At 48.5% G+C, this 142,023-nt stretch overlaps 4 protein-coding genes and 1 long non-coding RNA gene across 6 annotated transcripts; 4 read left to right on the top strand and 1 right to left on the bottom strand.

Annotated features, from left to right (window-relative positions):
- The first annotated feature begins 38,757 nt into the window (after window positions 1-38,757).
- On the top strand, window positions 38,758-49,063 carry LOC143384545 (uncharacterized). Of its 2 annotated transcripts, none has more exons than XM_076839681.2 (4): window positions 38,758-38,985; window positions 40,220-40,346; window positions 42,275-42,370; window positions 46,210-49,063. In XM_076839681.2, exons 1-4 carry the CDS (start codon window positions 38,974-38,976, stop codon window positions 47,766-47,768), a joined length of 1,794 nt encoding a protein of 597 aa, XP_076695796.1. In that variant the 5' UTR covers window positions 38,758-38,973; the 3' UTR covers window positions 47,769-49,063. The 2 variants fall into 2 exon arrangements, with proteins under 2 accessions (XP_076695796.1, XP_076695797.1); XM_076839682.1 differs by lacking the exon at window positions 38,758-38,985 and adding an exon at window positions 39,471-39,552.
- A 9,371-nt stretch (window positions 49,064-58,434) lies between these two features.
- Aurkc (aurora kinase C) lies at window positions 58,435-66,003 on the top strand. Its single transcript, XM_076839693.2, has 7 exons — window positions 58,435-62,778; window positions 62,919-62,958; window positions 63,168-63,359; window positions 63,654-63,792; window positions 64,475-64,623; window positions 65,256-65,430; window positions 65,793-66,003. The coding sequence occupies exons 1-7, from the start codon at window positions 62,667-62,669 to the stop codon at window positions 65,961-65,963; spliced, it is 978 nt and encodes a 325-aa protein (XP_076695808.1). The 5' UTR covers window positions 58,435-62,666; the 3' UTR covers window positions 65,964-66,003.
- Window positions 64,541-101,458, top strand: LOC143384540 (NACHT, LRR and PYD domains-containing protein 7-like). Its single transcript, XM_076839675.2, has 12 exons — window positions 64,541-64,623; window positions 79,822-79,900; window positions 85,043-85,129; window positions 85,651-85,722; window positions 85,824-87,420; window positions 88,949-89,116; window positions 92,395-92,565; window positions 94,390-94,560; window positions 94,860-95,030; window positions 97,153-97,320; window positions 98,698-98,868; window positions 101,223-101,458. The coding sequence occupies exons 2-12, from the start codon at window positions 79,870-79,872 to the stop codon at window positions 101,359-101,361; spliced, it is 2,946 nt and encodes a 981-aa protein (XP_076695790.2). The 5' UTR covers window positions 64,541-64,623; window positions 79,822-79,869; the 3' UTR covers window positions 101,362-101,458.
- A 5,373-nt stretch (window positions 101,459-106,831) lies between these two features.
- LOC143384554 (uncharacterized) lies at window positions 106,832-108,693 on the bottom strand. Its single transcript, XR_013089360.2, has 3 exons — window positions 108,411-108,693; window positions 107,874-108,016; window positions 106,832-107,427 (listed from the first exon to the last, which is right to left on the bottom strand). It is a non-coding gene; the product is annotated as an uncharacterized LOC143384554 (long non-coding RNA).
- Window positions 108,694-108,878: 185 nt separating this feature from the next.
- LOC143384543 (uncharacterized) lies at window positions 108,879-117,542 on the top strand. The gene is made up of 4 exons (XM_076839680.2): window positions 108,879-109,062; window positions 111,420-111,546; window positions 113,461-113,556; window positions 115,751-117,542. Exons 1-4 carry the CDS (start codon window positions 109,033-109,035, stop codon window positions 117,376-117,378), a joined length of 1,881 nt encoding a protein of 626 aa, XP_076695795.1. The 5' UTR covers window positions 108,879-109,032; the 3' UTR covers window positions 117,379-117,542.
- The last annotated feature ends 24,481 nt before the right edge of the window (window positions 117,543-142,023 follow it).

Below are 142,023 nucleotides of genomic sequence, written 5' to 3'. Positions count from 1 at the left end.
ATTACCTTAGATAATTGACCTTGTAAACCTCTATGTCCTTGTAAAGTCTTCCATGCCTTAACTGCATCTACAGCAATTTGTAAATATACACCAGGATCATATGCAATTTGTTGCTGCTGATCCTCATAAAGTCCCTTTCCTAACAACATATCTAGATTTCTCTGAGGATAACCAGCTGCTGCATTTCGCCTAGCCATCTCCTTGCAAAATTCCTCATTGGCAACCTTCCATAACAGGTATTGTCCTCCATTTAGCACAGCTTTACACATATTAGCCCAATCTGCTGGCGTCATGTTCAAGTTGTTAATGGATTCAACCAAGCTTACAGTGAAGGGTGCTTGAGAACCATAGGTTGTTACAGCCTCTTTTAGCTGCTTCACTGTTTTGAAATTTAAAGCATGGTGAATTCGCTGCCCTCCTGCCTCAAATACAGGGCATGTTAATATTTGAGATCCTGTCTCAGGATCCCAACTATCAACTGCGGGGGTTGGGGGCCTCCCAGCATATGGAGGTGGCACTGTTGGTTGGACACTTGCGCCCTCTGGTGGTAGAAAGGTGTTAGTAGCAGTCTCCTGTAGAGGTGGCGCTATTGGTTGGACACTTACGCCCTCTGGTGATAGAAAGGTGTTAGTAGCGGTCTCCTGTTGTAATTTTTCCCCTGATGGCTTTTTCTGCTCTAACTTCCTTCCTCTGTCTGACTAGCTCGAAAGACCTTCTCTTTTACTTGAATCTTTTCCTCTTTCTGACTAACTTGAGAGACCTTCTCTTTTACTTGAATCAATATGTCTTCTCCTTCCTCTATCTTTGTCTGAACTGAAGGCTTTGGACTAAGCAAACAAGATACCAACGCCCACAATGTCAATGTGCCAACTGGCAGAGTTCCTGGGCTTTCTTTTTTCTATTCTTTTTAAATCTTCACCATGATGGTTCCAAAGTGATATATTCAACAACTCCTCCTTAAAAAGCCATGGGCTACATTTTTGTATTGTATCAACGTATGCCCTGACTGCTCTTGATCTTACTGGGATGCCTCCTTCTTCTAACAATTTACTTAACACTCTTTCAGTTTGTTTTTTACTAATTTCTGATCCCATATTTCTGCTCCACTTGTGAGGCTGACATGAAATACCATACTAACCTGGTTGACCCGATTGTATGTTAACTGCCCACCAGTTAACATTTATCTCAAAGATCCTAACACCTTCCCAAATCAGGCTCAATACCCCCTGACCACAAAAGCTCTTCTGGGCCTACAACCTATTATTCAGGACCTTCTTAGCAAGGGGTAGCGGTAAAAAAGCCCAACCGGTCCTACCTACGACTCATCAACACCTCCGTTAGGCCCATACATCCTTTGGTTCCCAACCCATACACTCTGCTGTCTCAGATCCCCCACACTGCCATCCACTTCTCAGTCACAGATTTAAAGGATATCTTTTTTCCTTTAACCTGGACTGTCCTTCCTCAGGGATTTCGAGATAGTCCACACCTCTTTGGACAAACCTTGGCCTCCAACCTCCAATCTTTTCACCCACAGTGCCCCAAACCCTCCCTCTTGTAATATGTTGATTATCATCCGGCAAATCTCTTTGCCCACCTGCGGGGAGGAAAGCACCCCACCGCGGCCTTTAAGGCTATGGCTTTGAGGAGCCCTCAGGGACTCCTTCCTTGGGCAGATTCGAAAGTTCTAGTCCTCTCACCTTAAGACTTGGCCACTAGAGAGACACTTACCCTCTCCTTCCTCTCCCCTCTTTCCGGCCCTGGGAGTATCCGGCCTCTCCAGGAGGGGTCTTGAAAAGCCTTGGCCAAGGTCTCCCAAGGCTCCGGCTCCGTCCAGGACGAGAGCTTCGACTGTCAGAATTCGGTGACAACCAATCTCTGCAGCTCGAACCTGCCACTTAGGCACTCCTGATTTTTTGGCTCTAGCGGGGACGCCCCTTTTGCCAATAAATCAGTTTCCTCCTTCTCTGCGTCCTCTTCCCTCCTCCTTACATGGGTAATGTGTCCTCTCTGCCGTCGACTCTCCCCTACAATGCCTCTTGGATCAAATATAGCACCCAGGCCTGGCCCCCCTTAGACAACCAAAGCAGATGGCCCCTTTTTGGGTCCCTGGATCCCTCCATTCTAAGAGGTCTCTTCCAGGCTTTCTTCTTGCTCCAATCCAATCCTTCTCTCTGCACCTCTTGCAAACAAATTCTTCTAGCCCGTCCAAAGGGCACTCAACAGATGACAGAGTTCTCCTACTTAATTTCTTGGCCTTAAAGGAATATTGGGCCTCTCCACAAAAGGCCCAAATAGCAGGGTTCTCTGTCTCTCAAGGGAAAAAGGCCATTATAGTAGACAGAAAACAGCTTATTGTGTCTATACCTACACCAAAGACCAAAGATGACTCTCTTTCTTGGGTTTGGCTGAGTACTTCAGGGCCTGGATTTCTATATAATCTGGCCAAGGGCCCCCAAGATGAACCCCTACTCTCAGCGGTAGGGAAGCCCTTTAAAAAGGCCCTCCTTTGGGCACTTGTCCTGCATCTCCCCAACCTCTCTTGACCCTTCACCCTCTATGTACATGAGAAACAGGGACAAAGTCTGGGCATTCTGGGTCAGGAATATGGCCCCACATTTGCACCAGTGACCTACCTATCCAAACAGCTCGACCCCACCATCAAGGGCTGACCCCCATGCCTCAGAGCCCTAGCAGCAGCCCATGATGATTTTACTCTGCCCTACCACCATTTCTGAGGGACCTCTGCCCTCTTCGGATCTCGTCTGGTTCTCAGGTGGTAGCTTCTTTATACACGAGGGGGTTAAAGTAGTGGGGTATGCTGTGGTTTCTCTCTCATCCATCACAGAGGCAAAACCTCTCCCACCCAATACCACCAACCAAAAAGCTGAACTCAGCCATGAGAGAAAGGAAGCAGATTACATATAGGAGAAAAACAGTTAGGCTAACAGCAGATTTTTCACTAAGGAAGTCAAAGCCTGAGAACTGCAATTCTGTACACCATGGAGTCACTAACAGGAGGCATAGCTTCAGAACTGCTGTCTGGGGAGGTGCAGCCTGAGAACTGATCTTCTACCTACCTAGGAGTCACTCAGAACTGACACAGCCTTATTATTGCTGTCCTACACTGTGGTGTCACTCAAGGTAGGCATAGGCTGAGAACTGCTGTTCTATACACCATAGAGTCACTCAAGGCAGGCACAGTCTAAGAAGTTCTATTCTAAACACCATGGAGTCACTCAGAGCAAAGCACAGTCTGATAACTGCTGTTCTGAATGCCATGGAGATATCAGTCAAATGCATCCTGAGAACAGGTTTTCAACACACCATGGAGATTATCAGGTCAAACGCATCCTAAGAACAGCTTTTCTACACACCATGGAGTCACTCAGGGTAGGTGCAGCCTGAGAATTGTCGTTCTACCATGTCCTCTTCTGGCCAGGAGCAGCCTAAGAAAAGATATTCTGAACATTATGGAGTTTCTAAGGGTTGCAACAACCTGAGATCTGCTCTTCTACTCAGCAGGGAGTCAGTCAGAGCAGGCACAGCCTGAAAACTGCTACACTGTACACCATGGAATTACTCAAGGCAGGCCCAGACATAGATGTGCTATTCTATACACTATGCAGTCCCTCAGGGCAAGTACAGCCAGCAAACTGCTGTGATACACACCAGGGAGTCACTGAGGGCAAGGAACCAACTGAAAACTGCTGTTCTAAACACCATGGATTTACTCAGACAGACACAGCCTGAGTACTGCTGGGCTTAAAAACAGAGTTACTCAGGGAGGTGACGTGCTCTTCTGTACACTATGGAGTCACTCAGGGAAGGCGCAGCCTAAGAATACCTGTCCTACACACCATGGAGTCACTCAGGGGAGGTAGAGCCTGAAAATGCATGTTCTACACACCATTCAGGAACTCTGGACAGGCACAAGGTGAGTACTACTGTCTTACACATTATGGAGTTACCTAGATCTGGCACAGCCTAAGAACTGCTATTCTGTACACTTTTTAGGCACTCAGGGCAAGGCAGCCTGAAAGCTATTGTTGTAAACACCATGGAGTCACTCACAGAAGGTAAATCCTGAGAACTGCTGTTCTGCACACCATGGAGAAACTCAAGGCAGGAACAACCTGAGAGCTGCTGTTCTCCACAACATGGATTATCTTAGAGTAGGTGCAGCCTGAAACTGCTGTTATATACACCATGGATTCACTCAGAAGAGTCATAGCATGAGTACTGCTGGACTGTACAATGGAGAGGCATGCAAGGGAGGTGCTAAGAACTAAGAACTTCTCTTCTGTAAACCATGGAGTCACTCAGGGAAGGTGCAGCCTGAGAACATCTGTCCTACACACCAGTGAATTACTCAGGGGAGGCACAGTATGAAATTTTCAGTTCTACCCACCATTCAGGAACTCTGGACAGATACAAATTGAGTACTGTTATCCTACACAACATAGAGTCACCCAGAACTGACACAGTCTAAGAACAGCTGTTCTGTATACTATAAAGACATTCAGGACAGGTCCAGCCTGAAAGCTGCTGTTATACACACTATGGAATCACTCAGGGAAGGCAAATACTGAGAACTGCTATTCTGTATACAATGGAGTCACCTCTGGTAGGCACAACCAGAGAACTGCTGTTCTGTATACCATGAAGGTATTTGGCTAGATGCACCCTCAGAAATAGTGTAATACATATAACAGAGTCATTCAGGAAAGGCACAGCCTGAGTACTGCTGTTCTACACATCATGGAGACATTCAGAATAGGCACAGCCACAGAACTGATGTTCTATACACGATGGGGTCACTGAGGGCAGGTGCAAACTATGAATTGCTCTTCCATAACACATGAATCTCAGATTGAGATCGGCTACCCTACAAACCATGGAGTCACTAAAGGCAGGTGTAGCCTTAGAACTGTTATTACATACACCATCAAGTCCCTCAAGAAGGTGCAGCCTGAGAACTGCATTTTTGTACACCGTGGTGTCACTAACAAGAGGCACAACTTCAGAACTGCTGTCCAACACACTATGGAGTCTCTCACAGGAGGTGCAACCTGAGAACTGCTCTTCTACCCACCCTGGAATCCGAACAGGCACAGCCTGAATATTGCTGTTCTACACACTATAGAGTCACTCACACCAGGCAATCCTGTGAACTGCCATTCTGTACAACATGGAGTCATTCGGGGAAGGCGGTATGAGAGCAGATATTCTACACAAATGGAGTCTCTCAGGGCAGGCACAAACTGACAGCTACTGTTCAAAACACCATGGAGTAACTGAGGACAGGTACAGCCTGAGAAGTGCTGTTCTAAACACCATGGAATCACTCAGGAGAGACACAGCCAGTGGACTGCTTTTCTACATACCATGGAGTCACTCAGAGCAGGGCTCATCCCAAGCATAGCTATTCTGTATGCCATGTAGCCATCAGAGCACAATTAGCATGAGAACTGATATTCTATACACCATGGAGTCACTCACGGCAGGCACAGCTTAAGATCTGCTATTATGAACACCATGGACTCATTCAGGGTAGGTGCATCCTGACAACTGCTGTTCTGTACACCATGGAATCACTACAGGCAGGTAGAACCTGACAGGTGCTATTCTAAACACCATGGAGTCACTCAGAGCAGGGCACAGTCTGAGACCTGCTGTTCTGTACGTCATAGAGATATCAGGGCAAACACATCCTAAGAACAGCTGTTCTACACACCATGGAGTCACTCAGAGTAGGTTCTTCCTGAGAATTGCTGTCCTGTACACCATGGAGTCACTCAGGGCAGGTGCAGCCTAAGAAGTGTCATTCTATACTCCATTGAGTTACTCTGGGTAGGAGCCACTTAAGAAATTATGTTCTGGACATTATGGAGTTTTTCAGGGTTGAAGAAACCTGAGAACTGCTCTTCTAATCACCAGGGAGTCTGTCAGGGCAGGTACAGCCTGAGAACTGCTGTACTGTACACCATAGAGTCACTCAAGGCAGGGCCAGGCATAGACATGCTATTCTACACACACTGCATTCACTCAGGGCAAGGGCAGCTAGAAAACTGCTGTTATATTCAACAAAAAGTCACTCACAACAGGGCACCACTTGAAAACTGCTGTTTTGTACACCACTGAGTTACTCAATGCAGGTGCAGCCTGACAACTGCTATTCTGCACACATGATGTCACTAAGGGCAGGTGCAGATTGAGAACTGCTGTGTACACACCATGAAGTTACTGAGGGGAGGCACAGCCTTGGAACTGCTATTCTGCATGACAGGGAATATTCAGCACAGGCACAGCCTGATAACTCTTTTTATAGATACTTGTAGTCACTCAGGACTCTTCCATTCCACAAGAAGTCACTAAGGGGAGGCACAGCCTGAGATCTGCTGCCTACAATGGTTGAAGTCACTCAGGATAGGCACAGCCTGAATACTCCTGTTCTAAATATTAATAAGTTTTTCAGGATCAGTGCAGCTTGAGAACTGCTGTTCTATATGCCATGGAGTCATGAGGGCACGCACAATCTGAGAACTGGTGTTCTGTACATTATGATGTCACTCAAAGGAGGCAAAGCCTGAGAAGTGCTATTCCACGAGGTGCTGCCTGAGAACTGTTGTTCTACACACCATGAAGTAATTCAGGGCAGGCATAGCCTGAGGGGTGCTGTTTGAACACTATGAAGTACTATAGCAGGGCACAGTCTCAGAAATGCTATTCTGTCCACCATGGAGATATCAAGGCAAATGCATCCTGAGAACAGTTGTTCTACACATTATTAATCAGTCAGCACAGTTGCAGACTGAGATGTGTTGTTATACACACCATGAAGTTACTCTGGGCAGGAGCAGCCCAAGAAATGATTCTGGAAATTATGAGGTTTCTAAGTTTTGGAGCAACCTGAGAACTGCTCTCTACCCACCAGGGAGTCAGCCAGGGCAGGCACTGACTGAGAACTACTATACTGTACACCATGGAGTCACTCAAGGCAGGCCCAGGCATTGATGTGCTATTCTATACACCATGCAGTCACCCAGAACAAGCACAGCCAGCAAACGCTGTGATACATATCAAGGAGTCACTCAGGGCAGGCATCACCTGAAAACTGCTGTTCTGCACAAAATTAAGTCACTCAGTGTAGGTGCATCTGGACAACTGCTGTTCTTCATACCTTGATGTCACTAAGGAGAGGTGCCGATTGAGAACTGCTACAGCACACACCATGAAGTAACTCAGGGGAGTTCTACACACCATAGAGTCACTCAGGGCAAGCCTGAGAACTGCTATTTTGTACACCATGGACACATTTAGGGTAGATGTATCCTGAGAACTTTACTTTAAAGAACAGCAGTTCTCAGGATACATCTACCTTTAATGTGTCCATGGTGTACAAAATAGTACTTCATAGTGTTCAATTAGTACTTCATAGTGTTCAAATAGCACCTCTCAGGCTGTGCCTGCCCTGAGTTACTTAGGGTAGGTTCAGTCTCAGAACTGCTGTTCTATATACTATGGAGTCTCAGAGCAGGCACAGCATGAAAACTGCTATTCTATATATTATGGAGTCACTCAAATCAGGGCAAAGTCTGAGAATTGCTGTTCTTTACACCATGGAGATATCAGGGCAAACACATTTTGAGAACTTCTGTTCTACACACCATGGAGTCACTCAGAGTAGGTGCTTCCTGAGAATTGCTGTATATTATGGATTCACTCAAGGCAGGCACAGCCTGAGAAGTGTTGTTCTACATACCATATAGTTACTCAGGCAGGAGCAAGTCTGAAAAACAATGATCTGTACTTTATGAAGTTTCTAATGATTGGTGCAATCTGAGACTGTTCTTCAACCCACCAGGGAGTTAGTAAGGGCAGGAGCAGTCTGAGAACTTCTGTACTGTACACCATAGAGTCACTCAGGGAAGTCCCTGGCTTAGATGTGTTATTCTATTCACCAAGCAGTTACTCAAGGCAGAGCACCACCTAAGAACTGCTGTTCTGAATGCCATGGAGTCATCAAGGTAGGTGCAGCCTGAGGACTGCTGCTCTATACACCATGGAGTTACTCAGGGGTGGCACAGCATGAGTACTCCTGTTCTACACACCATAAAGTCACTCAGGGCAGCCACAGCCTGAGACCTGCAATTCTACAAACTGTGCATTCTTTCAGGGGTGGTGCAGCCTTAATAATGCTGGTCTGTACAACATGGAGTCATCTGAGTGAGGTATACAACATGGAGTCATCTCACAGCATGAGATGTGCTGCCCTACACAATGTGGGGTCACTCGAGGTAGGTGCAACCTGAGAACTGCTGTTCTGTATACCATGAAGTCTCAGAAGTGCTGTTGTATCACCCATGGAGTCACTCAAGGCACACGCAGCCTGAGGACTGCTCTAATACACACCATGGAATAACTAAGGGCATGGCACAGCCTTAGAACTGCTGTTATGCATATCAAGGACTAACTCAGGGTAGGCAACAGCCTAGAACTGCTATTCTGTACACCATGGAGTCACTCAGGGCAGGTATTGCCTGAGAACTGATGGTCTGTACACCATGATGTCACTCAGGGGAGGCAAAGCCTGAGAAGTGCTGTTCTATACAACATGGATATATTCAAGGCAGGAACAACCTGAGAGCTGATGTTCTACACACCATGGATTCACCTAGGACAGCCATAGCCTGAGTAATGTGGGGCTGTACAGCAGGGAGTCACTCAGGAAAAGTGCAGCCTAAGGACTTCTATTTTGTACACCATGAAGTCACCCAGGGGAGGTGAAGCTGAAAACTACCATTCTACACATCATGGATTATCTCAGAGGAGGCACAGCTTGAGAACTGCTGTTTTACACACCGTGGATTCACTCAGGATAGGCACACCCTAAGTACTTCTGGGCTGTACAACAGAGAGTCACTCAGGGCAGGTGCAGCCTGAAAGCTGCTGTTCTACACACCATGGAGTCACTCAGTGAAGGCAAATACTGAGAACTGATGCTCTGTACACCATGGAGTCATTTCTGGCAGGCACAACAAGAAGAGTGATGTTCTATATACCATGGAGTCATTCAGGGCAGGTGCAGCCTCAAAAAAATGCTGTAATGCACATAACAGAATCACTCAGGAAAGGCAGAGTCTGAGTACTTCTTTTTCTCTACATCATGGAGTCACTCAGCCTGATAACTGATGTTCTATACACCATGGAGTCCTACAGGCAGGTGCAACATAATAACTGTTCTTCCATATCCCATGAAGTCACTCAGTAGAGGTGCAGCCTGTGATCTGCTGCCCTACAAACCATGAAGTCACTCAGGACAGGTACAGCCTGAATAATGCCTTTGTACATACCATGGAGTTATCAGGGCAGGCATAGCCTTAGAATGGCTATTCTTATACCACGGGGTCATTCAAGGCAAGAGCAGCCTGAGAAAAATTGTTCTATGTGTTATAGAGTCTCTAAAGGTATGCTTAACCTGAGAATGCTCATCTACCTACCAGAGAGTCAGGGCAGGTGCGGCCTGAGAACTGCTATTCTGTATACTGTAAAGTCACTTAGGGTATGCCCAGTCTTAGAAGTACTATTCTAGATTCTATGGAGTCACTCAAGGCAGGTGCAGCCAGAGAATTGCAGTAATACACACCATGGAGTCCCTCAGGGCAGGCACAGCCTGAGAAGTGCATTTCTTACATCTTGGAGTCACTACTGGGAGGCACAGCATCAGAATTTCTATCCTATATATACACCATGGAGTCTCTGAGAGGAGGTGCAGCTTGAGAACTGCTCTTCTACTCACCATGGAGTCACTCAGAACAGGCACAAGCCTGAGTATTGCTGTCCTATACATTATGTAGTCACTCAGGGAAGATGCAACCGAGAACTGCTATTCTGTACAATATGGAGTCACTCAGTATAGGCACATCTGGAGAGCTGCTGGTCTACACACCATGGAGTCTCTCAGGCAAGGCACAAACTGAGACTTCCTGTTTGGAACACCATAGAGTCACTGAGTATAAGAGAAGCTTCATAACTGCTGTTCTACACATCAGACAGGGCATTTCCAGCCTAAGAACTGCTGCTCTAAACACCATGGAGACACTCAGAACAAGTACAGCCTGAGAACTGCTATACCATGGAGTAATTCTGGACAGACCCAGCCTCAGAACTTAAGTTCTACACACCATATAGTCACTCAATGCTGGGAGCCATCAGCCAAGTAGGTATGACAAATTCCTTGCCAGCTTACTCCCATGCTGTCTAGTGGAAGGACTTCTGAAAGGTGATCTTGCTCAAGGACCAGGGCAGGATCCGTGTTTAGGGTGTTCCCCCTTTAGAATAGGGCAGTTTAGCATAATAGGAGAGTAGGGTGTTTCCCCTTTAGAATAGGGCGGTTTAGTAATAGGAGATTAGGGTGTTCCTCTTTTGGAATAGGGCGTATCCTGCTGCTGAGTTCCTCTTGAGTGCTTAGGGTCAGACAGTATATTTTGGGAGACAGAAGCCCATGCGGTGTGGATTTGGGAGAGAGTGGATCAGGGCAGAGTGGAGATTTGGGAAGAGAACGTGGATTCCCCCAGAACGTGTTTGTAGACGGCCGGTGTGAGTTCGGGAATAAAGAATTGCTGTTTGAATCTACAAGCTGTGTGGAGACTCGTGATTTGTGCCCAGCCAAGAGACTGCGGCATTTGGTGGCTCGTACGCGGAACGCCTGAAGCTTGGGGGTAAGTGAAATTGCTCGCCCCTGAGGAAAGGCGAGAGAATGGGTGACCATTTCAAAAAACAATGTGTTCTCCTTTTGATTTATTTTGTTTTTGTTTCAAGCTGCCTATCCCTAGAAATTTCTCAGGCAAACTGGAAAAAATGGTTGACTAAAGGCTTGAAGTTTGTCGGCCCTGAGGAAGAGAAAATTGATACAACGATTTTTTATTCCGTTTTTGCTTCATTCAGTTTCAGTTTTGTTTTGTGTTACCTTATTGGGTTGTGTTATCTTTATAGTAGATTAAAACAAACTGAAAAGATGTTAAGTAAATTGTTAGAGGTTCAGAACATGGAGAAAGACATTTTAGATCAAGCAAAAGAGAAGGTCTCTCGAGCTAGTCAGACAGAGGAAGAAAATTTAAAGGAAAAGGGGTTGTTAGGAAAAAGGCCACAACAGGAGGCTGTTACTAACTCCGTTTTATCACAAGAGGGTGTAATTCAACCAACAGCCCCACCGATAGAGACAGCTGAGTGGCCCTCAAACCCCATAGTTGATAAATGGGATCCTGAGACAGGACCTCAAAGATTAGCATGCCCTGTACTTGAACAGGTAGGAGGGCAGCGAATTCACCGTGCTTTAGATTTTAAAACAGTGAAGCAGTTAAAGGAGGCTGTAACAACCTATGGTCCCCAAGCTCCCTTCACGGTGAGCATGGTCGAGTCCATTACTAACTTGGACATGACGCCAGCAGATTGGGCTAGCATGTGTAAATCTGTGCTAAATGGAGGACAATATTTGTTATGGAAGGTTGCCAATGAGGAATTTTGTGCAGAGACAGCTAGGAGAAATGCAGCAGCCGGTTACCCTCAAAGAAATTTAGAAATGTTGCTAGGAAAAGGACCTTATGAGGGTCAGCGGCAACAAATTGAATATGATCCTGCTATATATGCACAAATTGCTGCAGACGCAGTTAGGGCATGGAAGACTTTACAAGGACATGGAGATTTACAAGGTCAGCTATCTAAGGTAATACAGAGAGCTAATGAACCTTACGCTGACTTTGTAGATAGGCTAATTCAAACGGCTGCCAAAATATTTGGGGATACGGAACAAGCAATGCCATTAATAAAACAACTGGCTTATGACCAAGCAAATCGTTGCTGCAGAGAGGTTATTAGACCATGGAGACATGAAGATTTAAACACATATATTAAATTATGTAGAGATATTAATGAACAAGGGCAAGTCTTGGCAGCTGCAGTACAACAGGCTTTAGATGCCAGGCCAAAAACATGCTATGATTGTGAACAAACAGGACATTTTAAAAGGAGTTGCCCCATAGGAGGAGGGTTTAACAAAACTAGGTATCAAAGAAATAGAATACCGGGTATTTGCCCACGATGCCGTAGAGGGAGACATTGGGCTAATGAATGCCGTTCTCAAACTACCATAGAGGGTACTCCCTTATCAAAAAACGGACAAGGACCAGGTATTTACCCACGATATCGTGGAGAAAGGCATCAGGCTCCATTGCCAAAAAACGGACAGCCGGGCCCAATGCTCCGGGGCCCACAACCACAAATATACGGGGCAGTGGAGGAACCCAGCAACACCATCAGAGTAGTGCCCAGGACACATTGTCCATTAAATCCCTCATCAGACAAACCCGAGGGAGCGCAGGGTTGGACATCTGCGCCTCTGCCAGAGCAGTACTAACTCCAGAGATGGGAGTTCAAATCATTCCCACCGGAATAAAAGGACCTCTTCCCCAAGGGACAGTAGGCTTATTATTGGGACGTAGTTCATCTACATTAAAAGGACTTATGATAAGTCCTGGGGTAATTGATCCCGATTATGTAGGTGAAATAAAAATTATAGCTAGTTCTCCAAGAGGTATATCAGTAATTTCACCTGGAGACAGAATAGCACAGTTGTTAATAATACCCAGCCTACATAATAAATTTCCTAGTCATAGTGTAAAAAGAGGTTCCAGGGGATTAGGCTCCACAGGTGTAGATTGGGCTATGTTGTCTTTAAATTTAGATTCTCGCCCAATGTTAAAACTAAATATTCAAGGACACGACTTTAATGGGCTACTGGACACAGGTGCAGACCTTAGCATCATATCTAGTAAGGAATGGCCAAAACATTGGCCATTACAACAAGCCACTCAAACGCTTCGAGGCCTAGGAGTGGCGACTAATCCCCATAGAAGTGCAATGATATTAGATTGGAAGGATCCTGAAGGTTGTGAGGGAACTATACAGCCCTATGTATTGGATCATCTTCCTATAAATTTATGGGGACGAGATGTCCTAGATCAATTAGGTTTGACGTTAACAAATAACATCAATCCTAATGCGCCCACTACTAGGGCTAGACAAGGTTTTAGGAAAGAAAAAAGATTAGGAAAACAAGGACAAGGTATAGCAGCACCAATTCAAATAGATCAAGGAACAGACAGACATGGGTTGGATTTTCAGAAAGGGCCACTGAGACAATCAAAATTACTTGGAAATCAGAAAGACCAGTGTGGGTTCCTCAGTGGCCCCTGACTAAAGAAAAGATACAAGTAGCCCATGATCTGGTCAAACAACAATTAGCGGAAGGACATATACAACCTTCCATATCTCCCCATAATACTCCCATTTTTGTCATTAAAAAGAAATCTGGTAAATGGAGATTATTGCAAGATTTAAGAGCCATTAATAATGAAATGGTTATTATGGGACCTGCTCAATCAGGGATTCCTCAATTGTCTGCTTTGCCAAAAACCTGGCATGTTTTAGCCATAGATATTAAAGATTGCTTTTTTTCAATTCCAATTCATCCCGAGGATAGTCCACGTTTTGCATTTACTATCCCTGCATTAAATCATGAAGGTCCTGATCAGAGATATGAATGGAAAGTACTCCCTCAAGGGATGGCTAACAGTCCAACTATGTGTCAAATATATGTTAATAAAGCAATCCAGCCACTTAGAAATCAAAATCCTGAACTACAAATATTTCACTATATGGATGATGTATTATTGGCACATAAAGATAAAAACATATTGCTGGAATGTTATGCCACACTTACAAACTTATTAAAAAATTATAATCTAGAGATAGCAATAGATAAACTACAATTAAATTTTCCAATTAATTATTTAGGAGTTCTATTATCCTCAACCATGGTCCGTCCACCAAAAATTCAAATACGAGTAGATCAACTCAAGTCACTTAACGACTTTCAAAAGTTATTGGGAGACATAAATTGGATAAGGCCTTATCTAGGCATACCAACAGGAGAGTTGGGACCTTTATTTGATATTCTAAAAGGTCCATCAGATCCAAACTCACCCCGCATGTTAACGCCTGAAGCAAGAAAGGCATTGAAAATTATTGAAACATATATGGAAAATATACATTTGGATAGAATTGATATAAGTTTGCCTTTATTATTTATTGTACTACCAACAAAAAATATTCCTACAGGAGTATTTTGGCAAGAAGGTCCATTATTGTGGATACATTTATCTTATTCTCCTAACACTATTCTTACTAGGTATCCTGAGGCTGTAGGACAATTAATACTCAAAGGAATAAAAGCAGCAAAGGGAGTGTTTGGAATTTCTCCCAATAAAATTATTACTCCATATACTATGGATCAAATTGATGAGTTGGCTAATGAGTTAAATACTTGGGCAATAATCATGTGTAAATCTAATGTTTCATTTGATAATCACTTACCATCTAATCCTTTGTTGTCTTTTTGGTCTAAGCATCCTGTAGTTTTTCCTAAAATGACAAGAAAAACCCCTATCATGAATGCTCCAAATATATTCACTGATGGGTCAAATAATGGTACAGCAGCAATAGTTACCCCTGATCAAACTTTTACATTTTTAGTACCCAAACAATCAGCTCAAAAGGTAGAGCTTAATGCAGTATTACAAGCCTTTTTAATGTTTAAAGATTCTGTATTTAATTTATTTTCTGATAGTCAGTATGTAGTTAATGCTATAGTATCTCTTGAAGATGCTGGTAGGATTTCCCCTTCTTCTACTGTTTTCTCTTTGTTTTCCACTATACAAAGTCTAATCTGGGACAGAAAAGATCCATTCTTTATAGGACATATTAGAGCACATACAGGATTGCCTGGAGCCCTTAGTTTGGGCAATGATTTAGCAGATAAAACTACACATGACATACATATTTTCTCTACACTAGAAGAAGCTACGAATTTTCATAAAAAATTCCATGTTAATGCTAATACTTTACAAAAGCGTTTTAAAATAACTAAGGAACAAGCCAGACATATAATAAAACAATGTCAAAATTGTGTGACCTTTTTACCACAAGTTAATCTTGGAGTCAATCCTAGAGGACTGATACCTAACCATATTTGGCAGATGGACGTCTCACACTTGCCAGAATTTGGAAAATTAAAATATTTACATGTTACAGTTGATACCTCTTCTGGATTTTTGATGGGCTCCCTTCATGCAGGAGAAAAAACTAAAGATGTTATAGCTCATTGCTTACAAAATTTTGCCACTGTGGGCATTCCTAAACAGTTAAAAACTGATAACGGTCCTGGCTATACCTCTACCTCTTTTAAACAATTTTGCTCATCATTTGGTATTACTCATATAACAGGAATTCCATACAATCCACAGGGACAAGGCATAGTTGAAAGAGCTCATCAAACTATTAAAACGTACTTATTAAAGCAAAAAGAGGGAATTGGAAAGGGGTATATATCCCCCAAAGATAAACTTAAAATAACGCTTTTTACTCTAAACTTTTTAAATTTGGATTCATCAGGACTTAGTGCTGCGGAAAGGCATATGTATCCAAAAAATGTGCATAAGCCTAAAGTTCTTTGGAAAGATATTCTAACAGGACAATGGAAAGGTCCTGATCCAGTGATTGTCTGGAGTCGGGGCTCTGTTTGCGTGTTTCCACAGGGAGAACAGCAGCCGATTTGGATTCCAGAAAGACTAACTAAAACGATTTCTACAGATCGAAAAGAAGATGATTTGACTCAAATCCATAACAGCTGATATCCAGAACTCCAGCTTGGCCATTCTTACATCTGCGACTGTGATTAACCAGGATGCTTTTTTCAATATCTATTTTATTATTGCATTTTTCCACATCATAAGGTTCTATTTTTATTTTTTGAGCTCATACAAACCTAGGTTAATGTTTTTCTGATCAGTTTTATTTTTTTGACTATAGAGTTTTTAAACATTGCAATGGAGATTTCACCTAGGTAAAGCTACAAGGCCTTTATTATTATCTTATGTGTTGTACGTTTGTTTGCACATTTGTGTTTTGTGTTATATGTCTGTGTGTGCGTATGTCCATATTTCATATATGAGGAGCGCTCATGAGAAAATGGATCCGAATTATTTATTTTTTATTCACGTGATTTAAATGGCTTAATTTAAATTAAGTAAACAGCTGTTAAGGATTCTTTTTAAAGGTGGTTAACAGATCTGCTTGTTTACTAATTTAAATCAGGTAAACAGCTGTTAAGGATTGTTTTTTAAGTAGGTTAACAGATCTGTTTGTTTACTTTCACCTTTCCTTTTCATTATATTTAATAATTCTTTTCAGGATAATGTCTTTTTAGCATCATTGCCAGAATTCCTATCTTCATCCCAATGAATATAACTCAACAAGTATGCTCAATCAAGGAGCCAACTTACTTTGGGAGGCAACGGACTTTGGGAGGAGACGGACAGATTGATAGATTCCTCCACTTTGAACCGCTTGCAGAACTTGCCTGGACTATGTAACTACATTTAGTGCAGCTATTGTGGTAATGCTGGCATATATTTGCTGATGGTGTCACCAGTGATCTTTGCTGATGGTGTCACCAATGATGCAATTTTTCCAAAGGAACTGTCAATTGGCTTGGTGTCGTGGCATTTCTGTATCCTCCTCCCTTCTGCTAGTGATGGTCTAAATTTGGGGGCCAATGGCTATATGCTGGACCGGCAGTCAGTGACGGGTATGATCCAATTGCAATGGTATCAACCTAAGACAGGAGGCTGACGCCTAAAGGTCAGTTACCTAAAGGTCAGTTTTCCGATGACGGGTAAGAACCATATGTTGAATTGGACAACCTACCAGGCGCGGTCCTTAAGCCACATTAACCTCACTCCCCCACTGGCACCAAGGCCAAATTTGGGGGCCAACAGAGGTGAGGCAAAGAACCTCACCCCCCCACTGGTGCATAGACCTATCCACAAGTATGGCTGTATGCTGGACCGGTAGTCAGTGACGGGTATGATCCAGTTGCAGTGGTATCAACCTAAGACAGGAGGCTGACGCCTAAAGGTCAGTTTTCCAATGACGGGTAAGAGCTATATGTTGAACTGGACAACCTACCAGGCACGGTCCTTAAGCCACATTACTTGTTGTTTAATTAATCAGAAGGGGGGAGATGCTGGGAGCCATCAGCCAAGTAGGTATGACAAATTCCTTGCCAGCTTACTCCCATGCTGTCTAGTGGAAGGACTTCTGAAAGGTGACCTTGCTCAAGGACCAGGGCAGGATCCGTGTTTAGGGTGTTCCCCCTTCAGAATAGGGCAGTTTAGCATAATAGGAGAGTAGGGTGTTTCCCCTTTAGAATAGGGCGGTTTAGTAATAGGAGATTAGGGTGTTCCTCTTTTGGAATAGGGCGTATCCTGCTGCTGAGTTCCTCTTGAGTGCTTAGGGTCAGACAGTATATTTTGGGAGACAGAAGCCCATGCGGTGTGGATTTGGGAGAGAGTGGATCAGGGCAGAGTGGAGATTTGGGAAGAGAACGTGGATTCCCCCAGAACGTGTTTGTAGACGGCCAGTGTGAGTTCGGGAATAAAGAATTGCTGTTTGAATCTACAAGCTGTGTGGAGACTCGTGATTTGTGCCCAGCCGAGAGACTGCGGCAACTCAAAGCCTGTGCAGTCTGAGAACTGATGTCTTATACACCAAGGAGTCATGTAGGTCAGGAGCAGCCTGAGAGTTGCTGTTCTACACAACATCAAGCTACTCAGGACATGCATGGCCTGAGAACTGCTGTTCTGTACACAATGGAGTCACTCAAGGGAGGTGCAGTCTGAGAAAAGCTGTTCTACTACCCTGGAGTCACTCAAGATAGGCTCGGCATGAGAACTGCTATTCTTTCTTTAAAAAAATAAATGGCAGTGGAATGCATTACAATTCTTATTACATATATACAGCACAATTTTTCATATCTCTGTTGTATATAAAGTATGTTGACACCAATTCGTGTCTTCATACATGTACTTTGGGTAATGATATCTATCACATTCCACCATCCTTGCTAATCCTCTGCCCCCTCTCGTTTCCTCCCCCCCACCCTATCTAGAATTCATCTATTCCTCTCATGTTCCCTCCTACCCCACCATGAAAATGTGGCATATATACACAATGGAATTTTACTCAGCAATAAAAGAGAATAAAATCATGGCATTTGCAGGTAAATGGATGGCATTGGAGAAGATAGTGCTAAGTGAAATTAGTCAATCCCCCCAAAAATAAATGCTGAATCTTTTCTCTTATATAAGGAGGCTGACTTATAGTGGGGTACTGAGTACTGCTATTCTTTATACCATATAATCACTGAGTGTAGGCACAGCATGAAAGTTGCTTTTCAACACATCATGGAGTTACTCAGGGGAAGTACTGCATGAGAAGTACTTTTCTATACACCTTGGAGTCACTCAGGATGGGTGTAGCTTCAGAATGCTGTCCAACACACTATGAACTCTCTTACGGGCATCCTGAGAACTACTGTTCTACACACCATGAAGTCACTCAGGGAAGGAACATCCTGAGTATTGCTGTCCTACACATTATGGACTACTCAGGCCAGGTGCAGCTTCAGAACTGCAATTCTGTACACCATGGAGTCCCATAGGATAGGCACAGCCTGAGAATTGCTGTTCTAAACACCATGGAGTCACTCAGGGCAGGTAAGTCTGAGAACTGCTATTATGTACACCATGGAGTCACTCAGGGAAGGCACAACTGGAGTGCTGCTGTTCTACATACTATGGAGCCTCTTAGGGAAGGCACAAACTGAGAGTTGCTGTTCGAAATGCCATAGTCAATGAGGAAAAGAGCAGCCTGAGAACTGCTGTTCTACACACCGTGGAGTCACTCAAATGAGTCAGCACATGAATACTGATGTTCTACACACCATGGGTTCACTCAGAAAAGGAAAAGCTTGAGTACTGATGTTCTTTACCCCATGAAGTCACTCAGGGGAGGTGCAGCCTGAGAACTGCTGTTCTACACACCATGACATCACTCAGGTTAGGCACAGTATAAGAACTGCTATTCTATACACAGTGGAATCACTCAGGGAAGGCTAAGCCTGAGACATGCTCTCCTATAAACCATGGAGTCACCCAGGGAAGGCGCAGCCTGAGAACTGCTATTATGTTCACATGGAGTCAAGAAAGGTGCAGCCTGAGAGCTAATATTCTGCACATCATAGAGTCACTCAGCGCAAGAGCAACCTGAGGACAGCAGTTCTACACACTATGGAGTCTCTCAGAGAAGGTGAAGCCTGAAAACTATCACTCTACATCTGACTGAGTCTCTCAGGGCAGGGCACAGCCTGTAAATGCTGCTCTGTATACCATGGAGTCACTCAGGACAACCACAGTTTGAGTAGTGGTATTCTACACACCATGGATTCACTCAGGGAAGAAATAGCCTGAGACTTTGTGTTAGACACACCATAGAGTCACTCAAGGGAGGTGCGCCTGAGTACTACTCATCTGTACACTATAAAGTAACTCTGGAGAGGCACAGTCTTAGAACTGTTTTCTACACACCATAGAGTCATGCAAGGGAGGAGAGACTATGAACTGCTGCTCTGTATACTATGAAACCTCTCAAGTGGCCTTAGGAGTACCATTCTGCACACCATAATATCACTCAGTGCAGGTGCAGCCTGAGGACTGCTTTTCTACAAAACATGGAGTCACTCATGGCAGGCTCATCCTGAGAACTGCTGTTTCATAAACTATGGAAAAGCCTAAGAAGTGCTGTTCTACACACTCTGGAGTTAGTCAAGGCAAGCTTGGCATGAGAACTGCTGTTGTGTACACCATGGAGTCACTCAGTACAGACACAGCCTATGAACTGCCATTCTACAGTCCATATAGTCACTCAGGGCAGGCAAGGCCTGAGAGCTGCTGTTCTACACACCATGGTGTCACACAGTGCAAGCCCAACCTAGGAACTGCTGTTCTAAACACCACGGAGATATTCAGAATAGGTGCAGCCTGAGAACTGCTGTCCTGTACAACATGAAGTAATTCAGGACTGGCCCAGCCTGAGAATTTTAGTTCTACACACCATACAGTCACTCAGGGCATGTGTAGACTGAGAACTGATATTTAACACAACATGGAGTCACTTGGTGCAGGAGAAGCCTGACAGTTGCTGTTCTACACAACAAAAAGTTACTCAGGACATGCACAGGCTGAGAACTGCTGTTCTGTACACCATGGAGACATCACGGCGTGCAGCTTGAAAACTGCTATTCTGTAAAACATAAAGTTAGTCAGGGCAGGTGCAGTCTGAAAACTGCTGTTCTACACACTATGGAGTCATTCAGAGCAGGCTTAGCTTCAGAACTTCTGTCTACATACCTTGGAGTCACTCAGGGAAGGTGTAGCCTGAGAACTCCTGTTCTACATACCACGGAATCACTCAGCAGGTGCACATTCTGAGTACTGCTGCCTACACCTTTTGCAGTAACTCATGGTAGGAACAACTGGAGAGCTGCTGTTCTACACATCATGGAGTCTTTCAGGGCAGGAACAAACTGAGAGTTGCTGTTGAGAACTCCATAAAGTCACTGGGAACAGGAGCAGCCTGAAAAAATGCTATTATAAACATGATGCAGTCATTAATAACAGGCAAAGTGTGGGTATTGATGTTCTACACAACATGGATCTATTCAGGGCAGGCACAGCTCAAGAACTACTCTTCTACACACCATTAGTTCACTCATGGCAGGCAAAGCCTGGGTACTGGTGGTCAATACACCATGGAGACACTCAGGAAAGCGAAGCCAGAAAAGTGCTGTTCTATATGCCATGCCATCACTCAGGGCAGGTGCAGTCTAAGACCTACTTTCCTACATATAATGGAGTCATTGGGGGCAGGAACAGCTTGAGAATTGCTGTTCTACACACCATTGAGTCATGCAGGAGAGGTACAGATTGAGAGCTGTTTTTCTAAACACAATGAAGTCACTTGGGACACGGGCAGCCTGAGAACCAATACACTACAAGCCATGGAGTCCCTCAGGGTAAGTGTACCCTGAGAACTGCTGTTCTATACACCATGGGGTCACTGAGAATAGGCACCACCTGAGTACTGCCATTCTACACAACAATGAGGCACACAGAAAAGGTACATCCTGAGTGGCATGGAGACACTCAGAAAGGTGAAACCTGAGAATTGCTGTTTCATACACAATGAAGTCCTTTCCAGAAGATGCAGCCAGAGAAGTGCTGTTCTATTTCTATACACCATGGAGTCACTCAGAGCAGGCACAGCCTAAAAACTGCTCTTCTGTACACCATGGAGTCACTGAGCATAGCACAGCCTGAGAAATACTATTCTGGACATTATGGATTCTTTAAGTGTAGGAACAACCTGAGAAATGCTCCTCTATCCACCAGGGAGTCAGCCAGGTCAGGTGCAGCCTGAGAACTACTCTTCTGTACACCATAGAGTGTACAGGGCAGGCCCAGCCATAGAAAAGCTATTCAACACACATTGGAGTCACTAGGGTCATAGGTAGCCTGAGAACTGCTGTAATATAAACCATGAAAACAATCAGGGCAGGAAACATCTTGAAAACTGCTGTTCTGTACACAGTGGAGTCACTCAGGGCAGGCACAGAATGACAGCAGTGACCATGAAGTCACTCAGGGGAGGTGCAACCTGAGAATGGCTGTTCTGCACACCATGGAGTCACTCATGACAGGCATAGCCTGAGGACTGCTGTTCTACACACAATGAAATCAGTTAGGGCAGGCATTGCCTGAAAAGTTCTATTGTGTACACCATAGAGTTACTTGAGGAAGGCGCAGCCTGAATGCTGATTTTCTACACACCATGGAGACACTTAGATCAGGCACAGGCTGAGAACTTTTGCTATTCTGTACGCAATGAGGTTACTCAGGGCAGGTGCAGTCTGAGAAATGCTCTTCTACACAACATGGAGTCACTTAGGGCAGGAACAGCCTGAGGACTGCAATTCTACACACTTTGAAGACCCTCATAGGTCATAGCCTGAAAACTACTGTTCTACACATCATCAAGTCCCTCAGAGCAGGATACAGCCTGTAACTGCTGCTCTGTATTTCATGGAGTCACTCAGGACAGGCCTAGTTTGAATACTGCTGTTCTACACACCATGGATTCACTCGGGGCAGGAACAGTTGAGATTTGCAGTTCAACACACAATAAAGTCAATCAAGGGAGGTGCAGCCTAAGACTGCTCATCTATACACCATAAAGTCACTCAGGAAAGACACAGCCTTAGTACTTCTGTTCTCTGCACCATAGAGTCACACAGGGAGACACAGCCTGTGAACTGCTGCTTCATACACCATGAAGAATTTCAGGGCAGGTGTAGCCAGAGAAGTACCATTCTGCACACCACAATGTCACTCAGTACAGGCACAGCCTGAGGATTGCTCTTCTACACAACATGGAGTCTCTGAGGGCAGACTCAGCCTGAGAACTGCTGTTCTTTCCACCATGGAATTACTCAGGGCAGACGCAGCCAGAGAACTGCTGCTCTGTAAACCATGAAGTCATTCATGGCAGGCATAGCCTGAGAAGTGCTGTTCTACACACCATGGAGTCACTCAGGCAGGCACAGCCTGAGGACTGCTGTTCTACATATCAAGGAGTCACTCAGTTCAGGTGCACCCTAATGACTGCTGTTCTATGCAGGATGGAGTCACTCAGAGGAGGGCACAGCCTGAGAACGACTGTTCTTTATACCATGGAGTGAGTCATCGGGGCAGGCACAGCCTGTGAACTGATATTCTACACACCAGAAAGTTTGTCAGGGCAGGCACCAACTGAAAGCTGCTATTCTACACACCATGCAGTCACTCAGAGCAGGTGCAGCTTCAGAACTGCTGTCCTACAAACCATGGAATCTCTCAGGGGAGGTGCAAACTGGCACTTGCTCTTCTACACACCATGGAGCAACTCAGAACAGGGACAGCATACTCCGTATACATTACAGATCATTCAGGACAGGTGTATCCAGAGAATTTCTATTCTGAACACCAGGGAGTCACTCAGGGCAGGGGCAACTGGATAGCTAGTGTTCTACACCCCCATGGAGTCTCTCAGGGAAGGCACAAACAGAGAGCTGCTGTTTGGAACATTATAGATGCACTGAGGACAGGTGAAGTGTGCTTTCTTACACACCATAGAGGTACTAGGGTCAGGAGCAGCCTGTGAACTGCTGATATGTACACCAGAGAATCACTCAAGTAGGTGCAGCCTGAGAACTACTCTTCTACACACAATGAGATACTTAGCATTAGGAACAACATAAGTGCTTATGTTCCATGGAGTCACTGAAAACAAGAACAGAATAAGAAATGCTATTCTGTACATTATGGAGTTTCTAAGGGCAGGAGCAACCTGAGAACTGTTCTTCTACCCCCCATGGATTCAGTCAGGGCAGGCACAGTCAGAGAACTGCTTACACTTCACAGTCAGAGAACTACTTACACCATAGCACCAACAAGGCAAGCCCAGACTTAGATGTGCTAATGTACACACAATAGAGTCACTCAGGGCAGGTGCAGCCAGAGAACTGCTGTGATACACACCGTGGAGTCACTCAGGACAAGTGCAGCCTGACAACTACTGTTCTGTACATGAAGATGGCACTCAGGGCAGCACAGCTTGAGAACTGCTGTTTGGCACACCATGGAGTTACTCAGGACAGGAACTCCCTGAGTACTGCCATTCTACACAACATGAAGTCATTCAGGGCAAGCACAGCTTGAGAACTCCTGTTCTAGACACCATGGAGTCACTCAGGAAAGGTGCAACCTGAGAGGTGCTGTCTACACACCATGGAGTCACACAAGGAAGGCACAGACTGCAGACTGCTCTTCTACACACCATGGAGTAATTCATGGCAGACACAGCCTGAGTACTGCCATTCTATGCACCACGGAATCACTCAGGACAGGTAAAGCCTGAGTACGGCTGGTCTTTACACCAAGGAGTCACTCAGGGAAGACCCAGCCTGAGAACTGCTCTTCTGTACAACATAGAGTCACTCAGGGCAGGCACAGCATAAGACCTGCTCTCATACATACATGGAGTCATACAGTGCAGGTATAGTTTGAAAACTGTTGTTCTACAGCCATGGAGTCACTCAGTACAGGCATAGACTGAAAGCTGCTTGAAAAAATGCTGTCTTAAAACAATGGAGGCACCTAAAGCAGGTGCATCCTGAGAACTACTATTCTGTACACCATGGAGTGACTCAGGGCAGGCATAGACTGAGAGCTGCTCTTCTGCACACCAAGGAGTCACCCAAGGTAGGCATAGCCATGAGTACTACTGTTCTGTACACCATGCAGTCACTCAGGTCATGTGCAGCCTGAGAAATGCTGTTCTACACACCATGAAGTCATTCTGGGCAGGCACAGCCTGATGACTACTGTTGTACATACTATGTAGTCACTCACGGTAGGCACAGCCTGATAACTGATATTCTATTCATCATGGAGTCATCATGGCAGATGAATCCTGAGGCTTGCTGTTCTGTACGCCATGCAGTCACTCAGAGCAGTGACAGCCTGAGTAATGCTGTCCTACAAACTTAGAGTCACTCAAGGCAGGTGCAGCCTGAGAACTACTGTTCTGTACACCATGGAGTCACTCAGGACAGGCACAGCCTGGGAACTGATGTTCTGTACACAATGGAGTTATTCAGGGGAGGCACAGCCTGTGTACTGCTGTTCTACCCACCATAAAGTCTCTCAGGTCAGACACAGCCTGAATACTACTACTCTACACATCATGGAGTCACTCAAGGCAAAAACAACCTGAGAGCTTCCATAATACAAACCATGATGTAATTCACAAGAAGCACAAACTCAGTCATGCTGGTCTGTACACCATGGAGTTACTTGATTGAGAGACAGCATGAGAACTGCTGTTCTATACAACATGGAGTTACTCTGGATAGGCATAGCCTGAGAACTGCAGTTCTGTATACCATAGAGTGAGTTTCTCAGGGCAAAATCAGCCTGAAAACTGCTTTTTCTACCTACCATAGAGTAACTCAGGGCAAGATCAGCCTGAAAACTGAGTTCTACACACTTTGGATTCCCTTAAGGGAGGCATAGCCTGAGAACTGCTGTTCTAAACATCACCAAGTCACTCGGAGCAGGTAGAAGCCTGTAACTACAACTCTGTACACCATGGAGGCACTGAGGGCAGGCACAATCTGAGAACTACTGTTCTGTACACCATGGAGTCACTCAGGCAGGCACAGCCTGACAACAGCTGTTAAGTACACCATGAAGTCACTCAGGGAAGGCGCTGCCTGAGAACTGCTGTTCTACACACCATGAAGTCACTCAATACAGGCACAGCCTGAGTACTGCTGTTCTACACACCAGAGTCACTCAGGGGAGGCACTGCTTGAGAATCACTGTTCTACATGTGATAGAATCACTCAGGACAGGCACAGCTGTCCTAAAAACCATAGAGTCATCCAAGGCAGGCACATCCTGAGAACTATTATTCTGTGCACTATGGAGTCACTCAGGGCAGGTGCACCTGAGAGTTCTGTCCTACAAACCATGGAGTCACTCAGGCTATTTGCATCAGGAGAAATGCTTTTCTGTACACCATGGAGACACTCAAGACCCGTGCTGCCTGAGAAGTGCTGTTCTACACTCCATGGAGTCTTTTAGGACAGGCACAGCCTGAGAACTGCTGTTCTACACACCAGGACACTATTCAGGGCAGGTCACAGCCTGAAAACTTCTCTTCTACACACCATGGATACACCCCAGGGAGGCACATCTTGAGAACTGCTGTTCTACATACCCTGAGTCACTCAGGACAGGCACAGCCTGAGTACTGCTGTTCTATACACCATGGAATCACTCAGTGTGGGTGCAGCTTGAGAGCTGCTGTTCTAGATACCTTGGAGTCACTCAGGGCAGGAGCTTCCTGAGAACTGCTCTTCTACACACTGTAGAGTCACTCAGCACAGGCACATCCTTAAAAATGCTGTTCTACACACTCTGGAGTTACTTACCACAAGCATACACTGACTACATCTGTTCTACACACTATGTAGAACATGCAGGCACAGACTGAAGGCACAGACTGCAGACTGCTGTTCTACAAACCATGGAGCAACTCATGGAAGGCACATCCTGAGAAATGCTGTTGTACACACCATGAAATCATTCAGGGAAGGTGCAGTCTGAGTATGGCTGTCTGTATACCAGGGAGTCACTCAGGTGAGGCACAGTCTGAGAACTGCTGTTCTACCCACCATGGAGTCATTCAGTGAAGGCACAGCATAAGAACTGCTGTTCTGTATACCATGGAGTCTCTTAGGGAAGGAGCTGCCAGAGAATTGCTCTTGTATTCACCACGGAGTCACTCAAGGAAGTGCAGCCTGAGAAGTGCTGTTCCACACACCATGGAGTCACTCAGGGCTGGTCCGAAGTGAGAGTTGTGGTCCTGTACACCATGGAGTCAGTCAGGGTAGGCACACCATGAGAGCTACTGTTCTGTACACCATGGAGTCACTCAGGGCAGGTGCAGCCTGAGAATTGTTGTTCTGTATATCATGAATTACTCAGGGGAGATGCAGCATGAGCACTTTTGTTCTACAAAACATAAAGTAACTCAGGGCAGACACAGCCTGAGTACTTCTGTTCTACACATGATGGAGTCACTCAGGGCAGGCACAGCCTGAAAGCTTCTGTTCTACTACACAGGGAGTAATTCAAGGGAGGCACAGACTTATTAATGCTGGTATGTACACCATGGAGTCACTTGGGTGAGGCATAGAAATGAGAACTGCTGTTCTTCACAACATGAAATCACTCAAGTTAGTTTCAAATTGAAACAGTTGTTCTATATACCTTGTAGTCTCTCAGGGCAGAAGAATCCTGAGAACTGCTGTTCTACACACCCTGGAGTCACTCAGGGCAGGCACAGCCTGAGAACTGATGTTCTACATGCCATGGATTCACTCAAGCCAGACATAGCATGAGAGCTTCTGTTGTACACACCATGTACTCACTCAGGGGAGGAGCAGCCACAGAACTGCTGCTGTGTGCACCATGAATTCTCTCAGGGCAGTCACAGCCTGAGAAGTTCTGTTCTCCACACCATTACATTACTACATTCAGGCACAGCCTGATAACTGGTGTTCTACAGAGCATGGAGTCACTCGTGGGATGCACATCCAGAGAACTGCTTTTCTACCCACCACTGAGTCACTTCAGAGAAGGTGCAGACTGAGAACTGCTGTTCTATAAACCAAGAGGTCATTCACAGCCCAAAGATAGCTGTGCTGTATGCTCTGGAGTCATAAGAGCAGACACAGCCTGAGAACTGTTGTTTTACACACCATGGAGTTACTCAGAATAGGCACATCTGAAAAATGCTGTTCTGTACACGAAGGAGTCACTAAGATTAGGCATGGACTAAATACTGCTGTTCTACACACCATGAAGTCACCACAGTAGGCACAGCCAGAGAAATGCTGTTCTTTTTTTTTTTTAAAGAGAGAGTGAGAGAGGAGAGAGAGAGAGAGAGAGAGGGAGAAATTTTTGATATTTATTTTTTAGTTATCGGCGGACACAACATCTTTTGTTTGTACGTGGTGCTGAGAATCGAACCCGGGCCGCACGCATGCCAGGCGAGCGCGCTACCACTTGAGCCACATCCCCAGCCCCAGAAATGCTGTTCTTTAAACCATGTAGTTACTCAGGGCAGTTGCAGCCTAAGAACTTAAGTTATACACACCATTCAGCCACTCTGACCATGCACTGCTTTGGGACTATTGTTCTACACACCATGGAATCACTCAGGGAAGGTGCAGACTGAGAGTTGCTGTTGTACCCAACATCTAGTTACTCAGGACATGCACAATCTATGAACTGCTGTTCTGTACACCATGCAGTCACTTGTGAAAGGCACAACCTTAGAACTGCTGTTCTATACACTCTGAAGTCACTCAGGACAGGCACAGCCTGAGTACTACTGTTCTACACACCATTGAGTCACTCAGTGCAGGAACAACCTTAGAAATGCTGTTCTACAGATCAATTTCAAGCAAGTAAATAGAGGATGCCATCAGAAGTCTACCAACCAAGAAAAGTCCAGACCAGAGGGATACATAATTGAGTTCTACAAGATCTTTAAAGAAGAACTAACACCAATACTTCTCAAACTATTTCATAAAATAGGAAAAGAGGAAACACTTCCAAACACATCCTATGAGGCCAATATCACCCTGAATTCAAAACCAAAGACACATCAAAGAAAGAAAACGACAGACTAATATCTCTAATGAATATAGATGCAAAAATTCTCAATAAAATTCTGGAAAATTTAATACAAATACATATCAAAAATATAGTGCATCACCATCAAGTAGAATTCATCCAAGGAATGCAAGGTTGGTTCAACACACAGAAATCAATAAATGTAATTCATCACGTAAATAGACTCAAAGATAAAAATCATATGATCATCTCAATAGATGCTGAGAAAGCATTTGATAAAATACAGCATCCCTTCATGTTCAAAATGCTTGAAAAACAAGGGTTAATAGGAATATACCTCAGCATTTTAAAGGCTATCTACGCTAAGCTCCAGGCCAACATCATTCTAAATGAAGAAAAATTGAAAGCATTCTCTCTAAAAACTGGAACAAGACAGGGAAACTCTTTGTCACCACTTTTTTTTAATTTGAGCATTTTTTTAAAGAAAAATAAATTTAAAAAAATAAATGACAGCAGAATGTATTACAATTCTTATAACACATATACAGCACAATTTTTCATATCTCTGGTTGTATATAAAGTATGTTGACACCAATTCATGTCTTCATACATGTACTTTGGATAATGTCTATCACATTCCACCATTCTTGTAACCCCCTACCCCCCTTTCCCTCCCATCTCTCTGACCTATCTAGAGTTTGTCTATTCCTCCCATGATCCCCCTTGCTATCCCACTATGAGTCAGCCTCCTTATATCAGAGAAAACATTCACCATTTGTTTTTTTTTTGGGGGGGGGGATTGGCTAACTTCACTTAGCATTATCTTTTCCAACGCCATCCATTTACCTGCAAATGCCATGATTTTATTCTCTTTTATTGCTGGGTAAAATTGCATTGTGTATATATGCCACATTTTTTTTACCCATTCATCCACTGAAGGGCATCTAGGTAGGCTTCACAGTTTAGCTATTGTGAATTGTGCTGCTATAAACATTGGTGTGGCTAAATCTCTGTAGTATGCTGATTTATGTCACCACTTCTATTTAACACTGTTCTTGAAATTCTATCCAGAACAATCAGACAGATGAAAGAAATTAAAGGGATAGAAAAAGAAGAACACAAATTATCACTATTTGCACACAATATGATTCTATACCTAGAAGATCCAAAATATTCCACCAGGAATCTCCTAGAACTAATAAATGAATTCAGTAACAGAGCTGGATATAAAATCAACACCCTTAAATCAAAGGCATTTCTGTGCATCAGTGACAAATCCACTGAAAGTGAAACAAGGAAAATCACCCCATTTACAATAACCTCAAAAAAATACTAGGTAATAAATTTAACAAAAGAGGTGAAAGACCTCTACAATAAAAACTACAACACACTAAAGAAAGAAATTGAAGAAAATCTTAGAAGATTAAAAGATATACCTTGTTCTTGAATAGGCAGAAGTAATATTGTCAAAATGACCATATACCAAAAGCACTAAACAGATTCAATGCAATCCCAATCAAAATCTCTATGGAATTCCTTATAGAAATAGAAAAAGTAATCATGAAATTCATCTGGAGAGGGATAGCTGGGCCAAATGATGGTTCCATTCCAAGTTTTCCAAGGAATCTCCATACTGCTTTCTATATTAGCTACACCAATTTGCAGTCCCACCAGCAATGTACGAGTGTGCTTTTTACCCCACATCTTCACTAACACTTATTGTTATTTGTATTCTTAATAGCTGCCATTCTGACTGGAGTGAGATGAAATCTTAGAGTAGTTTTGATTTGCATTTCTCTAATTGCTAAAGATGTTGAACATTTTTTTTCATATATTTGTTGATTGATTAAATATCCTCTTCTGAGATGTGTCTGTTCATATCCTTGGCCCATTTATTGATTGGGTTATTTGGGTTTTTTTGTTTGTTTTGTTTTGTTTGTTTTTTGGTGCTTAGCTTTTTGAGTTCTTTATATACCCTAGAGATTAGAATTCTATCTGATGTGTGAGGGGTAAAAATTTGCTCCCAGGATATGGGCTCTCTGTTCGCCTCACAGATTGTTTCTTTTGCTGAGAAAAAACTTTTTAGTTTGAGTCTATCCCATTTATTGATTCTTGGCTTTAATTCTTGTGCTATAGGAGTCTTATTAAGGAAGTTGGGGCCTAATCCCACATGATGAAGATTAGGGCCTACTTTTTCTTCTATTAGATGGAGAGTCTCTGGTTTAATTCCTAGGTCCTTGATCCAATTTGAGTAGAGTTTTGTGCATGGTGAGAGATAGGGGTTTAATTTCATCTTGTGCATATTATTTCCAGTTTTCCCAGCATCATTTGTTGAAAAGGCTTTCTTTTCTCCAATGCATGCTTTTTGGATACCCAAAGGACTTAAAAACAGCATCCTAAAGGGACACAGCCACATCAATGTTTACAGCAGCACAATTCAAATAGCTAAATTGTATAACCAAACTAGATGCCCTTCAGTAGATAAATGGATTTAAAAATGTGGCATATATACACAATGGAATTTTACTCAGCAATAAAAGAGAATAAAATCATGGCATTTGTAGGTACATGGATGGAGTTGGAGAAGATAATGCTAAGTGAAGTTAGCCAATCCCAAAAAAACAAATGGTGAATGTTTTCTTTGATATAAGGTGACTGACTCATAGTAGGGTAGGGAGAGGAAGCATGGGAGGAATAGATGAATTCTAGATAGGGCAGAAGAGTGGGAGGGAAAGGGAAGGGGTAGGGGATTAGCAATAATGGTGTAATATGATGGACATCATTATCCAAAGTACATGTATGAAGACATGAATTGGTGTGAACATACTTTATATACAAACAGAGATATGAAAAATGTGCTGTATGTGTGTAATAAGAATTGTGATGTGTTACGCTGTTACGTATTTAAAAAATAAAAGCAATTAAAAATATTAATCTGGAAAAATAAGAGACCCATAATAGCCAAAGCAATCCTTGGAAAGAAGAATGAAGGTGGCATTACTTTTCCAGACCTAAAACTATACTACAGAGCAATAGTAACAAAAACTGCATGGTATCAGCACCAAAATAGACCTGTAGACCAATGGTACAGAATAGAGGACACAGAATCTAACCCACATAACTTCAGTTCTCTTATATTAGACAAAGGTGCCAAAAACATACACTGGAGAGAAGATAGCCTCTTCAAGGAGAACTGGAAATCCACATGTAACAAAATAAAATCAAACCTCTATCTCTCACCATGCACAAAACTCAACTCAAAGTGGATCAAGGACCTAGGAATTAAACCAGAGACCCTGCACCTAATGGAAAAAAAGTAGGCCCAAATCTCCATTATGTTGGATTAGGCCCCAACTTTCTTAATGAAACTCTTGTAGCACAAGAATTAAAATCAAGAATCAATAAATGGAATGGATTCAAACTAAAAAGCTTCTTCTCAGTAAAAGAAACAATCAGTGAGGTGAATAGAGAGCCTACAGGATGGGAGCAAATCTTTGCCATAAGCACATCAGATAGAACACTAATCTCTAAAGTATATAAAGAACTCAAAAACTTTAACACACACACAAAAAAACCCACCAAATAACCCAATCAATAAATGGGCCAAGGAACTGAACAGACACTTTTCAGAAAAGGATATGCAATCAATCAACAAATATATGAAAAAAAATGTTCAACATCTCTAGCAATTAGAGAAATGCAAAACCAAACTTCTCTAAGATTTCATCTCACTCCAGTCAGAATGGCAGCTATTAAGAATACAAACTACAATAGTGTTGGTGAGGATGTGGGGAAAAGGTGCACTCACACATGCTGGTGGGACTGCAAATTGGTGCAGCCAATATGGAAAGCAGTATGGAGACTCCTTGGAATTCTGGGAATGGAACCACCATTTGACCCAGCTATCCCACTCCTCCATCTATACCCAAAGGACTTAAAAACAGCATACTACAGGGACACAGCCACATCAATGTTTATAGCAACACAATTCACAGTAGCTAAACTGTGGTGCCAACCTTGATGCCCATCAGTAGATAAATGGATAAAGAAAATGTGACCTATATACCAATGGAAGATTATTCAGCATTATAAAATAAAATCATGGCATTTGCAGGTAAAAAGATGGAGCTGGAGAATATAATGCTAAACGAAACTGGCCAATCCCCCTTAATCAAATGCCTAATGATTTCTCTGATTTAAAGATGCTCATTCACAATATGCTGTGGGAGTGGGGTGGGGATGGGAGGATTAAATGAACTCTAGACAGGGCAAAGGGGAAAAGGGGAGGGAGTGAAAGCAAGGGGACACAGGGGTAGGAAAGATGGCGGACGGGAATGGTCATCATTACCCTAAGTACATGTATGAAGACATGAATGATGTGAGTCTACTTTGTGTACAACCAGAGATATGAAAAATTGTGCTCTATATATGTAATATGAATTGTAATGCATTCTGTTGTCATATATAATAAATTAAGATTTTAAAAAAGAAAGAAGTGCTTTTCTCCACACCCTGGAGTCATTCACCACAGGTGCAGCCTGAGTACTGCTGTTCTACACAGCAGGGAGTCACTCAGAGCAGGCACCGACCTGAGGACTGCTGACACCATGAGCAGGCCACAGCTTGAGAAATGCTGTTCTGACATCATAGAGTCACTCAGTGGAGGCTCAGCCTGAGAAGTGTTGTCCTACACACCAGGGAATCACTCAGGGAGGCGCAGCCTGAGAACTTCTGTCCTACACACCAGGGAATCACTCAGGGAGGCGCACCCTGAGAGCTGCTTCTCTATCCACCATGGAGTCACTCGGGTGAGGTACAGCCAGAGAACTGCTGTTATATTCACCATGGAGTCACTCGGGGAAGCGCAGCCTGAGAAGTGCTGTTCTACACTCCAGGAAGTCACTCAGGGAGGCACAGCCTGAGAACTGCTGTCCTGTACACCATGGAGGCACTCAGGGTAGGTTTCAGGGGTCTCAGTCCACACACAGCTGGCTCCATTCCTCAGGGCTCCAGGTAAGGCAGAACATCATGGGGGATGAGTGTGGTGGATGAAAGTGGCTCAGGACATAATGATCAGGAGGGAGAGAGAGAGAGAGAGAGAGAGAGAGAAAGAGAGAGAGAGAGAGAGAGAGAGAGAGAGAGAGAGAGAGAGAGAGAGAGAGAAAGAGCGCTCTGCTCAACAAGGACAGAATACAAACCCCATTAGCACACTCCCAGGGACCCCCTTCCACCAGGTACACCCTACCTTCCTACAGTTACCACCTATTTAATTTCTGTAGGGGATTAAACACAATCGTTTATATCTAAACTTTCTTGCATGATCTCACACGTGAGTTTTGGGGGACATCTCATGTAAACCATAACCCCAGTGCTCAGGAAACCCATGGCTTCTCTGCCATACAGGGCAGGAGCCATCTACTGCCATTATCCAAGCTGGAGATCCAATGCTGGGTTCACAAAATCTGACTATTCCAATAACTTAAGAAAACAGCAAAGAAAGTGCACAAACACACAGAAGTACCTTTCCAAAGTCCCCTAAGCTCATAAGGGGAGATTCCACGGAACATTCTATCCCAAAGGGCAAAGGGTCAGGATTGCAAAGAAGCAGGTGAGTATAACTTAACCTCACCGGGTGACACCCACACCTGGAACCACACCTCATTATTCAAGTGGAGCTAAAAATCCAATGTATTGTGAGGTGCAATAACTATTTAGTACCCCTTTACTCAGGACTTAAACGTGTGTGCCTAGCTACTGTCCAGAATGGCTCCCAACAGCCCTCTGGGGAGGAGACCTCAGCCTTGGGCCCTGCAGCCAGGACATCAGGGCAGACCCTGATGCCCCAGGAAGTACCTCTTTGTGCCTGAGCCTGGTTTTGACCCCATTGCCCAAAGGAAGACTTCAGTGGTGCATAAGCGATTATTATGTAACCTGGAAGGCTTTGCCCCAAATGTTGATTGTGCCAGTAAGAATGACATAAACTAGCCAGGCACTAGTGCCCGCCTGTAATCCCAGCGGCTCGTGAAAATGAGGAAGGAGGATCAAGGCCAGCCTCAGCAACTTAGCAAGACTCTGTCTCAAAATAAAAAGTAACAAGGGCTAGAGATGTGGCTCAGTGGTAGAGCACCCCTCAGTTTAATCCCTGGTAGTAAAATTGAGAGTCACACAAACTAGAGAAGATGGCATTCCACAGAAAATAAGAAGCCAAGTCTTGAAAGGGTGGCAGACAGCAGTCACAGCCGGAGGGCCACTGAATCCCAGAACCACTGGGCACCTACCCCGTCTGCTGCCTTCTTCCTCCTCTCCATAGCTCTCTCTGGATGTTGATCCAGGTCTAGGCTGTATAAATGTGGCAAGAAATTAAATTAATGGGGTTCATATCCAAACTTTCCTGTTTAAAACCCTTGGGTGGCATTCAGGTCAGGTGCTCGAGGAAAGCGTAGTTTTAGGCCATGTTTTCAGTGTGGAAACCTTGTCTTTCCCAAGGTTCCAACAACACCTCTATGAGCCCATATTCGACTACCCCACAATCACCAGCATGTATGTTTTGCTGGACCTGCCTTTGTTTCTCCTCTGTGTGGGCATGTAAGTCGCTCAGCCTGGACATCTGCAGCCACCCCCCTGGACTCAGGTCATGTGTTTCTGGAGGAGACTCATGCACAGGGACCTGAATATCAGTTCATGTCTCCTCCCATCCCTTTACAACACTACCATGGCCTCTCAGATGCTCTTGGAAAGGTGAGAGGTGTAAAATAACTGAGAGTACATCAAAACCAAGACTGTAAGAAGAGGCAACCAGCCAGGCCTGGTGGCCGTGCCTAGAATCCCAGCAATTCAGAGGCTGAGGCAGTAGGATCCCAAGTTTAAAGCCAGTCTCAGCAACTTAGTGAGACCCTGTCTCAAAACAAAAGAATAAACAAAAAGGGGCTAGGAATGTGGCAAAGTAGAGGAGCACCCCAAGTTCAATATTGACCACTGTAAATAGCTTTTCCCTCCTCTGATCCTGCAAAAAAAAAACCAAAAAACAAAAAAGAAGAAACCAAAGCTGGCTTCTCCAGTTTAGTACAAATCCTTCCAAGTTGTTTTATGAAATATTCAAATTTTAAATGAGGCTGGGTCTTTGAGTTGAACCTTCACCAATTTGGAGGTGTATGCAAACATTTGGGGATGTAGTCTGTGAGCCCCCAACCCAGAAAATTTTATTGGGGAGTAGGTGTTTCTTTGCAGTGCTGGGGATCCAATGCAGGGCCCTTAATCTTGCTAGGCAAGGCAAAACTACTGAGCTCCACCCCAGCCTTCTCAACTTTAGACTTACTATGAAGCCACAGTAATTGAGGCCTGTAGTATGAATGAATAGACAAGAGGTCAATGGAGCAGAACAGAGTCCAGAAACAGACCTACATGGACACCTAGATATAGCAAAATGATCCACTGAGGAGCAAAAGCAATACAGTGGAGTAAAGGTAAGTCTTTTTTTTCTTCTTTATAATATATATTTTTTAGTTGTCAATGGACCCTTTTTTTTTTTAATATGTGGTACTGAGAATCGAACACAGTGCCTCACACATGCTAGGCAAGTACTCTGCCACTGAGCTACAACCGCAGCCCGGTCTTTTCTTTCTTTTAAAAGTTTTTTTGGGGGGGTACCAAGGATTGGACCCATGGGTTCCCTATCACTGAGTTAAACCTCATGCCCTTTCTATGTTTTATTTTGAGAGAGGGTCTCACTAAGTTGCTGAGGCTGGCCTCCCACCTGCAATTGTCCTGCCTCAGCCTCTGAGTCACTGGGATGACAGGCATGGATGACAGACATCTCACCAAGAAGACAGATGGCAAGTAAGCACAGAAAAGGACATTAACCTCATGTAGCCTTACGGCATTTCACATTAAGCTAATGTACCACCACTAACCCCTCCCAGAGTGCCTCCACCCAAAACTCCTGACAAGGCCAGTGAAGATTCTTCATTGTGGTGTCAGTTCAACATGGTATGCACTGTGGAAGACAGTTGGGAGTTTCTCCAAAACTGAACGTAATCTTACTATGGAATCCAGCAACAGTCCACCAAAAACTCAGACATGGGTTTCCATAATTGAAAATAATTCATAATTTACCAGCATCATTCATAATTGCCTAAACTTGTTAACAAACAATATGTCCTTCCATTGGTAAATGAGAAAATGAGCGATAGTACAGCCAGATGATCAAAAAGCTAACAGCTAGATGTGGTTGAAAGTGTCTATAATCCTAGCTACTTGGGAGGCTGAGGCAGAAGGATCACCTGAGCCCAGGCTGAGCTATAGAGTGAGACACTGTCTAAATACAACAACAACAAAAAAAACGCTCACGACTTTCCAAGGCTGAGGGCAAGGGTTTCAGGAGATCGTACTGAGGTATCTACAGTGTGACTCTGTGCCAAAATCGCTCATGAATTAGGATACAGCAGTAAAGAAAACTATGACCTTTGGAGCTAACACTTTATTTTCTGGGGACTGAACCCAGGAGTGCTTAACTACTAGGCCACATCCTCTGTCTTTTTCAATTTTTGTTTTGAGACAGGGTCCCCCTATGTTGCTTAGGGCCTTGCTAAGTTGCTGAGGCTGGCTTTGAACTTGCAATCTCCTGCCTTGGCCTCTGAGGATGCTTCCCAGGAGGCATGTGCCACCATGCCTGGCTTGAAAATCTTGACTTTTCACTAGTGCTTATTTTCTTGCAATATAAGCGCTGGCAATGTCAGTTTCTGTGTGCTGGTAAAAGTTACCTTAAGGTCCTGGAAGCCACCTACAGTACAATATGTGGGTTTACTAGCATAGCTGCTTGCTTCATCAAGTCTACAGGGAGAGAGAATTAGCAAGATGAGAGTCCTCTCTTAATTGACAAATCCATATACACATAATCATATGCATTCCAGTATTTTTTTTTTTGCATTCCAGTATTTTGGCATAGTTTATATGTTCAGAACTGAGTCACAAGTTAGACCCACATTCAAGAGCTTGAACACCCAGAGGCAGAGATTATGAGATCCATACTGGCTTTCCTCCTGTGCACTTATCACCGTTTTCAGAGGCTCACTTGAGGTGCTGCAAGAATAAACTCCACATGGGTGAGGAGGGAAGCAGAAAAAACAGGAAGCTACTTGCTTTGGTTTAGATATGAGGTGTCCATCAAAAGCTCATGTGTAAGACAATGAAAGATCTAGAGGTGAAATGATTGGGTTATGCAAGGGCCAGAGGTAAAATGATTGGGCTATGCAAGGTTCAGAGGTGAAATGATTCGGCTGTGAGACCTGAACCTAACAGTTTAATTAATCCCCGATGGGCAGGTAAGGGCGTGGCTGGAGGTGAGTCTCCAGGCCTTGCCTTTAGGGCTTTTATTTTGTCCTTCCATAGCAACTTCTCTCTGCTTCCTAGCATCATGTCCTGTGCCACTTTCCTCCACAACTCTTCCCCAATGATGTTCTGCCTCCCACTGATCCCCAAGGAATGGAACTGGCTATCTATGGACTGAGACCTCTGAAACCATGAGCCACAAATAAACTTTTCCTCCTCTAAAATTGTTCTTGTCAGGTCTTTCGACCCAGCAGTAAAAACGCAGGCTATAACACTACTACAGAAGTTCAGAAGAGATCTTGTCAGCCAGAGCAGAATATTAAAGAGCAGTGGAGGTGAAGAACATCTTGTCTCTGCACCCTCCCCAATGTGGAAATAATTCAAAACACACACACACACACACACACTGTATGCCATTCACCCAAATTCATCAATCGCTAAAGTTTTTGTCCCATTCGCTGTGTCACAGCTTCTCAACGCTGTGACAAATGCCTGAGGTGACCAACTTGTAAAGAGAAAAACTTTATTTTGGCTCCGCTGTGACACAGCTTCTCAACGTTGTGACAAATGCCTGAGGTGACCAACTTGTAAGCAGAAAAACTTCACTTTGGCTCCCGTTTGGAGGTTGCTTTAAGAACTGGGAGGAGGCAGAACACCATGGAGTAAGTGCGTGGTCAGGCAAAGCCCTTCACTCATGGCTGGCACACGGAAAAAAGAAGAGACTGGGGTCCCACGATCCCCTAGGTGGCACCCTTCCAGCGACAAACGGCCTGCGAGGGACCCACCGGTGTGAGCCGGTCCGAGCCGACACCTGTGGGACGGTTCCGCCGCCGCCCAGCGGTGGCACCTGAGCCTTCCCAGACACTCGGATGGAAGGGACGAGTCTCCAGGTCGTTGCAGTGCGGACGCAGCCTCTACGCTGGCCCTCTGACCAGGGACGCCTGGCCTCCCGCCCCGTCTCCCGGCAGGTCCCCCGAGTCCACCTCAGGCACGCAGGGAGTCCCGGCCTCCAGCTGGGCAGCAGGGGTAAACTACGGTACCCAGAAGGCTGTGCTCCGCGCGAGCGCAGGCGCCGGGCCAATCACAGCCCGCGACCCGCGCCTCCCGGAAGGCCGTGCTGGGGCGGGACTTCCGGGTGGTGGCCGTCGCGCCATTGGTCTCAGCCTCGGATGCCTGGGGGTCTGGAGTTCCGGTCTTGTCCTGCCGACGGGGCGCCACAGGCACCGTCCCCCGGCCGGTCCGCCTGCGGCGTGAGTCCTGGCCGCCCGCGGGCCTCGCCTCGCCGGTCCTCAGCACCGGGGCGGTCACAGGGTCGCCGGGCCGGCGCGCGGTTCCCGGGAGCTGCCCGGCCGCCGGGTCCGGAGCGCGCCGTGGGCCCGCGATGGCCGCGCGGGTGAGTGAAAGCGGCCTCACGGTGCGGCTCCGGAGAAGGGCGGGCTCGGACACGGCGGTGACCACCGGACTCCTGGCTCCAGTCGCCAGGGCCGGGCGAGGGGAGGGCGTCCGCGGAGAGGAGACGTGCCCCGCCCGAGAGCAGCCCGAGGTCGGAGGGCCGGTGCCCGCGGAGGGCCGGTGGCCCTTTGCCCCGTGCGCCCAGGTCCTGAAGTCCCTGCTCTGGGGCAGGGCCGTCGGCGTCTAGCAGGGGGAAAGGTGCTCGGTAACTGGCGTGTCCCTGGCGTCTGACAGGCCCAGAGCGCCCAGGGACGTGGAAGCCGGCCTCGGCCCTGCCTCCAGGTGGATGCCAACGCTCCTGGTGCTGTCTGGTGAGGGCGGAAGGCTCTGCCTCCTCGGTCCACGTGTGCGTTAACTGTTTCCAAGAATGACCTAAACATACTTAGGATCAGTAACGGGTGGACGTGCTGCACAACCGCAGCGCATTAGAGTCGCTCTGACCTGAAGACCTGTCAGGGTTCCACGCCGACCTTGGACCAGAGTCACCTGTTGTATTCTGCCTCTGGTGGTAAGATGTGTGAATTGGTGAAGCTTCTTAAGCCCCAGGTCACTTACTGTGATATTAAGGTTGATGAGAGGAGGTGAGGCACTGTGGAAAGATGAGAAAATCCCCTCCCAAAACACTAAGCAGTGGAGAATTTGTCTTAAAGTCTCACAACAGTTACTGGTCAAGTGGGATCTGTTTTCCTGACCTAAAAATGTAGGCTCAGAAAGGATAGAAGTCTCTTAAGCAGAAAAAATAGAAAGTGACAGTTTTGATGTTTGGATTCAGACTCTATGGATCTGACTTTGAGCTGGGGACTGCCAGTCATTTGAACACAGAATGTTCTCAGCCTGGGGCAGCACCTGCCTGCACCAGGAAGATGCAGATTGCACTGGTGGGGTCATTATCATTGTTTCCTCACTCCTCTGATGTCCTAGAGCCCTTCTGTCTACATCTCACAGTGCAGAACTTGATCCCATTGACTGTTCTTCATGAGCAGCATCTCTTTCTTACATGGTATATTGTTGAAGCAGCTCCTCCTTCCTTCTCCATCCCAGCATGGAGCATGGCCCTTGGGAAACACCATGTGATCTAGGCCTTGATCTCTTTGCATGTTTTCCAGTGAAACAGACTCTCCTGTCTCTTGGAATAGCCCCACGACCAACAGTGTTCCCTCTATTTGACTTTCTAGGGGTCTGTGACCTTCGAGGATGTGGCTGTGACTTTCACCCAGGAGGAGTGGGGACAACTGGACCCAGCTCAGAGGACCTTGTACCAGGAGGTGATGCTGGAGAACTGTGGGCTCCTGGTCTCACTGGGTAAGGCCTTCCAGCTCCAGCATGCAGCGGACCTGCTGCCTCCTTCACTCCACCCTGTGGCTCCAGAAGCCTCTGGGTCCAGCCTTCTTCCCAGGGCTTCAGTCGTTTACTAGACTCACCTCTTCCTGTCTGGTGTCCTGTGTCTCTCTGGGCAGTGGAAGTAGGCCCTTGGGCCCCCAGGTGCTGTGGAGAAGGCGACAGTGAAGGAGTGGGGGGCATTCAGGACCCAAGGTGAGGTTTCGAGGGAGAACCTGAAGACCACCACAATTTCTCCTGGCTCCTGCCACCATATCCAAACAAGGGCCTTTTCTTCCTGAGCCAGTTTGCAGCATGAGTGGCCTTCTGGTCCTTGCTGTGTGTGATCACCAGATTCCTGGTCCTATTGTCTGCATGTTTGTATTTTTCCTTATTTGCTGCTGGCTTTGTGGGACACCCTTGAGGCAGCAAATGGCAACCATGAGCCGTCCTTCCCTCAGCCTCTCACTCGTGCCCAGCGTAGATTGGCCCCTGTCTGTGGTTCTCTTTTATGCCATCTTTCAGTGGGGAGTCTGACTTAGGAGCAGGGTTGGATTAGGTGTCCCCATTAGCCCAGTGTGCAGGGTGGTGTGGGATGCGATCTTTGCTAGGAAGGGGTTTGATGGAATTAGATACGTAGATTCTTAACAGTAAGGAGTCCTCTCTAACCCAGCCGACCTTTGCTCACCTTTGGTGCTCCGGCCCAGACTGCCCACACTCCAGTCTTTGCAACTTCCTGCCCTTCTTTCCCTGCCCTCCTGCCTGCCGCAGGACAGCACTTGCAGTTTTCTCCTTGTCCTAGGGTGTGCTCAGGGTGATGCAGCCTTCCACTCTGCTGCCCTTTCTCAGCATCTGCTCACCAGAGCCTTCCTGAACACAGTCTCCAGGAGGCCCCGCCCCCATCACATGCTGCTTCTCCCATCTCCCTGTATTTATTTCTATCCTCCTAAGCCAGAGGTTCTCAAGTGGGGAGCCCTTTTGCACACATGGGGTGACGTGGGAAAATGTTCTTGGTTTTTACATTGGGTTGGGGGTATTACTGGCATTTAGTGGGTGGAGACCTGGGTGCTGCTGAGCGTCCTTGTAATGCACAGGACAGATCACCACTGCACACGGGACCTAAACATCAGTTGGCGGAGGTTGGAACTGTATGAGAGGAAGCACAGACACCCCCTGACCTGGCATCAAGAGACCCCTGGAGAAGCCATTCTTGAGGACTAATCTGGTCTGGAGACATGCCTTGGACAAGCAGTTCCTTGAGGACCTTTTTCCTGCCACTGAAATTTGTTGAATGAAAAGTCTGGGTTTAGAGCTGAATCTCAGCCCAGCCCCTTTCCCTGACACTTGCTGATCCCCTTTCACCAGAGGGGGAAAGTACAGAGGTGGGACTCAGGTGGAAGCTCATAGGGTCGTTTGTTGGCACTGCCCTTGGAAAAGATTAATCTGCGTTAATTTGCCTGAGTTGGATGTGAAATCTCCAAAACCGTGTGCCAAGTAGACCTCTGTTGTTTTCATTGCAAAGAGTCAGGCATTAGATGAGGAAAGGAAAACTGACTAATACACATACCTTTGCTTTGAGTGAAGAGAGATTTTAGATGTCTGTTTTCCCCTAAATTACTGCTTAAATATTGTTCAGGTTTGAGCTGACCCAGTGCATTCAACCTGCTTGCCTAGTCCTGTGGACGTCGTTAGCCCCGATATGTGCTGGCTTCTGAGTGCATACTGGGGCACAATGGTCATCCAGTGTGGATGGCCAGCCTTGTTCCAGGTCACATGTCAGCTTTCTGTTTGTTATGGTGGGAGAGGCTTCATCCTAAGGACCGGCTGCTAGGCTTGAGTCCTGAAGGAGATGAAGGGTGTTTACTGCTTTTCACAAAATCCATGTTTCTCCTTTTTTTTTTGTCCCTGAACAGGGTATCCTGTTCCCAAACCTGAGCTGATCTTCCAGCTGGAGCACGGGCAGCACTTGTGGACAGTGATGATAGACCTCTTTCAGAGCACCTGTCCAGGTAGGAGCCATGACCTTGGCTAGTGGAGGCCCTGCAGGCTTGAGGCAGGGAAGACACTGGCCTCGGTATCTCTTGGGAAGCATCGTACTGTGGCCTCTGGATTTTGTAGCCATGTTGCCCTTTGACCTGTACTCCTCTGGTCAGCCAAACCCATCAACTTGTTCCAGGTCCTGGGAGAGAGTGAGGTTGGTGAGCTAACACCCGGCCAGGGCTCCAACTGTGTGGTCATGAAACCTGGCTTGGCCACCACCGGCTCTGAGGCCCTACCTAGTAAGGTGCAGACCCTCGTGGTTTGTACGTAAGGGTGACTGAGTTGGCACAAGGCTCAGCGGCTCAGCATGTGTAGCTGTGATTTTCACTGTCCCCAGGTCTGCGTGGGGCATGGGAGCTCTACAGGTTCTTTCTCTCATCAGCCTGTTGTCTTATGGTTTTTCCACTATTCCCCCTTCCAGGGACACCAGTCCCCTCATGTTCCATCCTAGGGAACTAGGCATTGGCCACAGTTGGGTCCGTGTGCTGGGATAAGTGGCTGAGCTGTGTGTTCAGGGAGAACTGACGGTGTGATGGACATCTCAGTCCACTCCCTTCAGGTCGTCCTCAAATGTGCAGTCACTGTGGTCTCAGGCATTGGGTTGTATCTGGAAAGATTTGTCACCTGCTGCATGAACACAGAACCGCAGCATCCAAGTATAGCAAGGGGCTCCTTGAAAGTAAGCTTTATTGTTCACCTCATGTTAGTTGAGCCAATGAGAATGTCTCATATTTCCTCTGAAGCCTGAGGAAGGGGGCTTTTCTCTGCCAATTTTCTTCTCCAGCTGTGTTCTGCCTGTCCTCCTTGCCACCTTGCCTTCCACTGGACCTGAGTGTCAGACACCAGCAGACACTGCCCCTGTCTTCCTGCTTCTCCTGCTTTGTCAAGGAGACTTGGGTGGCTGTGTTCCACATTTGGGCTTTTGAGGCACTGTTGCCATCTGTGGGTTGGTGGGTGCCATGGCAGAGTCATGGTCTGTGCCCTCTATTGTCCCTTGGCCTGCTGAGTCAGCACGGGGGTCCTTGTGCAGTGTCTCCTCAGCCCCTCAGAGTCACCTTCTCCCCTGTTGGCCTTGGCTCTCCACTTGTGTATCTGAAGAGCCTAAGAATGAAAGCTTGGTCTTGCTCACTTCACTTCCTAAGCACCAGTGACCTGTCTGCCACCCACGCAGGTTAGACTACAGGGTGTCTCCCTCGGTCCTGACCTCAGCCGTCCAGACAGTTGCCGTTTGCCAGGCATAAGGTTCCAGCACAGGTCACTGCCGTGTCGGCACATGTTCAGGTTGGAGATGATGCGTCCCTCTCAGTACTGCTGGACTTTCAGCCCACACACATGCGTCTCAGGCTCTGTGGCTTCTCTTCTCCTGATGGACGAGCTCCTGCCCTGGCCATGGCCAGTTCCTGTGCTCACAGCTTTCCATGGAAATTCTTCTATGCCTTTTTTTTTTCCTTATAATTTTCTATTTCATTCTTTCTCCAAATAAAAATATGTTATTCAAATTTCTTATATTTGAAAATTAAACAAATGTTCGTAATTTACACTATATTCATACATTCATTCCTTTTCTGTGTATTTAATTGTTTACATGTTTTTATGCTCCTAAGCAGTAAAGCTGTAAGTTTTCTAATTTATTGATCATCTTCACATGTGTAGGGGCATTTTTAATAATGAATCTAGGATTAAAATGATTGGATTTGAGACCACAGTCATTGAAGTTTGTGGGATCATTCTTTTTACTTTTTGGCACCGGGGATTAAACCCAGGGGCCCTTTGCCACTGAACCACATTCTCAGCCCTTTCTTTTATTTTTTATTTTGGTCTAACCAAATTGCTTAGGGTCTTGCTAAGTTGTTGAGGCTAGCCTTGAACTTGTGATCCTCCTGCCTCAGTCTCCTGAGCTGCTGGGATTACAGGTGTGCACCCTACACCCAGGTGTATGATCATTTTTACTGTTTATAAAGGACCTATACCAATTTGCTCTTCAGGAAAAAATGGTGGATTCTATCAACATATTTCCTGTCCAATATTTGAAAAGCAAATTGCTCAATTTGTGCCATTAAGTTGGCACGAAGTAATGATATATAATTCTTCCATGAATAAATTTTAGTTTGCTTTTCTCTTTTTGTTTATAGGGATTCTTTGTATGTTCCTGGTCATACTACTTACTGTTTATCAATTGTATAAGCTACAAATATATTTTTGTAGTTATATTTCTCTTTTTGTGGCTCCCTTTAATGTGTCTTTGATTTAATAAAGGTTTTATTTATTTATTTATTTTTGGTTCCAGAGATTGAACCCAGAGGTGATTAACCACTGAGCCACACCCCCAGCCTGTTTTTAATTTTCATTTTGAGACAGGGTCTCATTAAGTTGCTTAGGGCTTCATGGGGCTGGCTTTGAATTTGCCATACTCTTGCCTCAGCCTCCCAAGACACTGGGATTATAGGCATGTGCAGCCATGCCTGGCCAAGGTCTTCGTTTCAATAAAGTCTATTCATGGCTTTCTGTATAGGACTAATCATTTTGTCTTAGGTAAAACATGTTTTATCCTGATGTAATCATTCGCTACTTAGGTTTTGCTGATCTTAGTTTGGTTCAGAACATATTGTGAGATATTAGTGCTTTCACTGTCAGTTCCCATGGGGGTAGATAATTTTAGTGCTCTGTTCAGGGAACAGCTCTCCTCCTCACATTGAGCAGCCGTGCTTTCTTCTCCATCCACCAGACCTCCATAAGTGTAAATGGGTCTCTGAGCTGTTGTTCTTTCTTCATTGCTAGTCTCATTGTCTTTGTGCCAGTCCCTCATGGATTTGGGGAGAGTCCTCAGTTTATATTAATCAATTCTTTGTTGATGTAGACCTCAATGTCTTTATATGCAGTGTTAAAATTTTCTCCATCAAAGGGCCCAATAAAATCTTCTTTCTCTTAAGTTGTTATTGTTGGGTGTTTTGGTCACAGTGGCCAAATAGCTAACTATAACACATAGCAGTGTGTGCCTGGGTGTTGGTAACCCAGGAAACTCACCAGAGCCTGCGTGCCCAGGTTTTCATTGACACTTACTAAACTCAGTTGATGGAATCGCCCACCATGTGGCTCAGTCTCCTGCTTCTCTCAACTGAGGTCCAGCTTACATGTTGTGTCTTAAGCCCTCCATCAGACATGTTTTGTCTTTCTGGTGTGGACAGATCTTTCCCTAAGTCATCTCTTTAGGATAAATTGTTTAGGGGTCCAGACTGAGTTAACTGTTTGCGTAAGCTGTCTCTTGTAATCCTGGAAGCCCACCATGATTTGAAACAGGAATTCTAGAAATGCCTAGTGTTTGAGGTTTTATGTTGATCAAATACCAGACATGATTTTTTGCTGTGATTTCTCATCACACACTTCCTGTCTTCTACGTGGGCCATGTTCCTTGCGCTTTCCTGGTGTCCCTGGAGCAATGCAGGATGGCGTTGGTTAGAGGAAGCTTACCCCACACGGTTTCCCTAGCCATGTGCAGGCTGCAGTTGTAGGACCTCTCCCCCATGTGGATCATCTGGTGCTGCAGGAGATGCCTGCTCTTGATGAAGGTCTTCCCGCACTCTATGCACTCCACTGCAGACCCTCTGTGTGCTGACTGACCTCTCCCCGGGTCCCCCTTTCAAGGTGTTTGGGGTCCAAGGGCCAGGAAGAAAGATGTTCAGACCTAAGGTTCAGAGGTAACAGTGGACAGAGAGGCTGTGTTTTGAGTTCCATGTTTTCACTGAAGTGAGGATCTTGTCCTTCTGTGTTGTGATTAACAGGCCCTGCTGTGTGTTGAATTTTCTTTCAGGTGACAGTGGAAAACCTCAAGCCACTGAACCTACTACTTGTGAGCCAGCCTTGTCTGAGGGTGCCTCTCTCCAGGGACTGTTAACACAAGGGGCCTCAGGGTGCTCCCAGGTGGTGGCAGCCAGAGGTCAGGATGGGCCATCAGCAGTGCAGGAAGGACTCTTGAGACCTGGTGTAGAGCTGCAGGAGAAGCTTCCTGGGAAAAGTATCCCTAGACCTGGTGGTTCAGGGGCAGCCAAGGACACACATTCAAGGATGGTACAGGAAGAGGAGGAAAACATCTTCAAATGCAGTGAATGTGGGAAGGTGTTTAACAAGAAACACCTTCTTGCTGGACATGAGAAAATCCACTCTGGAGTGAAGCCCTACGAGTGCACGGAGTGTGGGAAGACCTTCATCAAGAGCACGCACCTCCTGCAGCACCAGATGATCCACACGGGAGAGAGGCCCTACGAGTGCACGGAGTGTGGGAAGGCCTTCAACCGCAGGTCCTACCTCACCCAGCACCAGCGCATCCACAGTGGGGAGAAGCCCTACAAGTGCAGCGAGTGTGGAAAGGCCTTCACCCACCGCTCCAATTTTGTCTTGCACAGCAGGAGACACACTGGAGAGAAGTCCTTTGTGTGCACTGAGTGTGGGCAGGTCTTCCGGCACAGGGGAGGTTTCCTCAGGCACTATGTGGTCCATGGTGGGGAGAACCCCTATGAGTGTTTTGAGTGTGGCCAGGTCTTCAAGCACAGGTCCTACCTCCTGTGGCACCAGCAGACTCACACGGGCAAGGAGCCCTACGAGTGCAGCGAGTGTGGGAAAGCCTTCCTGGAGAGCGCGGCCCTGATCCACCACTACGTCATCCACACTGGGGAGAAGCCCTTCGAGTGCCTCGAGTGTGGGAAGGCCTTCAACCACAGGTCCTACCTCAAGAGGCACCAGCGCATCCACACTGGGGAGAAGCCCTTCGTGTGCAGTGAGTGTGGGAAGGCCTTCACCCACTGCTCTACATACATTTTACATAAAAGGGCCCACACTGGAGAAAAACCCTTTGAGTGCAAAGAATGTGGGAAAGCCTTTACCAATCGAAAAGACCTCATTCGCCACTTCAGCATCCACACTGGGGAGAAGCCCTACGAGTGCATGGAGTGTGGGAAGGCCTTTGCCCGCAGGTCAGGCCTCACGAGGCACCAGCGGATTCACAGTGGGGAGAAGCCTTTTGAATGCATCGAGTGTGGGAAATCCTTCTGCTGGAGCACAAACCTCATCCGGCATGCCATCATCCACACTGGAGAGAAGCCCTATAAGTGCAGCGAGTGTGGAAAGGCCTTCAGCCGCAGCTCATCCCTCACCCAGCACCAGAGGATGCACACTGGCAGAAACCCTGTCAGCGCAGCAGAGGAGGGGCCCCCTTTCCCAAGTGCTCACGCCTCCGTCACCCTCCGAGAACTCCTTATGGGAAAGGACTTTTTGAATGTAACCACCAAGAGAAATCTACTGCCAGAGGCAACCTCGTCCTCAGCCTCTGATCGTTCATACCAAAGAGAGACCCCTCAGGTGTCTTCACTGTGAGGAATGTCATGTGTCACCTGAAGACTCAGTTGGAAATGGGTTGAGAGTTCATCCAGGAGAGACCTAGTGGTTTCAAGCACACAGGACGACCTTCAGCTGCGCCTTCCTCCTCGTTTACAGTGCAGTGTTATCTCAGGAACTGTTTCTAAAAGGAGGGATGTAGAAGAAGATGAAATGCAAACACAGGTGTTTTCAGAATTTTCTACTAAGCTGTGGCACTTTATCATTAATTTCTTAGGGTATCTGGGGCAAGGGGTGTGTAGTTTCAGAGGTAAAAGGCCTTGACTTTTTGTGTGTCTTATCAGGAAAGTTAGTTGGGAGAGTCTGGAAATGTCATTGTATGCCTTCTGTGTTCCGTGGTGTTTCTGTACTCCTGAGGATCATGGCTTTATGAGAAATGAGGGGCTTGAGCCATGAAGTGCTGTGTATTTAAGGCAATAAGAACTCACGTGTGAGGGGGATGGGCTGGGGCTCAGTGGTAGAGCGCTTGCCTGGCACATGTGAGGCACTGGGTTCTCAGCACCACATAAGTACTTAAGTAAGTAAAATAAAGGTATGTGTCTATCATCTACAACTAAAAAATATTTTTAAAAAAGAATTCATATATGAAGCTGGGCTGGTGGTGCATGCCTGTCCCAGCAGCTCAGGAAGCCGAGGCAGGAGGATCGCGAGTTCAAAGCCTACCTCAGCAAAAGTGAGGTGCTATGCAACTCAGTGAGACCCTGTCTCTAAATAAAATACAAAATAGGGCTGGAAATGTGGTTCAGTGGTCGAGTGCCCCTCAGTTTAATCCCTGGTACCCCACCACCACCAAAAAAGAAAAAAAAGAATTCACATACTAATGGACTGTGGTACCAGCTAAGACTATTTAAGTGCTGATGGTTTTTAAAAAACGACAAACCCTTTTTCACATATGTTTTTCAATTTATCTTGGAGAGTTTGGTTCTGGAGATCGATCCCAGGGCTCCCACGTGCTAGGCAAGTGCTCTGTCATGGAGCTACACCCAGATCCCTTTTTCTTTTCCTTCCTTCCTTCCTTTAAGTTTTGTATCATCAGGGTCTTGCTGAGTTACCCAGGGTGGCCTTCAACTTGTGGTCCTCCTGAATCTCAGGAGCTGGGATTACTGGCATGTGCCATTTCTCCTGATTCTTCCTGTAGTTAAAAACCTAACTTGTGGACATTTTCTTGGTTTCTGTGTATTGATTGTTACAGCTGTATGATAGTTCTTCAAACTGCGTAAAGTGATTTCTCTCTATTATTTAAAACTGATTTAGCATTTCTAGTTCTTTTAACATTTTCCATATTCATTTTAGGATAAGTTTGTCAATATTACCAAAAAAATCTTGGTAGACTTTTCATAGAAATTAAATCCGATGATCAGTTTATTGAGAATCCATCCATCTGGTGTGTTGGGTCTTTCAGTTCATGAATATAGTGTGTGTCTATTTAAGATTTCCACATTTATTTCATGAGTGTTTTATAACTTTTAGCATTTATAAACCCTGCACGTTTTTGTTAGGGCTCATATCTAGGGCTTTTTGTTCATGTTTGGTTGTTTTAATGTTTGTGTGGTGTTGCTGTGAATTTTCAGTTTTCACGTGATATTTGAGAATATGCAGAATGATAATGTCCTTGTGCCCTGTTTTGCCATTGTGCAACCTTGCTTAACTAATTATTTCTAGCTCATTTTTTTCACAGAATCTTAGGGATTTTCCACCTAAAAATGTTCTCTGCCAATCACTTTATTTCTTCCTCCTGATCTAAGTAGCATATTTGCTACTTTTGTGTGGTTATGGCCTAAGCGAGGGCTTCCCACATGAGGAATGAAAGCCATCCTTGCCTGGTCCTTCAGACTAGAGCAGAAACGTTAAGTTTTTCCTTGTTGCGTACAAACATTGTTTGTCGTTGCTGTGGAGAGACAGGCTGGTTGTGATTGCCAGGGCCTTGCATGCTAGGCACACTCCCCACCTTTAGGCTGTATCCTCAGACACAGAAATGTCCCTCTGTGCCCAGTGTTCTGAGATTTCATCATTATGAATTTTGTCAAATGCCTTTTTTACATCAAATGATAGGATCGTGTGATTTTTCTTCTATATCTTATTGATATAATGTATTACATTGACAAGAATTTGGAATATTGAGCCAGGCACAGTGTGTACACCTATAATCATCAGCAACTCAGGAAGCTAAGGCACAAGGATCAAAAGTAAGAGTTTGAATATTGAACCAGCCTGCATTCTCAGAATAAACCACTGTTTGTGGAGTATAATTCTTTATATATATATATATTTTTTTAGTTGCTGATGGGCCTTTATTTTGTTCACTTATTTATATGTGGTGCTGAGAATGAAACCCAGCATCTCACACATGCTAGGCAAGCACTCTACCACTGAGCCACAACCCAGCCCTGTAATTCTTTTTATATGTCATATGACATCATTCCATTTTTTTGTAATTTGGTGAGGAAGTTTTTCTCTATTTTTTCATGTCCCTCTTCTAACTTTTTGAGTGATAATGACATATATGTGTGTGTGTGTGTGTGTGTGTGTGTGTGTGTGTATTACTCCCCCACCCCCACAGTACTGGGCTTGAACCCAGGGACACTCTGTTACTTAGCTAATCCTTGTTTTTTGTATTGTTTTGGTTTTGTAAAGACAGGGTCTGGCCAAGTTGCCCTGGCTGGCCTTGAACTTGGGATCCTCCTGCCTCAGCCTCCTGAATAGCTGGGATAACAGTTGTGCGCCACTGTGCCTGGCTGGCGTGTACTGGACTGTATGTTTAATCAGTGTCATTTATTCTTGTGATGGTTGATAGCATTCTGTAGTAAACTGTTGTGCTAAGATTTCTTTTTTTTAGGCTCTTAGGTTACTTGTTTATTTTATTAGGTATAAAAGTACTCAAAGCACTTCATGGGAGATAAGTTTTGATTTTTTTTTTTTTTTTTGGCGTGGTGCTGGTATCTGAACCTAGAGGCTTGCCCATGCTAGGCATTTGCTTTACCACTGAGCTATATCTGTTTCATGTAAGTTTTCTAATTTATTTTTGTTATTGTTGCAAGTATTTCCTTACTACCCTTTTGCTTTTTGCTGACTGCAGGAATAGGTTGCCCTTGCTCTTAAGCCATCCTCCTGCTTCCACTTCCCACAGGACGCTGGGATTACAGGTGGGACCACTGGGCCATCTTCTGTTCTCTTTTGATCTTCATCAGTCTTAGATAATCTATCATTTATCTTAGACACAGAGCACATGTGTCGTCTTAGTCATTTCAAATTAATCAGCACTTTGGGTTGTTGATTTTTTTTTTCTTTTTTCTGTTTCTATTAATTCACTCGTTTCTGCTCTGATGTGCATTATTATATCTTTTCTTCTACTTGGTTTCCTTGTGTTGGCTCTTAGCAATTTTCTTATGTGGGAATGATTATTGACTTTAGGCTTTTCAGTTTTCCAATGTGAGCAGTTAATTCTGTAAATTTCCCTCATAGAACTATTATTTCATTCAATACTGAAATTTCTTTTTTCATTTCTGTGTGTGTGTGTGTGTGTGTGTTGCTTATGGAGCCCAGACCCTCATGTGGGGCAAGTGTTATCCTACTGGGCCACACCCCCAGCCCCTCAATTCTGAACTTTCTTGATTCCTTTTGAGACTTAGTCTCTGATTCATAATTATTTAGAAGTATGCTGTTTAATTTCCTAGTATTTCACATATTTCCTGCTGTTACTGATTTCTGATTGTTTTACATTTGACCTGGGTTTTGTTGTTGTTGTTTGTTTGTTTCGTTTTGTTTTGTTTTTGTTTTTATGAACCAGCACACGGTCTATCCTGTTAGGTGTGCTGCCTGAGATGAGCCTGTGTTCTGCTTCCATTGGCTAGAGTGTCTGTACATGTCTGCTTGTCCTGTTGGTGATGGCATTCAGATATTCTGTGTCTTAGCTGATTTTCTGACTAGTATTTGTTTTTTGTTTTAAATCTTTGTCCAGTGTAGTTTTCTTTGTAAAACTTTATTGAGGATTTTAAGTCAGATATCCAATATAAGATAGCTTGAATTGTTTCAGCTTGTCTTTGTTTAAACCTCTGGTTGACCTTCACCTACTCTGGCACTTCACAGGGCCCTGGATTTGACATTTTCCATCTTGACATCGCTTCCAGGACCTCCTTCCAAGACCTCCAGTCTTGCAGAGACTTTTGTGGAGTTCAGCTTCCAGGTCAGGCCCTCGAACCTCAGGGCTCCCTCCCCTCTTTCTTGGCCTGGTGTGACGTCTTGCCTCTCAGATGGCGGCTGCTCTTGTTGGAGTTGCTCACGACTGCACTGCTGGGAGGTCACAGGCCCAGCTGGGGAGAAGATCCTCATTCCTCTGCTTTTCCTCTAGATTTAGATCGTTGTCCATCTCATATTTCAGATGAACGAGTCTCAGAGAGAAGAACTTATGTCGCATTTCTATCAGTTGCTGAGAGAGTCCTGTTGATGTCTTGAACTGTAGTTGGGGGACTGTGTATTCTGCATTAGATTTCTGTCCCTGGGTCAGAATGTGTGAGATGATCTGAAAGGAGGGAGGTTTCTCTAGCTCATGGTCTTGAAGTCTCGGTCCATGGTTGCTTGGCTCTTGTTTGGGGCCTCTGGAGCGGGAATGCCTCACGGCAGAGAGCCTGTGGTAGAACAGAGCTGCTCACCCGGCAGACAGCATGCACAGGGAGGAGGGTGCCCTGGGACCCCACGTCCCCTCTGTAGGTCCGCCTCCTTGGGGTCTGTCACTTTGCAGTGGCACTTGGGCCCGAGGAGGACAGGAAGACTTTTCCTCCCTTAAATTCTGTCAGGGTGTGTATCACGTAGCTCAGTGCTCTGTGGCTTGGCACATAGTTGAAGACCACTGTCGCCATTTATTGACCCTTTACCACTGGGTAATGTCCTTTTATGCCACTGTGAGTTTTCTTGGCTGACTTCTGTTTAGTCTCTTTAATCTTGATTTAATCTGTTTTGTGTCATCATTACTGTAATTTTTTTAATGTTTGTTTAGTTTACATTTTATTTGGATTTTTTAGCCATGTCTGTCAATTTGAAGTGAGCTTTTTATGAACAGTATATGCTTGCATCATGCTTTTTTATTTATTTTGGATATTTCTAACAATTTGTATATTTAGACAATTTAAAATAATTACTGATGTTAATGTTTTTATCTGCCATTTTAATTTGTTTGTGTTCCCTATTTATTGTCCTTTCTTTTTTATTGTTTTTCTTGGTGGAGGGTGGGTTCTCTTTTCTTGTAGGTTAGTGTATTTTTTTTAGGCGATGTAAGGTATTTGAATGTTGTATTTAATTTGCCACAATTTCATGGTATTCGCAGTTTACATTCTGTATAGCCCCTGTCGTTGCCTGTTAGGTTTTCTTTGTTTCTCTTCGGATGCTCAGCGCCATATTGGGAGATGTGCTTTCTGACTTGGCGGTCAGACGTGCCCCTGCTACCCAGGCTGTTGGTTTTTCTCCAGATCCCAGGTGGTCTTCCCTTCTGTTTGGTGAGTGTCCTGGGCTTTTTTTCTGGGGTAGTTCTGCTAGTGACTGCTAGTTTTCTTTGTGTTCTTCTGTTTCTGAGGGACGTTTTTGTGAGAGATAGAATCTGGGCTCCACAGGCCTGGCCCTGGGTAAGCCTGTCCGTTCCTCTGTCCACTTTGGTTTTTTCCTTTCTTTTTTCTCTTCTGATTGTTCACTGTGGCTTCAGATAAGGAGTCCCCTTCCGTGTAGACCATTATTTTATTGCAGGTTGTCATTTCTGTCAAGCTGGGTTCAAACGTTGTTCCTTGTCTGTGGGGTTTGGAAGTTTGAGCGCGTGTGTGATGTGGAATGTTTGGTTCATTCTGTTCAGGTGTAGGTTCATGCCCGTTGCCAGATCTGGGGAACTTTGATCCACATTTCTTCAAACATTCCTGCTCTCGGGAACCTTGAGGGTAAAGGGCAAGTCTCCAAGGTCTGTGCTGCCTGGACGTCCCCCAGTCCCACCTTGCGGTGGTTTTCTTTCCCCGTGGTCTCTCTGTTTCCTCCTTGTTGATGAGTTTCTGTTGACCTTTCACTGAGCTCACAGAGTCTTGCCTCAGTCGTATCTTATCTACTGCTGAAATTGCCCACTGATTTTCTTTTTGGTTTAGTATTTTTCAATTATTTGATTTCCATTTTTATCTTCCATTCCTTTGCTTAGTGCATAATGCCAAAGAAGGATTATGAGAAAACACAGAGCTCTGTTTTACAAAGTCATGGTGGTCTGGTGGTTTCTTGTGGTATTTCAGTAGAAATCCTAAATTATCCGAGTAATGGGAGGCCCATGGCCCTTGATTCCCGCCCCCCGCCCCTTTTCGAGAGTGTCTGTTCCCCAGACGTCTTAAACGTGTGTGCTCCAGTGTTCATCTGCCCTCCACCTGAGAGCTGGACCGCAGGCGTGGGCCACGGTGCCTGGGTCCCTGTAACAGCCTGTGTGTGGAACCCCACAGACATTTGTCTGAATAGATCTCATGACTGGAAGCTGCTCGTGGCCTCCAGGTCACTCTCCAGGGGAGGTCTGTGTGTGAAAGCCCCGACTTTCTGAGAAAGAGAAGGGGTGGGTCGTCCTCCAGGCTCACCCCACCGTTGTTAAGCACGAATCCCGGCCCCCGTTGTGCAGACCTTCTCTCTCATAACCAGGTTCTTTTAATTCCTCTGTAAAAATAATTGTCCAGCTATAAAAATATGAGGCACACATAAAAGAATGACTTGTTTAAAATCAAGACATGAGGAGTTTTCTTTACAAGACAATTTCAAGGCTGATATAAATAAAATAAAAATACTTTAGGAAATACATAGTAAGCATTTTTGCTTAGATAACAGCATAGAGTCCTCAGGAACATCCTTGTACTGTATACCTACTATAGTAATAATGGAAATAAAATTACAGGTACAAATATTTTCAAAATGAAATCAATGTTTAGCATGAACTTATAAACAATGAAAATGACTAGAATCATCAATTTTATTCAATATTAAATATATTTATGCATATAATTAAAAATGAGAATTATCAATTTCAGTTTAAGTATTCTTTCAGCCAAGGGAATAAGCCTCTTGGAAATTTAGGACTTATGTGGATTGAGGTTAAGAAATTTCCATTATATAAAGAATGTTCTGGTCTCTACTGACCTGTAGAGTTGCTTTGTGGCTTGTGATCAGTACCGCTGGTCACCAGAGCTCCTGACCAGATACCACTGCAGTTCTGAGGTAGTCCTGTCGTGAAAGATGACCAGGACCAGAGTGGGGCGTTGCCAGGTTCATTTCCCAAACATGAATCTGGTGGTCCAACATTGATTCCCAGATCCAGCATCTAAATGCTTTAGCAGAGATGGGACAGCAGTGGAAAGAAATGACCTAAAGGAACTCTGGGAGAAAGAAAAAGACTATTGTAGATGTTAGTTTGAAAACCATGGATGACCCAGAATTCCATAATAGGGCTTGAGCAAAGACTAAGAGTCACATGATAGGGTGAGGACAGGACAGGATGGAAGTTGGCTAGGCAGACGGACTTTCTATACAGGCACCCACCTATACAGGACTGTTGGCCACGGTACTCATGCAGTAGAGAAGGTGCTGCTCCAGGGAGGCAACTCTTCAGGGATCCTCAGGAGTCCTAGGGCCACACAGGAGTATGGATACACAGGAGATGGACGTGTGTCACGAGCCAGTGCGTCCCAGCTGGGGTCCTTCAGGATTGAGTCCTTCAAAGAGCAACTGGAAGTGCAGACTCTAGCTAAAGAACATGGGTAAGTTCAGCATAGTGGTGCCTGCCTGTAATCCCAGTGGCTCAGGAGGCTCAGTCAGGAGGATCGTGAGTTCAAAGCCAGCCTCAGCAACTTGGTGAGACCCTGTCTCTAAATAAAATATAAAATAAAAGAGAACACCTGTGAGAAGTGAAGGCGTGAACCTGCAGCTGGTGGTCCTCAGAATGAGGACTTCGGTGCCTGGAAACCCTCAGCTCCCTTCGACCACTCTTCCAAGTAAAACCTTAATGTCGTTTCAGCCCTTTATGAGGCACTTGTCGTCCCTTCTTCCAGGTCGTGGTCCTCCAGCTGTGCTGTGGGACACTGAGTGTTGGTCAGGGTCCGTGAGATGGAGGGGTAAACACTGTCACCCACCTCAAACAACGCTGCCCTGGGGGAGAGTAGAAATAAGAGATCAGTGGACGCACCAAGAAAGCACCCTGCGTGCAGGTCACCCTGTGGTGCGGTCTGAACTCGGAACCTCATGGTGATTTCAAGCTGGAGGAAACAAGGCTTGGTCCAAGCCCACCCTTCTGAGGACCTCCACAGGCTGCTGCAGAAGGGGTGCTGGCCGCTGTGTCGTGAAGAGCCCCAGGGCATGCTCCCACTGGGTCAGACTGTCTCGTGTCTGTTCTCTCTGCTGGAAGGCTAGGTTCCAGATCTGAGGAGATCAGGGAGATGGTCTTGGAGGACCCGCCAGCCCTTTCTGTCACTGTGCCACAGTCTTTGGAAGAAGCTGCTGTCGTTCCACATGTTGTGTCACTCACTTTGACCCAACTGTCTTCTTGCTTGACCAAGGCAAAAGTCTTAGGGAAAATCGGGTCCTCTGGGTCAGGCTCACCTCCAGTTTCTGTTCCTGGGCCTGCGTAGGGCCTGGTAGCTGGGTGCTTTCCCCACAGTCCAGTGAGCTCAGCTCTGCGGCCTCATCCAAGGTCTGGGCTGCCCTGTCTGCCCTCGGAACGTGACGTTTCCTTCACCTTCTCTCTCTCACAGGCTCGGCCCCTGTAGCGGTCTGTGGCCTACTGGTCCCCATGCCCTCACGTTCCCTTCACTCTGGGCTCCTTCACCTGACTTGAGGCTCTCAAGTGCTCTTTGTCCCCTTCTCTGTTGCGTCTTTGCAGTGCTGGCCCCGCCCGGGCCTCGGTCCTCTCCTGCCTGGGTGTCTTCCCTTGCCCTCCAGGGCTCAGCAGCCTGCCCGGGCCCTGTTTCCAGGTGGGCTGGTCGTGCCTGCGTGCCTCTTGTGGGCCGAGTGCTGTGCGCACCTCAGCTCTTGCCTCTTGACCACCACTCTGGCACGTAGCGTCATTTTCCTGGTTTCCTGGCCAGGACCATTAGGCACAGAGAGTGGAGGTGGCCAGGGCTACACAGACAGGCAGCTGGAGTCTGGGGACTGGAGGTCACTTAATGTGCTGCAGGCTCCCAGCCCTGCCCATTTCCTGGGTCTCCACTCGTGGGGAGGGTCTTTGTTCTTCTAGTCACTGTTCTGTGTGTGGGGTTTGGTGGTTTTTTGTTTTTTGTTTTCCTGGCAGAAGGGATTGAACCCAAGGTGGTGATTAAACACTGCCACATCCTCATTCCCGCCCCCCCCCCTTTTTTAATATAGAGACAGGTCTCACTGAGTTGCTTAGGGCCTTGCTAAGGTGCTGAGGCTGGCTTTGAACTCGAGATCCTCCTGCCTCAGTTTCCTGAGCTGCTGGGGTGACAGGTGTGGCCACTGTGCCATTTCTGTCTTTAACATGCCACTCACTCATCTGGAGCCGGCTGTTCCTGTTTGATGGTGTATTTGGGCCATCTCTTCAGGTTGGGTGAGGTCAACCAGATCCGGTCTTTGTGGTGGCATTGTCTGTCATAAGTGGAAATAGAGGTGTGGGAGGGAGGGGATGGAGAAGCCATGACGGGTCCAGACCAGGTGTGCTGTTTGGAGTGAAGACCTCTCTGAGCTCCCAGCTTCAGCCCCATCGCCACACTGGGCGCACTGCGCCCCTCCCCTCCCTCAGTGTCCCACATCCTGCCCCTGCCCCTGCTGTTCAGGTTTGTTTGGTGACGGCCACATGCACAGCAGCTTGTGTTTAGGAATTTTGTCCTTCAAAGTGCATAGTGTTGTCACCATCTGTGACAGGTTGACATTGAGGCATACCTGCATGGACAGGAAATACAAGTTGTAGAGGTTGTGATGAAAGTGGGAGTACTGGAAGACCACCTCTAGGTTTATTGATCTTGGGAAGACCCAGGACTCAGGATTCTGTCACACTCGCAGCTGTGATTATCACAGCCAGAGGAGACATACAAACCCCACAGAGCAAAGAGCCTCCCGGGGCAATGTCCAGAGAATCAGAGTGTTCTTCTCGTCCTGCCTCAGTGAGGTCACAGATGGGCCTTATTGGCACGTCACCTGGGACTGGGCTAGCATGTGAGAAGTGTCTCCTAGGAAGCCTGTTGGGAAATCCCTGCCAGGGTGAGTGTTGGGCACACTGTCCTCTGTCCAGCACATACCAGACTCTGGACCTCCCGAAGGGTTCTGGTGTTCATTGTGAGTCCCATGTTTCCACAAAAGACCTGGCCACACAAAGCTGCCTTCTCTGGAGCTGTGGGAAGCCTCTCAACATCTCAGTCCCAAGCTGCCACCAAGGCTCACCCTGTGAGCTGCAGGGTGGTGGTCTCTGGCCCCACTGTGACTTCTCCTCACAGAGACCCAAGTGATACTAAAGCACTGTGTATGTTCGAGTGTCTGTCACTTTAAGCAAGTACTGTTTCCTTCAGTGAAAAATGAAGATCTTAATTTTGAGATGAAGACGCATATAACTGTTGTAATAAAAAAATCCAAGCCACAGTGGAACTTGTTACAAACCACCGGGACAGGATTTAGTTCAGTTACAAGGTACAGAGGACACTGCTGAGGGAAGGACTTGGTGCTGGTACACGTGTGTACCTGTATGTGTGTCCCCAGTGTGTGTGTGTGCCTGCTGTGTGCATATGTGTGATACACACGAATGGGCTGACGTGAATTCTCCCTCCACTTGCCTTTGTCTGTGAAGACAGAGTGGCCAGGGGGCAAGGTGTATTTCCATGGTTTATACTGAAACGCTTCTTGTCCCTTCATTGCTGCTGTCTGAAGCCTTGGCTTCAGTGGAGAACTAAGGAATATGACACTCCTAACAGCTCCTGCATCATTAAATGCAGGTAACTTTAAAGGACATTATCACAGACACTCGTGGGTCTGCTGGTTTCATGTCTGAGAGGGAGTCACGGACCCCAGCTGTGGGAAGCTAATGCCTCCTACAAGGTCTAGTGATGATGTCACTGTGTTCTGGGGGCTAAGGATTTTTAATCTTGGCTGGGGTGTAGCTCACTAGCACACACAAGGCCCTGGGTCCACCCCTAGCAGCAGCTCCCACACACAGGGTGTTGGACATCCTAACAGTTGCATGGTCTCAGCTAGGTCAAGTGGGCAGCTTGTCTTGCCTGCTTGGAGCAGAGGATTGTCGTGCAGGGAGGATCCAGTAGTCAGACTGTGGGTATTTCCTGTCACTGCTCTTACCTGTAGGGTGGCTACGGAAGTTCCTGGCTGGAGGTGGAGCACTGGCCTAGCATGCACAAAACACTAGGCTCCCTCTCCAGCAACACATAAAACAACAGACAAACACCCTGGGGCTGGGGTTGTGGCACCAGCAAAGCAGTGGGTTGGATCCTCAGTACCACATAAAAACAAAATAAAGATATCCACCTAAACTAAAAAATAAATATTCAAACAAACAAACACCCATGCCCTGCTTCCTTTCAGGCCTGGGTATTAAGCTTCTTTCTGTTTTTATTCTCTTTGGACAAAGGGGACCTCTCTGATCTGGAGACTGTTCCTCCCAGGGCAGGCTAATCCCAAGGGCCCTGCACTCCCTGCTGTGGGCTTGCCTTTCATAAGCAAGTCAACCAGCCCAGAGTCCACAGCCCTCAACTACTGTGCCCATCATGTCCCTCCTGTTACCCTTCCTTGGTTTACAGCTCTAGGTACTGAGGAGCTGGGGCAGTCCCAACACTAGGGCTCGCTGGGTCAAGCCAGGCGATGTCTAGATTGACCCCACGGCTTCCCCCACGCTCTACGTGGCTCCTACCTCCTGACATGGTGCCTCTTGGCCCTGTGTGGGTTGGCATGCCGCTCTGGGGAGCCGCGAGTGACAAGCTTCAATGTCAGTGTCTCCTGGCCTCATCAGAACCACAGAATGATGAGATGTGCGTGTAAAAATAGATCCACCTGAAAGCACTGGTCAGAGGAGTCCTCGAGGACTTGGAGCAGGTCTGCACATGCACATCATTTCCAAGGAGCAGTGCTGCAGCGGGGCTAGTGCCAGGAAGTACCCTGGCAGCTAGGGCTCCCAAGGCCTGAGGGCTTGGGCATTTAGGAAGTTTCCTCCAGGGCATCCTCTCCAAGCATGGTACTGTGTGTGCTGTGTCAGCCACAACTGGTTGACCCCTGTCCACCACGGCCTCCAGTATCCAGTCCCCTGTGTCCTTTCTCCAGCTTCTGATGATGGCAGATGCCTCCAGGGTTGCTCCCACCCAGGCCTGCAGCATTGGCTTCCCCCTTTCTGGACTCCTCTTCACTTTATGTCACCTGTAGCTGTGCCATCTTTTGGCATCTCTGGGGTGCTCTCCGTCCTCCCAGGGCCCAGCCTGTCCCTACTCTCGGGAGGGAGCACACATTTGGAAGTGTGCTACTTGCTCATCTCTGGAACCACTACTTCTTCACCAGTCCCTGTCACCACTGTGGTTTTCCCTGTGTGTGTCTAGGCTTCTGCAACTCCTGATTTTTTGTCTTCTCTCCCCTCTCTCTTAACCGAAGGGCCTCTTGGGGCTGACTTTGTTCCCGAGCCAAATCTGTGTTAGCTCTTTTTTGCTTTATTCCCTCTCACTTATCCGGACCTCTGCTCCTGTGACTCTCTTTGCTGCAGAGCCTTCCTGGCCAAGGTAGGCAGAGACTTCACATAAAGAAATCCTACCTCCTTGTGTTTCTTGGGCTGTGGGCAGGACTCCATCCTGCTGACCACTCCCTCCATTCTTGACATACTCTTTCCTTGGTTCTGTGCATCCTTCTCCTAGATCACTCCCTCTTTCCCCTGCTGGCTCATCCATGGCTGGCCACCTTTGTCTTGCTGGAATTTCTAAGTCCCTGGTCTGCTTTGCTCTCCCTTGTCTGTATTCATGGGTCCATACCTGCTTTGCCTACCAACACCTAGCTTTATCTCCCCAGTCCTGACCTTGTATGGTGCTCTAGACCTGTACACCAATGCCTGCTGTCAGCCAGGGGGCTATCCATGTGACTTAAGTAAGGTCAGTAAATGGTTCCCACTTGAGCTGTGCCCTGCATCTGAGGTCCCAACTACTCAGGAGGCTGAGGCAGGGGGATCTTTTGAGCACAGGTGTTGGCAACATAGTGAGACCCCCATCTCAATGAATAAGTGAGGGCTGGGGGTGTAGTTCAGCAGCACAGTGTCATTGGAGGCCCTGGGTTCCATCCTCAGCACCACCCACACTCACACACAAACACCTGACCCTCTGCATTAGAATCCCTGCCACTGGGCTGGGGATGTGGCTCAAGCGGTATCGTGCTCGCGTGGCATGCGTGTGGCCCGGGTTCGATCCTCAGCACCACATACAAACAAAGATGTTGTGTCCGCTGAAAACTAAAAGATAAATATTAAAAAATTCTCTCTCTCACTCTAAAAAAAAAAAAAAAAAAAGAAAGAAAGAAAAAGAAAAGAATCCCTGCCACTGTGAATTCTGTCTCTGCAACTGTGAGATTGTAATTTTTTTTCCTGTCCTAGGGATTGAACCCAGGAGCACTTTACCATGGAGCTACATCCCCAGCCCTTTTTATATTTTATTTGGAGACAAGAGTCTCCAAAAGTTGCTGAGGGTCTTGTTAAATCCTTCTTCCGCAGCCTCCAGAGTAACTGTGAATCTTGTTAGAAATCTCCTACCAGTTTTGCAACCCAGAGAGTCTTCCATCTCTGGCGCATAGACCTGGAGGTAGACAGCACCCCATCTCCCAGGATCTGTAGGAGGGAAGGAGCCTGACTTCCCTGGGTACCTTGATCCAGGTTGTAAACAAAGAAGTTTCTTTTCCCCTCTGAAGCCAAATTAACTCAGAGTCACAAGGTAAGTTAGGATGAACTGTGTGGCAACTCCTGACATGTCCCCTCACTTGAAGACCATTATTTATTTTGAAAACAGCAAATCATGGTCCGTCTGCTTGGGCAGATGAAGGGTGAGGTTTTACTCCGTCTTTGCAGTGTCTTACTGTGTAGCCGGTGATGTGAATCACATTCTGATTTAGTGTTGTTCAATAGTACAACTTTTCTTAAATTGGGTAGGTGGGATGTAATCCAGGTAATCTGGAAGTCCAGGCAGGAAGATCACAGATAAGGCTGGCCGCAGCAATTCAGCAAGCCCAAGTCTGAGACAGGGCCGGGCATGCGGTCGAGTGGTAAGAGTGCCTGCCCAGCAGCCACCCAAACCACGCGAGAGCTTCACTTCTCTACGACATTTGTCTTCTTGGTAGAGAGCGAGCGTTTTTAAAGGTCTTTCCCCAACACGAGTGTCACACCCTCACTCGCAGGCTCTAGCCATTGGTTACGGAGATTTTTTTTTTACAAGTATAAACGACATATCCCATTTCCCGCCTAAAAATATTCGATTTCGAATGTTCTTGGAAGCCTCATACTTGCCAAATATGTTCTGCTTTTCCTACCTTTGAGACCAGAATTGCAAACATTACAGGGTTCGCAAAGACGCCGAGACCAGACCTGGCGGCCTGATACTTGCACCCCAGGTGACCGCCTCAGACCCGCACGTGCGCCTGAGCCTGCCTGGCGTCAGCCTCACCCAGGCCCCGCCCCTGCTGAGCCCGCCTGTTCCGCCTCATTGGCCCGGGCTCTGACGGACACGCCCAGCGCCTGTCTTCATTGGGCACGCTGCCGGTGGCGCCAGAGATTTCGACCAGTGGGAATGGAACCTTGTCGCCCCGCCCTGGAGGCTGGGGCACGGCTATAAAAGGCCTACTGCCCAGCCGGTCGGGAGTTCCCGCCACGTACCTCTTGCTTTCCTGTTCCTCGTGGCGGCTTTTCACAACCATATGGACCCCGGACGCCAGGTCCAAAGGGCTCAGGAGGGTCCTGACTCGCCCTCACCTGTATCATCCTCCACCCGGAGGCGGCGTTCCTCTCGGGTACCGCGTGGACCCGCAGGTGAGGGGGGAGCAGCGGAACCTGTGGGCAGGGGCTCAAGGGTCAGCCCCTGGAGGGCTGGGGTGCCCTGAAGGAAGAGTGTGACCCCTCTCTCTTTCCCTGCCCCCCTGCCCTCCCTCCCTCCCCATCTCCCCTCCCAGGAGCTGCAGCGGGGCAGACGCGACCCGGAATCCCCACCCGGTGAGTGCTTAGCCTTGTCGTCTGGAGGGGGAATGGAGGGGCTTCGGAGGGCGCCAAGCTCGGCCTGGGCGAGTGGAGTGGAGGGTCGGCGCCTGGACGTTTTCCAACCAAACACCCGCGGCTGGGCCCTGAAGACGGGGAAGAGGACCTCGGGCCCCTTACTCCCCTCCACCTGCAGAACTGGGGCTCCTTTCTTCCTGTCCACTTAGGAAGCGCTTCACAATCGATGACTTTGAAATCGGGCGTCCTCTGGGCAAGGGCAGATTTGGGAACGTCTACCTGGCTCGACTGAAGGAGAACCATTTCATCGTGGCCCTGAAGGTCCTCTTCAAGTCCCAGATCGAGAAGGCGGGACTGGAGCACCAGCTGCGCAGGGAAGTGGAGATCCAGGCGCACCTAAGGTAAGGACAGGCTGTGCCTGCGCCTCTCAGGCTGGCTCTCTACACCTGTTTCCCTTCCTGCTGCCACATCCCAACTCGGCCTTTCCCACTGCCTCCAAATAAGCCCTTGGCCTTGATTCTCTGTGCTGCTCATTCCAGTTCAACCATATAAAGTTTCCTCCCTGGGTGGACATCCCAATCCTGACCATGGTCCCTGACCCCAGCACAGTTTTCCCCTTGTGTGACCAGTCACTGGTGATAGCAGCAGTTTTGGGCTCAGGGAGAAGTTTGACCCACCCTCTGTCCCTCCTGCAGACACCCGAACATTCTACGCCTCTACAACTATTTCCATGACTCTACCCGGATATACCTGATTCTGGAGTTTGCTCCCAGAGGTGAGCTCTACAACTTGCTGCAGAGAAGCGGCCCCTTGGATGAGCAGCACACAGCCACGGTGAGGGGGCCTGGGCTCACGCCGGTCTGTGGTGGGGCGTGGGGGCACTGTGGCTGGTCAGATTGCCGTTTTAGTTCTGAATTTTATTCTATAAATTTTATATAATGATGCATCCTCACATTTTTACATCTTAATTGCCCCCAGTGTGCTCCAGAATATTGTGTGTGTGAAGTTAGATTCATTTCTCATAATCAACAATCTAACTCCACTATGTTATACAAAATATGAAAGCAAAAAACACGTATATTGAAAGGCTACGAGAGGTTTGCTGAATAAATGGGTGGAACTGGTAACTAGAGATTTCTAGAGGGCACCAGGACAGGACCCACAGCCATGGCCATGCCAACAGCGGTGGCTGGCGGCTTGCTATCAGGATGAATGACTCCACGTTGCCTCCTGGTTCTCCTATTCCCTCTGTTGGGGCTCAAGTCTTTTGGGAGGTGGTGGTTGGCTCAGTGGAGGTTCTGTCTGGCTACTTGCTGTGGGAGGGCAATAGGACCTGTCCAGTTCAACATCCATCCTTTCCCCTTCCCAAATTGGACCTCTGGTGCCACTAAAAGGTGGTATTGGCGTGAGTTGCAGAGAGCAAGATTCCTCTGCACTCCCAAGGTTCACGAGAAGCATTCTGTCTGATGGGAAGTGTGGAAGGCTTGCCTTTCTGATGCCTTCACTTTGTTCACAGATAATGGAGGAGTTGGCAGACGCCCTGACATACTGCCACAACAACAAGGTGATTCACAGGGACATTAAGCCAGAGAATCTGCTGCTGGGGCTGATGGGTGAGGTGAAGATTGCAGACTTTGGCTGGTCTGTGCATGCCCCCTCCCTCAGGTAGGTCAGATTGTGGTTGGGTGGGCCCAGGTGCCAGTGAAGAGTGGTCCAGTTGAATTCATTGCAAATGTAAGACCCAGATACAAACCTGGGTTTCTGTGTGAACACTGCCATTTTTAAGTAGAAAATTGACAAATATTTTCTGGGCTGGGGATGTAGCTGAGTGGTAGAGGGCTTGTCTAACAAACGTGGGTCTATGGGTTCAATCCCCAGTACTGCAACTTAAAGACTTATTGTGTGGCCCAACTGTAACTTTTATTTTCTGATCCTTGTTAGTGTATGACTTTAGCAATAAGATTTCATGTAAATACCTAATATCTTATGAACCATTGCCCCATACTTCCAGCAGTGTATTATTCTGTATGAATAGATTAGAATCCATTCACTGGGTCCTTAATGTACCATCACTTTGTTTCTTGATGCTGAGAATATTTTTGTGAAAGCGTTCTGGATCATGAGCTAAATGATTGCATGAATTTCAAAACACGTTGTTAGTGGTCCCGGTACTTGCTTTCTCTGTACCTTGTTCCATGTTAAACCTTGGTGTCTTCAAACCCCAATGCTTGGGTGGGGACTTCCAGGATTTCCCCTGATCTGGGCCTCTGCACAGTGCTCCCTTCTCCCTCCACCAGGAGACAGACTATGTGTGGGACCCTGGACTACTTGCCCCCAGAAATAGTGGAAGGCAGGACCTACAATGAGAAGGTGGACGTGTGGTGCGTCGGGGTGCTCTGCTACGAGCTGCTGGTGGGACGGCCACCCTTTGAGAGCCCCTCTCAGAGCGAGACCCAGAGGCGCATCCTCAAGGTGGGATGGCCACACAGCAGGCATATACAGGGAGCTGGGTGGGGGCAGCTGCTGAGCCTGGGGGGGACTGGGGCACACACATGAGGTTACCTGCTACGGTCCTGAGGAGTGCCTCGAAGAGGCACAGAGAACATGGAGCAGGGGCTGGGGATGTGGCTCAAGCAGTAGCACGCTCGCCTGGAATGCGTGCAGCCTGGGTTCAATCCTCAGCACCACATACAAATGAAGATGTTGTGCCCACCAATAACTAAAAAATAAATATTAAAATTCTCTCTCTCTCTACCTCTCTCTACTTCTCTCTCTTAAAAAAAAAAAAAAAAAAAAAAAACCAGATTTCCCTTGTTTCTCCTTGGCCTCATCAGGTGGATGTGACATTTCCCCCCTCAATGCCCGAGGGGGCCCAGGACTTGATCTCCAAGCTTCTGAGATACCAGCCCTCAGAGCGGCTTCCCCTGGCTCAGGTCCTGGAGCACCCCTGGGTGAAGGCTCACTCCCGGAGGGTGTTGCCTCCCGGTGCTCAGAAGGCTTCCTGAGCCCACCTACCTCTGTCCTTCGTGTGCATTCAGGGAACGCTTCCTCGTTTGTCTTTTTAAATATAGGATGCTAATTAATAAAAACTGAATCATTTACTACAAGGGCTATTTGGTTGTGTGCGATGATGCACAACTGGGCAGAGTCTTTATTTTTTTTTTAATCAGGAAAACTGCCCGAGATGGGGCCCTCTTGGCCTTGGAGGTGGTGGCAGGGTTCTCCTTGAGCTCTGGTGGATACTTCTGATAAAGGCCCTGGAGGTTCCCAACCTGCTGCCTATCAGTGGTTCCTCCTCTCAACTATTCCCCATGTTTTCAGGACATTGTAACAGGGACCATCATCACACCAAAGCTCCACCCTCTGGAGGCATCCGGTGTGCTGCCATTTTTTAAGTAAAAGGAGTTCACTGCATTCCACGGCCATAGGATTCCCAAATGCACCCACAGGCACCCCGACCTGCCTCATCTCTAGTAGTAAACACAGCTTCTCTTCTGAGGTCTGTCACTGTGCCTGCAGCAATCTCAGTGTGCCCTTCCAGACTTGTCCACAGTCGCACGTGGCAGCCTCTGTGCATCCGTGGAAGGTGACCACACCTGAGTCCACCTCCAGACCTCAGCTATAAGCTCCAGGGTGCTTCCTGTGCAGTGCAGCCATCACTTCCGCCAGTGGTCCTTTTGACAGTTGGCCTTGAGCAGGGTCTCCCCTATGGCCGTGTCCAGCCAACGTAGGATGATTCCTGGTATGACGGGAAGTACCAGTGTAAATCACGCAGATGATAGAGAAGAAAAGCCGGCTGGGGACTGTAGCTCGGTGGTAGGATGCTGCTTGTCTACCATGCAGGAGGCCCTGGTTTCCAAGCCACCCCTGCAATAAGGAGTAAAGCCAACAGTCAAGGGCCAGGCACAGTGGAGCACGTCTGTAATCCCAGCAGCTCAGGAGACTGAGACAGGAGGATCACGAGTTCAAAGCCAGCCTCAGCAATGGTGAGGTGCTAAGCAACTCAGTGAGACTCTGTCTCTAAATAAAATACAAGATAGGGCTGGGGATGTGGCTCAGTGGCCAAGTGCCCCTGGGATTGAACTCTCTGGTACCAAAAAGCAGTCAAGTCATCCTGCCCCTCTACCTCAGGTGAGCAGCTCCAGGACGCGGGTTTACAATCTGCATCCTCAGAGCTTGCATCTCTGCTTTCTAGCCTTATCCTATCCTTTTTCTTGAGTTTATGTTTAATTAAACACTTGGTGATTTTTTTAAAAGGAGCTGGCTGGCATGTATAAACCCTGCAGTTTACACATCCGAAGAGAATAAACTCATCACTAGGCACACTTTGGGCAGGTAGATAAAGACAGAAAAGTCATTAGAGCCTCAACACTGGCCACCAGATGGTGGTATCTTTGTTTATACCTTTTAAAAAGAACCCCTGAAAACATGAGAAGAGCGAGGGTATGCTTTGGCTTACCATTCTGGAGGCTTCCATCCATGGTTGGTCCCACTGCTTGTGGGTCAGGGAAAGGACAGGGTCTGAGAGAGGAAGGGGTCTTGCTCCCTCCTGTCCCCTTTAGGGGCACACCCACAATGGCTGGAAGGCTTCCCACCTCCTCCCAAGAGGATGGAGCCAGGAGAAAGCCTTCAACACTTGGGTCTCTTGGGAGCATTCTCGACATGAACCAGGCCACAGAGGTCCATACTTAGACAAGGTTACACTGGGGGTTTAAAGTGTACCCAGTGTCTACACAGCTTTCCTCATTCACTGATTCCATTCTGGCCTCCCATGAAGCATGGAATGTAAACATGTTTTATTTTTTAAATTTCTGGCATCAGGGATTGAAACCAGGGATGGTTAAACACTGGGCCACATCCTCAGTGCCCCCTGCCTTTTTTTTTTTTTTCTAATTTAGAGACAGGGTCTCAGTGAATTTCTTAGGGCATCACTAAGATGAGATGCTGAGATGCTGACACTGGCCAGGAACTTGGGATCCTCCTGCCTCAGCCTCCCCCATTGCTGGGATTATGGGCATGTGTCACCACCCTCAATTCAAAATGTTCAGTGTCATGGGAGCCTTTTCAGCACCATTTCCATTTTCATAACTGCGCATATCTTCAACTCATGAAAAGTTGGCTTATGCCTAGTGTGAGCCAGGACCTCAGTTCTGTCACCTGCACCACAAGGGAGAAGCCCCAAAGCAGTTTACTCAGGTTCATGATAAGGAGATGAAAAAGGCCACTGCTGCAGGCTGCTCTTGGTAGGGGAGGACACGAGTGTGGGAACGTGAGGTTAAGGGAATGAACCTATAAAAGGGGGGCTGGGGTAGTGGCTCAGTGGTAGAGCACTCCCCTAGCATGTTTGGGCCCCTGGTTTCGATCCCACCACATAAAACAAAGGTATTGTGTCCAACTACAACTAAAAAATAGATTTAAAAAAACCTATAAAAGGGGCCCACTGAGCTGACCCCCACGTTTTATTTCCAAGAAGCATTTACCTGCAGCCCTGACTGGCTGAAGAGGGCAGAATGTGTCACAGTCCTCAGCAAACTACCTGTTATTTGCAGGAGAAATGCAAGTCCAAAGTAAAGTCGCTAAGAGGAAACCAAGTTTCTCTGACAGGAGACTGTGACCCTTTTCATGGACCAGATCCTGAAAGTCACAGATAAGGATAAAAGACAACCATTAAATCTAAGAATACAGCATTAAGAATTTAGTTAGAACCAGTGACCATGGGCCAACGTGCCCGGAGTCGCCCTGCAGTGCAGACCTGAGAGACATCATCCTGCTGTCAGCTGACACTCAAGAGGAAGAGTTGAGTGGACTCTGGAAATTTCCCCAACAAACCCACAAGGCAGGAGGAGGCACACTGTCCCTCTCCTCTCCGACAAGACCCACCCTCTCCCTTGAGAGTGTCCCTTTTCCTTCAATAAACTCGTTGCCTGTTGGAAGCAAATGAAAGAGAAACGCAGGTGGACCTCAGTGGGTCAGCCATGCTTTATTAAACAGCCGGGCGGGTTTTCAGAGGGAAAATGGCAACTGGCTGCAGTAGGGTCTAAGTTTTATAGGGCCGACAGGGACTGGGTGCTGGCAGGAAACGTGTGGGTTACAGCTGAGGGAGACCTTGGGCAGTCAGGGCTGTGGTCACAGGTGATAAGAAAAACTGCCACAGGTTCAGAGCCCACCACGCTCCCTTTCTCCTCGGGGGTTAATATTTTCCATATCCTTCACCTGTTGCTCTGAGCAACATGCCTGAAATCTTCCTGACTTCCTTACAAGGACTGGGGATTGAAGGGGCAGGTCTTCATGCTGCTCAGTTTCCTGGAAGGCCCAGCTCTGTAACTCTAATCATTCACAATTTCCAACACAATGTTGTTGGTTTACTGTCTGCAACCACTTGATGTGTGGTGGTTCAGGGCTCACTCTTCCCATTGTTTTTTCTCCGTCTATATTTTTATGGTGGTGCTGGGGATTGAACCCACGGCCTTGAGTACACAAGTGCCCGACACCTGGACTACGTCACCAGCCCTGCTCATTTTATTTCCCCGTGGTCTTACCTGGTATCATGATTTGAAATAGCAGCTTCACATGTCCCAGCAGGATCCCTCTCCCAGTAAACCAGGGTTGAATTGTCTGTGACCCAGACACTTTGTGGTCCTGGGGACATTTCAAACAGACAGTAGTTGGAGTCCGGAGCTTTTCAAGTCCCTCCCCCTACGGCAAAACCCTCTATGGTGCTAGGGGCCCACACACTAGGCCTCATTTGAGTTGGACACATTCCAAAACCCTTATGGTTGACTGAAACCAGACTTGTCCTGAGCCTTATAGATATACGCATCTAAAGGTAAATGCCACCTTGACACTTCAAGGAGGCACTTCATGGCTTCTGTCTCGGATGGCCAGCATGACCACTGCTGTGAGAGTTTGCTTTGGCTGACCGTTCTGGAGGTTCCCATCCATGGTTGGCCCCACTGCTTGTGGGTCAGGGCAAGACCAGGGTGTGAGAGTGGAAGGGGTCCTGCCCCCTCCTGTCCCCTTTAGGGGCACACCCCCAATGACTGGAAGGACTCTTAGCCCTCTACTTCCTCCTCCCCCCTTCCTGCCCTAGCCTCTGGCTCTTAACTTTCAAATTGGTTTTTCATTAAATACACAAAGGCAGCCCAGGGAGCCCTACACGCTGCTTCACCTGCTGTCCATCATTGAGGACCCATGGGGAGGAGACTGCAGCTCTGGCCTTCCTGAGGCCGCCTCCCTGGGGTGGAGGGACCAGAGACCCTGACACATCCACTGTCACATGGAGCCTGAAACCGCACAGCTGCTCAGAGGTGGGAGACGGTGCTGGGCATGAATTGATGTCGACACATTGCCCCTGTGTCCTGTGGCCTTTCCTTTCTCTTCCCTGGCTGAGATCCTGCAGATGCTGGCCTGGCTTGGCTGGAGAGGACAGGGAAAGGTGGTGAGTGAAGAATACGCAAAATAACAATCTGCATCCCCCAGGAGAAAGGAGGGCAGTGTGACTGGGGCGAGGGTGGGAGAGGCAAGCAACGCCCTGGGCTCGGCTTTCACCCTTCCCCAGCAACAATGGGTTTGGAACTTTTGCAGCTGGTTCCCTGATTTAGGCTTTGAACTCACACAGCTGCTCCCCCTGACTGCCCAGCCAATGAACCCTGCAAATGGTTCAGATCTCACTCAAACACTACAAAAATCAGACCCCTCCTGTAATCAGTCACCCTTTTCTTTCCTGAAAATGTGCCATTCCGCTGCTAAATAAGGAAAGCTTGCTGATCCATTGAGGTCTGTTCCCCGTTTTGGTTATTTTTGCTTTCAGTGAGCTAGACTAGGTCAAGGGCAGGGAACCTGCTGGGGAGGAGCCCAGGTGGAGGAGGGAGAGGCCAGGGAAGGAAGGGAAGGAGGCCGTGGGTGGAAAGGGCACAAGACTGTCCAGGGCTGGCGGGTGGCTCTGGGCTGCAGCACTGGCCTAGCACATGTGCTCCTGGGCTCAACACCCATCACTGAAAAAACAAGGCCCCATCCCACGCAGCAGACTCCGCACAGGCGTGGAGAAGGTGCGGGTGTTCCCACAGTCTCATGGCTGTCCGGCTGGGCATTGTCCTTCTCCAAAGACCCGGGAAGCAGGTGGGCTCTGCAGGACTTGGAGCTGGCAGGCCTGGGCTGGCTCTCAGCTGGGAGCCAGTCTACAGGGCAGGCACTCACATGTGGTTTGCTGTCCCCCCACAGGCAAAGGGATTAAAGGCTGTGGGCCTCAAGGGAGCTTTTGCAAGGATATTAGAGCGCATGGGACATCCACTGTCACATGGAGGTGACAGGCTGGAGGGGGCAGCCCACCCTGGTTGTGGGAGTGAGGAACTTCTGAACGTGTTCTCCCCTCTGTCCCTCATCCCCTCCAGTGACCTGTGGGGTCTCAGGGATTCTGTGCCAGGGTCTCTTTGGTAGGTGGGAAGGTTGTGCACCGTGTCCAGGCAGTCTGTCCCCTCCCCACTTCCAGCCACAGCCTGTTAGGTCCCTCCAGTCCCCACTACTTCTCCCTGTGTCCTGCTGAGCCTGGCCTGGCCTTAGACGATTGCAACATTTGCTAAGTGGGACCAGGACTGGGTCAGAGGACCAGCTGTGGGGACACCTGGGGACCAGGATGGCCACATAGGGATGGTGGAGGAAGGAGAGGAAGACAGAGAAAGGCAGAAAGGCAACACATTACTGACAGAAAGAAGACAGAGACCATGGGCCAACGTAACTGCAGACAGACACACTTGAGTGGACCCTTGACTCTCGACAGATTATGAGCTTCTCAATAAACTAGCCATTCCACGGGGAGGAAACCCCTAGGTCAGCCAGGTGGGTGGCTCATGTCTGTGTTATGCTCGAATTCGGGACCCCCAAAGACCACCAGAGACCCAAGATCAATGTAAGCAGCAAAGAGGTGTTTATTGCGAGCTAGCTGGGTCCTCCACGCACACATAGCAACTGGTGATGCTGAGAGGCCCCGAGCCCAGGGTTGCAGCAGTTTTATACATTCTTTGGAGAAGGCAGGGACCCCCACATACATCATAGCATCTCTTAGCAAATCATCACACACCGCGGGAAAATCAAATAACAACTCTAAAACATGATTAGCACATTCACTGGCGGGAACAAGTTGGGTAGGGGTGATTGGTCAGTACAAGAGGGGGATTTCGTTTGAACTGATTGGTTTAAGCCAAGAGGGGTGTACGTGCTGAACTACATGGTTTCCCAACATGTTATCAACCACCATAAACTACTGGGAGGATCATCTGGCATCCCAGGTATTTCCCTGTCTCATGGTGATTGGAGGTTGCTAGGGGCTGCTATGGATCCCCACCTAGCCTGACTGAGTGAGGGACACCTGGCCCAGCAGATCTCTCCTGTTATTTGTAGATAAACAACTTGGCAGGGTGGGAATGTGCCTAGGAGTGCTCTGTGGGTTTTTCCAAGGACAAAGGCATGTCCCTTCCTTGGACAGGCTTTGCTCTGAGATAGAAGCTGGTTTTTCAGTCTGTAATCCCAGTGACGGGGGAGGCTGAGGCAGGAGGATCGCATTAGTGAGGCCCTACCTAACTTAGGGACACTCTGTGTCAAAATGAAAAACAAGGGCTGGGGATGTAGTTTTCTGACTGAATGACCCTGTCACTAATGCCCCTGTCACCCCACCCCCGACAGTAAGAAAAAATTGAAGTTTCCATTAACCTTCACATCAAGACTTCAAAACCTGGTATCTTGCTTGCAATAGCCCCAGGGCAGCTCAGCAGCATCACCAGTGTTGGACAGCCCTGTTGGATAGCCATGTGCACCTACAGGCCACCAAGCCTGTAGACCAGGGACAGGAAAGTGACTCTGGCCTTAGGAGCAGGCAGTGATGCAAGATGGCCTCCTGACACGGGTATTTCCTCTGAAGTGGGGGGCCTCAGAAGAGAAGGAGATTTTGATCTTACCCAGAGCAGGGGAGTGGGCACATGGAATTACAATACAAAAAGCCCTGACAACAGAAAGGTGGTGCTTATCATCCGTCCATCAGACACCCGCCCAGCCCAGGCCTTGTCTTCTTGCAGCCAGAGCTGCAAGGGCCAGAGAAGCCCACGTCCATAGCCGTCATTCTGATGCCCAGATGCTTTTGCTTCTTCTTCTTTTTTTTTTTTTTAATTTTTTTTAAGATAGAGAGGAGAGAGAGAGAGAGAGAGAGAGAGAGAGAGAGAGAGAGAGAGAATTTTAATATTTTATTTTATTTTTTTTAGTTATCGGCGGACACAACATCTTTGTATGTGGTGCTGAGGATCGAACCTGGGCCGCACGCATGCCAGGCGAGCGCGCTACCACTTGAGCCACATCCCCAGCCCCTCTGCTTCTTATTGACAGTTCTCAGAAGCCATTCTTCAAGGGAATATTCCCTTCTGTCCTTAATGGAAATTTTTGTAGATATGACTGTTTTAAAATAGATTTATCTGGGCTGGGAATGTAGCTCATTGACAGAATGTGCGTTTGGCATTCAAGAGGCCCTGGATTTAATCCCCAGCCCTGTGTCCTCTTGATTCAAAAAGCAAAGGCTGTTCTAAGAGCAAAGTGAAAACAGAAATGGTTTCTTCCAACCGGAAGTGATCAGAAGCTGAGCATGTTCTTCTATTTCCTGTTGTTTCCCCTTGAAACTTCATCCCCAGCAATGTATCTCTTCCCCACATACCGGTCTCTTTCCACACACACACTCACATATTGCTTAGAGAGGAACATGTTCGGTGAGATGAATGCATGCCTAAATGATTTTGTTTTGTGAGAACATCACAGAGGGCAAAGGCGACATCCCCTGGCAGCATGACCTACCAGGTCTCCATTGCACATTCATTGTTCATTGTTGACTAAGCTGCTCTGTGAGTGCATGTGACTGCTCAGATCTACGGACATGAGTCACCTCAGTCCTACATGTGAGGAATGTGTCCTCCGTCCATAGCTGTTGTCACCTGGTCTAGCAGGTTTGCATATACAACACCATATACAGATGGACACAGAACACAAGTGTGCAGTCGTGAGTGACAGTCACACCACATGCACGATTTCAGTGAGGTTTTTTGTTTGCTCAAGTACGTAACTGTCCATCATCTCCAAGGCCTACTTTTGTACACTTTTGGTTTGTGTGTGTATTTGTGTGTTCATGTGTTTGTCTACGTGTGTGTCAGGTGCCGTCTGTGGGTTGCATGTGGGTCACCATGCATGGAAGCCTTGTGGATAGAGACATCTGGTATCTGGGAATGACCAATGGTCATTTGTTCTGGTCAATTGCCCAGGGACAATGTGAATCTCTTTGCTGCTCTGCCTTGGCCCACATAGCACCTGATATGGGTGATCACCTGCCAAGATGTCAATCAACCTGCTGACTGCAAGACGTCAGGAATCTACACTCGGCCCTTGTAACCTTATCCCTACTTTTGATGTACCCCCTTAAATAAACCACCAGAGCCATTTTGTCTTCTATCTAGTTCCAGAACCCACTAGGACTAGATCTGTCAGGGGCTTCCCATTCTGTAGATATATTTCTGAGTATTTGTACTTTGTTACTTACTGATTATCTGAGATTGTCAGTTTTAGGGTGGCTTAGATTATCCTGGGCAGGAAGAAGGACCCCTTAATGTGATGCTGGCTGTTGTCCCTGATAGGTGTGCATTTGTGTGGCTCTTTAAAGAACTCTGAACTGGAGCTGGGCATGGTAGGGCACATCTGTAATCCCAGATACTCCAGATACTCCAGAAGCATTGCAAGTTCAAGGCCAGCCTCAGCAATTTAGTGAGGCCTTAAGCAATTTAGCAAGAGGAGACTCTATCTCAAAATTAAAAACAAACAACTAAACAGGACTGGGGTGTGGCTCAGTGGCTGAGTGCCTTCCTAGCATGCATGAGTTCCATCCTCAGCCCCACAAAATAAAACACAGGTCTGCACTGGGGGTTCCCGAGGAGGCAGTTCCACACCGTGACGTGGCCACTCTTGAGGTCCATTTCTGCCTGTGGCACACCTCTCGTGCTGAGGCACCGGCTCTGCCCTCCAGAAGCTCTGAGCCGGGGGACACGCGGCCAGCTTCCTCCTCTTGCTGACGCGGGTCTCCTCAGGTGCCCTCTGTTCTGCTCCGACCTTCTCAGTGGCTCTTTCCAGACCCCAAAGAAGAGCATGGAAAGAAAACCTCAGGACTCTGTTCCCCTGTTTACCCCCGACACGTCACACCTGCTACGCGCTTGGACACAGTTAAGGACCCGAGGACTCGCTTTGTCCTAGAGAGTAGTGCCACGCAAGTGAAGAGCCACTGCCACACCGGTCACCAGGGGGCCATGTCACCCAGGAGGCAGGCACGGCCCACACCTCTCGTGTCTGCACGCAGTGGGGACAGCTTCGTCTCACCCGAACGCTGTGCTTGGGGCTCCCGCCGGCTGCTGCTGTTTCCTGGGGCCCCGTGAGCTGGCTCCTGGCTTCCAGAGTCTGTCTAGAGGCAGCCAATTCAGACAGGGTCCTCCGAGGCAGACATCCCCCTGCCTGCGCTGGGAGCCCCGAGCTTGGGGAACTTGGTGGCCTGGGCGCTCTGCTGACCTGCTCTCCCCATGCGTGGAAACCCAGCCTTTGCCGCTGAGTACCCTCGGCCCCGTGGATGGCTTTGGATTGTGGCTTCTTACCAGTTCCTCAAGGGCTCTGTTCAGGCCACACTCTTCCTCTTCCACACAGCCGGTCACCTTTGCAGGCTCTGTCTACCCACCCCAGGCCACTCGTCCCAACAGAAGTCTGTTTCAATCTGTCATTCTCCCCAGGGAATTACGTAATCATGGGGATGCTACCCGACATTTCAGTCCCGATTCCTGGGAAGAACAGAAGTCAGAAAGAAGCAAAAGATGACTTCTCAATCTCCATGCATTTGTCTATCTTAAAACCTCCACAGGCTGGGGTGGGCTCGGTGGTGGAGCGCCTGCCCAGCATGCCGAGGCCCTGGGTCGGGTTGCTAGCACCACAAAGTGTAACAAGTAAAAACGTCTTTTAAAAAGGCTAACTTTGCCAGTGCATCTGTGATCCTAGGGACAAAGGAGGCTGAGACAGAAGATCCCAAGTTCTAGGTCAGCCTGGGCAACTCTGTCAAAGCAAAAAATAAAAAGGGCTGGGGTGTAGCTCAGAGGTAGAGCGCTTGCCCAGCATGTGCAAGGCCCTGGTTTGATCCCCAGCAAGAAAAAACAAAATGTGGAAAGACCTTCACTCGGACCACTGCCAGGTTCACTGCCTGGTTAACCACAGCCCGGGCAGGGGCAGTTAGAGTCAGGGGGTGGGCATGGATGGAAAACAGGAAGCAGCATTGGGATGGGGTCCTCACTAAGTGGGGCTGGGGGTTCTTGCTGAAGGCAGGGGTGACCAGCGGCCACCTGGGGGTGGAGGATGGGACATGGAGTGTGAGCAGGTATGGCGGTGGGGTTCTGGCTACACGACTTGCTACAACTGGATTTCCCTGGAGGCACACAGGGGCCTAGGGGAAGGTGCCTAGGGGAAGGTTCGGGAGCCTGACAATTTGGTCAGAGAATCTTTGCTGCCCTCCCGTCCCCCTTCTCAGTTCAGATGCCAGTCGAGTGCCCCAGGCTCTGCCCTGGATCTGACCACCTGCCTCTGAACTGGGGGCTTCTGTGACCCGTGACCCCTCCTGGTGTTCAGTTAAGTGGTTGGATGGGCTCACAGAGCTCCGTAGACCCACTTCTTACAAAGCTGTTTTAAGGTCCAGGTGGACAGCTGGAGGCTGAGGTGCTTGGGAGGGGCTCCCTGGAGCTCCCCTGCGCCCAGGGAGTTGGGGGGCTGCATGCTCCTGGACACATGTGAGTGTTTTCACCAGCAAGGAGACCTGTTTTTTGGAGCTTCCTCAGGTGGGCCTGGTTAACCACATTATTGGTCATCAGAATTTCCCAATTTCTACCACTGGTCCCTGGCAATAAGCCCCATCCCGTGGCAAGTTATCTAGGGGCTTTCCAAATAGCACCCATTAACACAAACTCAGGTGCGCTTGATAGAGCCTGTTCAGGAAGAGCAACAGACATCTCCACTTTGTGTGTGTGACCGACCAGGGATCAAACCCAGGGCTCTCTGCACGCTAGACAAGTGCTCTTCTGCTGAGCCATGTTATGCTCGAATTCGGGACCCCCAAAAGACCACCAGAGACCCAAGATCGATGTAAGCAGCAAAGAGGTGGTTATTGCGAGCTAGCTGGGTTCTCCACGCACACACACAGCAACTGGTGATGCTGAGAGGCCCGAGCCCAGGGTTTGCAGCAGTTTTATACATTCTTTGGAGAAGGCAGGGACCCCCACATACATCATAGCCTCTTTTAGCAAATCATTACACACTGCGGGAAAATCAAATAACAACTCTAAAACATGATTAGCACATTCACTGGCGGGAACAAGTTGGGTAGGGGTGATTGGTCAGTACAAAGGGGGTATTCGTTTGAACTGATTGGTTTAAGCCAAGAGGGGTGTACGTGCTGAACTACATGGTTTCCCAACACGTTATCAACCACCATAAAATACTGGGGGGTTATCTGGCAACCCAGATATTTCCCTGTCTCATGCTGATTGAAGGTTGCTAGGTGGCTGCTATGGATCCCCACCTAGCCTAACTGATGCAGCAGATCTCTCCTGTTATTTGTAGATAAACAACTTAGCAGGGTGGGAATGTGCCTAGGAGTGCTCTGTGGGTCTTTCCAAGGACAAAGGTCATGTCCCTTCCTTGGACAAGCTTTGCTCTGAGGTAGAGGCTGGTTTTTCAGTCACATCCCCAGGCCTTTTTTTTTTTTTTTTGGTACTGGGGATTGAACCCAGGGACACTCGACCACTGAGCCAAAGCCCCAGCACTATTTTGTGTTTAATTTAGAGAGTGGGTCTCACTGAGTTGCCTAGTACCTCGCCTTTGGTGAGGCTGGCTTTGAACTGGTGATCCTCCTGCCTCAGCCCCTCAAGCCGCTGGGATTACAGGAGAGCGCCACCACGCCCAGCTCCCCAGGCCTTTCGAGCTTTGCTACAGGGTCTGGCTAAGTTGCCCAGGCTGGCCTTGAACCTGCCACTCCCCTGCCTCAGCTCTGCCTCTGCCTCAGCATAGCTGGGGTTATAGGCGTGTGCCACTGTGGCCGGCTTCTTTCACTGTGTTCAACCTCGGGAGCTGTTTCTGGGAGGGGGGAGACAAAAGGTCAAATATTTAACAGAAGACACACCTATTAGAAAAATCCTAAAAGGGCTTTTGAGAGAGCCAGAGGCCCTGCACAGAGCTCAAAGTGTACGTCTCCTATTGCCTCCTGATGGCCCACCGGACCCAGGGGATCCAGAAAGGGGCTTGGACCAAGGATCCTGATTCCCACTCCCCTAGGCCAATTAAGTCAGATTGGCCGAGGGCAGGCCAGGTGCCTCCTGTGAGTCCCCATCAGAGGTGAGGGCCACCCAGCAGCAAGGCCTGGGGTGGGAAGGAATCCTGCCCACCCGCCCAAGGGCCAATCGCAGAGCCAGGCTGGTGGAGCGCCTCATATAGCCCCATCCTCTGCCCCGGGTGCACGCGGGAGCACGTCCTGGCCCTGGGGAGTCAACTCCTCATCTCCTCTGGGAGCGGCAGTTCCCGGTGGGATTCGACCCTGGAACTTTCTGAGGCTGGAGCATTGCTGTGAGCCTTGGAGGATTTGCGAGGGCCCTCGAGCTGAGCTCTCCCCTGGTGAGTACAGATTTGGAGAGAAGAGCCCCCAGGGATTCTGTAGTTTTTCCCAACATTGGTTTTTGTCTAAGTTTTATAAAATGTACTTTATTCTAATATTTTTAGTTATTGATGGACCTCTATTTTATTTATTTATATGCAGTGCTGAGAATTGAACCCAGGGCCTCACACATGCTAGGCAAGCTCTCTATCATTGAGCCACAGCCCTAAAATGAAATTTCTATCCCATTAAGTTTACCCACTTTAGATGAAGAGTAGCTTTGATTGGGTTTATGCAGTGGAGCAGATACCACCTGGGTTAGGACAAAGGGGCCCACTCCTGACAGAGGTGGGAAGCGAACCTTGGGTCAGCAGGCTTTTCTCCATTCTGTATTTAGTGGCGGAGTCAACTGTGGACCCTGGCATGGCTCATTTTCAGGGCAGAAAATGGCGGCCGGCTGAAGCCAGGGTCTGGGTTATTAGGCCTCCTTTAGGGTGGGACAGGAATGTGAATAGGGAGTTCCCTGTGGCTTGGCAGCATCAAGTGACCCATTAGGGTGGAGGGTGTGGTGCCAGTCAGGTGATGTTCCCCTGTGTTCCTTTGCTCAGGCTGAGGCCTGGGATTTTACATGACAAAAGCTTAGGAAAATGGCCTCAAACTTACTTTCTACACCCTTCAACTCCCCCCTCATTGGGCAGCATTTGCCCCTCCCAGAGAAGGTCCCTTGGCCCGCCACTGCGGCGGAAGCCTGTGCCTGTAGTTTTGAGCTGGTGCCCTGTCTACAATTTGGATGGTGAGATCTTGATCCCCCAGGACTTGGGTAGAGCGTCACAGAGGCTGGGGGCAGTGACCTGTGCTCAGGAAGGTCACAGGTCTGTGTCCCAGGCCCCATACCTGTGGGACTATGCTTGCAGGAAGGGGAAGGCTGAGCAACCAGGTGTTGTCCAAGGGCCCTGCCATCCCAGGCTAGAGCAACCAGGTTGCTTCCTGCGTCTTTGCAGCCAGAGTTTAACCTGCAGGCCCTTCTGCAAAAGCTGACCTGAACGAGGATGAATGAAGGAGTTTTAAATCTCCGTTAAGGATCCTCCCGAGCCGGAGGACGACCTACAGAGGCCCTTGTGGTGTGAGTGGAAGAGGCCACCAGCAAAAAACTGACAAATTCTGATCCACAGATTCCCAGACAATTGGCTACAGAACGCGACCTGCACATCTTGGAAAAGATGAGTTGCACAGAATCGTCTCCAATCCCAGGTAAGGACACTGGGCTTTTGTAACTCAGAGTAGTCGTCCCCAGGGGGTTCAGTGACGCCTGGAGTGTTGTTGCAACTTGCAGCCCCTGCTCTGAAGTCAGGAGGTGTGAGGGCCACCTCCCTGGGGGATCCTGCCACACGTGTTTCTCTCGCCTTCGGTCTACCCCAGGCTTTTCCCAGGCTCGGCTCTCCCTGTTGTGGTAACTTGATGATTGCGGCTATATTGCACAAGTATTTGTGATTTTATTTTACCTCCTTTGATGGTATGTTCCACATTTTAAAAGCTATTTGTTTTGGAATAACTTTATATTTATAGAAAAGTTGCAAAGACGGTACCAAGAGATCCCATGCACCCTTCACCCAGCACCCCCTAATGTCTGCAGCTCCCCTTTGTCAAAACTAAATAGTAAACTTCATGGTGCTGTTAATGAAACTCTAGACACAGTTCATTGGCCTCTCCCTAATAACGTGTTGGTTTCCAGGTCCAAACCAGGAACTCCCTGCGCATTTAGAAGAGGATGTCTCCCCAGCCATGAGTACTCACTTTCTCTCTTTCACGAGTTATGTGGGGTTTTAGGGTTATTTTGTTTTTCAGTACTGGGGACCAGACCCAGGACCTCATGCATGCTAGGCAAGCACCTACCACTGAGCTGACCCCAGCCCTTCAAGTTGTGAGTTCAGTGTCCTTGAAAAATGAGTTCCTAATTAGCTACCAATTAAATCGGCATTCTGTGGATGTTCCAGTTCCCACACAGAAGAAATTCCACCCAATTCTATTGCTTTGAAAGAAAAACGTCCAGTCAGCATCTCCTCCAGGGTAGGAGGGGAATTTCTTCTGTAAAGTTCCAGTAGTAAATTATTTCAGGCCTCACACCCTGTGGTCTATGTCAGAACTGCACAACTTAATTCTTGTACCATTTATGGGTTGCAGTCGCTGCACAATTCTGTCTTCTGTGGTGCTGGGGTTGGAATCTAGGGACTTCCCCAGGTGAGGCAAGTGCTCCACCACTGAGCTGCCCTGGCCCTGCTGTTGCACTTTGAAAACAGCCATTTTGGTGATAAATGGGTGCAACGTTGTACCAATAAGACGTTATCTGTAAAAAAAAAAAAAAAAAAAAAAAACCTGGACTGTGGCCAGTTTTCCAATCGCGCTCTCGGGCAGCTGATCTGCACAGGCTATCAGAGAATCCTAAATACTGTTCTGGTCCTACCCAGAGAGATTCTGGGGACTTGGGGAATTTGAGTGCTAAAAGCTCCTGTGTGGGGCTGACGTGTGGGTGAGACGGCATCTCAGCTCCAGGTAGGTGCGCCTTACCTACGGCTGGGGGCTGGGACACTGTCACCTCCTTGCTCCTGTTTAGCAGGAAGACCTCTTCCAGCCAACGGGAAGTCTCAATTTCCCATGTGACATTCTGTAGGGCCTGGGGCTTCCACTGAGCAGATACTTGGTACCAGCTGGTCTTTTCATCTTCCCTTAATCTTTATTTCCACTTTGTCTCCATTACGCTGTCTTGATTCTTTCTATAGAACACTTTTAAAAGTTAATCATATTTAAGCCAGAATGTTCCAAATATGATCATTTCAACATTTAAATCATATAAAAATTATTTAAAATTATTAAAATGGGGGCATTATAATTACACAATAGTGGGATACATTGTGACATTTGTAGGTGCACCTACCACAACCCTCCAGTTTGTTTCCAGTCCACTTCCAGTCCCTCCCCTGCCTTCTCCCACTCCCTGGTTCTCTCCCCACCACCCCTCCCCCTTCCTCCTCCCCATCCCCCCTTCCCCCTTCCCTCCTTCTCTTCCAGTCCCTCCCCTACCCTCTCCTCCTGCCCCCCTGGTTCTCTTCCCCCCCTTTCTCTCCCCCCGCCCCCTTTCTCTTTCCCCTCCCTGGTTCTCTTCTCCCCCCCTTTCTCTTCCCCTGCCCCCTGGTTCTCTTCCAGTCTCCCCCCCTTGTTCTCTTCTTCCCCCCCACCCCTGGATCTCCCCCCCACCCCTGGATCTCCCCCCACCCCTGGTTCTCTTCCAGGCCCGCCCCCTGGTTCTCTTCCCTCTTTCTCTCCCTCCCCCCCCCCGCCCCCACCCCCTGGTTCTCTTCCAGTCCTGCCTCCTGGTTCTCCCCCCCCGCCCCCCCCCCCGCCCCGTTCTCTTCCAGTCCTGCCTCCTGGTTCTCTCTCCCCCCCCCCCCCCCCGCTTCGCCCCCTGGTTCTCTTCTCCCCCCCATCCCGCCCCCTGGTTCTCTTCCAGTTTCTCCCCCGCTTCTGTTCTTCCCCACCCCCCACCCCACCCCCACCTGCCCCCTGGTTCTCTTCCCTGCCACCCCCCCTTCCTCTCCCCCGCCTTCTCTTCCACCCCTTCTCTTCCAGTACCGCCCCCTGGTTCTCTTCCCCGACCCCTGGTTCTCTTCCCCACCCCGCCCCCTGGTTCTCTTCCAGTCCCCCCCCCCTTGTTCTCTCCCCCTCCCCGTTCTCTTTCAGTCTCCCCCCTTCTGTTCTTCCCCCCCTGCCCCCTGGTTCTCCCCCACACACCCCTGGTTCTCTTCCAGTCCTCCCCCCTTGTTCTCTTCTCGCCCCCCCCCCCCGCCCCCTGGTCCTCTTCCAGTCCCGCCCCCTGGTCCTCTTCCAGTCCCGCCCCCTGGGTCTCTTCCTGTCCCGCCCCCTGGTCCTCTTCCTGTCCCGCCCCTGGTCCTCTTCCTGTCCCGCCCCTGGTTCTCTTCCTGTCCCAGCCCCGGTTCTCTTCCAGTCCCGCTCCCTGGTTCTCTTCCTGTCCCACCCCTGGTTCTCCCCCCCACCCCCGCCTTCTCTTCCAGTCCCGCCCCCTGGTCCTCTTCCAGTCCCGCCCCCTGGTCCTCTTCCAGTCCCGCCCCCTGGTCCTCTTCCAGTCCCGCCCCCTGGTCCTCTTCCTGTCCCGCCCCTGGTTCTCTTCCTGTCCCAGCCCCGGTTCTCTTCCAGTCCCGCTCCCTGGTTCTCTTCCTGTCCCACCCCTGGTTCTCCCCCCCCCCCCCCCCCCGCCTTCTTTTCCAGTCCTGCCCCCTGGTCCTCTTCCAGTCCCGCCCCCTGATCCTCTTCCAGTCCCGCCCCCTGATCCTCTTCCAGTCCCGCCCCCTGGTTCTCTTCCTGTCCCGCCCCTGGTTCTCTTCCTGTCCCACCCCTGGTTCTCCCCCCCCCCCTTCTCTTCCAGTCCCGCCCCCTGATCCTCTTCCAGTCCCGCCCCCTGGTCCTCTTCCAGTCCCGCCCCCTGATCCTCTTCCAGTCCCGCCCCCTGGTCCTCTTTCCTGTCCCGCCCCCTGGTTCTCTTCCTGTCCCGCCCCTGGTTCTCTTCCTGTCCCACCCCTGGTTCTCCCCCCCCCTTCTCTTCCAGTCCCGCCCCCTGGTCCTCTTCCAGTCCCGCCCCCTGGTCCTCTTCCAGTCCCGCCCCCTGGTCCTCTTCCTGTCCCGCCCCCTGGTCCTCTTCCTGTCCCGCCCCCTGGTTCTCTTCCTGTCCCAGCCCTGGTTCTCTTTCCCCCCTGCCCCCTGGTTCTCTTTCCGTCCCGCCCTCTGGTCCTCTTCCAGTCCCGCCCCCTGGTTCTCTTCCAGTACCCCCCTTCTCTTCCCCCCCCTGCCCCCTGGTTCTCCCCCCCTTCTCCACCCCCACACCCCTGGTTCTCTTCCTCCCTGTAGAACGCTCCCTAATCTCCAGACGCGCAGGTTCGTTGCCTGCTCTTCCTGACCTGGCAGCACCCGGTGGCCAGCGGGCTGCTTTGCTGCCCTTGTCCCAGTCCATCTCTCCCTGAGCTAGCTGATGCCTCCCCAGGCCCTCCCTGCAGCCAGCCTCTCTGGCAGGCGGCCGCTCCTGTGATCCTCCCAGTCCCACGTTAAGTTCAACTTTTCCCCATCAAAACCCGCCGGTGTGTGCCCCCCTGCCCTCTGTGCTCGGCCGCCTGCACCTCCCAGGCCCAGGTCACAGTGCGTCTCTGTGAAAGTGGAGGGGACCCTGAGCCCTTTTCTCCTTGCGCCCGGCGTGGTGTTGAGTGGGATGTGAATTCCCTCACGGCTCCCTCTAGAGTAGGGCGCCCCGGAACCCTGAAACGGGGTTCCTCCGGCTCTGATCTTCAGAAGTCATTAACCCCATGTTGGGGGGCTCAGTGATGGGCTCTGGTGCCACAGTGACACTGCCCCCAAATGTGTATTAGGTGTCCCTGGAGCCTGGATTAGTATAAAAGGCTGGAGGGAGCAGCTTTGGTCCTCCCGTTTCCGCCATGGTGAAGCATCAGAAGCCCTCGCCAGGTGATGGGACCTCCCAGCACCTCCCTCTTGGACTTTCTAGCCTCCAGAACTGAGAAGGTCCCATTCTTTATCAATTACTGAGCCTCGGGTATCATGGCCCAGCAACAGGAGGGGATCGGACCCCCAAAGCCGGATTCAAGATGTCTTCCTGGTGTGCGTTTCAGGGGTGCTGTGACAAAAAGCCCCACTGCCCTCACTTTCAGAGCTCCCTTGGGCCCCAGACTCTGGAAACATCTGCAGGAGAACAAAGATGACTCAAGGGAGCAACGGGCTTGGATCATGTTACGGGGGGCTGGGGCGGCGTGTAAGTGACAGCCCAGGCTCCTGTGCTCTCTGCCGCCACCGTCCACAGTTGATGGTGTCCCCTGTGTGTCATGGGGCTTGGTTCCTCGTCAAACCAAGAGGCCTCATGAGAGCGGGAACCCAACCTGGAAGCCCAAGAGTGCCGGGCCTGTGCCTCTGGCGGCTACTGAGGGTGCTGGTCTCCTCTGCTCGGGCTGCCAGCGCCGAACACCGCAGACCCGGTGCCTTCTGCAGAAGCTACTTTCTCACCATTCTGGGGGCTGGATGCGCCAGATCAAGGTCTGGCGGGCTGGCCTCTCCTCGCCTTGCAGGAGAGCTGCCTTCTCTCTGTGCCTCCCGGGCCCCTTGTTACCAGGACACACGTCCCGTCGGCCTCATTTGTCCTCCACGGCTTCTCGCCTTCAGTGTGTTGGGTTAGGGCTTCAGGGTGGACCCCTGGTGCACAGAGTTCAGTCCATGGTGCCTGCTTTAGACTTCTGATTTTTCTCCTGGTTAATTAGCATGTTTTCCGGCAGTTCGGTGGTTCCACAAGAATAGAATCACCATCTAACTCGGCAATTCTCCTAGGTGTATGTGCAAAAGGGCTGAAGATGGGTATTGAAACAAGAAAATGTGAGAGTGTACGTTGGCAGCATGAGTCACAATTCCCAGAAGGTAGGCACAACCAGAAGTCCCCTGTGGGTGAGTGGACAAATGAAATATCTGTCCATGCCATGGGCTATTCCCGGCCACAGAGAGCAGGACACCGCAGCTTAGAAGGGCAGCCAGCGCTGCTCAGGGAAGGGAGTCACAGAAGGCCATTCCCTCAGGAGCCTGTTTATACGAAACTCACCAAATAAACCCGGAGAGGAGATGGGGGTCAGTATGTACCAGGAACTGGGGAGGGGTGATGGGTGGTTCTGGGTGTGAGGGATCGGAAAGAGTTTGGGAACAGACGGTGGTGATGGTCTCGTGACACTGTGGAAGTACCAGTTGTACACGTTTCCATCTTTCATGGTGCTGGGGACTGAACCCCAAGTCCCCTGCTGAGCTGTCCCTCCAACCTGAAAGTGGTCGGTTTTGTGCATTTTGCCACAATAAAGCAGACCCCGTCCCGGAGGCCTCCTTTGCCTCCTTTGACTGTTGGTGCAGGAGAACCCATGGCACCGCAGTCCAGCTTCTTCTGTGTGTTACAGAGGATGCCCAGGGGCTCACGATGGAGCACGCCATGCTGCGAGACCTGGAGGAGTCCTTGGAGAAAGAGGCAGGTGGGTGAACTCCCTCTGATGCCACAAATTTGGTGTTTGAGGGCATACGAGGTAAATCGCCTTCCTGGCTTTTCTTGTTCCTGGCATTTTATGTCTTTCAGGAGAAGAGGAGGATGGGAAGCCCAGCGTTCTTAAGGATAAGCCTGCTTCAGCCTGGAAAAGTACATTTTGGCCTGAAGATAGTGACATTTTCCACGATGTCACCCAGAGAAACCAGAAGCTGATACCATTCTTGAGTCCCCAGACGGGCCCTGAGGCCAGGCCACACACAGTGGTGCTGCACGGTGCTGCAGGCGTTGGGAAGACCACGCAGGCCAAGAGGACTTTGCTGGACTGGTCGGAGTTCAGTCAGAGTCCTCTGCACTGCGCCTTCTACCTCAGCTGCAGGGAGCTCAACCACATGATCCCATGCACCTTCGCAGAGCTGATCTCCAAGGACTGCCCTGAGATGCAGGACATCGCCCTGGAGGTCCTGACCCAGGTGGAGAACGTCCTGTTCGTGGTGGATGGCTTCGAGGAGCTGAAGGTGCCGGCGGGGGTGCTGATCCATGACATCTGTAGTGACTGGAACCAGAAGAAGCCAGTGCCCGTCCTGCTGAGCAGCTTGCTGAAGAGGAAGATGGTGGCCAAGGCCACTCTGCTGGTCACCACGCGGCCCGAGGCCCTGCAGGAGCTCCTGCTCCTTGTGGAACAGCCGCTGCTGGTGGAGGTGGAAGGCTTCTCGGAGGCCGACAGGGAGCTGTTCTTCCTGAGACACCTTGAGGACACGGACCAGGCACTGCGAGCTCTGGACACCGTGAAGCACAGCTCAGCCCTGTTCCACCTGGGCACTGCACCCGCCGTGTGCCAGCTGCTCTGCGCAAGTCTAAAGCTCCTGATGGACGGCGGAGAGGACCCTGGCTTGGCTTGCCAGACCACCACATCACTGTTCCTGAGGTTCCTCTGTGACCAGTTCACGCCAGCGCCCGGCGGCCATCCCCAGCACCACCTGCGACGCCCTCTGAAGGCCCTGTGTCTCCTGGCTGCCCAGGGCCTGTGGACCCGGGTGTCCCTCTTCGACACAGAAGACCTGGAGCCACTTGAGGTGGAAGAGGCCGACCTCCGTCCCTTCCTGGACAAGCATGTCCTCCAGAGGGACAGGGACCACGAGGACTGCTTCTCCTTCATCCACCTCAGCATGCAGCAGTTCCTGGCGGCCGCCTTCTACATCCTACGGTTCCCGGGGGACAGCGAGTGGCAGGGCTCCAGGTTGGACATCGGGGGTGTGCGGGAGCTGTTTTCCACGGAGGCCAGAGCAAGGAATCCCCAGCTGGCCCAGGCCGGCCGCTTCCTGTGGGGCCTCCTGAACGGGGCCAGGGCGAGGGAGCTGGAGGCCACTTTCGGCTGCCAAGCGTCCTTGGAAGCCGGGCAGGAGCTGCTGAAGCGCACGTCGGAGGAGGAGGAGCCCGTGCTGTGGGCAGTGGGCCTTCTGGAGGTCTTCCACTGCCTCTACGAGTCTCAGGACCCAGAGCTGGTGAGCAAAGCCACGGCCACTCTGAAGGACGCATCCCTGCACCTGACCACCAGCCAGGACCTCCTGAGCTGCTCCTTCTGCCTCCAGCATTGCCAGGACCTGCAGAGGCTCTCGCTGCGGGTGGCCAAGGGGGTGCTCCCCGAGGAGAAGATGGCGGCGCTGGAGCCCTGCCTGCGGGGTGTGAGGTGAGAGCTGTTCCCTGTACCAGCTCCTCCACCTCCTCATGTCCCATGAGGATGAGGCTGGAGTTCCCTGTGGTCTTGGCTTACGCTCTCAAGGTCCTTCTCACTGGATTCCCTTCCTGTTTAGCTCTCCACATGGGAGGGGATGTTGCAGCTTGGTAGTGGGGCTTGGAGTTGACCTTGCTTGGTGCCTGTGTTCACGAGTGGACGGGGCCCTGGATCGTCTGGGATCTTATACCCTTTTACATATTCTCTTCATCAATACTGACATTTTTGCCATGTTTTTTTTTTCTTAACACTTTTTTAGATTAAAAAATTTTAGTCTTTTTTTTTTTTTTGAGGGGGGCGGGCAGTGGGAGGGTACAGGAATTAAACATGGGTGCACTGAGCCACATCTCCAGTCCTATTTTTTGTATTTTATTTAGAGACAGGGTCTCATTGAGTTTAGTGCCTCCCTTTTTGCTGTGGCTAGTTTTGAATTTGTGATCCGCCCGTCTTGGCCTCCCAAGCTGCTGGGATTAGAGGCATATGCCACTGTGCCTAGCTTAAAGACTCATTTTTAATTGGCAAGTAATAACTATACATACGTATGTGTGGGACACAGGATTATGTTTTGATTACATGGAGGTGACAGATATGTTAATGAACTTGATCTTGGTGTAAAACATTTACTATCTACTCTTGGAAACATGGATCCTTACAGTGCACACTCGGTACACTGGGCCCAAAGCTCATTCCCAGTTACTGAGGGATGCTACGTGCAATACGCTGGGCACCCTCAACAGGAGGAGCCACATGTCAGTATTCCCAGTCGATGCCATAAGCCTATCTGCCACCTCCCATAGATTCCTCTGCCATCGTATTATAAAACTTAAGAGATCTATCCTTTAGTAAATTCTTACACACTGGATGGAGATTTTTAACTACAGTCATTAGCCTTTTTTTAAATTTTTTTTTTTTTTTTTTTTTTTTTTTTTTAGTGGTAGATGGACACAATACCTTTATTTTATTTATTTGTATTTTGTGCTGGGGATTGAACCCAGTGCTCACACATGGTAGGCAAGTGCTCTGCCACTGAGCCACAGCCCTGGCCCCAGACTTTTCACTTTTGAGATGGGAGTCTGGCTGTGTTGCCCAGGTTGGCCACTATCTCCTGGCCTCAAGAGATTCTCCTGTCCCTGCCTCCTGTCTTAAGTCGCTGGGACCAAGGCATGTGCCAGGGCACCCAGCTGGGCCTTGTTCTATGCCTCTGAGGCTCTTAAGTCAACCCCCATCTGAGTGATGCAGTTTCAAGTTCTGGTCAAAATTATGTAAAATAACACGGCTGAAGCTTTCCCCAGGGGACAGACCCTCACATCAACACGCCTTAGACTTCCTTAGGCCACAGAAAGTGGAGTGCTCACTGGTGAGAGTCCCTATGACCAGCATCTGAGGAGCTCTGTGGTCACTGGCACAGGCTAGTCGGGCATCCTAGAGACCTGCTGCACCCCACTGCACTCTCCGTCTGCTCCTTTCCATCCCTTCTTTGCAGGTCTCGGCCGGACAGTGACACACTCTGCCTCTGGATGGACCTCTGCTCTGTGGTCTCTAACAAGAACCTACGTTCCCTAGACATCAGCAGGAGCTTCCTGAGTGAGCCAGCCGTGAGGCTTCTCTGCGACTGTATGACCCACATTTCCTGCCGTCTGCAGACAGTGACGTAAGTAGAGGCCTCCGCGGAGAGCCTGGGGCAGGGCTGAGCTTCGCATCTTGAAGACAGGAGCCCTATTGGAATACCTGACTGGACTCTGACCAGGTCCTCAGAATATGAAGAAAGGCAATGGTTCCTGACCTCAAGGTTCGGGAAAATTGGGTCAAGAGCTTGGATGTCTGCCAACGTCCCCCGTGGGGTGTAGTGTAAACCCCGCAGATACGTGACTGGTCACCATGGGGTGCAGGTGGCCACTGAACTTCTTCCTGTCTGAAATTTTTTATGCTCCAGTCTTTCTCCCTCGAGCCTTAGCAACCATCATTCTCCTCTCTTAACATGTCAAACTCGGAGGTAGGACGATGGTGGGTACATGAGGCTAAGCCAAATAAGCCAGTTTGATTAGAAAAACCCTGCTACTCTGTACCAGGTGAGATTCGCTCCAATCCCTCTGACACCTCCACAGCTGTTACAGCTAATAGGAAATTGCTAGAAACAGCCCTTAAGCCATCTAGAAGATCCTCCTGGACACAGGCCCTCGGCATGGGTCACCTCCATTCCTATGGACAGGGAATTTGGACTGGCCTAACTGAGGCCTGGCCATGGCCCAGGTGGGCCATGCTAACAGCATGGTGGGCAGGGTTGCTCCCACACTTGCCTCATGCTGCAGACCATCCTTGGTGGGGGCCCGGCTGCCCTCCATCAGGGGGTTACAACGTGGCTTCTTGCTGCTTTTCAGTCAGGGGGAGACTGACTTGGAAAGATGGTGCCACCATCTCAGGAGTCCGTGATGTCACCACCCGTGACTGCCCCACCTCCCCTGCCCTCTTCTGTTCAGCTTGAAGGAGGTCACGGGCCCCCTCACATTCGGGGACATGTCCGTCCATCTGGGTTCTTGCAAGGTGGCTGTTCCCAGGGATGTCACCCTGTCATCCTTTCTCCCCAGCAAACGCTTGTTGGAAATGAAATAGGGCTCATCATGTCCCCTTGGCAAGGGCCAGCAAGCCTGGAGAAAGGAGCAGCAGACACATCCTGGCACCAGGCCTAGGGCTGCCTTCTCCAGGCATAGGACCATCTCCCCCGTGACCCCCGTGTCCCCCGTCCTCCCGTGTCCCCCGTGACCTCCGTCCTCCCGTCTCCCCCGTGACCTCCGTCCTCCCGTGTCCCCCGTGACCCCCGTCCTCCCGTGACCTCCGTCCTCCCGTGTCCCCCGTGACCCCCGTCCTCCCGTGACCTCCGTCCTCCCGTGTCCCCCGTGACCCCCGTCCTCCCGTGACCTCCGTCCTCCCGTGTCCCCCGTGACCTCCGTCCTCCCGTGTCCCCCCTGACCCCCGTCCTCCCGTCTCCCCCGTGACCTCCGTCCTCCCGTCTCCCCCGTGACCCCCGTCCTCCCGTCTCCCCCCTGACCCCCGTCCTCCCGTCTCCCCCGTGACCCCCGTCCTCCCGTCTCCCCCGTGACCCCCGTCCTCCCGTCTCCCCCGTGACCCCCGTCCTCCCGTCTCCCCCGTGACCCCCGTCCTCCCGTCTCCCCCGTGACCCCCGTCCTCCCGTCTCCCCCCTGACCCCCGTCCTCCCGTCTCCCCCGTGACCCCCGTCCTCCCGTCTCCCCCGTGACCTCCGTCCTCCCGTCTCCCCCGTGACCTCCGTCCTCCCGTGTCCCCCGTGACCCCCGTCCTCCCGTGACCTCCGTCCTCCCGTGTCCCCCGTGACCCCCGTCCTCCCGTGACCTCCGTCCTCCCGTGTCCCCCGTGACCCCCGTCCTCCCGTGACCTCCGTCCTCCCGTGTCCCCCGTGACCTCCGTCCTCCCGTGTCCCCCCTGACCCCCGTCCTCCCGTCTCCCCCGTGACCCCCGTCCTCCCGTCTCCCCCGTGACCCCCGTCCTCCCGTCTCCCCCGTGACCTCCGTCCTCCCGTCTCCCCCCTGACCCCCGTCCTCCCGTCTCCCCCGTGACCCCCGTCCTCCCGTCTCCCCCGTGACCCCCGTCCTCCCGTCTCCCCCGTGACCCCCGTCCTCCCGTCTCCCCCCTGACCCCCGTCCTCCCGTCTCCCCCGTGACCCCCGTCCTCCCGTCTCCCCCGTGACCCCCGTCCTCCCGTCTCCCCCGTGACCCCCGTCCTCCCGTCTCCCCCGTGACCCCCGTCCTCCCGTCTCCCCCGTGACCCCCGTCCTCCCGTCTCCCCCGTGACCCCCGTCCTCCCGTCTCCCCCCTGACCCCCGTCCTCCCGTCTCCCCCCTGACCCCCGTCCTCCCGTCTCCCCCGTGACCCCCGTCCTCCCGTCTCCCCGTGACCCCCGTCCTCCCGTCTCCCCCCTGACCCCCGTCCTCCCGTCTCCCCCGTGACCCCCGTCCTCCCGTCTCCCCCGTGACCCCCGTCCTCCCGTCTCCCCCCTGACCCCCGTCCTCCCGTCTCCCCCGTGACCCCCGTCCTCCCGTCTCCCCCGTGACCCCCGTCCTCCCGTCTCCCCCCTGACCCCCGTCCTCCCGTCTCCCCCGTGACCCCCGTCCTCCCGTCTCCCCCGTGACCCCCGTCCTCCCGTCTCCCCCGTGACCCCCGTCCTCCCGTCTCCCCCGTGACCCCCGTCCTCCCGTCTCCCCCGTGACCCCCGTCCTCCCGTCTCCCCCGTGACCCCCGTCCTCCCGTCTCCCCCGTGACCCCCGTCCTCCCGTCTCCCCCGTGACCCCCGTCCTCCCGTCTCCCCCGTGACCCCCGTCCTCCCGTGACCCCCGTCCTCCCGTCTCCCCCGTGACCCCCGTCCTCCCGTCTCCCCCGTGACCTCCGTCCTCCCGTCTCCCCCGTGACCTCCGTCCTCCCGTCTCCCCCGTGACCCCCGTCCTCCCGTCTCCCCCGTGACCCCCGTCCTCCCGTCTCCCCCGTGACCCCCGTCCTCCCGTCTCCCCCGTGACCCCCGTCCTCCCGTCTCCCCCCTGACCCCCGTCCTCCCGTCTCCCCCGTGACCCCCGTCCTCCCGTCTCCCCCGTGACCCCCGTCCTCCCGTCTCCCCCGTGACCCCCGTCCTCCCGTCTCCCCCGTGACCCCCGTCCTCCCGTCTCCCCCGTGACCCCCGTCCTCCCGTCTCCCCCGTGACCCCCGTCCTCCCGTCTCCCCCGTGACCCCCGTCCTCCCGTCTCCCCCGTGACCCCCGTCCTCCCGTCTCCCCCGTGACCCCCGTCCTCCCGTCTCCCCCGTGACCCCCGTCCTCCCGTCTCCCCCGTGACCTCCGTCCTCCCGTCTCCCCCGTGACCTCCGTCCTCCCGTCTCCCCCGTGACCTCCGTCCTCCCGTCTCCCCAGGGCTAGGAGCGTCTTCCCTGAGACTGCTTACCAGGACTTGTGTCTGGCACTCGTTGGCAAGAGGACCCTGACTCACCTGACCTTGGGAGGCAGCCTCCCGGAGGCACAGATGCTGCTGCTGCTGCTGGGAGAGACCCTCAAACATAATCGGTGCCGCCTGCAGTGCCTGAGGTGGGCCCTGCGGTCACTGCTGCCCCCTCCCCTGAGGTCCTCAATGTGGGCCACAGGGTGGTGCGTGCTGGACCAGGAGAAGGGAGTGGCTCTGACTGAGTACCAAGTGGGACACGGAGCTGCTTCTCAAACAGAGTTGGGCGCGTGGCTCTGGATGTGATCCCCAGGGGCAGAGCAATGCCCAGGAGGCTGTGCCCCCGACTGTGGGCCACGGGGGGCGTGACATTGCAGGCTGCCTGTGGTGATCCAGGGCAGCCATGGGCCTTCATGGACCCCACAGTGACTATGCCCAGTCACGTGTTCTGGCTCTGGGTGGCTCCCTGGCTGGAGAAGCTGCTGTCCCCCGGCTCTCAGAATAGGTGCTCCCCGAGTTGTCTCCACAAGTGGTCACCAGGGGCCTCCTTTCCCTTTGATTGAGGACGCTGGCTGGTGGCACAGGTTTCAGACTTAGAAATGCCATGTCCTGACCTAAGTGTGCGTGAGCTCTCGTCATCCACGAGGGGGACTTTAAGAACTGGGAGTGCCTTGCTTTCCTTGGGCCAGAGGGTAGCTCCTGGTATTGATTGCCAAGCAGGCTGTTTTCTGTTTGTTCCCCTGTAGCTTTAAGATATTGATGGGTGACCTCCTTAGTGACACTGAGTGAGGGCCGGCTGCCTGTCTCCTGTGACCTTGGACTTGAGGCCCTTACAGTCCCACTTGCCCTGGGCTCTGGAGTGGATCCACAGTCTGGGTGGTAGGGTCGGCTCCAGGGGAAGGCGCTGACCAGCGCTGCAGTCTTACGTGGCAGACACTGTGCTAAACGTACCCTTCCTGTGGCCTTGACTTGGCTGGCACGAAGGTGTAGACCACCCAAAGTGGGAGGAGAAGGACACCCCAAAGGCTAAGCCTGGGGCAGAGCTGTGGGGTGGGCAGTCCAGTCTGATCTGCCTGGAGTAGCCGGTGGAGCTGGGGCCGCTCTGCAGGGTGGGTTTGAACTGCAGCGTGGGGGAAGGGAAGAGCTGGGCCTGGAGCCCGGTGCAGCCTCCTGGCACCTGCATCCGGGCCACCCACACCCATTGTCCAGAGCCCCAAGCTCTCCATCCTTGCCACACTGAAGCCCGACACACCTTGGACCTGGCTGCCTGGGTACCAGGTGGCACCTTGTCACGTCCACCTTCTCATGTCCTAATAGCTTTTGAAACAAGATGTCTTCTGTGCGGACAGGCGACTAAATCAGGGTCACTCCAAGTGACTTTGGGCTGATTAAAGACACAGAAAGTACCTTTTCTTGGGTTCAGTGATGGCTCCTCAGCCACAGTTCCCACAAGGTGTGGGGCAAGACTGGCAAGAAAGAGGGCGCACACTGGGTTTTACTGGGGAGAAGTCATTCAAATGAGGCAAGGGAGAGGGTTGCAACAGACAAGTGGGTGTACGCCAACCCCAGAGGGCGACGCCCACCCCGGGAGCTGCGCCTCTTGTCCCAGCGGAGGTGAGGTCCAGTTGCATGGCAGCGGGTGCAGTACCAGTTCAGTACCTCTTTACTCGGGACGTCAAGGTGTGCACCCAGCCCCGGGCCAGAGCGGCTCCCAACAGTCTGGAGTATTGAGCGTCAGCTTTAAGCCTGCTGTGTTGGTGAATATCATAGAGTTGTATTAGCAGTTTTACTTTCTCTCTTGGAGACCAGGCAGGATGTTGATCAAATGGCCGTGGGATACTTGAACAGGCAGGGCAGGCAGGGCTGATGGTGGAGGAGCCAGATTACTCGGGGCACACCAGGCAGTGGAGCACGGTGAGCTGACCTGGTCTCTGTCCTCCAGGAAATGACGGGCTGCATCTCCCCCACAGGCTGGGGCTCTGTTCTGCCCCCACCCAGGATTGGTCATACCTCTTCCTGACCCTCCAAGTCCCATACTCCCTGACGTGCCTGGACCTCTCTGACAGCGAGCTCCTGGACGAGGGGGCCAAGCTGCTGTGCGCGGGGCTGAGACACCCCACGTGCCCCGTGCAGAGGCTGTCGTAAGTCTCCCCGCCTCCTGGGTGTCCTGTGGGGTCTGGGGACGCAGGGGAAGAACGGTGGCCCTGGACATGCAGGCAGCCCTGTGGAACCACCCAGTGACCCCACGCCTGCTCCCGTCTCTGGTCCAGGTGAACAGTTCCAGCATCTCACTGCTGTCCTTTCCGTCCCCACGGGGTCACCAGCAGGGTGGGAAGAGGACGAGGAACTGAGACGGGCTTTAGGATCCCCTGTTTGGAGGCGGCTGGGAGGACTGGGTGTGGGGTGCTCCGCTCACTGGCCTTTCCTGTGACTCCTGCAGGTTGGAGAACTGTCAACTCACGGAAGCCTGTTGCAAGGAAGTGTCTGTCACTCTGGTCGTCAGCCAGAGGCTGACACACCTGTGCCTGGCCAAGAACGACCTCAGGGACGACGGGGTGAAGACCCTGTGTGAGGGCTTGCGCTACCCCTACTGCCAGCTGCAGGCGCTGGTGTAAGTCCTGGGGCTGCCGCGTGCAGGTCGGTGTGGGCTGCCCGGAGCACTGACAACCCATTCAGATGGGACTGAGAGCCTGGTGGGAATTGGGGAAAGGGCAGGTGGTCACAGGAAGGGTGCTAGCATTTGCCTGTTTTTCCAACGACTCTTCCGCATCGACTTCGATAGGCAGGTGGTTCTGCGTCATGCCTGGTGTGTGTTGTCCACGTTCATACCCTGCCCTCGCCCTGCAGTGCTGATGAGATGGAGTTTACGGTGGCACCAGGGAAATGTTTTGTGTAGAGGGCCAGAGGGGTGACTGTTCCTGGTTTGGTGGGCTGTGAGGTCTCTGTTGTGAGCCTGTGAGGACTAGGCAGACTGTTCCAGTGATGCTGGGCAGGAGGACTGGGTCTCACCCGTGGACTGTGGCTCTCTGGCCCTTGCCATGTGGAGGCAGGCCCAGCACAAGCCACATGTCCATAAGCACAGCTGTGACAGCACTCCTGAGATTGCACGGGGCTGGAGACCTCTTTCTGTTCAGAAATTCTGTCCTCTTCTGGTTTCTCTGGGGCTCCTGCTGCCCCATAGACCTACTGCCTACAGGCTTGCACTGTGGCTTCGAGGGACTCCTAGAAACTCCCAGTGGCCTACCCCAGGATCATCGTAGGCCCAGGCATGTCCCAAACACTGAGATTCAAGTGTTCAGACTCCAGGGGCAGATGCGAGGGGGAAGGTCGTGTCTGTACCCAAAGATATTCCTCAGCAGAGTGTGGGCTTGATGTCACGCAGGTCACCGCCAGGCAGACGGCCCTGTCTTGGAGCTGACTTGGGCATCTAAACAGTGCAACTTGCATTGGGGTCTATGCTAAACTTTTCAAGTAGTATTTTTCAAAATCCTCAATCTTTTTTTTTTTTTTTTTTTAAAGAGAGAGAAAGAGAGAATTTTTTTTTAATATTTATTTTTTTAGTTTTCGGCGGACACAACATCTTTGTTTGTATGTGGTGTTGCGGATCGAACCTGGGCCGCAAGCACGCCAGGCGAGCGTACTACCGCTTGAGCCACATCCCCAGCCCCAAATCCTCACAATCTTATGAGAGTGATACCTTGATCTTTCTAACTGTAGAAATCTAAAGCTTGTCCACGAAGCTGGCCCATGGCTACATCTGTGAAGTGGGCATGAAGCCCACTCTATAGGCAGAGTTGTCAGTCATTACTCTAAACGTGTAAAGTCATCGTCTGACCACACTTGTATTTCTGTAGCCTGTTGTAACTTCATTTGGTCCTTGGTTTAGTATCTGCTCCCCAAACACTCTAGGTTCATACACAGCTTTGGGACTCTGCACAGTGCGAACTGGTAGCTCTTTCCAGTGACTCTGTGCCTGGTCCTCTAGTGCTCCTTGAGTTCTGTGGCCTCCTGCGATGCTGGGCTTGGGCACAGGGTGGGAGGGCTGAGATACACCAGTTGGCCCTAAGGTAGGATTGTCTGTCTGGCAGCATCCCAATTGACATGAGGTGTCACATGCTGCCGATGACTCTGTCTGCCACTCCAATCTGAACACTGCAATCCCCAGTGCTTGGGTACAGGCTGTGAGGTCCAATTGCCTGGATGTGTCTGATGTCACCGTCCTGCTCTCGTGAGGCATCCCTGACAGGAGCACTGAGGAAGTCCAGTCTTACCAGAGGGTCTGCAATATTCAAATATGAAGTATGTTCCCTGAGTCGTGAGGAACGTCCAGCTTTCTAGGTGCCCCCCAATTCTGGGCCAACAAGGTCTGAGATTTGGAATAAAACAAAAGGACAGCAGATGGACCTCAGTGATCTAGTGATGCAGGAAGTGAACGAGGCCTCGGTTCCTTACGGGTCTGGAGGAACCCGGGTCCAAGCTCCTGACCTGCAAGACAGGCTGTGCCTGAGGAAAACCTGTCTCTTAGGAGGTGTGTGTTTCCCTGTAGGAAAGGTGCTAGACTAAGGCCAGTCCTGTCCCCTGCCACTTGGGCTGGGCAGAAGTGTCCCGTGTCTGCAGTGCTGTGTGTGCACATCCACCTGGAAGCAGCGGCCTCCCATGAGGCTGAGGTGCTGGGGGCTGGGCAGGATGGGGCCTTGGAGGGTATCGTGTCTCTTCATCTGATTGCTCTGCAGGCTGCGGGACTGCAATCTGGGGAAACATGGATGCAGACAGCTCTCAACGCTGCTCCGGGAGAAATGCAGCCTCACACACTTGGACCTGGGCCTGAATCCCATAGCTGCTGGGCTGTGGTTTCTCTGTGACGCCTTGAGGAATCCAAATTTCCACCTAAAGTACCTAGGGTAGGTGTTTGTGCTCTTCTAAAGTGTTTGGAAAGCTTTAGTTTCTATATTCCAAAATACCTTGGATTGTGGTAATGTGTATCACCTGAGTTTTTAGGATTGGACCCCTCCAGGGGGGATATAGGTGAGTGGGTGCTCGCATTTGTCAGAGGCGGGTTTCAGAAATGTGCTGCTTCTGCTGGGATCCAGGATCAGGAACCAAAGCCGTCCCAGTTCAATGCCCAGGGGCTGAAGATGGGCTCCTACCCCTTAGGAAACCCATCAGCCCCATAAATAGGTTGGTGAGCTCTGCCTCCCGTCTCAGCCCAGCCCTCACATTGATGCAGCCCTCTTTACAACTGGACAGAGGATCTGCAAGCCGGAAAGTTGGTCTGGGCTGTGTAAGGACTTGCTCGCTGTGATGCAGAGACCAGAACAGACACACAATACTGGTGCTTCCGTTTTGGGGTCCTGGCTATTCTGGGGAAATCTTGGCATTCTGGTGGTCAGGATCCAGTGGAGCCACGTGCAGACTCGCTTGACGTGCCTTTTCCCTCAAGGAACCTTGACCCACCTTCCACAGACAAAGGCAGCATGGTCTCCAAGGGGCTCTGTGGAAAGCGGGGAATGTGAGGTGACAATAATGTCAAACATTCTAATGACCGATTCGGCTCTCAGCAATAAGCTCTATAAAAGCAACCCGACCATCCCCCGGCTCCGAGCACTGCTCATTTCTCAGCTGGTCCAGCTGCCTGGGATCCGACCACCTGTCCTTCTCCGGCAAACCCTCCTCTGAACCTTCAGCTCTCCCAGGGATTGTGTTTCTATCTCGGACGTGATCTGCAGGTTTCTGTTCTTAATTTCCCAGCAACTCTTAACCGATCACCCCGAGGGACCTTTCCAGTTGCAAGTTATACCAGAGCATCTTTATTTCCAAAGCCTCAAATGTCATTACAAGTGAAACAAAGACTTTTATAATAAACATGTTTCAGGATCTTATGGATCCTCCGTTAGGAGCTGACTCTAGGTGTGCTGTGGAGGGGGCATGGAACCCTGGGCCTGGCACAGCTAGACGGGCTCTGCCACTGAGCTGCACCCCAGCTGCAGAGGTCAGATCGCCTGCAGTCCTCCTCCCCTGCCCACGGTCCTCCCTCAGGTGCCATATACTAGAGGGTCTTCCTGCCTTGAAGGTCCATTCTCATGGAGGACTTCCTGCCCACTATAAGTAAAACCCTCTCTGGCCCACTCACCTGTTTGGTTCCAAGACCGTCCACGACACCCCCCACCACCACGGAGCTGATCACCTGCCCCATTTGCTCCCAGCTGGATCCCGGGACCGCGTGTGCACCGGGCGGCACACTGGGTTCTAGTGAGTGAGCAGCTCTCTGCCCTCCACAGGCTCTGGGGGTGCTCCCTCACCCCTTTGCACTGTCAGAAGCTGGCATCTGCCCTCGTGAGCAACCAGACGCTGGAGACTCTGGACCTGGGCCAGAACGCCTTGGGACTGAGCGGAGTGACCGTGCTCCTGGAGGCCCTGAGGGACAGCAGCGGGCCCCTGAGGACGCTCAGGTATGGTCTTCCTGCTCCACGTGGGCTTCCCTCGAAGAGATCAGTGCTGCCCAGGAAGCCCCTCGCCTAGCAGCCCCTCGCCTAGGGGATTCCGTCCACTGCCCGCTTCTCCTAAGCGCTAATCTTGGAATCGAGTGTTGTCCAGCACACTCGGTACTGGGCACGTGGATGCCCAGACCCCCTGGGGCACAGGCTGGAGCTTGCCTGTGGGTGCACAGGACTGGCCTGGGCGCACCGCACACCCCAGCCAGGACGCGTGGTTCCTGCTTTTGCTGTCTCCGGGGTCCCAGAGTTGCCTGGGTCCCCGCTGAGCGGAAGCTGGTTCTCCAGGGGTTTCCCTGACGTGGGAACATCTGCAGCCCTCCAGTACCTTGATCTGTCTTTGGCTTCCTCAGGCCTTTCCCCAAAGCCCTCGCAGACGACTCTCCCTTCCAGCAGAGCAGACCCACATTTCCTGCTCTCGGACCACAGGTGTGCACAGTGTCACCAGAGGCCCCGGGGAGAGGAGAGCGGGCCGTCCCCACCTGCCAGGTGGAGCAAGGCAGAGGAGGAGGGCGCTTTATTTAAGATACAGGCAGGACGGGATCTGGCCGGGAGCCGGCCAACCCTGCTCTGGTCCTCTGTGCACCGTCCCCACCTCCACTGCCATCTCTTTTCGGGGAGGATTGGGGTAGGGACCAGTAAGCGGTATTCCTATTTCTCACCCCTTGTAAAAGTTGTGGAACCTGTGACATCCCCGGTGGCCAGCCCACTGTCATTCACTCCTGCTTCCACAGGAATGTCCAAGCTGGCCTCATTCAGGGGCTGTTAGTTGTAGACATGGCGACCACTCAACCTGGTTTGCAGTGCAGGGGTGTGTCGGGGGCTGGAGCAGCAGAGCCATAATGCCACCAAGAAGTATGGTGGGACCTCGTCCTGTGGCCTCCCACCTCATGTTGTGGTCTGGACCTATTTCTGTCCCCTGTTATCCCTCAGCGACACCCTCCGCCATCCCATCTCACATGAGTGGGGCTGGACATGGTGGCCACGTGGGCCCAAGTTGATGTTTCACCCTGGGGTTTGCTTTGGGATTGTTCTACTGAATGGTGCTTTTTTACACTAGAAGGATTCAACCCAGTGCCCCATGTGTGCCAGGCAAGCACTGAATGGTGCAGGGTTGGGGAACTTATCCCCTGAGCCACATCCTTAGCCCTTTTTATTTGGCACCTAAGTTGTTAGGGCTTGCTGAGACTGGTTTGAACTTGTGATCATCCTGCTTCGGCCTCAGCTGCTGGGATGATAAGTGTGCCCAGCTCTACCTAATATTTGACTAACCAATATCTTCTTTGCTTTAGAAAATAATTTATTCATTCACTCAAATATTGAATATTTTAATACATATATATGAGGTACAGTGTAATTGGATGTATGTAGTGTGTACTGATCAAATCAGGTTCTTTAATGATTCCATTTTCCCTGAACGTTTAAAAATTTTTAATTCACATATAATAATGCTATTATTTTGGGGGTACAGTGATATATTTTGAGGTACTAGGCATTGAACCTACAAGTGCTCTACCACTGAGCTGCACCCCAGCCCTTTGTCTTTTATTTTGAAGGGGGGTCTTTCCAAGTTTCCCCGATTGGCTGTGTGAGGAGCTGGGATTGAGGGTGCGCCTGCACTGGCTGGCATGACGCTGCACTACACGTATACAGTGAGTGCTGACCCAGTGGGCACGGTTCCCGTTCCCGTCTCCTTATTACCTTGTGGAGCCTTTGGGCTCCTCTTCTAGTGACTCAAGATGCACACTAGGCGCTGTGAACCGCGGTGCCCTCCCTGTGCCGTGGAACGCCAGGGCTGTGCCTTCTGTTTGGTGCTGTCCAGTCTCCTCTGTCCTCCTGCACCTCCCCGCCCTCTGGGAATCTATTCTGCATCCAGATGGACTTCCAGCTTCTGCGCTGGGGAGACGCGTGGACTTGTCTGTCTTAGCCATCCTTCTTGGGAGGTCATCTGGCTGGGGTGAGCGCCTGTCTCTCCAGCGGGCAGCACCTGGGCGGCTCCCACCTGGCTGGACAGGAAGGTCAGTGGGAGGGGCTGCCTGAGGACAGGTGAGCCAGTAGAGGGGACAGGAGCGAGGCTCTGTGTGGTGATTACAGAAAGGACTGCGGCTGGGGGAGCCCGTTGCTGGGTTCTTGGTCTTTGCAGGACGTGTGTCTGCACTTTGACGTTTCTCAGGATCGCGATTTTGTGGATCCAAAAATGTCTCCCGCCGCAAGTGTCCTGAAACCTTCCTGGGCACTTGGGCCATTTGTGGTGAATTTTGGGACAACAGAACTAGCTTTTCTGTAAACGCTGATGTCCTCTGGTCCCCCAGGTTGAAGATGGACGCGTGGAACGCGAAGGTCCAGGAGGTGCTGAGGGAGGTGAAGGAGAGCAACCCTGGCCTGACCCTGGACAGTGCCGTGGGGACGAAGGCTCCCTCCTGCTGCCAGTTCTTTTTCTCGACACCCTGAGTCTTTCTCCCTCCTGGCTGTGTGTCCCAGGGGGGTCTGGTCTCGCTCTCATGGTGGAGGTCAAGGGGCCAGGTGGTGGTGGTCCCTGGGCTGGGGGTCAAACGTAGGCTTGAGCGTCGATTTCTTTCTTCACAGGGAGTTCTGGTCACGGGCACCTCGGGGGGGTAATAAAGGGAAGGTCCTGAGCTTGGAGCTGCCTTTGTCCATGTGCTGGGGGGGTCACAGGGGCGGGGCTGGCGTATCAGCTGGGAAAAGGGCGGCCTGGGAGTGTGCTCAGGACTGTCCATCCTCTGTCCTTGGCCTGATTCAGTCGCTGCCTGGTGACTACAGGATTGGTGTATGTATGTATTGTTTTGGTTGTAGATGGGCACAATCTTTATTTTTGTGTGGTGCTGAGGATTGAACCCAGTGCCCCACGTGTGCCAGGCAAGCGCTCCACCGCTGAGCGGCAGCCACAGGGTCAGTATTGTTGTTATATCCTAACTTGGGATTTGGCAGATTTTTTCCCCAAAGGGCCAGATAGTCACTTTTAGGCACCGAAGGCCACGTAGACCCCGCCACGCTGCTCAGCCCTGCGCTCAGAGCTGGGAAGGGTCACCATGGGTCAACAGATGGGTGGGACTCTGTGCCAGTGGAACTTTATTTACAAAGCCAGGGTGGGCCAGTTTAGCCTAGAGCCACAGCTCTCCAAAGCTGCTCTTGGCATCCTGTTACTTGGGAAGCACAACTCCGGCCACATCATGTCTCACTGGAAACCTCCTTGTCTGTTCTCTCCGCCCCTCAGCAATTTGAAGGGAGAATGGCCGGTCCTGTACTAGTGTGACTATTTCTGGTAATTCATAGAAAACACATAAATCTACTTCAGAATTTAGAGTCCAAGTCCCTGTTCACGCAGTAATTCCCAGGCCTGACTGGACGGTCTGTCCATTTCCCCTCTCAACTTCCACCAAATGTGAGGTGCAGGTGACACCCCACCCTGGGGTTTCCACAGTCCCTCTCAGAGGTAGGGGCCTCTGGCCAGTGATTGGGTGGAAAGACTAAATGTCAATTCTTGCATCTCAAGTATGGAGGTAGAATGAGTCAGCCCTCAGAACAGGAGGGACCCCGTTTCCTTCACTCCTAGCATCACGGTCCCTGGTGGGCCTGAGCGAGGGTCGTCTTCAGTGCTCCATGGAGCTGTGGTCACGCTCGGGTGGTGTTAGCCGGGGCTTGGGGGTGACTGTTAGTGGGGTGTGGCCAGACAAGGATACCCAGCCACTCAGGTGGTGCAGGCTGCTGCTCTGGCAGGTGCCAGTTCTGTGAATGGCAGCGACACCCCTGATGACTGGTTCCTTGGCATTGCTTCCTCCATTTCATCCCACAGACGTCCCCCAGAACTCTGGGGTATTTTCCAGTGCAGGGGGCATTATTTTGGCTGATGGTGGAGACACAGCAGCCAAATGCTTCTCTCTGCATGCCGAAGACCACCTGCAGCGTGTTTGTCAGCCCTGGAGTAAACACCTGCACTTGGTGGCCTGTTAGTTTGCCACAGACTGGATGGCTTGAGCCACCTATATTCCCACAGGGTCCTGGAGGTTGGAAGTCCAAGGGGACAGTCTCCTTGTGTCCTTGTGTGCTCTTTCCTCTGCATGCATGTGCTAGGGTCCTTTAGCGTGTGCAGGCTAGACTTCTCCATCTTCCCAAGTCAGATGGAACTGGGGCCCACTCTAATGCCTTCATCCCACCCCTTCACCACCTCAAAGTCTGCATCTCCAAGTAAGTCCCATTCTTAGGTGTTAGGGGTTAGGACTTCGACACATGGACATTTGGGGGATACAATCACCCCCAAATGGAGAACTTTGGGGAACATTTTTTAAGCCTTTTTTTTTTTTTTTTGAGAAACACTTGCTCACAAGCAAAAATAGAGCATTTCTACCAAATGTGTGTTTACTTTTTTTAATGGAGACGATACAAAAAGCCTATTCCGTAGTCGGTCGCAGGAGGAGGAAAGAACCACCACTGTTGCATTCCTCCACGCTCCTCATCTGGGACCCCTCCGTCTGGCGATGGGTGCCCAGGTTTGTCCTCACTTGTCACCTCCCCTGTGGTCACAGCTGGGAGCCCCCTGTGCAGCCAGAGTCCTGCCAGCTCTTGTCAGGCCGGCTCTTCCCCCTTCCTCTGGAGCTCCCCAGTGCTGACCTGGTGCTGGGGGACCTGGCTCCAGCACCAGGCAGAGACCTGGGCAGAGCTGCCCCGGGGCGGCTTGTGCTCACCAGACCTGAAAGACGTCTCCTGCCTTCCAGCCCAGCTCTGAGCAGCTTCCAGTGGTGACCTTGAGTCCTCATGGCAACCCAGAGAGGTTGGCCACGTTATTCTGCACTTCGCAAATAAGGGACTGAGGCACTAAAAGGTGAGCCCATGGGGAGGTGTACCCGGCTACTGAGAGGTGTCCGGGGACCTCGGGATCCAGATGGGGCACGTGTGGAGGTGTACCCGGCTACTGAGAGGTGTCTGGGGACCTGGGATCCAGACGGTGCCTGCAGATGGGGGAGGAGGTGTTCCTGGCTACTGAGAGGCGTCTGGGGACCTTGGGATCCAGACGGTGCCTCCAGATGGGAAGCATCTTCCCAGGACACCGGGTGCTGAGTTGGAACGAACGCTCCCCTCCCCTCTGAGGGCCTCTCTGGGTCTTGCTGGGTCTCTGTATCTACTTAGTTCAGTTCCAGTTCCACCTCAGAGCACACCTGTACCCTAGGGAGGTGCAGAAGCAGGCTGCAGGACATGAAGGGGATGGATTTCACGTCCCAAGTGACCACTTCAATCACAATTGACACGGGAGGTGGTTTTGGTGATCTGATTTTTTATATTCTGTTCATTTCTACCATTTATTTTTATGAGTGCATTATGACCACACACACTAGTGGGCTCCAGTGTGACATATTTGCAAGTACAGGATGTTTTGGGGGGGTTTATATTCTGTACTTGTTGAGCAGAGCCCTGTCTGTTTCCTGATTCTCATGTCCTGAGCTGTTTTCTTTTTTATACTTTTGTTTTATTTATTTTTATGTGGTGCTGAGACTCCTAGGTGAGAGCTCTACCACTGAGCCACACCTCACACCCTTCACCCTGATGGACTGCCTCACTTCAGGCCCCGAGGAATGGAGTTGACCATCTGAGGACAGAAACCTCTGGAACCATGAGCCCCCAATTTTCCTCCTAAAATTGTTTGTGTCAGGTCTTTTGGTAATGGGGGTGAAAAATAGAACAGCTGGTCTCCCTTCTATTTTCATGAACTCCCCTCTCTTCCTTTCTGAAACTTTTTTTTCTAACTTCCATATAAGAAAAAACAGGACCCAAGTTTGACTTTTTTTTTTGGTACCAGGGATTGAAGTCAGGGACACTTGACCACTGAGCCATATCCCCAGCCTTATTTTGTATTTTATTGGAGACAGGGTCTCAGAGTTCCTTGGTGTCTCACCATTGCTGAGGCTGGCTTTGAACTCGCTATCATCCCATCTCAGCCTCCTGAGCTGCTGGGATTACAGGCGTGTGCCATGGCACCCAGCTAGTTCGATTTTTTTTGATTTATCATGATGGTGTATACTAACACCCAATTTTCCTGAAAATGCCACGATTCCATTCTTTATGCTGAATAAAACTCTGCTGTGTGTATGCCACGCTCTTTTACCAGTCATCTGTGGACGGAATCTAGGCTATGTGAGTTGAGCTGATATAAACATGGGTGTGCATTACTCACTGTAGCAAGATGACTTTAAGTCTTCAGGGTAAATACCAAGGAGTGGGATGGCTGGGTCACATGGTGATTACATGCCCAGTCCTTTAAGGACTTGATGCTGATTTCCGATGACCTTACTAATTCAGTCACACCAACAGTGTAAAAGTGTTCCCTTTCCCCACAATCTTCAGGGGCGTTATATTTTATTTCATTTTTCCGGACTTGGGATTGAACACAGGGTGTTCTACCCCTGGGCCGCATCCCCAGCTACCCACATCTCTGAATCCCCTGACCTTCAGCCTCATTGCCCACACCAGACGCACTGCTGCCCACTCTCCTCTTCCTTTCAGTGTCCCACATCCTGCCTCTGCCTCCTGTGTTTTGGTGAAGGCCACATGCACAGCAGGATATTTTACAATTTTTGTCCTTCAGAGTGCATATAATTGTCACCATCTGTGACAGCTTGACCTTGAAGCATATCCTAATGGACATTTTCAGGAGTACACATTCTAGAGGTCATGATGAATGACTAGGAGTCCTGGAATACGATCTCCACATTTGTTTATTTGTGGGAAGACCTGGGACTCAGAATTCAATCACACTTGCTATGCTTATTTTTGGTTTGTTTGTTTTTAGACAGGGTTTTGTTACATTGTTCAGGGCCTTTCTAAATTCTCAAGACTAGCCAGGAACTCCTGCCTCAACCTCCCCCATTGCTGGGATTATGGGCATGTGTCACCACCCTCAATTCAAAATGTTCAGTGTCATGAGAGCCTTTTCAGCACCATTTCCATTTTCATAACCGTGCATACCTTCAACTCATGAAAAGTTGGCTTATGCCTAGTGTGAGCCAGGACCTCAGTTCTCTGTCACCTGCACCACAAGGGAGAAGCCCCAAAGCAGTTTACTCAGGTTCATGATAAGGAGATGAAAAAGGCCACTGTTGCAGGCTGTAGGGGAGGACACGAGTGTGGGAACGTGAGGTTAAGGGAATGAACCTATAAAAGGGGGGCTGGGTAGTGGCTCAGTGGTAGAGCACTCCCCTAGCATGTTTGGGGCCCTGGTTTCGATCCCACCACATAAAACAAAGGTATTGTGTCCAACTACAACTAAAAAATAGATTTAAAAAACCTATAAAAGGGGCCCACTGAGCTGACCCCCACGTTTTATTTCCAAGAAGCATTTACCTGCAGCCCTGACTGGCTGAAGAGGACAGAATGTGTCACAGTCCTCAGCAAACTACCTGTTATTTGCAGGAGAAATGCAAGTCGCTAAGAGGAAACCAAGTTTCTCTGACAGGAGAGACAGTGACCCTTTTCATGGACCAGATCCTGAAAGTCACAGATAAGGATAAAAGACAACCATTAAATCTGTAAGAATGGATTATTAAGAATTCAATTAGAACCAGTGACCATGGGCCAACGTGCCCGGAGTCGCCCTGCAGTGCAGACCTGAGAGACATCATCCTGCTGTCAGCTGACACTCAAGAGGAAGAGTTGAGTGGACTCTGGAAATTTCCCCAACAAACCCACAAGGCAGGAGGAGGCACACTGTCCCTCTCCTCTCTGACAAGACCCACCCTCTCCCTTGAGAGTGTCCCTTTCCTTCAATAAACTCGTTGCCTGTTGGAAGCAAATGAAAGAGAAGACAAATGAGAAACGCAGGTGGACCTCAGTGGGTCAGCCATGCTTCATTAAACAGCCAGGGGCGGGTTTTCAGAGGGAAAATGGCAACTGGCTGCAGTAGGGTCTAAGTTTTATAGGGCCGACAGGGACTGGGTGCTGGCAGGAAACGTGTGGGTTACAGCTGAGGGAGACCTTGGGCAGTCAGGGCTGTGGCCACAGGTGATAAGAAAAACTGCCACAGGTTCAGAGCCCACCACGCTCCCTTTCTCCTCGGGGGTTAATATTTTCCATATCCTTCACCTGTTGCTCTGAGCAACATGCCTGAAATCTTCCTGACTTCCTTACAAGGACTGGGGATTGAAGGGGCAGGTCTTCATGCTGCTCAGTTTCCTGGAAGGCCCAGCTCTGTAACTCTAATCATTCACAATTTCCAACACAATGTTGTTGGTTTACTGTCTGCAACCACTTGATGTGTGGTGGTTCAGGGCTCACTCTTCCCATTGTTTTTTCTCCGTCTATATTTTTATGGTGGTGCTGGGGATTGAACCCATGGCCTTGAGTACACAAGTGCCCGACACCTGAACTAAGTCACCAGCCCTGTTCATTTTATTTCCCCGTGGTCTTACCTGGTATCATGATTTGAAATAGCAGCTTCACATGTCCCAGCAGGATCCCTCTCCCAGTAAACCAGGGTTGAATTGTCTGTGACCCAGACACTTTGTGGTCCTGGGGACATTTCAAACAGACAGTAGTTGGAGTCCGGAGCTTTTCAAGTCCCTCCCCCTACGGCAAAACCCTCTATGGTGCTCTGGGCCCATACACTAGGCCTCACTTGAGGGGGACACATTTCAAAACCCTTATGGTTCACTGAAACCAGACTTGTCCTGAGCCTTATAGATATACGCATCTATAAGGTAAATGCCACCTTGACACTTCAAGGAGGCACTTCAAGGCTTCTGTCTCTGGATGGCCAGCATGACCATTGCTGCACTTTTTGGCTATTAAGTAAAATAATTGGTACTTGGACACTATGAATAGCTGGAAACCAGTCTGACAACCAAGGCAGCTACTAACAAGTGGTCCACACTGTGAGCATGTGCTTGGGAAAGGGGTTCCCCCGTCTTGGGCAGGAACCGGATAAAAGTAAGACGTGATTAACCTGCACAATTTACCTCATGAATCATGTATTTCCAAATTTTCCATTTCATACTCTCTTGTCATAGATGACCGGGGATGAATGAAATAGCAGATTTGAACAGACTGCCAGGGCCGAGTTCTGTTTCCCCAAACGTGAAGATTGAACATCTGAGAAATGCTGAGGCAAGCATAGAAAGCAAGTTATTTATTTAAGGATAGAACAAAGACTTCTCCGCTGAGAAGGGGTGGTGTCCTGCCCCTTTTATACATTTTAGATTTTGTTTTTCTCCTTATCTTGCTTCTCTCTTTAGTCCTGTTTGTGTGACCAAAAGGGTGGGCCAAAACGTGAAGATGGCTGGTGGAAAGGACCAGCCCTGGAGGTGTTAATTAACAGCTCCCCGCAGGGAGGAAGAATGCCTGGGGCAGTTGCCTTAGCAACAGGTTGGCAGGGGGGGGGGGATCATTCGATTTCCTTTGCTTCCCAATTCGCCTTCATCTTCCAGATCGAACCTAATTATCTACACAGATTATCTCTGGCCCCCGCCCCCCACCCCGCCTCAAGACCACTGTACGTTTGCAGCCGTTCCCACAGCCCGCGCAGGTGGGGACAGCAGGCCTTGGAGGGCGGCCAGGGCTCGGGCCACCTGCGGGCCGACTCCGCTTTGGGCTTCCTTCTCCTTCACAGGTTAGCAGCCCGCCACGCGAGCTGAGCTCGGGCCGGCTCCGCGTCTGCGCACTGGCCCTGAGCAAACAGTGCAGCTGCCAGAGCCTCCCCTCCCCGGAGAAGAAACGAGAGGCCCGCCTGCCGCCCGGTGCGGCAGAAGTGGGCCCTGGGTGAAGAGCTGGAGCCCGGCCCCGGACCCCGTTCTCTCGGCGCCTGCGCACTTCACCGTCACCCAGAAGGCACCGCGCTCGTCCGCGGCGGCGTTGGCCAATGGCGGCCCAGGACGGAGGCACTTCCGGTGGGTCTCGTTACCGGGGCGGAACTGCCCGACCATCGGCGATGACGTCACTGGACGCGACGGCGCCGTCCACGCCGGTCCTGGGTAGCCTAGCGGTGTTCGGCTGCCACCTTGCAGTGGCTGCTCGGAAAGAAGCGGGAGGGCAGCGGAGACTGGCCTCGGTGCCTGGGACCCCGCCGTGAGCCTCCGGGGCTGGTGGAGCGCGGCCGGCGCCCAGGGTCACCCCTGAGTGATGGCCGCGGCGCTGGTGGACCTGGCGCAGGTGAGTGGCTGGGGTTTCGGCTTTGCGACTTCTGTGCTGGTGGGGAGAGGCTGGCAGCCGAAACGGCCCCGGGTTTCCCTTTGCACTGTGTTAACGAAACGCCAGCTCAGACTTAAAAACGGCACTCGGTGCAGTCTGCAGCAGCCGGCCGGGAAGCAAGCCCTGCTTCGGCTGCACCTCACTCAGCCTGCGCTGTCCTGCTTGCGTGAAGCCAGGATGCCATCTCTAGTGATAGTCGAGGAAGGTGAAAGGTAACTTCTCTGTCACCTGGTCCACTAGGTCCAGGACTTGACCAGTAACTCTTTCCCAGTTTTGTTCCTGCTTTAATAGGACCTACCAGGGAAAGCCATATATGCACTCTTCACCAATATGGTAGGATATACTCTGCGAGTTAGCTCTTCTACTCTTTCCTCTTACACTCGTATTACATCTCTGACAGTTGCTCAGAGGTTCTACACCATGGGCTCCTATCACAGCATAATACAAGCTCTCAGCCACTGTCTGCAGGTCGCTACCTCATCCGCCCTGCTTGACTACTTCTGATCTTGCCTCCTTCCTGTCGTTCCTGACTCACTGCTCTTCAGATACACCAACCTGACCATAGAAAGTTCTCTTTAGTCTCCCAGCCATTGCTCTTTCAGTTCACTGGGCCTCAGATACTGTTCTTGGATCTCTGTAAGGCTATTCTTTGCATCTTTTTGGTTCTGCTCAAATTTTACTTCTTTGAAGAGGTCTTTACTGGCAATGCAGGCTGAAGTAGGTCCTTCTCTGCTTGTCCTTGACCTGCCTTTGTGTGTGTGTGTGTGTGTGTGTGTGTGCAGGCAATCTGGCAGAGTTTTAAATGTTGCTAAATTGAGTTTTTTCCATGATGTTGGGAGGCCAAATGAAGTAGGTAATAGCACGAGGCCCATAATAGCAGTCCTTCATTGTCTCTGAAGTAAGCTGAGGGGAGGCATCATTTACCACCTTACTTAATTTGATCTCAGGTTCAGTTACTACCACTGTTTAACATCAAAATAGTTCAGGACTTTGACACTACCCAATGTCACACAGCATTGAGGTAGAAGAAACTGACATTTAGCATACAGACCATTAGAGCCATTGTTTTTTACACTTAGAAGGCTGGGAAGCCCTGGAGGTGACAGCTAAGGAGAACTCTGCAAGTATAGCAATGCTCTTGTAGGAAGTTGCTGTGGGCATTAAAGTGGAAGGCCAGACATGTAAGCAGAGAGAATTGTTAAGACAAAGGCAATTTAGACAAATTGTTTAAGGAGGTCTAAGAGGGCCTAAGAGGTTGCCATGATTCTGTCCCTTTTCCCCACCTGCTGAAACATCTTTCAGAATGGTGAGATCCTGTGGTGGTTTGTTCCATGTGCATGCCACCTTGACTGTACAGCATTGTGACCAGTCACAAGCCCATGTTTTCAGGATCACCACCTGCATTATCCTTAGTTGTTTGGATTTCCTGTCTAAAAGTACTTTGGCCTTAGGGTTATGAAAGGGTTTAGCACCCTGTGGGTATTTTCCATGCACTTGGTGATGATGGCTTTACCCATATTGTAAGTATTTTGAGGAGCTGCTGAAAAAAATTGAATAGTAAAATTTAATGGAAAAACTTAACCACCTCATTACTATAGACTTACATTGGTGGTGCAGTAATTGACATTACAATCCTCAAACTGGGGCTCAAATGCCATAACTGCTCAAACATGAAACTGGGTGAATTGGTGGGGTCCTTCAGGCTCAGGTCACTGACTGCCATGTGTGTTTACCCCAGAAGCTATGGAAGGATTAATAGAAATCCTAAAGGCCATGCATAGAATATTTTCTTTTTCAACCTTATGACTTTCATTGATAAAGCCCGAGTTCCTGTATTGCTATGGAAATGAAGGCTCAGAGATTAGGAAATCTCCCTAAGGTTCCATAGACGGCAAGTGCCAATTTCCGGAGTTTGGATTCTATCAGTCTGACTTTGAGCTGGGACTGCCAGTCATTTGAACACAGAATGTTCTCAGCCTGGGTCAACACCTGCCTGCACCAGGAAGATGCAAATTGCACTGGTGGGGTCATTATCATTGTTTCCTCACTCCTCTGATGTCCTAGAGCCCTTCTGTCTACATCTCACAGTGCAGAACTTGATCCCATTGACTGTTCTTCATGAGCAGCATCTCTCTCTTACATGGTATATTGTTGAAGCAGCTCCTCCTTCCTTCTCCAGCCCAGCATGGAGCATGGCCCTTGGGAAACACCATGTGATTTAGGCCTTGATCTCTTTGCATGTTTTCCAGTGAAACAGACTCTCCTGTCTCTTGGAATAGCCCCACGACCAACAGTGTTCCCTCTATTTGACTTTCTAGGGGTCTGTGACCTTCGAGGATGTGGCTGTGACTTTCACCCAGGAGGAGTGGGGACAACTGGACCCAGCTCAGAGGACCTTGTACCAGGAGGTGATGCTGGAGAACTGTGGGCTCCTGGTCTCACTGGGTAAGGCCTTCCACCTCCAGCATGCAGCGGACCTGCTGCCTCCTTCACTCCACCCTGTGGCTCCAGAAGCCTCTGGGTCCAGCCTTCTTCCCAGGGCTTCAGTCGTTTACTAGACTCACCTCTTCCTGTCTGGTGTCCTGTGTCTCTCTGGGCAGTGGAAGTAGGCCCTTGGGCCCCCAGGGTGCTGTGGAGAAGGCGACAGTGAAGGAGTGGGGGGCATTCAGGACCCAAGGTGAGGTTTCGAGGGAGAACCTGAAGACCACCACGGCTCCTGCCACCATATCCAAACAAGGGCCTTTTCTTCCTGAGCCAGTTTGCAGCATGAGTGGCCTTCTGGTCCTTGCTGTGTGACCACCAGATTCCTGGTCCTATTGTCTGCATGTTTGTATCTTTCCTTATTTGCTGCTGGCTTTGTGGGATACCCTTGAGGCAGCAAATGGCAACCATGAGCCGTCCTTCCCTCAGCCTCTCACTCGTGCCCAGCGTAGATTGGCCCCTGTCTGTGGTTCTCTTTTATGCCATCTTTCAGTGGGGAGTCTGACTTAGGAGCAGGGTTGGATCAGGTGTCCCCATTAGCCCAGTGTGCAGGGTGGTGTGGGATGCGATCTTTGCTAGGAAGGGGTTTGATAGAATTAGATACGTAGATTCTTAACAGTAAGGAGTCCTCTCTAACCCAGCCGACCTTTGCTCACCTTTGGTGCTCCGGCCCAGACTGCCCACACTTCAGTCTTTGCAACTTCCTGCCCTTCTTTCCCTGCCCTCCTGCCTGCCGCAGGACAGCACTTGCAGTTTTCTCCTTGTCCTGGGTGTGCTCAGGGTGATGCACTCTTCCACTATGCTGCCCTTTCTCAGCATCTGCTCACCAGAGCCTTCCTGAACACAGACTCCAGGAGGCCCCGCCCCATCACATGCTGCTTCTCCCATCTCCCTGTATTTATTTCTATCCTCCTAAGCCTGAGGTTCTCAAGTGGGGAGCCCTTTTGCACACATGGGGTGACGTGGGAAAATGTACTTGGTTTTTACATTGGGTTGGGGGTATTACTGGCATTTAGTGGGTGGAGACCTGGGTGTTGCTGAGCGTCCTTGTAATGCACAGGACAGATCACCACTGCACACGGGACCTAAACATCAGTTGGCGGAGGTTGGAACTGTATGAGAGGAAGCACAGACACCCCCTCACCTGGCATCAAGAGACCCCTGGAGAAGCCATTCTTGAGGACTAATCTGGTCTGGAGACATGCCCTGGACAAGCAGTTCCTTGAGGACCTTTTTCCTGCCACTGAGATTTGTTGAATGAAAAGTCTGGGTTTAGAGCTGAATCTCAGCCCAGCCCCTTTCCCTGACACTTGCTGATCCCCTTTCACCAGAGGGGGAAAGTACAGAGGAGGGACTCAGGTGGAAGGTCATAGGGTCGTTGTCAGTACTGCCCTTGGAAAAAATTAATCTGCGTTAATTTGCCTGAGTTGGATGTGAAATCTCCAAAACCATGTGCTAAGTAGACCTCTGTTGTTTTCATTGCCAAGAGTCAGGCATTAGATGAGGAAAGGAAAACTGACTAATACACATACCTTTGCTTTGAGTGAAGAGAGATTTTAGATGTCTGTTTTCCCCTAAATTACTGCTTAAATATTGTTCAGGTTTGAGCTGACCCAGTGCATTCAACCTGCTTGCCTAGTCCTGTGGACGTCGTTAGCCCCGATATGTGCTGGCTTCTGAGTGCATACTGGGGCACAATGGTCATCCAGTGTGGATGGCCAGCCTTGTTCCAGGTCACATGTCAGCTTTCTGTTTGTTATGGTGGGAGAGGCTTCATCCTAAGGACTGGCTGCTGGGCTTGAGGCCTGAAGGAGATGGAGGGTGTTTACTGCTTTTCACAAAAGCCATGTTTCTCCCTTTTTTTTTGTCCCTGAACAGGGTATCCTGTTCCCAAACCTGAGCTGATCTTCCAGCTGGAGCACGGGCAGCAGTTGTGGACAGTGATGATAGACCTCTTTCAGAGCACCTGTCCAGGTAGGAGCCATGACCTTGGCTAGTGGAGGCCCTGCAGGCTTGAGGCAGGGAAGACACTGGCCTCGGTATCTCTTGGGAAGCATCGTACTGTGGCCTCTGGATTTTGTAGCCATGTTGCCCTTTGACCTGTACTCCTCTGGTCAGCCAAACCCATCAACTTGTTCCAGGTCCTGGGAAAGAGTGAGGTTGGTGAGCTAACACCCGGCCAGGCCTCCAACTGTGTGGTCATGAAACCTGGCTTGGCCACCACCGGCTCTGAGGCCCTACCTAGTAAGGTGCAGACCCTCGTGGTTTGTACGTAAGGGTGACTGAGTTGGCACAAGGCTCAGCGGCTCAGCATGTGTAGCTGTGATTTTCACTGTCCCCAGGTCTGCGTGGGGCATGGGAGCTCTACAGGTTCTTTCTCTCATCAGCCTGTTGTCTTATGGTTTTTCTGCCTTTCTCCAGTGAGCGCGACCATTCCCACTCCAGGGACTCCAGTCCCCTCACATTCTACCTGAGGAACTAGATATTATCCACACTGTGTACAAACTCTGGGATATATGTCCAAGAAAACAGACAGTGTGTTGAATTTCTCAATTCACTCCTCTCAAGTAGCTGTGCTTATTTCAGATTAAGTGTACATATTAGAAGAGGTATGAAATGTGGGACAGAAGGGTGTCCAAGCTGGAAGCTTCTGTGTCCTCAGGGATTTGTTAACCATCTGGTTTCTCCCTGTGACGATATATAGGTGGTATGTTGCTGACTTGGGATGGTCCTTGGAGTATTGATGGACATTCTGTTGGGTTTCAGTTTATATATCTATATATACACACACACACACAGCTGATTAAGTAATTGCTTATGTAAAACTGTCTCTAGCAGTGTCCCCTTTTAAGAGCCATATATATATTTTTTTCTTAAGGTACTAGGGGTTGAAACTAGGGGTGCTTTACCTCTGAGCAACATCTCCAGACCTTTTTACTTTTTATTTTGAGACAGAGTCTTGCTGAGTTGCTTTGGGCCTCACTAAATTGCTGAGGCTGTCCTCCAACTTGCAATCCTCCTGCCTTGGCCTCCCTGGCTGGTGGGATTATAGGTGTACACCACTGCACCAGGCTTTAGTTGCTACACTGTAGCTTAATGCTCTCACGGTAGTCTTACTAGTTTTTCTGGTTTGCCAGACCTTAGCCTGATTCATTTCTTTAGAGTACATTATTTAGGGGCTCACAATGAGATAACTTTTTGTAAATAGTCAATATGGAATTGAGATGGTTTCTCCCCTAAAGACTCTCTGTCTCTTCACCCAGCCTCTTCATTTGGTCTGGGTTTCAAGGAGTCAAGAATTAAGAAGTGTCTGAATGTGGTGGATACCCTATATCCCAGCAGCTCAGAATGGTGATTCAGGAGGATCACAAGTTCAGTGCTAGTCTCAGCAATTTAACCAGACCCTGTCTCAAAATGAAAAATAAAAAGGACTGGAGATGTAGCTCAGTGGTAAAGGATCCCTGGGTTTAATCCCCAATGCCATGAAAAAGATAGATATATAAATTCTACAACTGATACAGAGAAGGAAAGAAATTAATCACAAAACTGGGGTTTAACAGATGTGAACCTTTCCAGAAGGCCCAGGTTAGATATTGTTGCTCTGTCTCTGATCACATGTTTTGTCTTTCTGGTGTGGACAGATCTTTCCCTGAGTCATCTCTTCAGGATAAAGTGATAGGGGTCCAAAGTGATACTAGGAGCCTACCTTGTATGAAGCAGAAATTCCAGAAATCTAGTGTTTGAGGTTTCCCATTGATCAAACACCAAATGTGACTTTTGCTGAGATTTCTCATCATACGCTTCCTGTCTTCCATGTGGGCCACCTTCGTTGTGCTTTCCTGGTGTCCCTGTCACAGCATGGGATGGCGTCCTGTAGAGGAAGCTTACTCCGCATGGTTCAGCGTTGCTCTGCCTAGCCACGTGCAGGCTGCAGTTGTGGAGCTTACTCCACTGCAGACCCTCTGTGTGCTGACTGACCTCTCCCCGGGTCCCCCTTTCAAGGTGTTTGGGGTCCAAGGGCCAGGAAGAAAGATGTTCAGACCTAAGGTTCAGAGGTAACAGTGGACAGAGAGGCTGTGTTTTGAGTTCCATGTTTTCACTGAAGTGAGGATCTTGTCCTTCTGTGTTGTGATTAACAGGCCCTGCTGTGTGTTGAATTTTCTTTCAGGTGACAGTGGAAAACCTCAAGCCACTGAACCTACTACTTGTGAGCCAGCCTTGTCTGAGGGTGCCTCTCTCCAGGGACTGTTAACACAAGGGGCCTCAGGGTGCTCCCAGGTGGTGGCAGCCAGAGGTCAGGATGGGCCATCAGCAGTGCAGGAAGGACTCTTGAGACCAGGTGTAGAGCTGCAGGAGAAGCTTCCTGGGAAGAGTATCCCTAGACCTGGTGGTTCAGGGGCATCTGAGGACATTTGTTCAAGGATGGTACAGGACCCTGTCTGTCTAGGAGATGCTGTTCATGAGTGTGACCCACAGATCACTGGTATGGATCCCATGAGTCAGGAGAATGAAAACATCTTCAAATGCAGTGAATGTGGGAAAGTGTTTAACAAGAAACGCCTTCTTGCCCGACATGAGAGGATTCACTCTGGAGTGAAGCCGTATGAGTGCACGGAGTGTGGGAAGACCTTCAGCAAAAGCACATACCTCCTGCAGCACCACATGGTCCACACAGGGGAGAAGCCCTATAAATGTATGGAGTGTGGGAAGGCCTTCAACCGCAAATCACACCTTACTCAGCATCAGAGGATCCACAGTGGGGAGAAGCCTTACAAGTGCAGCGAATGTGGAAAGGCCTTCACCCACCGCTCCACTTTTGTCTTGCATAACAGGAGCCACACTGGAGAGAAACCTTTTGTGTGCAAAGAATGTGGCAAAGCCTTTCGTGATAGGCCGGGTTTCATTCGACACTACATCATCCACAGTGGAGAGAATCCCTATGAGTGTTTTGAGTGTGGCAAGGTCTTTAAGCACAGATCATATCTTATGTGGCACCAGCAGACTCACACTGGGGAGAAGCCCTACGAGTGCAGCGAGTGTGGGAAAGCCTTCTGTGAGAGCGCGGCCCTGATCCACCACTACGTCATCCACACTGGGGAGAAGCCCTTCGAGTGCCTCGAGTGTGGGAAGGCCTTCAACCACAGGTCCTACCTCAAGAGGCACCAGCGCATCCACACTGGGGAGAAGCCCTACGTGTGCAGTGAGTGTGGGAAGGCCTTCACCCACTGCTCTACTTATATCTTGCATAAAAGGGCCCACACTGGAGAAAAACCCTTTGAGTGCAAAGAATGTGGGAAAGCCTTTAGCAATAGGGCAGACCTCATTCGCCACTTCAGCATCCACACTGGGGAGAAGCCCTATGAGTGCATGGAGTGTGGGAAGGCCTTTAACCGCAGGTCAGGCCTCACGAGGCACCAGCGGATTCACAGTGGGGAGAAGCCCTATGAATGCATCGAGTGTGGGAAAACCTTTTGCTGGAGCACAAATCTCATTCGACACTCTATTATCCACACTGGAGAGAAGCCCTATGAGTGCAGTGAGTGTGGAAAGGCCTTCAGCCGCAGCTCATCCCTCACTCACCATCAAAGGATGCACAGTGGCAGAAACCCTGTCAGCGTTGCAGAGGAGGGGCCCCCTTTCCCAAGTGCTCACGCCTCCGTCAACATTCAGGAACTTCTATTAGGGGATGACTTTGTGAATGTGACTGATGAGGAAAAGCGTTTGAAAGCGGAAACATCCTACATGGCATCTGATCATTCATACCAAAGAGAAAACCCACAAATGTCTTCATTATAAGAAAACCTTATTATTTGTTGTCTGAAGACTCATTATAAATTTACTTAGCTTACAACACTGTTCTCCATCTGAGAATTCATCCCAGGAGAGAGACACAGAGGTTATTTTGAGACTACTTTCAGCTGCATCTTTCTTCTCATTTACAGTGCAATGTTATCTCAGGAATGTTTATAAAAAGGAAGTGATATAGAGTGAAACATAGGCACTGCTTCTTTCACACTATTCCACTCAGTCTATGGGTCTTGTTCATGGATTTCTTAGTTTATTTGGGTGGAGAGGGTTCTGGTTTAGGAGGCAAAGAACCTTGACTGTCTTGTATATGCATTCAGTGTGGTCCAGTGTTGAGAGTTAGAAAGTTGGGGGCAAGTCTAGAAACTTACTGAATATCCTCCTTATTGTACAATATTGTCTCTATTCTTGTGGAGCATACGTTTTTAAGAAGAATATGAAGGTGTGAGTGTAGTGAGTGTGGAAATACTTTTATATTTAAGGGAATAAGGAAACATGTTTTTGTGTTTGTGTGTATAGTGCTAGAAATTGAACCCAGGGCCGCAAGCATATTAAGCATGCAATATACCACTGAGCTACATCCAGTCCCAGGGTATACAAATGAATGGACACTTGTTATTGCACCACTTAAGACTGGCAAACTCTCTGTAATATGGTTTCAAACACCACTCAGAATTTTTCTTGATCCCCCTCTTTTTCGTTTACTTGAAGCTATGTAGTAAGTCTTAAAATTGGGTAAAATGATTCCTTTTCTTTCTTTTTTTTTTTTTAAATATTTTTTATTGTTGATGGACTTTATTGTCTTTATTTTTATGTGGTGCTGAGGTTTGAACCCAGTGCCTCATGCATGCTAGGCGAGGACACGACCACTGAGCCACGACCCCAGCCCCCATTTCTTTCTTTTATTTCAAGTTGATTTAGTACTTTTTTTTTTTAACTTTCCATGTACACTTTAGGATTTATTTTTCTGATATTGTAATGAAATATCAGATATTTGATAGACGTTGAGTTAAATCTAGATCAGTTTTTTGAGAATTGTATCTTTCTATTGTGGTGAGTCATCCATTTATGAATGTGGTTTTATGAACATGGTATATCATTTTGTTTATTTAAGTATTCCTTGACTTATTCCTTTACTGTTTTATAATTTATAGCATATAGCTCTTGTATATTTTTAATAAGATTTATACCTTTTTTTATCAGTTATAAAATTATTAAACTTTCAATTTCCACATGATGTTTGGCAGTATGCAGAAATGTGATTAGTTTTTGGATATTGTCTTACTTCAACTTTGCTGAAGTATATCAAAGAAATTTTATATTTGTTTTGCTAGAGAATCCTTTGGATTTTAAACAAAGAAATGTTCTCTGTAAATAGAATCTTTTCTTCTTTCCCATCTTGCATATCTTTTATTTCCTTTATTGCACTAGCTAGAATTTTCAGTATGATGTTGAATAGGATTAGTGAGAACTCATCCATACTAGTAGGGAAGAAATGTTCAGTTTCTCATAAATAATGATGTTGAACATAAGATTTATTTTAGCCAAAAATAGAAAATTTTTTTCTATTTTGGATTTGCTGAGATTTTTTTTTTACTGATTGTTGAAATTCGTCAAATGTTTTTTCTCAATCATTTGATATGATCATTATACGTTGCTTCTATATTCTGTTGATATGAAACGTCATATTAATTTGAGATTTGAATATTTAGCCAGACTTGCATCCATGGAATAATCCCCAGTTGGTCATGGCATGTGATTTTGTCTTACATTATTCCATTTGCTAGTGTTTTGTTGAGGAAAATCTCCCTGATTTCATGAATTATAAGGAAGCTGTGGTTTTCTTCATTGCTTTTGGACTGTCTTCATCTGGCGTCAGGGTGATGCTCGTCTCCCGGTACGAATGGGGAACGTTCTTTTCTTTTCAGTTATTTGGAAGATAATTTGTAGAATTGGTGTGATTCCTGTAATGCTTGGTAGTATTCTCCAGTGAAGCATTTGGACCTGGAGGTTTTTCTTTAAGATGTTTAATTATATATTTATTTTATTTTATATGTATAGAACTTATAAGAGTATTTCATATTGGATAAATTATCATGGTTCTTTTCAAGGAATTGTTTTATTTCATGCAAATTATTTAATTTGTTTGAACTATTTTCTATTATCCTTTGATTGCAGCAGGATATGTTCTTATATGCCCTGTTTTACTTCTGATATTGGAGATATGTCCATTTTCTCTTTCTCTTCTTTGTTTCACAGTGCTCTGGATGGAACCCCAGGTGCTCTAATGCTGAGCTCCATCCCCAGCCCTTTTTGTTTTGAGACAAGGTCTTCCCTAAGTTGCCCAGGCTGGTCTTGAACTTATGAACTTCCTGCCTCAACCTCTTCAGTAGCTGGGAGTGTGTCCATTATAGCCATTCTCTTTTTGTCTTTGTAATCTTTTTAGATTTTTTTCAATTTTCTCAGTTATTTAAAATTGTATCGATTTTTTTTCTCTACTATGTGTTCTTAATTCAACCCATTTCTTGGATATGTGTTATATCCTTTCTTCTACCTAATTTATTTATAGTTGGCTCTTATTAATTTCTCAAAGTGGGTGCTTATTGATTTGAAGCCTTTTTCTTTTCTAATGTAAGCATGAAATTCTTTGAATTTGAATCACAATACTGTTAGCTTCATCTTAGTTTTAATTATATTTCTCCAATTTTGAAATTCTTGGTGAGACTTCATTTCTAATGCATGAATTATTTAGAAGTTGTTTAATTTCTTAGTGTTTTGAATATTTCCTTTTATCTATTTGTTGTTGATTTCTAACTTGTTTCACATTTGCCCTGTTTATATTTGTTAAAGTCTTTCATGACCTGTTTTGTATGGCTTCTTGCAAAAAAAAAAAAAAAAAAAATGCATGTTCTTCTGTAATTGGGTGGAATTTCTGTAGAGGTCCAGATGATCTGTTTGTTGGTAGTGTTATTCAGATTACCAAGAGACTGATGCTAAACTCCTGTACTATATGAATGGAAGTATCTGTTCCTCCTTGTAAGTTCTATCAATTTTCCTTTCATATACTCATAGCTCTGTGTTTGGTACGTACATACATGTAAGTTTACTAAGACTTCTTTGTGTATTGGCCTTTTTATAACTTTTTCTGGTGGAGGTGGGGTACTGGGGATTGAACTCAGGGCTACTCAACCACTGAGCCACATCCCCAGCTCTTTTTTGTATTTTATATAGAGACAGGGTCTCACTGAGTTGCTTAGTGTCTCACCATTGCTGAGGCTGGCTTTGCCATCCTCCTGCTTCAGATTCCCAAGCCACTGGGATTACAAGTGTGTGCCACTGCGCCTGGCTTTTATCGTTTTTTAACATCCTGGTTTTGCCCCTGTAAGTACTTTTAGCTCTGAAGTATACTTTATCTGATATTTGTATATTCATTCTTACATTTTTTTTTTTTTTGGCTAATCCTCATATCCTTTATATTTTTTCATTATTTTATTTCAGACCCTTAACATATTTGAAACAAGTTTCTCATAAATAGCATACACACTGATTCTGCTTTTATATCCTTTTTATATATTTGTCTTTTAATTGGTATATTTAGGCCATTTAAAGTAATTATTGATTTGCTAGCATTCACAGCTCCATTTTATGATTTGAATTTATTTTCCCTGCTAACTGTTCCTCTCTTGTGTTTGTTGTTTTCTTCCCTTTGGTTAATTCACCTTATTTTAGAATTCCATGGATGTATCTGTAGTTTTGTATGTAATCTATCCAATAAGCAATTTTACTTCTCAGGGTCATCATGGCCATTGTTTTTATAATTTTTCTTGTTCCCCACAAATGAATGAATTCTCCTCAAGACATTTTACTGTCAGTGGTCTACAGAGCTTCCCAAAATCATGTTTCCCAGTTGAACATTTCTCATGTCCTTTACCCACTGATCATCCTGCATCTTACTGTATTCATACACACTGATCCCAGTATGTATGTATCCACCATGTGACTATAGGTGAGCAATCATATAAGATCAAGCAAACATGGTATTACTATGTGTTAGAGATTGGGAAGTTTTATATGTATCAACTGTTTTTGCCGCAGTCTGGCTGGGCACAAAATAACCGAGCCGCCACGAAGCACTTGTAGGTTCAAACAGCAACTCTTTATTCCCGAACTCCACCAGCACACTCCACACACACTCCCGGGAACTCTCTCACCCTCCGCGGGGCTCCAGGCGAACTCTCTCCACAGGAACTCCAAAGTAGCGGGCACCCGAGGCAGCAGAAGCCGCCCTATTGTCGGACAGCAGGGTCCATATACAACTCAATACACAGCCTGTTTCAATCCAGCATCATCCAGTCACAGCAATTATAATTATCATCATCTTAATGGCTCACTGGCGTCACCTCTTAACCACTCCTCTGGCGCCATCCTGACTCAGCTGTGGCCTTCAACAGTTTTAACCTTTATAACATCCTTTTTTTGGGGGGGGGGTGTTACTGGGGATTGAACTCAGTACAGTAATTACAGGGACGCTCAACCACTGAGCCACATCCCCACTCCTATTTTGTTTGTTTGTTTGTTTTAAAGAGATAGGGTCTCACTGAGTTGCTTAGTACCTTGCTTTTGCTGAGGCTGGTTTTGAACTCACAATCCTCCTGCCTCAACCTCTTGAGCTGCTGGGATTACAGGTGTGTACCACCGTACCCAGTTCCTTTATAACATCTTTATGTATTATTTTCCCATTTTATAGAAAGATGAGGGAATATGCCAAAGGTTACCCATTTGTGAAACTTGAGTTTAGGGACTGGAAGCAATGTTGGTTGACTCCAGAATAAAAAAACTTTAACTTTATTGCCTATTATAGGGTGGATCTTTGTTCTCCTGGTCATTATTCATTTTTACTAGAATGGATGAAACAGGCTGATTTATCTGAAACCTTCTATTTTTAAACATTTAAGAATACATCTTGGCCATCTCTTCAAGCAAGTGAGATGAACCATACTCTTAAAAGGGGTGTAGTCTGTTGTAACTGTGGAAAATTTAGAGAATGCCTAGGTTTGAGAAATAGGGGAGACGGGAAGTAAGGAGGAGCAGAAAAGGGCCAAGGCTTGCATTTGTCTTTAGATATTTTTTGAGGTGCCTGAAAGACAACTCTGTGAATCTGCCTAACTTTTGCTTTATTGCCTAAACCAGATCACTGTAGCCCTCTCTCCTCTTCCTTTTATTGTCCCCATAGTGAGCCTCTGCTCCAATCTGTGCATTCTATCTTTTGTTTTTTTAGTAGACACTTAACTATTTGTTAGGTGAATAGCCACATATAGCAGGGTGTTTTTGTAATGATTTTTTAGTCCTTCACAGTGTTCACCCTAAAGAATGGGCACCATCTATGACATGATGACCTTAAAGAAGATATGCATGGACTTTTATGGACAGATGTGCAAAATTTTAGAAGTCATAATGAGTGACTGTTGGGAGTCCTGAGGACAACCTCCAAGTTTGATTTACTAGGAAAATTCAGAGAACTCATCATGTTGTCATGGTCAGTGGTTATAATTTATTATAGCCAAAGGATGTAAAGCACTTACCAAAGGGAGAGACTCATTGGCTGAGTAAACCAGGCACTACTTTCTTGAGCCTGTCTCAGTGAAGTCATATTAGATGTGCTTAACTTAAACTTTATCTGGAACTTAACAATCACATATGAGATTCTGTTAGGGAATCTTTTGATGCTCACTGCAGAGAATTTGCACTGGACATGTTTTCCAGAACATACAATTCCAGACCTCCAAAAAGATAGCAGGTGTTCCTCATAAGCCATATTGTTGACACAAACAATTTAGACACATGGACCTGACCACTTTTCATTTCTGGGAATAATGTGCAATCTGAAAAATAATGTCCCAAACTCCAGCCAGGTGTGAAACTTGGAAGCTCAAAGGATAATCAGTCTCAAGCTTACTATGTTGTATCTTCAGTCACTTAAAAGGGACTCAGCTACTAAATTCAAAATTCTTTATCATTAAGCAAATATCATTTTCTACAACATGTATCAGTTATAGCTTTCAGATGAAGCCTTACACATATAAACCATTAATTTAATAAGTGGCAATTCTTAAACTAGTATTTAATTTAGTAAACACAAGGTACAGCTGGGTACCATGGTGCATGCCTATAATCTGGCAACTTGGGAGGCTGAAGCAGGAGGATTGCATGTTCAAAGCCAGCCTCAGCAACTTAGCGAGGCCTTATTTTAAAATAAAAACCAAAAGGGCTGGGGATGTGACACAGTGGTTAAGCATCCCTGGATTCAATGCCTGATGCAAAACAACAACAACAAAAACAGGTAGTCTGGTGAGAAAAAAAAACCTTTTTCTCTGCCTAATATGTACACATAGATACATTGGCAAGTGGTCTGACTTGCAAATATTCCCTGTTAGCCTTCCTTTCTGTAAAGATGTAATACCCAGATAAATGCTGTGTATTTCTATATCATGTCAGTAATTTCTCATCTTTGTTCCTGCTATTGAATGTTATATCCTCTGAGTATAGCAATGATTAAAGAATATGGGATTCATTAAGACTTCATGCATCGTTAATTTGAGATTAAAGAACATCTTGTTGCAGACTTAGTCACTTACAGGTCTGTGAGTCTCTTGGAGTGAGCACAGTATGCTCCACCTAAGAGGGCCCTCTACAGAGACAAGCAGGAGACCTAGAGGAATCCAGTCTCTTACTGTGTGTGCAGCTTACTTTTCACACTGACTGGCCCACACCTGGCTTTTCCTTTCCGTACTTGACTCCATAGCGTTTAATGATGTGCTTCAGTTTTGAGGATTAAAGACAATATTTGCTTACAATTTTAAAATTTTAGTCATAAGCAATAATGTGTTTGTTAGGCATTTCACAACAAAATGGTCTCAGTTATGTTATTAGATGTTCACTTTATTTTGCTTCCTTCGGAGCAGCATCAAGGGCATTGACCTGGCAGTCAGACTATGCTTTCTGTCCTTGTTCTTACCTACTGAAGACCTTTAAGAAAATTCTTATCTCTTCTGCCTGTTTATCAGGGTCTGTTAAACGAAGCCTCCAACTCCCTGCCAATACTACCCCAGGGCTAGATGTCAAGGAAATAGGATGGTCTCTGCTGACTAATTAGCCAATCCTGAACCTTAGTTGGCTTACTTGCCTTGCCTACTCTGTGCTGAAAAAGCACATAAAAGGCTCTTGACCTTGCTTTCCCCTCATTTGGTGATCAACTGTGCTTTTCCACCTGGCCCCACGTTATGGTGTGTGACATTCCTCCTGGGGACCTTAACAAAGAACAATTGGCAATTGTACCAAGGTCATTTGGCTCACCACCCCTGGGCAGTAAAATTGGCATTTAGAAATAACCCACCAAGTCATTAATGAGTTGGTAAATTTAAGTTTAGTAAAGCAAACGAGCTTTTTCGGCGGAATTTCCAACAGGGTGTTGGGGATCAAACAAGACAAGATTAAGAACTATGGACGGAAGCGGGTCAGTGCCCAGAGGAACTGTTCAAGTAGTAACCAGACGCCCGAGGTTCTAAGTGGGCTTTCAGAAAGCGAGCCTCCCCGTGGCCCGTCACTTCCGACACTGCGGGAAAGGGTCAAGCCGACTCCTCCGGGGTCTCCTACACAGACGTCCTCCGGACGCACTTCCGGCGCCGTCCCGGGCCTGCCCAACGCTCCCCTCCAGGTGGTCTCGCCGTCCACAGGAGGCCCGGCCGTTTCCCCCGCACGTCGGTCCCGCGACGACTCAGGCAGCGATCACCTGCTTTGCCTTCACTCTCCTGCTCCGACTTCGGCCTCGGACGTCGTCAGGACGCCGCCCACCCCTCATCTGTCTACCTTCTCCGCCTCTCCCTCCGCAGACGCCGGGCACCGCCTCCGCCCGCCACGCGGAGGCCGCACTGGGGAGCAGCCCGCCTCCCGAGACTCGGCCTGGCTGGGCGGATAACCCACGATCTGGACCCCTGGTTAAAAAATAAAACAAAAAAAAGAGAACAGCGCCTGAGGTGGATTCGTACTTGGGGGACAGCCTTGAGGCAAGGGCGCGCTACCCAGGAAGCACTGCGGCGCGCTCTGGCCAATGAGGGCCCGCGGCAGGCCGCTTCCGGCGGCGGCGCTACGTCACCTCCCGGCGCCCGGCAGCCCGGCCCGAAGCCGGGACTGCAGCGCGGGTGCAGTGTTTCGGCTCGGCCGTCTTTGGGTCCGGCATCCTGCACCCCGCCGGGTGTCCAGGGCCGCCCGCCCGCTGGGAACCGGGAGACAGGCGCGCGGCGCGGCGGGCGGCAGGGTCGTCCCCGGCTCAGCATGGCGGCGGCGCTACTGGACCCCGCGAAGGTGAGCGGCCAGGGTTCGGCTTTGCCGCTCCTCTGCTAGTGGTTCCTCCGGCCCTCCAGCCCCGCGGGCCTCTGACGGTGCTTAAAGGGTGAATGAGGCTTCCTCCTGAGGTCTCCAGCCTCGCCCTGAGGCTCAAGTCTTACCCACCCGCCCTCCGACCTCATGGCCTTCGGTTCCAGGTACTCTTGACTCACAAACCTGACAGACGGTGCTGAGTTCCCTTCCGCCTTGTCGCCCTTGCCCTTTTCTTTGTTTTGCCTGGGACACTGCCTCTACGTCTTTGCAGGGCTTCTAATGTTCTCTGGTTTCTGCTCAGGCTTACCTTGTTTGGAGAGGCCTTTTCCTAGCAGTTCAGGCTAAAGTGGCCCTTCCGTGTCTACTCGGTGTCTGGAATTTTTGTGCAGGGATTTTGGTAAAATTAAAGGCGCTTGCTGGATTAGTTTGTCCAGAATGTTGTGGGAGCAAAGAGGAAAGAAGTAATTGCAGAAGAGCCTATCAGTCCTGAATCGATTCTTTGCTGTGCACTGATAGGAATTAGGTATAACTTCATTTAATTGCCATCATCTTAAAGTTAGGATCTTTCATCATTACTGTTTTACATAAGAGGAACTTGAGGTTTACAGAGGATGAGTTACCTGCCCCAGAGAATGATAGTTTTTATATATTGTAAACTAATAGCTATTAACAGTACCTGTGTTCTCTACCCAGAGGGACAGGGAGGCTGAGATAGACACCTAAAATAAACTTTGCCAGGGGAGCATGCTTTCTTCCCAATTGTAACATTGGGCACGTGGTGACGTAGCATTTCAGGCAGGTGGAACTGTGTGTGGACACAAGAAAGCTGTATTGGTTAAAAGAACTCCTCAGAGGACCTGTGTGGTTCCTTGCCCCCAACCGATGACACATCCTAGGAGAGATGGTGAGACTTTTTGATGGCTGTTCCATCCTGCATATCCAGGAAAAACGTGTCCAGTCAAGGGCCCATGTTCTCAACCACCACCTGCTGTGTCCTCTTTGACCATTGTACCCTATTCCTGAAGTGTCCTGGCCTCAACAATGAGTGCTGGCAAAATTCAGGTAGGAAAAAGAAGCAATGACACATTATCGATTCTCCCTGGGCATCCTTGAAGCCCAGGAGGAACAAAGAAAGCCAAGGGAACTTGTTTAGGCCCTGCTACTTCCCAGGCAAGAGCCACAAACTCAGATGATTCATCTTTGAGGTGGGTGATGGTGATTCCTCTTCTACACTCTTCTGCCCATGTCTGTGGAACTATTTTCAGAAGTGCCTGAGATGGGTGTAACAGTAAAAATTTATCTGGAGTTCTCTATATCTTTATCAACTGAGGATTAACTACAAACAGAAGAGTGTGATGGTTGCACAATTAGACTGTAGACTAGAGGAACCTGGGTCCAGATTCTGCCTCTGCAGGTGAACTTGGGGTGAGCTCATAGAGCTTCCTGGACTTCAGGTCTCTGAGGTTGAAATGGAAATGATGATGGTGTTGACCTCAGGGGCTGTGGCCTGTTATCTGTGTTTCTTTAAAAATACTTTTAATTCTTATGACTGTTCATAGTGATATAGAAAATGCTGTTGCATTTATCTGGGAGTAGATGCTCAGACAGATTAAATAAGGGCTCCACAGTCACACATAAGAGGAAGCAAGTGTTGATTTCCAGAGCTTGTTTTTAACCCTAGAAATCTGGCTCCTGAGCTGGGGACTTCAGATACTTTAACATATAGAGTCTCCAATACAAGCCAGGTGCACAGTGGGGACCAGTAAGACTCAGGTGCTGTTCTGACACTGTTTTTATTGTTATTTTCTCCATTCCTCTGATATCCCCGAGCGCTACCTTTCTGTGCTTCGTAGTCCATTCAGCGTTGTCCTAGCCCTTTTTTGAGTCCCAGTGTCTTTCTGCTAAGAGACTTTGCTTTCCTTTGCTGCTGTAATATGTCCAAGGCAGTGTCACCTCCTTGAGCCCAGTATAGAGCTGGGACATCTGAAGGCATTTGGTGATTGGGACTTTGGGTCTCTACATTTTTTTTTTAAATTTTTTTAATATTTATTTTTTAGTTTTCGGCGGACACAACATCTTTGTTTGTATGTGGTGCTGAGGATCGAACCCGGGCCGCACGCATGCCAGGCGAGCGCGCTACCACTTGAGCCACATCCCCAGCCCTGGGTCTCTACATTTTTTATAGTGCTCAAGTGACAGGTACTAATATTATCCAGCAGGCCCACAACAAATACTACTGCCCATCTTTGACATTCCAGGTGTCTGTGACCTTCAGGGATGTGGCTGTGACCTTCACCCAGGAGGAATGGAGCAGCTAGATCTGACCCAGAGGACCTTATACTGGGATGTGATGCTGGAGACCTGTGGGCTTCTGGTTTCTCTGGGTAAGGTCTCTCCTTTTTGTCATATGGGCCACCAGAAGCCTCCTTTCTTCCCTCTGGCTCAAGGGCTGGCTGGTCAAGAAGGCCTCAGGAGCTGCCTTTCCTGTTCTCCACAATTTGGGGCTTTGTGTATGTGTGTGCTCACCTCTTTTTTTTTTTTTTTTTTTTTGAGGGAGGGGCTAGCAGGGATTGAACCCAGGGCATTCAGCCACTGAACCACATCCCCACCTATTTTGTATTTTATTTACAGACAGTCTAACTGAGTTGCTTAGCATCTCACCATTACTGAGACTGGCTGTGATTTGCCATCCTCCTGTCTCAGCTTCGCGAGCCGCTGGGATTACAGGAGTGTGCCACCGTGCCTGGTTTGTGTTCATCTCTTCTTGATCTCCTGTGTCTCAGCAAGAGTTGGAAGAGAAACAGTTTGGCTCTGGTAATAGTCAAAGGAGAGGGATGTGATGGAAGGAAATTTGCATTTTTGCAAATTTTGCAAAACCCAGAGGCAGCATTTTCAGCCAGGTCCCATGGGGAACTGGGACAGCACCTGGGAGGAAGCATGACTCTGCTGTGACTTCTGAGTCTCCTTCTGCCCCCGTCTTTGCACAATGGCTTTTTTTTTTTCTGTCACATGGATTATCTCTGAGGCCCACACATTCTTTGCCTATCTTTCTACATATTTATTGTTTATTATTATTATTGTTTTTCTGTTTACATTCCTTTTAAAAATTCTTCTAGCAAGTATGGAAATAAGGCCATTACAGTGAGTCCCTCCTTCAGTTTAATTCATTTACTTTATTTTATTTATTTATTTATTTATTTTTTAAAAATTCTTTTTTTTTAAAGAGAGAGTGAGAGAGGGGGGAGAGAGAGAGAGTGTCGGGAGCCATTCTCACACGTGACTGGGTGACTCCCGGTTAGGGTCTGAGGCGCTCTGGCTGTGTCGGAGCTTTCCTGGCCCTCTTTCCCTGTTGAGAGAACCCATCCGTGTGGGGGTGTAACTGACCACTGACCCCGGAGGCCCAATTCTACCATGCGGCCAGCGCAATGGTTTCATTAATGAGGTTCTTGGCATAAAAGTTAGCTAGCGAGATCGAAATAAACACACAGACTCAGTTACCTTTTTCTATGACCAGGTCCGAGACGGCTCCCCTCTCTGGTTTCCTCCTCTAACCGCCCGGCAGGGCAGCAAGGATTACTCAGGGCTAGCAGGAGAGAGAGAGAGAGAGCACGCCAGGGAGTAGCCTTTTATTGGGGAGCAAGAAATTCAGGGGATAATTCCATCCAATGAAGGTTGAAGGGGGGCCGCACTCCAAGGTCAGGGTCAGTGATTGGGCCTCCGGGGTCAGTGGTCAGTTACACCCCCACACGGACAGGTTCTCTCATCAGGAGAGGGCCGGGAAAGCTCCGACACAGCCAGAGCGCCTCAGACCCTAACCGGGAGTCACCCAGTCACGTGTGAGAATGGCTTCCGACACCCAATCACTGACCCTGACCTTGGAGTGCGGCCCCCCTTCAACTTTCATTGGATGGAATTATCCCCTGAGTTTCTTGCTCCCCAATAAAAGGCTACTCCCTGGCGTGCTCGCTCTCTCTCTCCTGCTAGCCCTGAGTAATCCTTGCTGCCCTGCTGGGCGGTTAGAGGTGGGAACCAGAGAGGGGAGCCGTCTCGGACCTGGTCATAGAAAAAGGTAACTGAGTCTGTGTGTTTATTTCGATCTCACTAGCTAACTTTTATGCCAAGAACCTCATTAATGAAACCATTGCGCTGGTCACATGGTAGAAGAGAGAGAATTTTAATATTTATTTTTTAGTCATCGGCGGACACAACATCTTTGTTTTGTATGTGGTGCTGAGGATCGAACCCGGGCCGCACGCATGCCAGGCAAGCGCGCTACCACTTGAGCCACATCCCCAGCCCCTAATTCATTTACTTTAAGAGAGAAACTTTCACTGCAAGATGCCATTCTTTGCATTTGGTAGTAAAAGTTATTTCTGAGCTGGGCATGGTGGCACGTGCCTATAATTTCTGAGGCAGGAGGATCACAAGTTCAAAGCCAGCTTCAGCAAAAGTGAGGTGCTAAGCAACTCAGTGAGACCCTGTCTATAAATAAAATACAAAATAGGACTGGGGATGTGGCTCAGTGGCCAAGTGCCCCTGAGTTCAATCCCCGGCCCCCCACCCCAAAAAGTTATTTCTGTTGTGTGATACTGATGATAGTAGCTGATATTTGTGCAGATGTCTATATGTACCCAAATGACCATGTGGGATTCCCTCCCAATTTTCTACTTTTTAGGCTGGAGTCACTGCGCTTTACTCTGGCCTCTGTTCCCTGAAGAATGAATCTTCCTAATGATGGCTGCTTCTCACCTCCACAGCTCAGTTGGTCTAAGGCTGTTAACTCCACACAGATGTGCTTGCTGGCTCATTAGTGTAGCACTGGGAAACCAGGGTCGGGGGCCAGACCCCAGAGTCTAGGACCACTTGTACTGTTCTTGAGCTGTGTATTTTTGAGAAAGTTACTAGACCCCTCTGTGCCTCAGTTTTCTCATGGGTAGAATGGGCCAGTATAGCACTGCACAAGGCTCTCGTGCATGTACCTGACTCACAGTAAGTGCCTGGTGAGACCAGCCTTGTGCAGGTTATCAGTTTTGACCCCCTGCTGCTTTCACCACTGTTGCTGATACCATCAACATATAATTCTTGTGATGATCCTCTTTACTCTCAGGAATGAGATTGCATAATTTTGTCATCAAATTGGCCAGATGCTTGAGGCAACTTAGGTTTCCATCTTGGCCCAGCCAGTCACCATTTCCCTAATTCTGACAGTCATTATCTTCCCGAGCCTTGGTATCTTTATCTGTGCAACAGTGCTAATCACAGTGTGTACTTTAGGTGCGTGCTGTGAGAAATTCTCAGGACAGAATATTTTATGCAAGGCCAATAGGAAAAGCAAGGAACATTTTGCTTACTACATAAAAAAGACTAGATCAATAAGGACACATACCTTTGTGAATGAAGCTGATGATTGGCTCATAGCGGCCCCAGCAAACTTCCAGCTGCCAGCTGATTGGCTCCTCTGCGGTGATGCTCATTGGGCTATTTCCCCGCCCTTTCAGACCACAGAGCTGTTCATTGGGGGACTTTTTGGCTCTGCCCACTCGACCCAGCCAATGGGCCTCAAGAATAGGAGGGGTGGGGGGGGGTTGAGAGGCTTTTGGGAAGCCGGTGGTGGCAGTTGGGCTCTGAGGGAATTCCTGAAGAGCTGTGGTGTGGTGTGTGTGTTCTAAAAATAAAGTTTGTTTCTGCTTGATAAGTGGCTGGTGAATTGTGCCCAGCCAGACTGTGGCATTTGGTGGCCCATATGGGGACCGAACCCACGACCTTGGCGTTATCAGCACCAGTAAGTGGTTTTTTTTTTTTTTTTTTTTTCCTACTGCATATATTTTAATTTAGAATTCACAAAATGTTGTGGACTTAAATTGCTAGGCATAGTCCTTAAGGGGTATATTTGACTCCACCATGTAAATATCAGGTTTTTACTTAGTATTAGGAGTGAAAACTCCATGACAGGGTGGCAGATTATGTCATGGAGTGACATGAACTCGAGAGCCACACCAGTGAAATCTTCTCAGGAAGTGACATCTGTCTCAGACTCTTAAGTTTAATAGTTAGCTAGAAGTGGCAAGGTATAGGTGCAGTGGCATTTTGATAGAAGGACTGGAGGAGGTGATGGGGACTGCAACTATAGAGCTGAAGGAAGGGCTGCCTGATCACTGAGCCCAGTGTTGGGCATGTGGCAGGCACCAGTGACCACTTGCTTAGTGATGACTGATGAGTTCTGAGCTGTAGGTTGGGATCTTTCAGGTGAACCTTCTGTGGGCCTCTGTGCCTCCAGAGTACTGTGTCTTTAACCCCAGCCAATTTGTGAATAAGTATTTGGCTGCAAGTGACAGCACCTCAGTCTTGTAAGGAATGTGTTATCCTACCTCATAAGACTCCTGGGTTACTGTGGCTGACCCAGTTATCTGGGGTTTATTGGGTTGGTTTTTGCTTGTTTTTTGTTCTTTTGCTTCCTCTGCTTGGTCTATGTCTTTAGGCACATGCCCTCACAGAAGTCCCAGAGTGCCACAGGTAAGAGGAATGAAGACCCCCCCCTCATTTAGCCCTTTTTGGATTACCAGCTTCCTGTTTCTTCAGTCACTGGTGTAGGTCGGTCAGCTGCCCACCCCAGACCTCGAAGCATCAGGGAATGCTGTGTGCCAGAGGGATATCAGGATGCTTCTACCTCTTTGGGGACCACAGTTACCCAGAATGTTTAGTCTGATGCCCAGGCTTACCACAGAGATTTCCAGTTGGTCTGAGGGGCAACGAGACATTCCTAGGTCTTAGCAGTTCACACAGGTCAAATACATGTGACTTTGAGTGGTCAGAAAATAACCTCCAGGAAATCATCTGACCATGCTGAGCTTTGTAGGTGGAGACTGGAGTTGGGTCTCTCTGCAGCTGTTTCTCTTGTCTGCAGTGTTGGGTCCCAGAAGTGATGCTTTGCCTTTTGTTTCCAGGAAGCAGTTCAGCGTCTTGCTCACTTGGATGGGAGCAACTTCATTTCAGGTTTTCATCCCTGTCCTGAAGCTACAGGCTAGACTGAGGACTTTCTTCTCACTAGGTCCCTGTGTCCTCCTTTTTCTCATGCACAGACTGTCCTCTGTTTAAATCAGAGCTGATCTGCTAGTTGGAGCACAGCCAGGAGTTACAGAGGAGAAGAGGGACCTTTCCCAAGGCTCCTGTCCAGATGGGTGCCAACAGCTGCAAGGGTGGGTTTGTGACAGCTTGAAGAGTTGGAGGTGATATTGCCTTTGAACTTTGAAGGAGCCTTTTTTTTTTTCTTGTGGCCTCTCTGGGGACTTGGGCCTTTTAACCTGTGGTTTCTTCTGCCCTGTATCTTCAGCCACTTATGCCACACAGCTCCTGGGGACTCAGCAGGCACAGTCTCTAAGTCAGGCACTTTGCTCTGACTGCTCAGCCTCAACAAGTAGCTTTGACACACACAGCCTCATGAATTGGGGAAATTGTAAGACCTCATGGTGCCTTTGTGATTTCAGCTGAGGTAGATCTAATTGCCTTAACAAATGTACTCAAATCTCCCTGGTTTGGAATATAAAAACTATTTTTTCACCACTGGGACCATCTGGGTTAAGGGGAACTCTGTACCACAGTTTTTCATGGACCCAGGTGTCTTCTGTGTATAGCACAAGGAGTCAGTGTGTCCCTGGCATGCTACAGTTGGCAAGGGGCAACCAGGAAGGTAAGGTGTCGCACCCTCTTTTGTGTACATGACATCCTCATGTTCTACTGACAAGATAGCTGGACACACTTGTGTGCGTGGAACTGTGTCAGAAGAGAAGAGTGAGTGTACCATATGGTGAACATCTCAGTACGCCGCTCGCCTAAGCAGTGGTGGTAATGATGTCTGTACGTCATTGTGTTGAGGATGTGATCAGTCGTGTGGAACGACCACATAGTGTGCCTGACTTCAGTGAGTGGCTCAATAAGAGAAGCTGTTAGCATTGCTGTGCTCTGTCAGTGCTAATGAATATTGACTTTACAAACATACACACATACATACACATATGTAGTTTGGTAATATGGACTGACTCGGGGGTATTTCACCACTGAGGTAAGCCATACCTCCAGCGATTTTTATTTTCTGAGACAGGGTCTTGCTAAGTTGCCCAGGCTGGCCTTGAACTTATGATCCTCCTGCCTCCTGAATTGTGTATAGTGGTGATATATGATGTTTCCTTCTGAACTTGAGGAAATGAGGCCCATTGAAATCCTCTGTGCTCCATCTTTTCCTGCCTCAACCCTTTCACCCTCCAAGTGTCAGTCACACTCAGAGGGTTCCCTGCTCCGTCTTTTCATTCTTCCCCTTTGGTGGAACCTCAGGTGACATTTGGCCTCTCTGCCCCAGATCTGGGCTGCTGAAGGCACTAGGGCTATGGTGATTGGCTTCACCATTGAGTCATGGCCTCTTGCTCAGGCTGTGTCACCATTGCCCCTTCCCCACACCCATCTTTGTTTGATTATTTGTGGTGCTAGGGATGGAACCCAGGCTGCACGGTTGCTAGGCAAGCCCTCTGACACTGAGCCACAGCCACTGTGCCCCCTGCCCATCTTAATGCAGATCAGGGGTCCCCTGTCCCAGCCACTTCTGGATTTTTTTTTGTTGTTGTTAAATCTCAAGACTTCTATGCTGGGTTGTGTTGGATATTATTTCTTTGTAAATGAATGTGGTAGAAATGAAGATATTGGTTGATAGAGTATTGATTTTCTGCATTGTCAAGGCATTTCTAACTAATAATATAACAAAGTTACAGGTGAGGTTTCCGCATTTAATAGCAAAACTGTGTGGTGTTCTGTGGAAAGTGAAAAAGTTTCAAGAGTCCAAGGGACTCAGAGATTTTGCAAATGTGAATTCCAGGGGTCTCAAACAATACCTGGCATGCAGCCATGTTTCCATCTCCTTCTTTTTACTGAATTGTTGATTTCTTTGATGTTGTCATCTATAATGAGCCCTTTTGATTATTGTATTTCCTTCAGGTAGCAACACAAATCGTAAAACCACAGAGCTCACTCCTGCTTGTCTGGCCTGGCCTGAAGGAGCCTCAGATCAGCAACAACTGACACTGAGCATGTCAGGTGACTCCCAGTTGGGGCAGTATAGGGGTCTGGATGGGACATCTGAAATGCAGAAAGGACTCTCGAGACCAGAAATTGAGAAGCTTCCTGAGCACATGGGCCCTGGACACTGTGGCATGAGAATGGCTGATTCTGTATATTCAAGGACTATGCACATCTCTCCAGATGATGTTCTGTGTATCTGTGACACAGTGGACCACATGCAGGTCCCTTGATGGATGCAGGGGAAAATTCCTTCAAATGCAAGGACTGTGGGAAAGTGTTCAATAAGAATTATCTCCTCATTTGGCACAAGTGGATCCACTCTGGAGTGAAGCCCTATGAGTGCACGGAATGTGAGAAGACCTTCAGCAAGAGCACACATCTCCTCCAGCACCAGATGATCCACCGGAGAGAGGCCTTACAAGTGCTTGGAGTGTGGGAAGGCCTTCAATCGCAGATCTCACCTTATAAGGTACCAGCGGACCACAGTGGGGAGAAGCCTTACAAGTGCAGCAAATGTGGAAGTTGAAAGGCCTTCACCCACTGCTCCACGTTTTTTTTTTTTTTTTTAAAGAGAATTTTCTAATATTTATTTTTTAGTTTTTGGTGGACACAACATCTTTATTTGTATGTGGTGCTCAGGATCGAACCCGGGCCACACGCATGCCAGGCGAGCTTGCTACTGCTTGAGCCACATCCCCAGCCCCCCATCGCTCCACTTTTGTCTTGCATAACAGGAGCCACACTGGAGAGAAACCTTTTGTGTGCACCAAACTATGTTGGGTCTTCCAGTCCATAAATATGATGTCTCTTGTTTAGATCTCCTTCATTTATCTCATGTTTTGTAATTGTGGACATATTTTTTATAGACATTTTGTAGCTATATCTTATGGAACCATGTTTTTGTGATATTTAGGGTTTTATTTATTTATTTAGTTAGTTAGTTATGGGGTGTGCTGGGGATTAAATCCAAGGGCATCTTGCCACTAAGCTATATCCTCAGTCATTTTGAGACAAGGTCTCACTAATTTGCTGAAGCTGGCCTTGGAAGGTCCTCTTGCCTCAGCTTTCTGGGTCACTGGGATTATAGGTATGTGCCACCATGCCCAGCTGTTTTTGTTTTGCTCGCTCTTTGTTGTCCAGACTGGCCTCGAACTCCTGAGCTCAAGTAGTCCTTCCTCAGCCTGCAATCCTGGTAGGTGCTGACCACACCAGACTTAAATTGAGGTTTTAATTTGATGTTGCACATGATCTTTGCCTTTAGAGGGAAATATAATTTTTACATATTGACCCTGTAAGTTATGACTTTGGTGATGTCACCTATTAGGTCTAGTTGTATGTTTCAATAGATTCCTCAGGATTTTCTTAATAAAATATGTTAAATTATGATATTAACAAATAGAGAACCAATTTCTTGATCTATATCCTATATCCCTTCATTTTCTTTTCCTCTCTTTACTACCTAGATCTATACGGGATTGAATAAAATGGTTTAAAAAAATAAGAAGAATTGAGGCCTGCACAGGCCCCAACTTCTCCTGGTTTGGGAATGCTATCTGCTTTGTATAACAAAATGGCGGTTTCCTTGTTCTTGATATTTGGGGAAACCATTCAATGTTGACCACTAAAAAAAGAGCTATAGGGTATTTTTCATTATGGATTTTTGGTATTTTTTTGTTTGTTTTTGTGGTGGGATGTGAACCTAAGGTGAGCTATGTACTCAGCCCATTTTAAATTTTTTTATTTTGAACCAAGATTTCACTAAGTTCCTTGGGGGTCTTGCTATGTTGCTGAGGCTGTCCTTGAACTTGTGATTCTCCTAAGTCAGCTTCCCATGTACAACCACACCTGGTGTGTAGGTTTTTATTAGATGTTCTTTATTTAGTATTCCTAAGTTGCTGAGAGTTTATTATGCATATTATGATTACATGATTTTTCTCCTGTAGCCTGTTGATAATAATGAATTGCTTTGATTCAGTTTTCAATGCTGAACGTGCTTTGCATCCCTGCAATAAACTCCACAGATTTTTGCAAAGAATGCAAAAGAAGACAGAAGCAAGATGAAGAGCTAACAATGGCTAAGTGGCAAAATGCCTGCTCATCAAGCTGCTGGCTTCATTTCAATAAGTTACATCCAGTCACGATGTAAGATGTTTTGCTATGGTTATGTGCTCCAGCCAAGCATGTATTGGTTATCTCAAGAGTGCCTGGGAAAGACTGCAAAATATTCCAACCGTTGGAAATGGGACACCTGTTAATCCCTCCCTCCCCGTAGGAGTTTGCTCATCAGAGAAACACCGCCTTGTCCATTTCCACAGTCAGAACCACTGCAGATTTTGAAGTGTGTGTGTGTGTGTGTATACATGCACTAATTTGGCATGCATGTGTGCAATCATGTTAGTATTGGTTGAAATTTTTTTTTTTTGTCTAAAATCCTGTGTTGTTTGGCCAAACTAGCAGGAGGTACTCCAGAATGTGGCTGGGGAGTTCCCACAAGAGACTTCCCAAGCGAGTCCTGAGATTTGGCTGGTTAGGATACCCAAGAATGGAGCAGAAAGCAATGGGGTGATCAGTCCAAAGGATTTGTTAGGGGCACTTACATTTTGGAGAGGGCAGTACTTGGATACCCATTAGATTTGAGTGCTTATACACAAAAATTTAGAATAATAACCAAAAACTGGAAATAATTCAAATGACAGTTAACTGTAATATGCTTTATTGTGATTCATTGAATGAGAACCTTGTGCCTAAACTACTTTAATGCAACAGGATGAATTCATTTTACAGGAAAAAGAATTGAGGCCTGCACAGGCTCCAACTTCTCTATAGTTTGGGAATGCTATCTGCTTTGTATAACAAAATGGCTGTTTTGTTTTCTGGAAACAGTCATCATGTTCTCTGAAAAATCCTCCTACATGTTGTCTTTGGCATTTGCCAGTGATAGTAGGGCTGGGTTGGAGGCCTTGTGAGTCTAGGGGTTCTGTTGAGGTCTGGAGTGATGATAGTGATCGTTACCAAAAAAAATCCAGAGTGGGGCATAAATACTTCCAGAGCCTGGGATCATGGCAAGCATACAAGTGTGTTCCTTAGAAAACCGGTATAGTTCTAAAAAAAATCTTGTGGTGTATCATACACAAAATATATAGGTGAAATTTTCAATAAGGTCATTACTAGGCGGACCTCATACATTGGGATAAAGGACAGAATGTTGGTCATGTATGCGGTATGAACTGAGGGAAAGCAAGTTTGTGTCTGGAAAGCTACTGGGAATGTTCTGTCTTTTGCTCTGCCTGAGATTACATGGGAAACATGTAGGGAGCCTTCGATCTGTGTACTGAATATGTGTCTATTAATCTCATTGATACATGTATAAAAAGAAAAATAATTTTACTTGTGGACTCACACCTTTTCATTAAAAAATGGAAAAAGCTTAGCATGCCCTGCATGAACTCATTGAATTGGAAATTCCACCCAACACTGGAGAGGATAGTGTCCTCCAGAATTCACTTATTTTGTTACTTTTCTTCATAGTTTGTTAACTTAAATGTGTACAACTAATAGTAGGTATGGTGTTTTGTCTGCTTTGAAATTTACATGAAAAGTGCTATAGAGATGCTTTTTTGTATTTCCAGGAAAAAGTACTGTATTCAGATATTTTTAAATGAATGTATACATTTCTAATTATCAGAGTTTTTTTTTTAACAATAGGTAAATGAAATGGTATTCCTTTAGACTTCCTTTTTTTTAAAAAATATTTTATTTACATTTTAGTTTTCAGCAGACACAACATCTTTGTATGTGGTGCTGAGGATTGAACTCGGGCTGCACGCATGCCAGGCGAGTGCGCTACCGCTTGAGTCACATCCCCAGCCCCTCCTTTAGACTTCATTAATGGCACCTCATGAAAATGATGCAGATGACATTATTCAGGGTTTGTCATATGCAACCCTTCAAATTGAATCTCATCATAATTTAAAAACAAAACAAATCATATATATATATATATATATATATATATATATATATATATATATATATATATATATATATGTTTGGCTCAGTGAGGTTCAATCCTCAGTACTGGAAAAAACAACAATAACACAAAAAACAACTAGTACACTTGTGCCTTTATGTAAAACTTTACTCAGTATCTATGTGGCTAGTTTCCAAATCAGGGAGTAATTTTATTTAATATTTGCCAATAATACTTGCCAAGATGTATCCCTGACAGAATTCTTCAGAATATATGTGGAAATGTGTTAATGCTAATGAGAACAATAATAGTTTTTTATTTATTGGTCAGTGTGTGAAGAGTAATTTTAATGTAAATTTTATGGGTAATTTAGTAGTATTTCTAATTTCCAGGAATGAGAGAGTTTGTTAAGGCTGAGTGCTCAATTCCAGCCCCCAAATTTATTTCCTTTTTCTTTCCCCTCTCCCTCCCTTCCTTCCACCCCTTCTCCTCCTTTTTCATGGAGACTGAACTCAGGAGTACTCTACCACAGAGCTACTGTCCCAACCACCCCCTTTAAAAAAAAAATTGAGGTAGGGTTTTACTAAATTATCCAAGTTGGCCTTAACTTGGGACCCACCTCCTGAGAAGATGGAATTACAGGTGTGTACCATCATGCCCAGTTACTCTGTGCCCCCTCCAGGTGTCACAGGAGAGGTGTCTCAGAAGAAGGGTCTAAGGAGTTCCAGGAGAGAAGGGGTATCTTAACTAAGTACCAGTGGGACCCTTGGCTTAGGTGATAATAAAGAATTTTAGCATTCACCACTCGGAGGCATAGAGGTTTATTTAGGAAAGTAGATTCACATTCATGGCTATCTCAAGTGAAAGATGGATTTTTGTAGTTCCTGGCTCTTTTAAAGGTAACTTGTTGAGGGCGTGTGAATGCGGGAATGATATCCATCTAATTATTTCATGATTATCCTTAGGCTGATGTGGTCTTTAATAGCATTTATTTTAATTCCTAGAAGCTGAGTATTTGAGATTAAGGTCAAGGCTGATAAGATTCTAGCACAAAGCTTCCTCATGAAGGACATTACCATAGCGGCTAGGCATTGAGCATGTATTAGTCATCTTACCAGTTCCATGGAGAAACTGTAGAATATTCCAACTGTGGAAAACAGAGCACCTTATTACCCTCTGGGAGTTTGCTCACCAGAGGAATGCTGCCTTGTACATTTTTAAAAGTTTTTTTATTTTGCATTACAATTCTTATTACACATATAGGGCACAATTTTTCGTATCTCTGTATATAAAGTAGTGCCTTGTTCATTTCCATAGCCAGAATCCCGACACTGGAAATCCGTACACTCTAAATTATAGGATTTTCAATATATCTCTCAATCTATTTATTTGGGAGTTAGTACAGTACATAGGTAGATTTTAGATTTTCCATAAAGTTGGTAGTAACAGACCTGGGGAAAGACTAGCTTATGGAATGACAGACCTGGAAATGTATGCAGAACTTAAATGTTTTGTTTCCTTGGCCTTCATTTATTTTCCCCTTCTACCTATTTCTTATTCCTTCTGCTCTGCAATAGGTAGAAGCTGAAGTGTGTGCCTTTCTCCCTTGCTTCTACTGGCCAAGAATAAGTGTCCTTCACTGATCAATCAGTGCTCCATCTTATTGGTTCTACAGTTTCAAGCCCCCTCCAGATGTCACAGGAGAGGAAGAAGAACCCAGTTTGGTGTAAAAATTAGTGACACATCTACTGGAGTTCTTGGAACCTATCCCCACTGTACTAGGGGAGACTTTTGTACTTACTATCAGATGCATTCCTGTTATCATTATTATTCTCTTTTCCATTATCACTAACTGTTGGCCTAAAACATCGCAGTACAGGTCAGCAAATTCCCATGGTGGTGGCCTAATGAGGAAAGCTAATAATCCTTAGGGTTCTTTAGGTAGCCACCTTTGGCAAATTAAAGAAAGGCTGTGGAAACCAGTTTTGGCATATTAAAGAAAGGATGTGGATTTATTGATAGTATCATTGAAAGAAGGGAAATTCCAAGGACCTGGACTTCTAGGAAGACAGAATTTCAGGTCAGTCCTGGACCAGGGTGGTGGAAACCAATCAGCACTAGAGCAGTGAAAATTAATTGTATTTTGTGGGTTGAAGTGAGCAGGAAGACCATGTTTCACAAAAGCATCCAGTTGCTACACTTGAGAGAGGACAAAAAAGGAAGCTGAAAACCGAAGATAATAGAAGAGTCTCTGGTAAAATTCCCCTGGGAGGAAATTTCAGAGAAACAAAGGGATCTGGTTGGAAAATGAAGGAGGCAGAGAATGCAGGAGATGTGAGGAGAGGCCAGGAGAAAGTCATGGAGGCACTGGCAAACAGTTTGACTTCATTCTGGCTATTACAGAAAAAAATGGTGAGTTTAAGTAAACGACTGGGTTTACTTGTTCAGCTCTTCCCCACCAAAGACAGGACAAGTGCTTGCAGTGGACTAGTGAAGAGGATGGAGTAGGAGCCTGAACTCACAGCCCCATACCCAGAGTTTTTGAGTTAGTAGTGGGTTCAGAAAGCCTGCATTTTTGTCCACTTCCCAAGTCTTGGGAGTACTAAGGGTCTGCGTACTACAATTACTTTTTCTTTCTTTTTTTGATTCATGCATTTTGAGATGGGAGTCTCGCTAAATTGTCCAGGCTGTCCCCCAACTCTTGGGCTCTAGCGATCCTCCCACCTCAGCATCCCATGTAACTGGTACTAAAGGCCCTCGTCACCTTCTGGAACCATCACGTTGTAAACATCAAATTAAAGTAATGTGTACCAGTGCTATTCCCAAGGTAAAGTTGTTTCTGTTTTCACGATAACTCTCGGTCCTCACTTCTCAGAATTGCGAAGCAGCTTGCCCAGGGCAAAACAGGCAGGAAGGCCAGGGAAGGGGTCTTCTGTGCCCCTCGATAGCCACGGAAACTTCAACAGTTGTTTTAGGAAGCAAAGCTCGACCTCTGTTGGAGCTCTGGAACGTAATTTCCTCTTAAGGTCTGTCCAGCAGTGCCGCTTGGCCGTTGCCATGGAGAACGCAACAGACGCAGCGCCGTGTGGGCGCCCAAAGCGCGGGAAACTAGGGGGCGCCCAAGCCCGTTCCCTTGTGCTTCCGCCAGCGCCCAGCCCAGGCAGACACCGGAAAGGAGCATTTCCCGGAGGGGCGGGGCTTCCGGCTCCGCCGAAGGAGACTCT

This window comes from Callospermophilus lateralis, chromosome 18 (assembly GCF_048772815.1).
Source record: "Callospermophilus lateralis isolate mCalLat2 chromosome 18, mCalLat2.hap1, whole genome shotgun sequence".
Classification (NCBI taxonomy): domain Eukaryota; kingdom Metazoa; phylum Chordata; class Mammalia; order Rodentia; family Sciuridae; genus Callospermophilus; species Callospermophilus lateralis.
Note: the sequence above shows the minus strand (reverse complement) of the source record. Positions and strands in the feature narration are given on the sequence as shown.

What these genes read in the sequence shown, in the direction of transcription:
- LOC143384545 (XM_076839681.2), top strand. An exon ending in TGGGCTCCTGGTCTCACTGG is followed by an intron (nt 40,347 to 42,274) that starts GTAAGGCCTTCC and finishes GTCCCTGAACAG; the next exon opens with GGTATCCTGTTCCCAAACCT. An exon ending in CTTTCAGAGCACCTGTCCAG is followed by an intron (nt 42,371 to 46,209) that starts GTAGGAGCCATG and finishes ATTTTCTTTCAG; the next exon opens with GTGACAGTGGAAAACCTCAA.
- Aurkc (XM_076839693.2), top strand. Translation starts at nt 62,667, where the DNA reads ATGGACCCCGGACGCCAGGTCCAAAGGGCTCAGGAGGGTCCTGACTCG. An exon ending in GGTACCGCGTGGACCCGCAG is followed by an intron (nt 62,779 to 62,918) that starts GTGAGGGGGGAG and finishes CTCCCCTCCCAG; the next exon opens with GAGCTGCAGCGGGGCAGACG. An exon ending in ATGAGCAGCACACAGCCACG is followed by an intron (nt 63,793 to 64,474) that starts GTGAGGGGGCCT and finishes CTTTGTTCACAG; the next exon opens with ATAATGGAGGAGTTGGCAGA.
- LOC143384540 (XM_076839675.2), top strand. Translation starts at nt 79,870, where the DNA reads ATGAGTTGCACAGAATCGTCTCCAATCCCAG. An exon ending in GTCCTTGGAGAAAGAGGCAG is followed by an intron (nt 85,723 to 85,823) that starts GTGGGTGAACTC and finishes TATGTCTTTCAG; the next exon opens with GAGAAGAGGAGGATGGGAAG. An exon ending in GGGCCCCTGAGGACGCTCAG is followed by an intron (nt 98,869 to 101,222) that starts GTATGGTCTTCC and finishes CTGGTCCCCCAG; the next exon opens with GTTGAAGATGGACGCGTGGA.
- LOC143384543 (XM_076839680.2), top strand. Translation starts at nt 109,033, where the DNA reads ATGGCCGCGGCGCTGGTGGACCTGGCGCAG. An exon ending in CGCTGGTGGACCTGGCGCAG is followed by an intron (nt 109,063 to 111,419) that starts GTGAGTGGCTGG and finishes TTGACTTTCTAG; the next exon opens with GGGTCTGTGACCTTCGAGGA. An exon ending in TGGGCTCCTGGTCTCACTGG is followed by an intron (nt 111,547 to 113,460) that starts GTAAGGCCTTCC and finishes GTCCCTGAACAG; the next exon opens with GGTATCCTGTTCCCAAACCT.